The sequence below is a fragment of the Mus musculus genome, chromosome 19, assembly GCF_000001635.26.
Source record: "Mus musculus strain C57BL/6J chromosome 19, GRCm38.p6 C57BL/6J".
Classification (NCBI taxonomy): Eukaryota; Metazoa; Chordata; class Mammalia; order Rodentia; family Muridae; genus Mus; species Mus musculus.
Window position 1 is genome coordinate 28,796,795 of NC_000085.6, and position 120,119 is coordinate 28,916,913.

The window sequence follows — 120,119 nt, forward strand, 5'->3', positions numbered from 1 at the left end:
TGTTTAAAGTAACAAAAACAAACCAGCACACTACTGCAGCAAACTCCTTTCATAGATCCCAGGTTAAAAATCATTGTAAAATTGTGTTAGTCCCTTGTGCTCTGGTTTTATGAGGTTAGGAACTACTGCAAGCCTGGATGTGACTGATACAATTTGACCTTCCAATGGATTTGCTCTGTAACTCCCTCTTGTGAGGGGGTTGCTCCAGCCACTCCTAACCTTCTCCAGGCTTCTTCTTTTCTTGCCTCCCTTGTCATTGTCTTTCCCTGTGGTGTTGCCAACCCATTATTGCTCTCTGCCTTAATTGCTGATTTGGGTAGCAGCAGAATCATATTGCTCAACAGTAGAAAATGGAGTCTCGCCCACACCTCCTGCCTACCCACCACTCAGCAGCTGCTGAAGAGAAGCTAGCAGGGGCCCTTGAGGCTGGGTGATGCTGCTGTGATCTGTCCCCTTGACTCTCAGTTTGCCTCTTCAATCCCACACCCCCTGCAGAGAACAGAGAAAGGAATTGTATGTGCAAAAGCACTGGTGAGCAGGCCTAGGGACTCCTGGGAAGGACTGAAAAGAGATGAGTATATTATCAAGCAAGTGACTTTAAGAATCACATAGCCATTTCCCCAGTATGACTGCTTAGTGCTCTCTTCCCCCATCCATTCTCTTCCTATGCAGAGCCATTCTGCTCTGTCCACAACCCCTTCTGCATCCTGATAAACATACGAAAGGCCTTGAAGTCAAAAGTCAAAGGTACCCTCACTTGAAGAGAATTTAAGATTGTTTATTATTATTCCATGATCTCTTCTGATGAGTCACCTCACCCCCAAGCCACATGGTTTATCTCGGTGTTTCTTCAAAGTACACAGTATTGCCAGGATCATTAACACTGGGAGTAAGTGGTTATTTTCTACATTTTTTTTCTATTCTAAGTATATCACTTGAAGCAGCAGCTTGAGCGTTACCTGGGGACTTGTTAGGGTGAGCTGAACAACTCAGCTTCCACACTGGCCCAGGTCCAGGGCTCTGCGTTGGCCCACCCCAACATCCACTCCATCTGTGAAGTACTAGAGCTGGTGAAGGCACTGGCTCAGAAGATCCAAAGCTGCAAGATCTCCATAACACAGATCAACAACCGGATGGCCCAGCGGAGATCCCGTGAGGATCCAATAGGATGGTGTAGCAGAGAGAGACCAGAGGCCTCAGACCAGACCAGTGACTTGTAATGAACATTTGCAAGTGAAGCTGTTTGGGCAAAAGGATGTACTAATGTGACACATTGCAGCTTCCACAGTGAAATGATTTTGCTTTGTTTTGTTTTGGGGGGAGGTTGCAAGGGTTGAAAGATGCAGGGCTGGGGAGATGAGTGAGAGTGGAGTACATGACGTGAAATTCACACACACACAAAAATCAATACAAGTTTTTTTTTAAAAAGATGAATAGAGAGAACCAATGAGAGAGAGAGAGAGAGAGAGAGAGAGAGAGAGAGAGTTGTAAGTCCTTCCAAGCATTTGAATCAGAATTGCATTTCAAACAATAGCTTCAGGTGACCTACGTGTCAATTACAGTGACCTCTACACCATCTCATGGCCTTTCATCCACACCAACCTCATGGCCTTTCCACACACACAGTCATTGTCCTGGAGTTTCAGACATTGCAGTGGTTTAACAAGGTTACTGTCCTCCCCCTCCACCCTAGTCCCTGGTGCCTGTCAGCTCCACCCTGCAGAGTGAATCAATTGACAGGCTAGGGTCCCTTGATTCTTCCTTAGGAAGAGGAGAGGAACTCCTAAGTGTTGTCTCATTTATATACCAGGCACTGTGCTAAATGCTTTACTATGTATTGTTTTCATTTAGCCTCATTTAAAAAGGCAAAACTGTAAGACTTATCCCCAGTTACAGTCGAGAAGACTAAGACCCAGGAAGGCTAAATACCTTGTATAAGATTGAATGATGGGAGCCGGGCATGGTGGCACACTCCTTTAATCCCAGCACTCAAAAGGCAGAAGTAGGTGGATTTCTGAGTTTGAGGCCAGCCTGGTCTACAAAGTGAGTTCCAGGACAGCCAGGGCTATACAGAGAAACCCTATCTCAGAAAAACAAAACAAACAAACAAAAAAACCAAAAACAACAACAAAAAAAAGGTTGAATAATGGGTCGTAAGGCAGAAGCAAGACCAAGCCCTCCTTGGGGCTCTGCCTGTGCCGTGCTGCCTTTCTGGATGCATTGAGTAAATTTTTTTAACGTGTTGCTGGATATTGAGGTTGAGATAATTTATCTCTATTTGTATGCATAGCTCACAGAGACTTTCTTTCCCTCCATCCTTTCCCCATGCAGCCCACATCAGAGGCTGTTAACTGACAAGTGAATTACAACCTAAGGAGATGGGTGCTATAGTGGTGCTGTGCATGGGATGTTTTAGCATTGCTGGGAGGAACATCTACCCCGCCTGGGGTATGGGGCTTGTTTTATTTGATGCTATAGCCACGTTGTGAGGGGAAGTATGAGAAGAGACATATCTGAGTAGAAGAAACAAGGAACGTAAAGGTCAGAGGTGACAGACAGTGTGATTGGTTCAGGGAGTGAAGAGAAAGCCTGGGCGTCTGGAGCAGGAGGAGGGATAGAATATGGGACATGAGAGGAAATATGTTCCAATGCAAGCAGTGCTTAGGTTATCAAGAACCTCAGAAACCATGCAAGGAGTTGCACCTCACCCTAGGGACAAGGGAAGGCGCTGGGGATTTTAGCATACGAACCGTATGACCTTGATGACTTTGAAAGATGGTCTTTCCGTAGCTGAAAGAACAGGGGGGTTAGAAGGCAGGCCAGATAATCTGGACGGAAGATGATGGTAGTCCAGACTGGAAGAGTAGCGGGAAGGTTAGAGAAGAGTCGGGTAAGACTATTGAGGCAGTAAATCTTAGCAGGGCTTCCCGGGTGAGAAGTGACTGAGGTGCGGTGCTCTTCAGCTTGGGCATAGATGTTAGCAGCACATATAGAACTAGAAGAAACAGCCCTGCTGGTGACTCCAGACGAGTTAACCCATACCATCTTTCCTCCTAACTTGTCATGATTACACTAAGCAATCATGACAATCCTGAGTGAATTACTACCAGGTACAATGCTCTCTGTAACTGCATTGCTTTGGGGACACAGTGACAACCACCCTCTCAGTATAGCTTCCAAACATCATCAAATGGAACAAACACTCAGGAGTCCAGTCATTCTGACCTATTGCATCTTTACTTGTGGTGGTTTGATTGGAGAGTGACTGGATGCAGGTTGATAAGGGAGGAATGGAACAGAGTGAACGGTGGGAAGCAGGGGGCATAAAGATGAGAAGAAAATATCCCCAGGAAGGACAAACAAGGGCTGTGTCTCCTGGGTAATTCTAGTTGAGGTGTTTCCCTGGCTTCCCAATAGCTGTGAGCTATTTTTAGTATCTTTTTGGCAGTAGTCACAAATTAAGAGGAGCGATTTTCTGAACAGTGTATGAGTGATGATACAGAAGGCTGGAGTTTATATCAGGACTCAGATATTAGCAAAAAAGTTATAGGATACAGAATGGTCAATTGTCTCCCCTCCTTTGGTACAGAAATATATATAACAGTGAGTGATTCATCTTTATTTCCTTACATGTATTGGCCAAAAAAGGAAAATTAAATTATATAAACTAAGTGTTATGATTTCACATATGTATATTGAAACTATGATTGGAAATCATAAGGATCTCACACAAAGCAGCTATAATTTTATATCCTGCTTATTAAAAACAAAGAAGTCAGGTGGTTGTGCTGTTGCACCAGAGAGCCGCAATGCCACGTGTCCTCTTTCATCTTGCAGCAAAGATGCTGCAGAGGCAGCACGTGAGGCTGTGAGATGCTAACAAGGATGCCGCAGAAACAGCAGGCTAAGCTTGAGATGCTAACAAGGATGCTAAAGTTTGCACTCATCAGCATCGCCTCAATGGGCATCCCTGGCAAAATTCAGATCATGTTTACCTGCCAGTCAGTGTATTTAGTTTTAACTACTTTTTGTTAAGTGCTCGCAGAAAACTGGAATTTGCTGAATATTTAGATATTTGTCTCCAGTTTGGCAGGCACTGATTTAGGGGCTAGAGGCTGACAGCTTTCCCTTTTGTCTTGTTCTTCTTCTATTTTCCACATGACTTATTTTTAGAAAATTCACATTTTTGATTTGTGGTAGATGCTCAATAACAAACTGCCTTCAGTCCTTTTCTGAAGGCCCAAAACAAAAAAAAACCTCACAGTTAATGTGCCTCAAAAAATCTAACCTGTGGGCAATTGGCTTAAAGCAGCACCCACCATCACCTTACAGGATAGCTTTCTTTCTTTCTTTCTTTCTTTCTTTCTTTCTTTCTTTCTTTCTTTCTTTCTTTCTCCCCCTCTCTCTCTCTTTCTCCCTCTCCCTTCCTTCCTTCCTTCCTTCCTTCCTTCCTTTCTTTCTTTCTTTCTTTCTTTCTTTCTTTCTTTCTTTCTTTCCTTCCTTCCTTCCTTCCTTCCCTTCTTCTTCTTCTTCTTCTTCTTCTTCTTCTTCTTCTTCTTCTTCTTCTTCTTCTTCTTCTTCTTCTTCTTCTTCTTCTTCTTCTTCTCCTCCTCCTCCTCCTCCTCCTCCTCCCCCTCCTCCTCCTCCTCCTCCTCCTCCTCCTCCTCCTCCTCCTCCTCCTCTTCTTCTTCTTCTTCTTCTTCTTCTTCTTCTTCTTTAGTCTGTGAGCCTCTCTTTTTAAAGTTTTTGATGTGTGGTCTCAAAGTTATAGAGCAAGTAAATTTATTCTTGAAATGCAAGATATAACACACAGTGTTACCAGGAACACAAAGGGTGACCTTGCAAGCCAGCTGAAGATGGTAGAGCCTCTGTTAGCTTGGGACTGTGTGGAGAGTACCTTTTACCAGTCCCCATCCCCCCTTTGAGACAGGGTTTCACTGTGTAGCACTGGCCGTCCTGAAACTCACTCTGTAGACCAGGCTGGCTTCAAACTCACAGACATCCACCCACCAAGTACCCTCTTACCATCCCATCTTACTATGCAGATCAGCATGAGTTAGAAGTTAGCTCGAATTGTGTAGAACCACTGAGGTCTGAATTACCACACTAGCTCAGGAGTGCAATCTGTGAAATAGAAGCTGTTCTGTCAGCAGGGTTTTAGGCCTGTACCACCAGGCCTGCCTGATCATGAACTTCTTTAATACAGAATTTTTACTGAGGCAAAAGCTACCTTAGACTGGCAGCTAATTTCAGGTCCTGCTCTTCCTGAGGATCAAGTTTGGTTCCCAGCACCCACATTTGCATAGTAGGGCAGAGATTTTGTGGCGATCAAGAAGGGACATCATTTTTCTCTGCCATTGAATCTATATTCTATTACCTTGGCTAGCTTATGAGAAAGTGTCTACCCACAGAGCTTAAGAGAGATAATTAGATGATGATGCTAGACCTAGCAAAGCATCTCTAGGCCCTAACCATTATTTGTAAGGCATCTCGACCCAGGGAGTATATAATTAGTTACCATTTGGCTTGGCATCAAGAATGACAGTGAGCATTATAGGTAAGGCAGAACCTCGGCCAGAACCTGTTAACTATGTGATTGGCATACCATTGATAGTTTGACCACACTGTGCAATCATAATAAAGTAACTCACCTCGTTTTCACAGCACCCTTAAATGTATGTTTGTTTCCCAGTGTTATTTACCATCCCCCTCGTAAATTCACTTCTAGTGCACTTACGAATATCTATTGTTAACTGTCTTAGAAACACTCCAATGGTTCTAACAGTATCTGTAATGAAAACATGGATGCTGGCTTTTACACAGCTAATATTTTGGAGTTTTTTAGTTTGTTTGTTTTTTGGTTGGTTTGTGGGCTTTTTGTTTTGTTTTTATGGAAACACTGAATTATGAATTACACCTTGTTTTCACGAGTTTCCCTTAAAGTCAGTGAGCGCTAGCTTGTAGAAAGGCCCATCAGAACAGTATTTCATGTAGAATAGACCTCTTTTTATTATTTATTTATTTATTTTCATTTTTTATGGATTTTTTAAATTTACATTTCAAATGTTTTCCCCTTTCCAGGTCTCCCCTTCAGGAAACCCCCAATCCCATCCCTCCCCTCCCGCTGCCTCTATAAGGGTGTGTCCTCATACACTCCCATCTTCCTGCCCTGGCATTCCCCTACACTGGGGCATCAAACCCACTCAGGCCCAGGATCGACCTCTTAGTTGATTGGTATTCATGCAAGCCTACACTAACTTGTCAGAGGATGAGATCTATTTGTGGTAAACTTGCTGTCCTGCAGGGGCTTCTATTCCCATAGGCCAGGAAAGGGAAGCAAAGCAACAGAAGGAAACTGGCTGGCTTAAGGAAGCATCAAAGCTCTGCTTCCCCAGACTTAATCAGAGGTGGTGTTTGTGTCTTTCCCAAAAGAGACGTTTCATCATCGAAATATGTACTCTGGGTTGGCTGTGCGTGAGACACTCACTGGGTTTCAGTGGAACGCAATGGACCTCACCCAAACCAAGCATCCTTATTGGAACTGGCCAGGGAAGGGTGCTCACTCTCGGTTAGCACTGCCTTGTCTGCAGAACTCATTCACTCCTTCCGTGAGCTTGTGCTGAGAACAAGCTGGAGCAGGAAGGTTGCCCTTCCTTCCATAAATATGCAAGCTCAGGTGATGGTGTTAAAAGGTGAGTCAGACCCAAGTGACACAGGAATTCTCAGCTTGAGCCCAAGGGTGCCTCTGGCCTCTGTGGCCAGGCTTTGGAGAGTGGATGGAAATTGTCTTTCTCTTTTCCCCCAGATTGTTTTTAATTGACTCACAACATACTGGGTTTTTATAAGCCTCCTTTTTATGTTCTTAGTTCTGGTTAGCCTCCTCCCAGTTACCCCTCTCCCTTCTTTCTCTTCTCATCTCTGCTTAAATCTTTACCCCCAATATTCCCCACCTCTGCCTCTATATCACACGTGGTCTACTGTCTCCTCCACCCTTACAGGCAATTGCTAGTTTCCTGACCTCCAAGGAGTCTGGTTATAGGTCTAGAAGAAACCATTGGTGGGCCTTGAGAAACATCAGTATTGTCTTGTCTAGCATTTTCTTCAGAGAAAATCACTCAGAGTTTAAGTGACTCTAAGGGATTAGTTTCCTCAGGTGGAAAAGGCAAGGGGTGGGGCTGAGGGTGCTACTTCCTTGGGCAGGGCAAACCCTTAAGAATCTGAAGATTCAAAATTCTCAGCTTCAGCACGGTTCTCCATGACTCCTTCATGCCTTCAGAACCAGTACCATGTGGGAGACTCATGGCGGCCACATGAGATGCATCCTGGCCCCAGCTCTGGACTACTACTTCTTCTGAGTGATGACCTTGAAGAAATACTCCTAGAAGATTTCAGAGATACAAATCTCTTGATTACAGCTGATTTCTTGGCTCCAAATGACCATCATTAATTGTCCCAGTGAAGTAAAGATTTCACTTCAGTGATGCGGGTCTCTTGTTAATCACAGGTGATTATTTAGCCCCAGGTTCAGCCCCAGTTGACCAGAACCACAGATTCTTAGTATTAAAAGGCATATAAATAACCCTGGTAGTCTTTAATTCCCTCTGAAACCTCCTAAGCTAGGGCTCCCTCCTTTATATTGCTCTCAGCATTCTTGTCTTCCAAGTTCCCTTAAGAGCTCATTGATGTCTGATTCCTCAGTGGGTTTTCCAGCTTAAAGTTCTGAACTTTTTTTCACAACCTTCCCCAAAACAGCAGTTTTGTGTCACAGCAATTCCCCATGAACCTGGTACCAATTGCTGCCCTCATTTGCTTTCTGTTACGGTGATTAAAAAACAAAACAAAACAAGCAAACCAAACCAACCAACCAACCAAACAACCCCAGCAATGACAACAAAAACCTGACCAAAAACCAACATGGAGATAAAAGGGTTTATTTAATCTTACAGATTACAGTCCATCATCCAGGGAAGCCACAGCAGGAACTGAAACAGAGATCATAGAGAAACGCTGCTAACTGGTTTGCTCAGCTTGCTGTTTTCTACACTCCAGGGCTACCTGTCCTGGGATGGCAATGCTCACAGTGGGCTGGGCCCTTTCACATCAACCATCAACTTTAGGTTGAATTTTTTGTTTGTTTGTTTGTTTGTTTTGTAACAAGGTTTTTCTAGGTAGCTCTGGCTCTCCTGCAACTTCCTAGGTAGAGACTGGCCTCAAACTCACAGAGATCTGCCCACTTCTGCCTCTCAAGTACTGGGATTCAAGGCATGGGTCACCACATCTAACAGTCACAAATCTGAATTTTTGCCATTCCAATTTAGATTTTTTTAATATTATAAACCATATGGACATATTTAATATTTTTGGGTTTTGTTTTTATACTCAGGTATGAATTTTTATACACTGTTCTTATAAAAATAGACTTTCCCAAATTTGTTTATGTAACCCTCTTACCAGTGAGTATACTACTTTCCTAGATTTTCTTCTTACTCATTTTATATCTTTCAATTTGAATGCTTCCCTTAGTATTTCTTAAAGATTTCATGAAAATATATTCTCTCTGCTTTTATTAGTCTGGGAATGTCCATCATGCCTTAGACTCTGAATGATAGTTTTGTTGGGTATAGCACTCTCATTAGAAGTGATTTTGTTGCTCCTTCAGTACTTTGTAAATCTTAAGCCATTCTCTCCTGGCCTGCAGTGTTTCAGTAGACAGTCAAAACAGTTGAAAACTCTACTACACTGGTTACTAATGGCCATTTTCAGACTCCTTATTAGGGAAGGTAGTATTTCTAAAAGTTCAAGTGCTCGTGGCTTGTGACACCACTTGGATGTTTAAGAATTGGTATTCATTCTTCTCTTCTTAATCTTTTTTTGTTTTGTTCCTGTCTTTCCAGAGATTCTAAGCAGCCTCATCATGTTTTTTTAGCCTATAGTTACATACACTGTCTCAGCATTGGCTGGTGCCCAGGTCCACAGTTGCTGGAATTCTGCTGCTGGAATGTGTTACTATTTCAATACTAAAAGGCACTCCAAGACCAGATCTTTCCCAAACTACACCTCTGGAGTATTATTCAAAGCAAAAATGAAAGAACATAGAAATGGTCTAGTACCAAAAGTCTTTCTCAGGGATAGGGTAGGTCTGCCTGTTCCTAGTGTTCAGCTATAGCAGCCCCCAGGCCTTATGTCATAGTGGCAGTTGCCAACACTACCAAGATATGCTATACCCTAAGCCAATAGCTTGTCAAGACCAATAGGTAAAAATGTGAGTCTATGTTACTAAGAAGCAGGTCTTTGCCTAATGCCCAGAAAGATCTGTCTATATGGACTGGATAGGATAGATATCCTATTTGAGAGGTTGGTGCACGGCTGGAGAGGATAATCCCTTACCAAGGCGGGGTATATTTGAGTCTCACAGCCATAGAAGCCTGTATCATCTTAAGAGAGGGACAGGTTTGCCTCTGACACACTCAAAGCTAGACAGAACGTAGGCTAAAACTTGAGTTTGTCCCACCAGCACACAGATCTCTAGATATGCCAGAGCTGGTCTAGAGGTTTTGTCTGTGGTCTGGCAAACATACTGAACTCCCAGGTTATACTGAGGGATGGGTCTGGCACTGGGTACCATGCCTTTCTCAGAAGGCAAAATCCCTCAACCAAGTAGGAGAAGTGTAGAAGTGTAGTGGAAGCTCTTGGCCATCTGGTTTAATTCAGCTGCTGTGGCTACAGTTGCTCCGCACACAGGCCTGGCAGTCGGGTGGGGCTTTGCCTAGCATGGGGTTTCACTGTAGTGCACTCAGAACATCACTTCACGATGAGATCTAAACTTAATTCTCTTCTTCCTTGTTGCGAGTAGTTTTAAAAACTTGCTACCGCCTTTGCCCAGCCTCTCTCGGCTCCCTTTCGTTCCACCCAGCTTAGCTCCGGGATCTATCATCGATCTGGAAATGTGTGCTTTTAGCAAGGTATCTCTGTCTCACCTGCCCTAAACTTAGTGGTTTGTTCCACTTAGCCCCTGCTAAACATCTTTGGCCACCGCCTGTAGCAGAAGCCGCAGGCCCTAGCTGTCTCTAAGGCCTTGTATGATAACTGCCCTCTCCTCCCTCCAAAGCATGGCAGAAAAAGTCTCTCTTGTCTTCCCTGCTTCTCTTTTTGGCCTTGGATCCCGGAAGTCCCACCTGCCCTTTCTGCCCAGCAATTGACTCCAGGCCTTCTTTACTGACAAGTCAAAAACCAATCAGGAAGCTAGACCTTAGCATCAGAACCTCCCCTTACACCTCCTCCCCCAAGCACAGCAAAGTGCGGAATTGATGTAATGGTTAGGGGAGGGATGGTGGGCAACTCTTGCCTTCTCCCACAGCCACTTCCTTTTGCCTTACTGAGAGCAGCCACCATTGTCACTCTCACAGGTTCCTTAGTCCCATGAAGCGGATCTAGTATTTGCCTAGTTGTCATGTTTAATTGGATATACCTGCAACAAGGCGCGGCTTTGGGGGTGGGGTGGGATCAAGGCTGCCATCTTACCCTGCCTTGCCACACAGATGAGGCAGCTAGGCTCCAGAGAGATTTGGGACTCGCATATGTAAGGAGCGTTAGGAAATGACTCCAAGAAATTCAGTCTAGAAAAAGAGCTCGAGACGCTTATGCTAATTACCTGGCTTCTTATTTTTAACTTCCTAAATTGACTTACAAATGATTTATTTCCATTTGACAAAGAGGTATACTGAGACCAAAATGGAGGCCGTTACCCATCATGCCATCCCAATAAATCTTAACATTTTGTTATATTTTCTTTAGATACATAATATTTGGGAAAGAATGTAGCTATTGGTAACAGATGGTGTTAATGACATGCAATGAAAGGGCCAGGTTACAAACAGGCTGCCTTCTTCATGTGTGTTCCAGAGAAGCCTGCCTGCCTCAGAAGCAGTTTTCTAAGGAGGGCAGTAAGAGGTTAAGGAATTGTGTGCTGGTGGCCATGTGATTCCGTTTTCACCTCTCCCCCCACTCCCTGCTACTTCAGAAGAAACAGCTTTTCTTGAATCTGGCCTCTATTATTCTTTTGCATATTTTGCATAATCCTACTACATATGTAGATTTTCATTAAATATAACATTGTTTTTAAGAATGACTAAACACTGTCAGAATGGATCTAAAGTCACATGGCCCTCCTCTGAGACTCATTGTCTCCTCAATGTCCTTAGCCCTTTGTTCCTCTGCGCTATGCTCTGAAGAAATTTTTCAACACTACTGTCCAGATGAAATGTCACTTTTCAAGGACTATTTTCCCCTGTTTCCAAGCTATCATATTCATTCCTTTTCATTTTAGATTTTGTTTGTTATTTCTGCTTTACAGTTCTTTATGATAAATCCATGCCTTTTCTTTTCTCCTTGAATACTTAAGTATAAACAATGTAAAACCTCAGTTAGAGTAAATTAATTCAATTAATTAAGAACAGGGATCAAGGTGAAGTATTAATAACTCACACTGACATCCTCTTACAAACCCTTTGACCCACGGAACCCTCTTTACAAAAATGATTTGGGGCTGGTGGTCTAAAGGACTCAGATAAAGGTAGGCAGTTTGTTACTTGGTTACTCATTGCTTGTAACTGGCATAATTTTCATAACTGAAGCAAGCAAGTTATCTGTATCTGTGGGGTTTTTTTTCTCCCTGAGTATCTTATGTCTAAAAAAAATGGTGCAAAATCGTAAGACTGCTAAGGGTACTATGGTGGCTATATCATCTTTATATTCATCATTACAACTCATCAAAAATTGATCTCAATTCTAATCAATTTATGTCTTAGCTTTAGGTTCACTTATCGGTTTGTAGTTCCTAATTCGGAGACTTGTTTTTATTTGGGTGGGTTTTGATTTCCCTTTATGTTTTGTAGTTGCACCTACATCTTGTCCTTACCCCAGTGTAGAGCACAACCCATTGTATCCCAAAAGGCCATAGGGTGGTATCTGAAGCAGGGCTACATTCCGAAGGCTGGCCTTTATGGAAACGTGTGTCCAGTCCTTCAATGTCTACGGAAGATTCCTGTGGTTGGTGTTAGCTACTTCATGCTTTCTGACCCAGAACCACATAGGCTTGTAATTGGAACCCCTCTTATGAGCTCATTTCTAAACTCCAAAGAAGTTCATCTAGGATTTTTTTTTCTCAGTTCCGATGCATTTTAAGGTGAAAGTTAAGAACATTACTAAAATGTTACCATTTTACCTACAAAACTGCAGTTGCAAGTGTTTCCAGTTAGTTCTTTTTCTTTTCCATGTTTTATGCCTCATGTCTAAGTCTTAAAGCAGGAGTGTTGTCAAAGTATTAAATTATATTTACAATTTGACTAGAAGTTGTTCCTCTCTCTTAAATGAAAATTTATACTCATAATATGGTAGTAATTAACTCACAGAAAGAAAACAACAAAATCAACAAAGGCTTGGAGTTTTAAGACCAAAGGAAAGGATTATGGGAAATGGGTGCCATCCACTTAAGGCAATTATTAAGAGCAAGCAATGATAGAGAAGCAAACAACCAGGCTTGAAATGGGAGCAAGGCAGGATTACAGGAATAAAGAACATACTGTTGGAGAATTGGTGGAGTGTCTCCAGCTAGTTCCAGAAGTGGTGGTGGGGCCAGGAAAGGAAATAATATGCTTATATGTCAAGTGATTGCTAAGAAAGCAGCTTTGACTCAAACTCTGGCTTGAGCAGAGAACTGAGAAAGGCCATTATTTGTTCCAAATCCAAGAAACTGTTACACTAGTCTCTGATCCCAGAGCTTGGCTCAAAGAAACCAAAATTGTTACTCTGTACAAAACCCTTCAAATGTGCTGGTGCTCCTCTTACCAATTTGCGTCTTATAGAGCTGGTGAAAGGCATATCTTCTGGACCTTCCCATTGTGGACAATTATGCTTTACACAATATATCCACTCTAGCATTGCAATTTCCCTAAGTCTTAAAATCCCTTCATCAACACTAAGCCATGGAATATCAGGCATCTCCAAGTCATTTCCAGTAGGCCATCTTTTGATAAACACCTCAGCCAACCATTCAAACAAACTTTTGACACCTTTTTTAACTATGCGAGCTTCCGTATTAAACCTAGAATCTCTACTCAGAGGACCCATGTCAATAAACTCAGCCTGCTCTAGTTTTATGTTCCTTCCACCCTTATCCCACACCCTTAATATCACTTGCACTAAGTTCAGGATGGGGGGGGGAGGGTCCCTGTACTTTGTTGTCCTTGAAGAGGCTCCCTCCCCAAGCCTCTCTAAGGTACAGGCAAAGACCCTTGATTCCTGGAGAATGTGGATGTGTGAGTGAGCCATCCCAGAGAAGCAGCCCTGCCATCGCTACAGTGACAACCGGAGACAATGGAGTTAGCTCAGATTTTTATTCAATTAATTATGCCCCTCCACCAACCTGCATCAGACAGACAGAGACTTTTCTGCAAAATGATAAGTGCCACTGACCTAATTCACAAATGCATTATAACTATTATGCTTATCAGACAGAGTAATAAAGATAACTAAGTAATGCCTATGATAGTGAGTGTGTAACCACATGCTAGGCTTATTTTACCCTCACTTTTCCATCTTGGTTTCTTAGCATTGTTATCTCAATTACAATTCACTTCATACCTTCCTTGAACAAACAGGTAAAATAAGCTCTGGTCTGCCAGTCTTCATACAATTTGTTAAAGTCAAACTCCTATGATTCCAGTAGATAATTATTCCTGCCCCTCATTAACATCAAAGTCACTGGTCTATGAAGCCAGGTCCTTAGGAAAATGATTACATCATAAATACTGTATTATGAATGAGTGTCTTCGTAAAAGTGGCTAACAGAACTTCCCTGCCCCTCTTCCAGCCTATGATGATATAGCTAGAGGCGTGGTCAACAAAGCAGAGAGCAGACACCAAATCTGATAGCACCTTGACCCTAAAATTCTTATCCTCCAGAACTCAGAAGGGGATTTTTGTTGTTTCTAAATTATTTATTCCTAGTGTGGGCTGCCGGGTCTTTAAAGAGCTCTTCCTTTTTGTTCCTGGATGTTGTCACTACGACCTCTGCACAGTAGTTCCGTGTCTTTTGGATGAACAGTAGTGTGTATTTCTGCTTTGAAAGAGATGTGGCCCTATAACTTGCTTTGGAAAAAACAACAATCCTGAATCCAAGTGGCTTGGGGCACTTCAGAAAGGAACTTTAATTGTGGTGTGAAAATCTTTATCACGTCTCCTTTTACTTCCAACATGAGCATTGCCAGAGAAACATTGCCAGAACCATGATGACCTGGGGTCTCCAACTGCCTAGTTTCCTAACTTTGACTAACTTTGTTAAAGCCTACTTTGGATGTGTGTGTAGCTTAAGAAAGAAATAATATTTTTAATAAGTGCATCAAACAGTTGGGGATCATTTGTTACTACAGTTGGTTCTTTTCAAGGGATGTACACAAAATTTTAATGAAAAAGCCATGTGGATTCTAAATAACTAAATAGCCCCATAACTTCATATTTACCATATTTATCTAATAATTAGTAGAGAGAGTATTGCTATTATTTCATTTTGTTTTTTGAGATAGACTCTTGCTATGTCATCCCAAGGCTAGCTGGCCTTGAACTCATGGAAATCCACCTGCCTCTGCCTCTCACGATCTGGCAATAATGATTATGGCACCAGCATTTTTGGTTTTGTTTTGTTTTATGCTGTTTTTTGTTTGTTTGTTTTTATCCCAAATTATCATGATTTTTTAAAAGTGTATCTTTCTGTTGTGACTTTAAGTTACAATACTTTTCTGGGTTGTTTGTTTGAGACGGGGTCTCACCATATCCTGGCTATCCTGGAACTCATTGTGGAGACCAGGCTGGTTTTGAACTCACAGAGAACTGCCTGCCTCTGTCTTAAGAGTACTGGGATTAAAGGCATGCGCCACCATGCCTGGCTAGCTCTTCCATCGCTTGTGGTATTTCTTTCTTTCTTTCTTTAAAAAAAAAAAGATTTATTTATTATGATATGTAAGTACATTGTAGCTGTCTTCAGATACCCGAGAGGAGGGCTCCAGATCCCATTACAGATGGTTGTGAGCCACCACATGGTTTCTGGGAATTGAACTCAGGACCTCTGGAAGAGCAGTCAGTGCTCTTAACCACTGAGCCATCTGGAGAAAGTAATTTCTTTTTAAATTCTAGATTTTTCTTTTCATTTTAAATTTAATTTTTTAAGTTAAATTTAAATTTGGAGTTACCAATCTGATGTTAAGAAAAATCATCAAAATGAAGGTTGTTTCCTCACATTTAAATGCATGCAGTCAATTTTTTCTATTAATTTTTGAAATTCTATTTACTTATTCATTTCTTGGGGTATAGTGAACTTTATTGATGCACGGGGAACCTCTCTCTTTCTTGGTTTCTGCCATGGGAATTGTGAGGGGAGGAGCTTGGGGGAGGGTTAAGCTGGAGCTGATGTCTCAGCAGCTGAAGACCTCGCTCTTTCTCTCTTATTCTTGCTGGGACGTGTAACCCAGAGCTTCCTACTCTTTGGAGGCCAAGGGAATCACATGGCCCTCCAATGCCTTGCTTTAGCCAAATCAAACCATCTCACTATGGCTGCCGATGTCAATGATAGCCCTAGCATCTGACGTAGACGTGTGAGAGTCATCATTGTTAAAGTGGCAAGAGACAAGCTCCTGTAGCTTAGGATGCCATTTAAGAAAGCCCGACATCCCCAGCCTCACCACCTTCTTCACATCATCCTATTTGTCAGCGTTCTGCAGATGGCAAGTCAGATCCACTGAAAGATCACGCCAGTGAGCTTCCTGTTCAGCTCTGGGATGACTTTGCACACAGCCTTGGAAGCACCAGTGGATTCAGAGATGGTGCTCTAGGCAGTTCCACGGCCATTGCACCACAGTTTCCTAGAAGTGTTGCCTATGTGCAGTCGTCTGGGTGGTGGTAACGGCACAGACTCTGCTCATGAGTCAATGGTGACCAGCATTCTAAGCAGTTGGTGATGCAGGAGACATTGCTAACAATCTTGCATGAGTAGTTACACTTCTCATGGGTCACACCCATTACAAACAAGGGGGCATCAGCAGAAGATGCAGAGACAGTAATTTTAAAAACCCTGGAATCCACAACATACTTAATATCAGCGGCACCCAATTTGATGTTGGCAGGATCTCACTCCTTCAAGATTCAGATAGCTTTCCTGTTAATGACAAATTTCCTGTTTCTCTCTGTGGTAGAAATTTCTATGAGTAGAATGATAGTGAAACACATACAATGTGTGTCTGAGGTCAATGAAGGGAGCCTTGATGAGAACGATACGTACTTTGCCCTAGTTGAAGACACCTCTAGTGACTAGGCACCCAACACTACCAAATCTGTTCACTCTGAACTTGACCTTCATATCTCAGAGGTTTGGCTGGCACTACAGCTGTCTTTGAAATAGGGAAGAGCCTGTGGCCATTTTTATTTATTATTATTGCATATGTACACGTGCATGCACACGTGTGCATGCATGCCCACATACGTATAGGCATGCTTGTGTTACTGCATGTGTGTGGAAGTCAGGACACATAGCTTTAAGGAGTCAGTTTTTGCCCTCTACCTTGTTTAGGCAAAGCCTTCTTTATTTCTGATGTTCCTAATTCTTCATGTTAGCTGCCCTGTGAGCTTCTCGACAATTCTCTCTCTCTCTCTCTCTCTCTCTCTCTCTCTCTCTCTCTCTCTCTCTCTTTCCCCATAGGAATTCTGTAATTACAGATGTGTGCTGCTGCCTTCAGCTTTCCCATATGGGTTCCAGAGATCAAACGTAGGCCACCATGATTCCACAGAAGGTGCTGAGCCACCTCACCAGTTCTAATAAATGTTTAAATGTATCTTGAATTTTAGAAATATCTGTAACAAATAAAATTAGACTTTTACCGAGAGATGAATCTTCAGTCACACCAAGAGTTCAGTTTTCCTGATCTCTGAGTTGATGGGGGGGTGGGGGTGGGGTTGATGGTTTTGCCCTTGGTACCCATAATGCCCTGTGCTGGTACCCATAATGCCCTGTGCCTAATACTCTGAAAGTTAAATACAATTAGCCCTAACCTGTGGCAGAAAAATGAGGCTTGTCACTGTTACGTGATTATGTGAAGAAGCTGAAGTATAAGCAGACATTTTGCCCAGTCTCTCTCTTTGCTCAATATCCCACCTGCCTCTGTACACTGACTCAAACCTATTGTACATACCCGAGGATTAATGACGTTTTGTGGCCATATAGTTAGATAGAGGCCATACTCAACAGAAACCTTTAATGCTGTTAGTTCCAGATAAGGCTCTGAGCTACTGATGTTAAAGCTGGGGAGTCTAAAGACAAATGCAACTTTGTTTTTTCTCTCCAAAAGCTTTCATAGAAAAGACAGCCAAGCAGGCAAAGGTTAAAACTAAAAGAAATGTGTGCCAACAGGTTTACACGGGATAGCAAGGCACTTAAAAGGCGAAAGAAAAACTCAGCTAGCATTTGAGATGGGCCAGATATTACAGAAATAAGGAAGTAACTCACTCTCCTGAGAGAGGGAGTAGATGGCCAGATCCTCAGAACGCCAAGCATAGACTGTTCTGGACAAATAGAGATCAATGGGTTTCTAGAGTGAGGTGATAAAGAAGATAAAGCCAATAGGTAGAGGTAAGAACCAAGTTCGTGTCTGTGAATAATGAAGAAGCAAATGATCCTTCTTGAGTCAGGCGAAGGTTACACTAGCAGAATTCTGAAGGTTAGGTGGAATGGGCAAAGGATACAAATAACAAGGAAGCAGTGGAAGGATGGTTATAGTAACAATGTTGTATGAACTTAGGATTTCTTAATTGTAGAGACAAAGAGCCCTTCTGTCTAATATATCAGAATGAAAATAATGGGGAGGATACTGGATGCTGGGGTCCAGACTCGCTAAGCTATCCAGCAGCAAGTCAAGTTTCTAATTTCATAGCTCAAAACAACTATTTAAGTTTTTCATCTTTTAAGGGCAAAGATTGCTTACAGCTATCTTCCCTTTGGTTTCTTGGGGATCAAGGAGCCCAAAAGTACACATCCACTTGTAAGTCAAGACATCTTCCTTTATAGTTTGGTCCCTAAAGCCAATAACTCCACTTAGTCATAGAATGCTGGGGAGGACAGGGGTACATAACACCTTCTCGTAAATATAACTGCTTCTTCCATTGCTAAGGGCACAAAGGGAGTACTGAACTCCCCAGCCACATGATTTAGTGAGACACAGCAGTAAATTGTTCTAAAGCACCATGATGTAAGATGTAGCCCTTGTGCAAGAATTTATACTCAAAAGAGAAATATCATGAGAACTTACCTTTATTTCAGAATTACAGAAGGCTCAGATACAAGTAATCATGATTATAAAGTAAATACAGGTAAGAATAAAGTCTAGTCTCATACATAAATACCAACTCAATGTATGTGGGGGCTCCAAACCTTCAGCATCTTAATTTGTGTGGCCATTTGAAAGGCAAAGCTAACACTAGAGGAGAAATTAGTACCATTAAGATCAGGAGACCCAGCCGGGCTTAGTGGCACACGCCTATAATCCCAGCACTTGGGAGTCAGAGGCAGGCGGATTTCTGAGTTCAAGGCCAGCCTGGTCTACAGAGTGAGTTCCAGGACAGCCAGGACTACACAGAGAAACCCTGTCTCAAAACACCAAAAAAAAAAAAAAAAAAAAAAAAAAAAAAAAAAAAGATCAAGAGACCTGTGGCACTGTGGCTGTAGATAATCACAACATACTATAGCCCTAAAAAAATGCTAAGAAAGTAGATATTTAGTGTTCTCACAAAAATGGTACCTAAGAGGCAATACATTTGTTAGGTATAACTATTCCACAATGTATACATACTTTAAAATATCCTGTATATGCCAAATGCATACAATTTTATAAGTTAATTTAAAATATATCTGAAAAGTATCAAAGAAAGAAGAAGAGTGGCATAATTGTGCCCCGAGACTTATCAGATATTCTCTTGCAGTACTCTAAGACAGGGCATCTCCGTCTCTAGGCATGCTGGTCCTAAGGATCTTAACTAGTCTCAATGTGGTGTAGGTAGGGACAAAATTCCCTCAGGCTTTTCTTCAAAAGGAACTCATTCATATCAAAGAATTAATAAGCCTCCTTAAGTATGTAACATGCAGCCTGTGAGTAATAGGACTCATTTGAGCCTGCAGGTCCTTAAAAGCTCTTTGTATTTAAAAACACTTCGGATGAAATGCTTTGTCAGAAGCAGGAGGAGGGACTAAAGCAAGTCCCGATGGTGTGGAGGGATGGGAAGAAGAGAAAAATCGCAGGAGGCTTTTTATTTGCCTCGCTCCTCTCTTTCCTTGGCAATCGTTTTTATTTTCCTTTAGAGCCTCATACAGCTGTTGCTTTTGAGCTCCTCCTGGAATATATTTTTCTGCTATGTTTTGAAAAATACTAAGGGTGTGCTTTCTAGCACTTCTGAAATATCAGCTCAGAGGGAAACCATATTGTGCTTGCACTAATCAGGATGGTCAGCTCTACTTGTTTTCACACATGTGTCTGCAGCTTCTTCATGGAGCGTGAGACACCATGATGGAGAAGGGCCATGCATGTGTGGACTGCCATCTTGGAAATATGCTAGGAACCTTTATGCTTCTCATAGTAACTCTTTGCCCTCCTATTGAAGTCAGAGCAAGCAGAGGTCACCGGCCATGTTCTCCTATTTATCTAATCTGACACCAGTTCCATGAAACTTGTGCTTCCTGCCTTCCTTTCAATTGAAGATTAAGTTATAGACCCAATGTTGGGAAGATCATGCCTCAGGAAAACTGTTGCCTTTCCACTCACAGCTAAGAGAATGGCTTCATTCTCTCAAAAAACTGCCTGCCTTCTCCATCCACACAGATCTACTTAGCAATGTCCATGTTCTCATGTGGTCCCACACTGGTGTTGAGTCTGTCTTTGAGTCATCATGTGACCTTTTCCCAAGACCCTAACTGTTTCATTTAAAGATGAATACCTGGCCTGGATCAGATTAACCAGGCTCTGTCTAGGGAGTTTTTTTTGTTGTTGTTGTTGTTTTTTTTTTTTTTAAAGTAGACCTAGGGGCTGGAGAAATGGCTCAGAGGTTAATATCATTGGCTGCTCTTGGGAGCTGGGTTCAATCCCTAGCCCACATGGCAGCACACAACCATTTCTAACATCAGCTCTGGGGGGATCTGTCACCTCTTCTGACCTCTGAGAATACAGCACGCTCATGGTGCATTCATGCTGGCAAAACACCCACACGCACAAAATAATACAATTTTAAAACTAACAATAACTAATTTTAAAAAACGGGACTGAGAATTCAGTGGTGCATGCCTCCATCATTGAGTGTTGATCTCTGTCATTCCACTGGCTTCTGCTCCTGTCACCTGTGGCCCGATGGTCATCCCCAGCGATGACCTTCAGACTTGATCTCCAGCGTCCGGTCACTTCCTGTTTTGCAATCTCCATTCTCTAGGTTCTCTTCATTACTAGCTGTTTCTTTTCATGCTCATTTGCATATTTGTCCCCAACTTCCTAACTCCAAGTGTGAAGAGCTTGAGAGCTCAGGCTTAGGATCTCTTGTGTCCTCTCTCTCTCTCTCTCTCTCTCTCTCTCTCTCTCTCTCTCTCTCTCTCTCTCTCTCTGTGATTCTGTTTCTTCTCACACCTCTCTATACAGGACTTGAACATATCATATTGACTGCCTTCAGAACAGTCAATATCCGATCGCTTCTCACCAACTCCACCACCTAGTCCGGGCTTCCTCATCTCATGGGATGAGGATTGAAATAATTCTTTAAGTAATTTTTTTCAGCCTTTAACTCATGCCCGCTTGATGATTAATGATGATTGCTGTGCTGGTTAGTTTTTGTCAGTACGATGCTTTTTGTCAACTCAATGCTGAGTGGGATCATCTGGCAAGACAGAACTTTGAGAAAATTCCTCCGTCAGACTAGCCTGTAGGCAAGTCCATGGGGTGTTTTCTTAATTAATCATTGATGTGGGAGGGCCAAGCTCATGATGGATTGTGACACCTCTGGACAAGTGGTCCTGTGTTATAAGAGGAACTGCGATATGAGGACCAGCAGTCTGAACAAGCCATGGGAAGCAAGCCAGTAAGCAATGTTCCTCTATGTTCTCTGCTTCAGTTCCTGCCTCCAGGTTCCTGCCCTGCGTTTCTGTTTGACTCTACTGTAAGAGAGACCTGTAAGCCAAATAAACCCTTTTCTCCCCAAGTTGCTTTTAGTCGTTTTTTTTTAACATCACAGCAATAGAAAGCAAGCCAGAACAATTGCTAGAGGCGTCAGGACATGTTCCCTGTGGTGTGGATGGGAGATCTAGCTCCTCAAACGAGAGATGGAGATGCATTTGCATGGTAAAAGGATACACAAGTTTGGAAGGGGAAACTATCATCTGTCCCCTGAATTGCCTATTTTCTCTTCTCTCGTGTGCCCTCCTAATGAGCTGAGAAACACCCCTGGACTTGGACAAACACATTCACACTGTGTTTCAGCTCTCTGTAACCTTGGGTGTGGAAATCATTCACAATCTTTGGGGGAAGATTTGTTTTACTTGTCTACAAAATTAGTAGTTTTCACATACTATTGCAAAGGTTTCTTCCTGTTGATGGTAAGAGCATATGCAAGCATGGGCGCTGTCCATGGTTCCGCCAATTACAGCGCATTTCTGGTTGTTGTACTTCAGAGATGATACAATCTATTTTGGTTGAACCAGGGTTGTTGGAACAGAACTGCTTGAATTTGAACTATTCAGTCACCTGAAATTTTTTTTGCAATAAAGTAAGCTGCTCTGCATTTCTTCAGTTCTTCATTCCGTCAGCATAAATTCTCAAAAGCTCTCTTTCTGTGAGTGCCAGCTTATTTTGTTGTTGGCTAGACTTTGAAGGGATTCCTTTGAAAGGTGTGTTTTGGGAGGGGCTCAGGTAAAGATAAAGAGTCAGCTGACAACGGAGGTAGAATTTGAATACTAGAGTGACTCCAGTTAGTCCTAAGTGAGGTGAGACTAGGAAGTCTGAATGGTGAGGCATCTGTAACACACTGCAAACTGCCTTGCTCAAAGGTTAGAGAATTTAGAGATCAGGGTGGATTTGTGTCTGGCCAGAAACCAGTATTTCTTTTATGGTACAGAGCATCTTACTTTATTTTGAGGAGTGATTTGTTTCCCTGTTTGTGCAATCTTAGAGAACTGGTGTGTGTGCGTGCGTGTGTGTGTGTGTGTGTGTGTGTGGTTTATTACATTGATATACAGGAGAGTCCAATAACAACTGTCTCAGGATGGAGAGAATCTACTGAGAATGCTGTAGATGTTCAGGTTGTTCAGTTCACGAGGCTGGATATCTCTGCGATCCCAATCTGGTGGTTGAGTTCTGGAGATTTCCTATTGATCTTCAGTCTAAATTGGAATCCCAAAGAAGTGTGTTCTAGTACTGGTAAAGAGATGTCTCAGCAGCAGAATAGATGAGCTTGCCAGTGAGCATGAAGGCAAGCAGGTATAAAGCAAAGCTTCCTTCCTCCATGTCCTTTGATCTGGGCTGCCATCAGAGGGCATGAATAGCTCTTTCTGATTTGAATAATCTGACTAAGAAAATTCCTCCTCACGGGAAAATTCAGCAGCTTGGGTTTTCATGTCTTACAGATGTAGTCAGGTTGACAACCACAGCTGTCAATCAAGATAATTCTGTGGCCTGACCATCCTTGAGGTGATTTATAAATTTATTTTTCTTATCTTGTGTTGTTTTAGAGACAGAGGAGTCTAGTAAAACGTTTGGCAAAAGATTCTTTGCTATAATCATATGACAAAAGGTGTGATGGTTTGTATATGCTTGGCCCAAGGAGTGGTACTATAAGAAAGTGTAGCCCTGTTAGAGTAGGTAGAGCCTTGTTGGAGTGGGTGTGTCACTGTGGGTGTGGGCTTTAAGACCCTCATCCTAGATGCCTGGAGGTGAGTCTTCTACTAGCAGCTTTCAGATGAAGATGTAGAAATCTCAGTTCTGCCTGCTCTATTCTGCCTGGATGCTGCCATCCTCCCACCTCGATGATGATGGGCTGAACCTCTGAACCTGTAAGCCAAATCCAATTAAAGGTTGTCTTTTATAAGACTTGTCTTGGTCATGGTATCTGTATGTAGCAGTAGAACCCTGACTAAGACAGAAGGGGAGATGAAGAAGGAGAGAAGAGGTTTTCTTTGAATAGAAACCCGTTCCTAAAATACCAGCATTAATTCCCTCAAGGGAGCAAAACCCTTGTGACCTAAACACATTTTAGAAGGTTCCAGCCTTTAATACTGTTGCTTCAAGAATTAGTTGGTTTTTTTTTTTTGTTGTTTTGTTTTTGTTTTTTTTCTGGATATGAGTGCAAGCCTTTGATCCCAGCACTCTGGAGGCAGAAACAGGCAGGTCTCTGTGAGTTCAAGACCAGCCTGTATAGTGAATTTAGGGCAGCCAGAGCTACATAGTGAGAATTTACCTCAAAAAAAAAAAAAAAAGCCCAAACCAAACCAAACCAAAAACCAAAACAAGACAATACAAACAACAACAACAAAACCAAGAAAAATTAAGTTTCTAACACATGCACTTTGGGGCACACATTGGAAAAATGGTGCCCACTCTCTTCCTCCAGCTCTTAAGGACTTCCTAAGAATTATGGGTGTAGAGTAAACTAAGGCTGGAAAATTATCATAATGGATTCCTCTTTATTTATAGTATAGAGCAGATTTTTAGAACATATTACTCTAAAACCTTAGAGACTTGCAGAAAAATACAAGACGAGAGCCAAGCACATTGGTTCACACCAATAATCTCAGCACACGTGAGGCTGAGGCAGAGTAATTCCTGAAAACTTAAGACCAGCCCGGGGTTACAGTATGAGAGGAGGGAGAGGGGAAGGAAGAGAAGGAGCAAGAAGAAATGTAAGAACTGTGTAAAAGTCGTCATGTATTCTTCACTCAAGTGGAAATGTTCATTCTTTCCAACTTCTCTTTCAATTGTGTCTCTCTATTTGCCTGTCATGGTCTACCTACCTGTTATTATTCTAAACCATTTGATATTAAGATACAGACAGAAATTTCCTTAACTCAAAGTTAGTCTGTACTTCATAAAAAAAAATCAAGGGGATTTTCTTGCATAATTGGTTATTAAGTTAGGCAATTAACATTCCTCTGAATACCCTTATGGGATCTAGAGACCATATTCAAATGGCCTCAGTGACAACCTTTCATAACTGCCCTGCCCCACTTACCCTCTCTGTGGTTCTTTAAGGAGATAGGACAGATCAACAGGACATCTTCCTTTCAAGATTGCTGGAATAGCCCTGATGCCAGGCACTTTGGGAGAATGTGCCTATCTTAGCACAAGGAAAGGCAAAGCACAAGAAAGTGAAAAGAAGATGCTGGAAATGCTGTCAGGAGTAAGACTGCGTGCATGTGTGCGTGCGTGACTTTTGTCCGAGTTGGTCACCAATCACTTCCTGTTTTTCAGTTTTTCCTATTACTGTTTCTACATAAATTTCCCAAGTTTTTTCCACCCCCACATTACAGAGGAGATGGCCATCAGGAGGTCATTGTAGCTCAAGAACACTGTGTGAGTGAGAACTGATGGGGAAGGTATAAACACCTGGAGGAGGCAAACGGAACACTGTAGGAGGCAAAAGGAACAGTGTAGATGTTGCAAGATGAACGAGGCCTGGGACGTGACCCAGCATATCTCAAAGTGAAGCCCAAGAGATCCCTTTGTGTGATATGAGACACATCTTTAAGCAACATGAAATCACATGGCAAAGAGATGACCCAAGGTTCCATTTCTGTAAGAGTTTTATTATATTAAAGACAATTCAGCTTGTGTAAGCTTTGACACATTTCTAACTACTTTTCATTGTGATAAAGAGAGCAGACCTCTGGCTCTTCAGTAGGAATAAGTCTCTGGGAAACAATTAGTAACATTGTTTCATTGTCTTGGAGACCTTGAAGGGCGTTGTTGATTTTTGATGATAACACTGTTTCTCCTAGGATGCCCTCCTTTTAGTAAAAGAAAAGGAATCCACAGAGAATCTTAGGCAAAACACTTAATTGGAGCACATACATGTAGCAAAGACTTAGAAAGTTTCTGTGCTGAATATCAAGGCCAGGAAACCCTGATCAAACCTGAATAAACCCCACCCTTGAATTTAAATGTGGAAGATACGCATGCATAGACAAGGAAAGGCCAGGAAGAGGGTGAAAAAAAGGCCTGTCACTGGCAACACTTAATTCCTCAGAACAGACAGAGTTGTATCAGGTCACAGGGGTGTGGCCACCTGGTAAGAGTTGGCAGATTCCGTGACACATCTCTAACGAAACTGTTTACAAATTCTGTGCACCCTGACTATTGAAATGCCAGAGTCAGGGCATTTCCCCTTCAGCTTCCTGGATGAGACAGGACTTGGGCATTCCCCATTTTTTTTGGATTGCTAGTCATATATATATATAGGTTCTGAAAGAATGGGCTAATCCTATGAGATGCCAGGAAATTTACATACAGTAATGCATGCATTTTAAATAATGATAATAAAAGTAAAGTGTATGACCTTGGTTAATCCAGAGTTCACCGGTGACTTGGGAATATAGCACATGTTGACTTTGGACTCAGTTGATGAGAATTGTATCTGCTGATATATAAAGCATTGGTAGTGTTCAACAACTATTCATTAAAGCAAAATATATTCTGTGAACTGTGTTAAGTATTGCACAAATATAAAAAAAAGAAAAGAAAAGAAAAGGTGTATTCTTCCCACAAAGAAACCAAACACGAACTGGACTATATTTATAAAATTTGTCATAGTTCATGAAGTGATTTCATTTTGAATTAATTATGGAAACACCGTGATTTAAGATATTGTTTTCCTCACTTTTCAGACAAGGGGACTAAAATTTATCCAAGTTATAGGAGTTGCCCAGGTTATAATAGTAGTATTACTCACCAACGAAAAGACTCATGTCGAGGAATTCCTTAGCATCCACGGTGAGTCCTCCTGGATAGCTTCCAGCCCTTATGACATAAGAGCTCACAGCTGAGAGTTCCTGCTGCTCTCAAAGCCAGTGACCACAACACCAGCATCTATACCGTGCAGGGGATGGAAAAGAGGGCCTCATTGTGGGTTTAGAAGACATTGAGACATTAGGGGCTCTTAGGAACAGCTTTATACCAGGTTGACAGCTTAGATGAAATTAATAAATCCACTAGTATATGAATTCTAAAAGTTGATTTAAGAAGAAACAGAAAACTTGAATTAGCAATACCAATTAAAGAAATTAGATTCCATGCCAGGCAGGGCGGTACATCCCTAGAATCCCAGGGGTCAGAAAGCTGAGGTAGGAGGTATGTGAGTTTGAAGGAAGTTTGGGCTGTGAAGTAACTTCAAGCCCACCCTGGGCTACACAGAAAGAACCTGTATCAAACAAACAAATAGAAAAATTCATAGCAAACAACCTTTCACAAAGAAACTTCATGTCTGGGTGATTTCGTTGATGAATACAGCCAAATATTTAAGAAAACAATGCCATTTGCATTAAACTGCATCAGACTATCAAAACACATCAAATACTAAGAGGGAAAAAAAAGTTGTAAGAAGAGATTCACAAAACCTACACAGAAACCACAAAATATTATTTATACACCTAAGGAAAATCTGAATAAAGAAAGATACTAGGAGAATGTATTAGAAAACAAAACCCACACACTCTAAGGATGCCATTCCTGTGCCGAGTTCACCTACAGACTCAGATCATCTCAAGCAAAACCATAGGAAATCTTTCTTTGAAAATCTGAAAGTTGTTTAGAGCGAATGTGGAAATTCAGAGAGTTGTTACTAAATAGGACAATTTGAGGAAATGGATATGTAAGATCCAAGCTCGCAAGCTGTAATAACTGACTTAATATTTGTATATTATTGTTATTATTGGTTTATTATTATTATTATTATTATTATTATTATTATTATTATTATATTTGAGACAGGGTTTCTCTGCGTAGCCTTGGCTGTCCTAGAGCTCATTCTGCAGACCAGTCTGGCCTCGAACTCAGAGATTCACCTGCCTCCTAATAGTGGGATTAAAGGTACACACTATCACCGCCTCGCTAGTAGCTGATTTATAATAACAGTTTTGAGTTGGAACTGTTAAGTCACAGAACTATCTCACTGAAACAAACCTGACTGCCAGGAACAGGTCCCCACACCTGACAATGAGAACAATATTCATTTTTCTTCCTTAACTTGCTGCTAGATTCGTTGTATCTCTTCACCGAGAAAAAAATGGATCCAGTGGGTTTTAAATCAAAACCAGAGAAAGAAAACAAAGCTTCCACGGAAGGGGACGTAACATGGCCGCGTCTGTGCAGCACGCAAGTGCGTCTTAAGCAAAATCTTTGGCTCTCCAAACTTAAATTGGAAAATATTTATAATTATAATTTCTCATTCTGGAAATCTATAGAAAGAAGAAGACTAAAAGGCAAGCCAGAGGAAGAAAAGGGATTGTAAATACAAAGACATAATAAACAACTCATATTGCAGTAAGTGAAGAGTAGGTGGGGCTGAAAGAAGGTCGGGGTAGACCGAAACAGTTAGTAAAGTTCCCTGTGGAGCAGGCTCAGCCTCAGAGCTCTTGGGAAAGGGACATTAAAATCACCACAAAATGCCATCGTTTTCCAACCACAATGACCCAGCTATATATATTTTTTATATAAATGTATGTTATGTGTGTATGATGCATGGATGCAAGGATGTGTATGCACATTTGTATGTCCACATATATGTATGCATGGGGAGGGTAGAGGACAACCGCAGGCAGCATTCTCAGGAATGCTGTCCACCTCCTTTAAGACAGCGCTCCTCATGTGACTTGGAGCTCACCGATTAGACTAGATCCTCATGTCTCTGTCTTCCCAGCCCTGGGATTACACATATATGCCACCATGACCTGCATCTTATATGGGTGCAAGGGACAGACCTCAGGTCCTCACACATATACAAAAGTGTTTGTCTAACTGATCCACCCCCCTCCCCCCAGTTAATCTTCTAAAATCTGAGAATACAGAACTAGGTCAGGTCTTGGAGGGTACAGGCTGATGCCTTCAAGTTTGCAGTTTTGTTTTGTTATCCAAAAATTCTCATGAGAAGGGATTTAGAGGTTTGAGGATGCCATGGGGCAAAGAGGATAATTCTGGTACTAAAGTCTCATTTTTTTTTCTGCCAAAGAGCACAGCAGATGGAGCAGTAATAGATGCCACTATACACCAGTTCTATCACACCATCTCCACTGCATGGTCATCTCAGCCAGTGACATCCTCACCACCACCACCACCACAGATGAATCAGCACGGGGCTTCCCACAGCATGCAGAACCACCCTCCATGTAAAGGTGGTTCTCAGTGCACAGCTGTCAGCTGATGATACCTGACCAGCAACTCAGCAAACATGAGTGGGGTCCTTTGTTCTCAAACGAGGGTTTACAAGACATGTCCCAGAACCTCATCTGCACAAAAAGCACTGATGAAGGTGTGGAACCAGGGAGCTCTGGATGTTGGTAAGCACAGTCCCTTTAGAAAGCTGTCTGGAAGCTTCTAAGATGGGGGAATGTATGTCCTATGGCTCTGTGCTTCCACAGGTAGCCATATACCCAACACATGTATGTGTACAGCAAAGGCATGTGTAAGATTGTTTGGGCAGACCCAATTACTAAAAGTTAGCAGATAGCACAGAATAGTCCAAAAGTCTGTCACCATGTAAGGATAAAACAAATTGCAGCCTATTTATATAAATAGAAACTCCCAATGTATGAAAAACAACATGGCTAAATTATACAAATATACTATGGGATGAAAGAAGCCGGATCCAAGGATAGAACGAATAGCTGTTAATAGCAAGTAGGGAAATAAGAGTGTAGCTAAAGGCTCATTCTGGCCATGTGCCTAGAACAGGAAGTCCAACCCCCATCAAGATACCATCACCAGCTTGGACTGCAGGATACATTCAGTAATGTGCACGTCTCATTGATCCAGCCAAGAGAGATGCTTCCATCCCACCTTCCCCAGCCTCCTTCTTACATTTGATTAGAGGAAGGAAGAAAAGATGGCAGGAGCGAGGGGGGTAAAAGGAGAGAGAGAGGAAGAGACATAAATAGTAGAACACATCATGATTTTTAGTCTCTCGTGTGTCTTGTTTCTTCACTTTCCCTAGTAACACTGTGTTGTATTATGAACCTCAGTTTGGTTTTTCACAATCCACTTTTAAGCTATAAGAGAAGCAAGAAAGACATGAGAAATACAGATTTTGTGGTATGATTTGTAAATGTGCATAAATACAAGAAAATTGACACGTGGAAGCCCAATATGTACATGAAACACCAACATACTAGCCTGAGAAACTTTATGTGGTCTTGTGTGAGAGGCCACTTTGGAAGCATCGATGCTGTAGGTCGGAAGACTGTGTGTGAACAACTACAGCGTTCTGAAGGGGTGAACTTGAAAGATTAGACAGAAAGATGCAGTCTGCTCTTTTTCCATGCATTGTCATTTTTTCATTTCTTAGCTAAAATAAACAATAAAAGGCCTGGTTATATTTGAGGAGACAGGTAGAGTTGACTCCATTCCCTATCTAAGCCTGGCAGCATCACGGTGGTGTCTAATCAATTGTAAGCAGAATGCCATATGGGTCTCCAGGAAATATCTTGAGAGACAGAAAGTTTACCTGGGCACTGAAACCAGTCCCCACTTCTTCATTCCTGTTTTCTGGCTTGTGGACACGATGTCTGGTACCCTGTCATCCACTTTGAACTATGTAGCTGCTCACTTTCATTGAAGAACAGAGAAAAAGAAAGAAAGAGAAAGAAAGAGAGAAAGAAAGAAAGAAAGAAAGAAAGAAAGGAAGGAAGAAAGAAAGGAAGGAAGAAAGGAAGGAAGAGAAGGAAAGAAGGAAGGAAGGAAGGAAGGAAGGAAGGAAGGAAGGAAGGAAGGAAGGAAAGAAGGAAGGAAGGGAGGGAGGAAGGAAGGAAGGAAGAGGAGGAAGGAAGGAAGGAAGGAAGGAAGGAAGGAAGGGAAGGAAGGAAGAGAAGGAAAGAAGGAAGGAATGTAAGCAAGCAAGGATACTAAGAGAAAGCTTCCATGTAGACCCCAGGCTGCCTACCTTTAAACTTCTTTTCCTCGGGGGAAAAAAATTGAACCTGCATAGGCACTGTTATTCATATGATGCTAGTGCTAGTTAACCTAGGCAGAAAGAAGAACCTCCTGCTCAGATATTAAAACAGGTACAGATAAAATGATATGTTGGCTTAAACCAAGGCACAAGAGCCAAATAAGATAGGCCTAACAGCACATATTTGTAGACCCAGTACTGAGGAAGCAGAGACAGGAGGATCTGAGAGGCTTGCTGGTCAGCCCACCTAGCCAAATGAGTGAGCTCCAGGGTCTTCAAGAAACCGTGTCTCAAAACAAACAAACAAACAAACAAACAAACAAACAAACAAGGCGGAGAGTCACTGGGGATGACATTGGATATCAAATGACAGCCTCTAGTATGTCGACACATAACGTAAATACAATTATATAAACTTAAATAAATTATATTTAAACAATATTATAAAGATTCAAACTAACCTCTCCTGATTATCTTTGCTATCTTCTATGATTTTGCATGCTCTTAAGATGACTTCCATCAGCCCTATCTTCCCAGGAAATGGCTAGAAAAACTCAAAGACTGGACTTCTCTTCCTGACACCACATTCCACCACTTGTGCTGCTGACTTGAGCTGGCTATAGAAGGAACAGTTAGTTAATGGGCAATTTAGTAGTGCCTACATGGGGGGGGGGGGCAATTTTCATTCTATTTTCTCCTTCCTGCCTTTCTTTTCTCTTTTCTCTTTTCCTCCAGAGGACTTACTGGTAAGCATTTGTACCACAGCAGCAGTGAACGGGGTGCATGCCACTCCTTGTGATGATTGTTCCTAAGAACAAAACGCTGGAAGGGAGCCCAAAGCCCGTCATCAGGGAGAGTGTTAAATAAACCTCGCGGACAGCCACGCACTGTTGGATTCTGCAATCCTGGGAAGGAATGAGGAAGAGACTGGCAGAACAATGTCTGCACAGAGCAGTACTAGGCAGAAAGAAAAAGGAACGAGGAAGAACTCTTCTTTCACTGAGCCAGCACTAAGCCGTATTGTTCACGAAGAAAAGGCAAGCACGGGGCAGAGCTGGTAAAATGCCACCTGGGTAAGGCAAATGGAGGAGAGTGTGAATGGAAGTGTCTGTGTTCTAAGACAGAGCAACAGGACAAACCACATGCTATGCACTGGTAATTGCAACCTGCCTTGCGAGGGAAGCACTCAGGACGCAGAAGACAGACGCAAGAAGGAAAACACTCTGCATTCTCCAAAGTTTTGCCTGAGCCACATGAGGGCTTTTGATGTTGTTACTATTTCTTTTTACGTGATTTAAAAATTATCGAGGGCCCACAAGATGACTTCACAGCTAAAGGCTGGGTAGCCGAGCCTGACTGCCAGAACTCTAGCCCAGGTCCCACATGGTGGAAGGAGAAGACTCCTGCAGACCTTGTGACTTCCAAGTACGCGCCGTGGCATGCATCTGTACCCGCTCCAAACAAACAAACAAACAAACAAACAAACAAACAAACACATGTTATTTAAAGTGTTTACTGAGTGTTTAGAAATGAATTTCTAAACTTTAAAAACAAATAGAAAGCTATGAGTCTAACCGAGGGCATAATTACATAGAAGAATTGTGTCACACGACTCGTAAACACAGCACTTTGTGCATCCCCTTGTGGCGTAGGTCTTGGAGCCGCAGGAACCACCAGGAAATCAAGTTTGTGACTTAATAAAACAAAAACTTTGGGGAAGAGAAGCTGCCTCTGTGGGTAAAGTGCTTGCTGCACACGCATGAGTATCTGAGTTCAAGTCCCCCCACGGCCACATAAAAAAGCCAGGCATGGCAATGTCTATCTGTGGTTCCAGCACTGCGGATGGAGACACAGGAGGCCCCTCTCTCCTGAAAATGTCAGGAAACAAGGACAGTCTGGTCAGAATGAGCTCTGTCACGAAGAGTGTAGTTGTAGGCCAATGCTTGTTTACGTGAGTGGAACACGTTCATCTGCCTACAACACACTAAATCCACGTGCTCACAATGGTACAGTCTCTATCCAAAGCTGCGAATACACCTGTCCATCGTTGAGAAAAAGGAACCTGCCCCACCACGTCTGCGGGAAATCTACTTGAGGCTAACCAAATAGTTGATTCCAGAAAATGTATCCAGAGTGGATGAAAGAACCCAAGTGAGGTAGATAGCACTTGACTGAAGTCCCAGCACTCACTCGGGACACTGAGGCGTTAGGATGCCTCATTGGAAGCCAGTTGTATGAGTCTGTGCCTCAAATAAATAAAAATAAATAAATAAAATAAAAAGTCATATGTAAATCCTTGGCATCATGCACAAAGGAGTAAAGAATCAGGGTGAGATAGATGAACTCGTCTCAATCATCACCAAAGATGCTCAAACAAATAAGAAAAATCCATGGAGGAATACATCACAGGTGAGCCAGCTGACATCAGGGTTCATTTGTTGAACTGCAGGTTGCTGAATATCAAACTTCTAACTTTCCTGCTTATTGAAAACACGGAGGACAGAGAATCAAGTAGGCTGTCACTTGCAGTGGCAATCCCGAATGTGGGGAACTGTGTAGGGCAGCAAACTCAGTCTCTTTACCACGTAGATAAGACCAAGATCAGTTGCAGCATAAGAGAGACTTTGAAAACTTAACAAGCCAGGTGTGGCAGCACACACCTATAATCCCAGCCCTTGGGAGGTGCAGGCAGAAGGAGTTCAAGGTCATCTTTAGTGAGTTTGAGGCCACCTTGTGATACATAAGAGCTTATATCAAAAAATGAAGTATGAGAAAAAATATTGACAAGCAAAAGTGTGTCAGTATGGGTCTATCAAGAGTCTGACATCCATTTGGTCATTCTCCGTGAGTCTGGCTGGCTTACCCTGTAGCAGGGCTGAGACCTGTGTCTGTGTGGATGTGGTTTGTTATGTAGTCTGGTTAGGACTCAAAGTCTCACCACAACCGGTGCAGGGAACAAGGCTGAAAGGGTCTGCAGGGAGGCAGTGCACACAGATTCCCCCAGACTCTGAGTTATCACTGTGTCCAGCTAGCAATCCATGGTGACTCCCAGGCCAGCATGCAGGCATCAAGAAGAGGAAAACTGGGAAGTGAAGTCTCTGGACTGCTCTCAGCTTCGCTACCCTGGCTGGCTGGCTAAAAGTTGATGAGTGCACTTGAAATTGGAAGGAATAGTGGAAACTTCCTAGGGAGTGTAGATGCCTGCCCCTTTTAATCCCAGCACTCAGGAGGCAGAGGCAGGTGGATTTCTGAGTTCAAGGCCAGCCTGGTCTACAAAGTGAGTTCCAGGACAGCCAGGGCGATACAGAGGAACCCTGTCTCAAAAAACCAAAAAGAGAGAGAGAGAGAGAATAAGCTTGGCAAGAGGGCAGGAGAGAACAACATCACAATGAACAGTCGCAGTTCTTTCATGTGTCACTAGAGTTGTGCTCTATACATGTCACTTATGAGTGATCAGTGACTCTGTCCTCATTGATCAAACACCCTGCCCAGTTTTATAACTTACTTTTGACATTTTAAAGCATAGCCTTATACCAGCCCTGGTGCACACACCTGTAATCCCAGCACCTGAGAGGTGGGAGTGGAAGAATCAGGAGTTCAGGATTATCCTAGGCTACATAGTGAGCTGGAGACCAGCCTGGGCTACACAAAACATTGTCTCAAAAACAAACAAACAAACAAACAAACAAGCAAATAAACGAAGTATTGAATCTGTACCAAGCAGTCTTAAATCTGTGTGTACCAAATAATATTTCCCATGCCAGTCCCACATAATTTGATATTCTTATTTTTAAGAGCCACAGTCTTGCTAGTCAAGTCCTCAAACTTAAGATCTTCCCATCTCAGCCTGTAGTGCTAGGATGCACACCTGTGCCTATAAGGCAATATTCTGCTACAATATTGCCATTCTCTGGGTGACATTGTGCTATCAACCGACCTCTCCAGTTGAGAGGCAGACAAAGTGATGAATCAGAGAAAGATTTGACAGAATAGCATATGCCCAATTCTCACAAAAACAGAGAGCAGAAAGGCTTATGAGGTAACTTAAGAGAGAACAGCTTGGAGAGGAGAGGAGGCAGTTTTACCTGAAGAGTTTTACAGAGAACAAGATTGAAGAGAAAACAAGCTAGGCACAGGTAAACACAGAGCCAGAGAATGAGAAGGAGCCAGAAGATATGGCCAAAGTTAGTATGAGAACAAGCAGAGCAATTCTGTCAGAAGCTGAAAGAGAACAACTTGAATCAGTCAGTGTGGAGATGAGTTTAGCCAGGAAACTGAGTTGAACCAGTCAGCCGGAGTTCAGAAAGAACTATAAAGGGTGATCTTTTTCAGCAGAAAGTCTGAGAGGCTGAAAACATTCTAGGTCTAGATTAGATTGTATGGAGGCTAGAAGCTCTCATAACCCTCTGTTGTTCCTCTCACACTCCATTAACACTAATCCCCCTCCTCTTTCTACTTTCATGTCTTATCTGATGAGATCCACTAGGCTTGTTTACAGCAACCATTCTCTGATTTGGCACTGCTCAGTGGGAGGGGAAGTCATCCTGGTTACTGTAAATTTGGACAGAAGCCACAGCTGGGAGGTCCAAAGCACTACCACAAGCTCTGCTGTTGTTTTTCAACACAGATATGATGTGTCTGTCAACAACTAAATAGCTATGTGTGTGCCCACAGGTTAGTGCTGTCATCAGCTCTGCTCAGAAAAGCTCCCTACAACAGTCTTTAGTGAAGACAGAAACTCAACACTGGTCAAGAAGTTCTGATAAACTACATCAAAAATTACATACTCATCTTCAAGAAAGAAAATCATAGTGTTTTCTAGCTGGATGGATGATAGATAATAGTGGGTAGATGATGTTGGTGGACAGATATATGATAGGTAGATAGGTAGAGATGGCATTATCTAGCTAGCTGGATGGATGATAGCTAGATGATACTGAGTAGATAGATAGATGATAGATATAGATAGATAGATAGATGATAGATAGATAGATAGATAGATAGATAGATAGATAGATAATGATGAAGATAGATGAAGGATAGATAGATAATGATGAAGATAGATGATGGATAGATAGATAGATAGATAGATAGATAGATAGACAGACAGACTGGTAGATAGATATGATGATAGGTAGATAGACAGACAGACAGACAGATGTCATGCACAGCTACTACCTTATATGGTGTCTTGAGAAAAGGAAGCAGAAGCTAAGGAAGGTTAGGTAAATTGCTCAAAGTCACACATCTTGTATGAAGCAACTGCAAACGTTTAGTTTTTCTCTCCTATGTGCTGGTTTGTCTATGCTTGATAAAATGTATTTGTTCTTCAGTTTTTCCCAGTAAGCAATAAAGCCCGTTGAAGCACAGATTTCAAGGGCGTGTAAGAATAATAAACTTATTTCAGCCAATTCAGCTTTGTAAGAACACTGAAGAGTTCCCGTGGCAGTTAATGTCTCTGGTTTGTAATGCCAAACTCGAGATCAGAAGATAAAGAAGAGCCCAAGTCCAAGAGCATCTGGTACACCCGAAGTGTCCTCAGGGTTTACAGCCACTGTCACCAGAGGCTACCTGAGAAACTGATGGTCACTGGTGTGCCTGTGGCCTCCTCTATCACAGCTGCGTGAAACCATGGAACCATTTCTGCCTTAGGAGGGTGAACTGCAGCCATCAAATCACCCCAAAAAGGCTAGCCAGAAAGAGTTGGCCTTTGGTTTCTGGGTGTCTTTTTCATTTCAGATCAGGCTGTCACCTGCTGCTTAACAGTGTATGACAAAGTCAAAGTCTCTTTCCTTTAATCACTAACTAGATATCTCCGTGAGCCAACAGTAAAAGGGAAACGGTAACAATAAGGAACACCAGTTTCTTAGAAGAAGGAGGAGGGAACCATTGCATGAGAGAAACTTACTGATGGAAATCAACCTAAAGTTTCTCTGGATAAAGTCTGAAAGACTTAGGAGTAAAAGGAAGGTGTTCACATTTATTGTGGAAAAACAGCTCTAGCACTTCTTTCTCCTTGATTTCAGGTTCTAATGGCAGGAAAGTGAATTTTATCTTCCAGGCATGGGTGTGTTGCATTCAGGGGAAATGGCTCTCAACTACCATTCCATCTGACAACATTTGTGTCCATGGAGATACAAAGGTAGAAGATAGGAAAGATACATAGATTAGATGGGGAGAGAGCACACACACATGCATTAGGGGACTTCAACTTTGCAGGGTATTGCGTGTCCCCACCATTTCTTTGTTGGTTTAGGCTGAGAAATCCCAATGAAGTATGAGACGTCAGCCATAGCAACGGTGAATTTAGGAGTTTACTCCCCTGCTCTCATAAAATGGATGTTGAGCATAGCTCATTAAGGCCTCAAGTGTCATCTGCAAGTGGAGAGGATGAACCCTTAAGGAAACCCACCCCCAAAAAAACCCCAAAAAACTTTGAGTCAAGCAAACCAGTGACTGGAGCAACTTCTCATTAGAGCTCTGGGTGCCTCCCCCCGCCCTCAACATTCCCATATAGGAGGAATTAGTTCAATGACCAGACACGGAGGTGGGCTTCTCACTTCAATCCCTCCTCCTCCTCTGTCCTGTAGAGTGAATCTTTTTCTTTCTTTCTTTCTTTTTTTTAGAAAGCTTTCTTTCTTTCTTTCTTTCTTTCTTTCTTTCTTTCTTTCTTTCTTTCTTTCTTTCTTTCTTTCTTTCTTTCTTATGAGTACTCTGCTGCTGTCTTCAGACACACCAGAAGAGGGCATTGGATCTCATTACAGATGGTTGTGAGTCACCATGTGGTTGCTGGGAATTGAACTCAGGACCTCTGGAAGAGCAGTCAGTGCTCTTACCCGCTGAGCCATCTCTCCAGTCTTTTCCTTGATAGTTTGCCCTCTTCGGGAATTTTTATTCCCAGCTCTTCCCCCAAGAAACCAGTAATCTCGAGGGAGTTTCCTCTCTCCTGATTTTTTTCTTTTTTTCTTTTGAGAATTTAACACCTGGAAAGGAGGTGAGATCATTCATAGTATAGTGTGCATGGTTAATAATGCTTAATCCATTGTCTTTTGAAGGGTTTTTAAAAATCACTCTGAACCAAAAGAATGAGGCTTTAATTGGGGGATTCTAGTGGTCGAGTAATCTGGTCAAGGAGAGTCCCCTGACAGCCAACTAAAGAGTAAACCCCAGAATGCAAAAAGGGCACAGGGCTCACTTAGTTAGTGATATGCTAAGGAGATAAGAGTCTGTTTAAAACCTGGCGTGGTGGCACACGCCTTTAATCCCAGCACTCAGGAGGCAGAGGAAGGCGGATTTCTGAGTTCGAGGCCAGGCTGGTCTACAAAGTGAGCTCCAGGATAGCCAGGGCTATACAGAGAAATCCTGTCTCAAAAAACCAAAAAAAAAAAAAAAAAAAAAAAAAAAAAAGGAGTCTGCTTAAGTAAGAGTAAAACCAGAATAAGAAATTCAGGTAGCAAAGTGTGTGACCACACTAACCCAGATTCTCCCAACTACACCCTGTAAGGTATTTGGCCTTGGGGATAGAATAGGCCCGCCCACCTTCCCACACCAGCAGGCCTTAATTACCCAGTAATGGCCACAAGGCGAGTCCCTAGGGGTGCATTTGTTAAGTTGTGCAAGAGATGACCACGCCCACGCGCAAGGTGTACAACCAAGCCTTGGTCCGGGCAGATCCTGTCTGACCCTCGAGTCAGAGAATAATCCCGCAGGGAATATCAGAGAATTAAATAGTCCCGCAGGTAATATCAGAGATCACGTGGGGAAAAAAAACCCCAAAGCTGCTGACAGTGCGTCACCCCAAAGCTGCTCTGACAGTGTGTCCCTTCTTGTGGCTCTGAAGCCTGAGGCCCAAGGCAGAAACGCGTCCCATATCAAATCCCTTCGCACTGGGCTAGGGCTGTGCGTCCCCAAGGAGACTGGTGAGGATCGTAGTGGGTCAGAAGCTCCTCGGTGGGACACCTCCACCGGGAGCCCAAGGGGACTTGATCGCCCCACGCGCACCATCCCGCCGGGACGCTCCGCCCTCCGTCTCGCTGGTTGGCCCGGTCGCTGCAGCGAGCGGCGGCGGGAGGAGCCAGGCGCGCCCGCCACGCAAAACCACCGTGCTCGGTCCCCAGCGGCAGTGGCAGCGCTGACAGCGGCCGGTGCGCGTTGTCTCCACTGTGCCCTGCATCCCGCATCTCGCATCGGCCAGGCTACCCGACTCATCGCAAACGTCAGTGCTCACCATGGGGAAGCCCACGAGCTCGGGATGTGACTGGCGCCGCTTCCTACGGAATCACTGGCTGCTGCTCTCCACCGTGGCCGCCGTGGTACTAGGTGAGTCGCGCGCGGGGGCACCAGGCGCGTGCCCGAGGCCAGGCCGCGTGCGGGACCGGGTGGGCTCGGCGTGGCACGCGCTGCCCGCATTCCCCGGTACTGGGCCCCCAAGCTCCAGATCAACCAGAGCGCTTTGGTGTCACCCGGGGGAAACAATGTTCTTAACCCCCTCCCTCCCCCATACTGGTGCTCCACGGGCTGCTGTCTCTGCTTTCTCCAAAATGATCAGAGGGCGCGTGAAAGGTGGGCAGGGGTCCTTTGAAAACAAGCGGGGTTAAATGGGGTTTAATTTGATCTTCATCCTTAACTGTTCCCACCACTTGCACACACCACCATCACCACCACCACCATCACCTTCGTGCCCAACCGCGACTGTATGAATTACTGTTCTCTGTCAGATTTAAAGAGACATCTGAGCCCGCGGAATGGTGGAGACCTTGGGAATGTTGGAGCAGAGGGTAGATACCTTCTTAGAGGGTACCTCTCCAGTCAGATTCATGCCTCATTTCTGAGCCAGCAGTTGTGGTTCACTGAGGCCACAGGGAACCAGCGCTGAGAGAACCCAACCCCCTTCTTCCTCCTGGGCAAGCTGCTCACCACGTTTTTCTATCGAAAATAATATAAGCTGCTTTTATTTGTTTTCACACTTGGGTGTATTTAAGTGGCCCATGCCTGACATACCGCTGAGCCAGGACTAGGTGGATGTCCGGGCCATTGCTCAGAGATTTGAGTTACTTGTGTTTAGAATCTCATTTTCTGGCCAGGTTGTCTGTATAACCTAAACTTGGCAATGTGCTGTAGGGTGGGAACCCTGTGGGTCTTCACACCCCAGGTGGGGCCATCCAGCAGGTAAGGACAGGTGCACCTTGAGAGAAAGTGGATTCCTAGCCAGGCTCCACCCTCTATCTGGAAGTTACAGCTGCCTCTGCTGGAAAGGGGACGATGGGGCAGCCCCTTCTCCCTGGGCACTGCACCTTGCTCCTGAGTCTGGGAATGCTTGGTGTTGCCTGCTCCTGTCCAAGGTCTTCCCCGCCAAAAATAAAATGCCTTTGGAAGTTAATGGAATCCTTGGGGTCACATGGGTTCCTCCAGAACCTTATGCAAAGGGAAGTCAGGCTTCCAGTAAATAAATAACATCCTGAATCGCATTAACAGAGGATGTTGGTGGGAGGAGAGGAGTGCAAAAGAACCCACTAGTGTCCACTTTCCCAGTGCCAAGTGGTTTAGGGCGTTTTGGGGAAAGGTTTATCACTACATTTAAAGAACAGCTCCTACCAAGGGACTGAATGGATCAGAAGACATAGCCTTGCTTGTTTTCCCAATGATGAAGACAGAATTTATTTTTAAATCTGTTTTGAAAGCCTTGGAGGTGAGCAAAGCTTGTGGCTCCTTCCCAGTTCTGTGTGTCTGAAGCCCTGGGCACTGCAGAGATCCCACTAGGTCACCAAGTGCTTGCCACCAGCAGTTGGCATGAGTGTGGGTGCCCCACAGTTCACATACCAGTTCACTAGAGCCTGCTCCAGAAAGGAAGCCTACCGGTTAGTTGCTCATTGGCCTTTGGACCAGTTGAATAAGCAAAGTCCTCAGGCCAAGAAAGGGTTTGTTTCCTCTTATTTTGCAGGCATGACCTGTGGTCTCGAGTGGACCTGGTTTTAGTGTAGGTGAACCACAGGAACTTGATTCTGGAATTTAGTTTTGAGCCCATAAATTCGCCATGTAAAATTGCAAGTGCCCTGCTGAGGTCTTACAGGCAGTCAGTCCCTTGCTCTTCTCCACTCTGGTATGAGAAACCTCCTGCTTAGAATACCATCGGGGTGCTCGAGCAGACACTTGCTGGGGTCCTCCTCCCTGCTACTCCGAGAACCTTTGCTCTGAATGAAAACTCGAACCTCCCATTGCTCAGACGACACTGGCCGGCCTGGTTAACAAGCAATGGGATCCAAACCCCTGGTCCTAGGTATCTGTTAGCCCTTACTGCGTTACGATGGTCAGCTGTTCTGCAGCTGCCAGAACTGAGCAAGCAAAATTACCAGAGCTCTCACAAAGCCTTCTTTTGGGAGGGTTTTTTTTTTTTGCATGTAGACATTAAAAAAGAAACAAAACAAAACAAAACAAAAATGTTAAACGCTGTTAGTTCCTTAGTGAAATCTTCTGAGTATATGAGTATATCTATGGAAATATTTGGCCCCCAAGATAAGTCAGCAGCTATGACTCTGCAAAATATTTTGGTCAGTGAAACTAAGAGCAAAGTCCCCCTGCCACACACAGACACAGACACACAGACACAAACAGAGAGAGAGAGAGAGAGAGAGAGAGAGAGAGGGTGGTACAAGCCAAGCCTGTATGTAGAAGCAGGAAGATCAAGAGTTCAAGGTCAGCCTCAACTACATAGTGAGTTTGAGACTAGTCTGAGCTATATGAGACGGTTTCAGAAAATGTGTGTGTATGTTTTGCTTAAAGCCTCTGAGTTTCTGAGATACAGCTTGTGAGGGAAAGTACAATTAAAGATCACTTTCATTAGATGTGTGCCGTTAACTTGGATTTTAATGGCCAAGGAGAGATGCGTTGAGATAAATGTTTGACAAATCCTTATTTGCCAGATTGGAATTAAGTAGATGACTGTTTTTGATAATTTCTGTGAAACCCTACAAAATTCTGAAAATAATATTTTTGCCTGAGAGGATCGTTTTAATTGAGTTCACCGTAACTCTTAAAAACATTCCTGGACCCCATAGTGCAGGAGAATAAGCACAGAGCCTAGTCAGGAGCCCTGGACTTGAGTCTGGGTGCTGCTATCTAGATAGGAACATTGCTTAGTCTCAGGGGCCTTCAGCTCCTTCTTAAAAAACTGAGGACATTTGTGACCAGAGTTGATTTAAGATAACGTGGAAATACCCAGTTTGTGGCTGGCATACAATAGGCATCCAGCAAATGCTACATTGGAGAAAATACGAACTTAAATAGGAGAGAATAAATATTTTCTTTAGGAGTGGAGTCTCTTCTCTGCCTGCTGTCCGTGGTAACCCAAGGGTTTCGATGGCATGCTTCATTATCAAGGTCAATACCAGTCTCTGTAATATTTTCCACTTTAGAAGAGAGAGCAGGAGGAGCTGATGACTTTGTTTTAGATCCCGGGCTGGTTCTCAACTCGCAGACAGTCAGCAGGAAGAAATGCTGTGTTCCTAGTGGGAATGATGTCCAAGCAGAATTCCTATGTGTGAGAATTGAGCTATAAACATGGAGTAGGTTATGATGTCGGGGAGAGGCTTGTGGATTCCTCGTCGTACTCGCAGCAGGAAGCATCATTCCTCCTCCAGGCTATGTGTGGAGAGATCTACAATGCCCAGATTGGGGACTCAGAAAAGGCCACAGATATGGCTCGTATCATGGGGAGCTGTCAAACTTGTTCACTGCAGAGCAGTTCCTATGAAGCTCTGAGGAAGTGATCCTGTGTTGTTCAGACTCTGAGTTAGTTCCTCCAAGTTCAGAGTAACCCCCTTAGCCACTCTTGCATCTCCTGCCTTGGGTGGCTCTGGGGACTCCTGACAGTGGTCATTTGGAGGTGACCTTTGCTTTTTGTTGTTCCATTTTCTGACAAGTCTTTGACAGCCCCAAGGACAGGAATCTGCTGTGGCTCACGTGATTCCAGACTCAGCTCTTTGTCTCCCTGGCCTTGGTACAGCAGAATTCAAGAGTGAGTTCCTGCCTGCCTTAATGGGACACGCCTTTAATCCCAGCATTTAGGAGGCAGAGGCAGGTGGGTCTCTGTGAGGACAGCCTGGTCTACAGAGTGAGTTTGAGACCAGGTAGGAAACAAGTTGCACAGATATCTGGGGCATCCTGGCTTCTTGCATGCATAGCAGGGTGGGGTGGCGTGGGCTAGAAGGTCGAGATAGAGAGGAGAACAGGACAGGGTGACATGGTGAACCAGGTTCATGTTCTAGCAAGCTAAAAAGACAGCCTGCTCCAGGCAGCCTGCTGTGGAAGAGCAAGGGAATGAGGGCTATCCAGTAAATCCACTACTGCCTGATGGAGTTTGGTTCAAGTGAGAACTATCTCTAGCAGGATGGAGAGTTCCAGGAAGAGATACAATGTGGAAACGCTGAGCTGAGAGAGCCCCCAGGGGCCTTTGAGTGGAGCTAGGCAGCAGCAAGCAGTGGACAAGTGGGTTCGGAGACAGGCTGCACGGGCGATGGTGTACTAGGTAGATCACGTCAGGGTCAGGGAGAGATTAAAGCCTTGGGGACAAATGAGCCCATTTAGATGGAGAGAAGAAAAGAGCCAGAACTGAGGACTGCAGAGAGGGGGTCCTGACCAGAAACCAGAAGAGTTAAGAACCAAACTGTGGGAGGCGTAGGCGTGGATGCTCAGCAGCATTGAGAGTGGAGGAGGGAGGGCAGGTAACCTCATTGGTGAGCCTTTCTTTGGAGGCATTGGAGTGTGAAAGGGATGGGAGGAAGTGGGGGTTCATGTTAGAGCCAGAGAGCAATTTCTTGTTTCACTTGGTTTGGTGGAGTTTTGAGTCTGCTTTAATTCCAAAAGAAGCAATCTTATCAGTAGAGATAAGAGAGGAGCAGTGGAAGAGAAGGCGAGAGGAAGACCGAGAGAGGAAGAGAGAAGGAGAGAGAGAATATGAATAAATATGAAGAGAAAACACACATGAATTATGCTGGTCTGGACAAGGCCCATGCTTGCCCACAGGGTAGAGGGACCTGGTGAGGGCTTGCCCCAGGTTGTGTGTTTGCTTGCCCTCTGGATCTGCCTTTTCTGGTGGCAAGGCCTGGCTGCCTCTCATTCCTCTCCAGATCGTGAGCTAATTTGAATCATATTGTAGTGGATGCTCTTTGCAGGGTCCAGAGACTAATGACTAGTCTGGTTATCAATTGAGTCATTAGACATGGACCTGTCCATTTGGAGGCCACCGTTGAAGCTTCTGCTGTGAGTAGAGTTGAGATGGCTGTCAAAGTGACCTTGTGTAGCAGCAGAGCAGAATTAAATCATTTTTGGCCTTAAAATAGCCTATAGCTCCTGCTATCTGAGGATGGAGGGAGGCTGTTGCTCTAGCACAGTACCCTGAACCTTCTGCTGTCTACATCCTGAAGCCTCATTCTTCCGCATACAACTCTGCACACCTTCCTTTGAGTAGAGCTCTGAGAGATACAAAAGCAAAGCACCGTCCTCCCCGTTTTGCCTTTGAGAAAAATCTAAGGCTTAATGTCACTTTCAGACACATACGATCTTAAGTGCTATGTGTGCTCCAACCCATTTCATCTTTCCAGCAAGCATATTTCCAGGAAACGGAGGCACTGACAGGAAACTTGCCCAAGGTCGCTGATCAAGGGTAGAGCCCATGATTACAACCCAGGCGGGTTGGCTGAGCAGACTCTGCTACTGACCCCTATACTTCCCTACCCACGTACAGAGCCCACACCTGCCAGGTACTTGTTACTACCATCTGACTGTTCTGCCTCTCCATCAACCATAGGCCCTGATGGAGGGTTCTGAGCCCACCCCTCTCTGTGCCCACAGCACTGTCTCACTGACTGGTAGGCTCTGTACATTTGTTGAATTGTTGAGTCATTTATGAGCCAGAGTTTTGGGACCCACAGACATGATCCTTGTTTGTTAAATGAATAAATAAGCACAAAGTGTAAACCAGGTCCCATTTCTTCCATAAATTCTTTTCTGTCTGCTTCAGTCCGCTCTGAGCCACATAAGTAACTCAGAGTAACACTTAAGTAGTCTGCATATACATCATGTATACTTATCTTTCTCTCTTAAAACTACACTACAGACCCCTGGAGGGTGCTCCCATAGTACCTAGAAGGAACCCCCAAACAGAATGAGACCATAAAACAATGCAACTGGCTCTTTAAAAGCCACAAGAAAAAACACATATATCTGATATCCCTTCAGGGCCTTTGGTTCCTGTCAGGGGGGAAAAACAGTTTATATTAACTAAAAAAGCAAAGAAGATCCCATTCACATGCTAATTCATTTATAGGTAGTAGATTGTCTTACCTGATGCAGTGTCTGTTGAGAAAGAGTTAGAAATTTGGAAGTTGATTATTGATGTCTGCTAAGGACTTAAGAGCTGGACACAGCAGTAGGTAGGCTACATCCTTGTCCCTGGATTAGAAAACCTCCGAGGATCCTTCTAGTTTTAAGAACCTTCAGCTCCATGCCATGTAGCCACCCCTCAGTTCACTACTAGGAGCCAGAGGAACTCCTGTGTAGGACACTAAGGTTGTCCTGGGGAGTATTACAGGTAGATGAGATGACACTGATGTCCCATCAACTGTTCTGTGACTTAGAGACAATAATACTAGTTGTATGTGAGACTATTACCGGGGTAATGGTCTATGTTGGTGTCAGATGATCCCAGCAGTAGTCAGATCTGATAAACACATGCATCTGACCTTGACATATCTCTAGTTTAAAATGTTCCTAAAACACAGACTAGACTAACTCACAAAATGAAAGGATCGTCTGACCTTTCTTTAAAGTGATAGGAAGGGTGTAGTTCTGCAAAATCACTCATTTTTGTGACATTCAGTAGATAATTTGATGTGACAAAAACAAAAGGTATAATCTCTCATGTGTAATAAAGGATTTACACTTTTTTTTAAAAAAAGGATTTGAACTTGTAATGAAGGATAGAATGCTTTCTGTTTATTTATTTCCAGAAACTGGAGAAAACAAAATTGCTGGTTTAGAAGTATATTTTAGTTGTAATAGTATATTTAATCCAGAGCCTGCCAAATATATAAGATTGGGAAAATAACGATTATTAAAATGAGTTTCATGTCATTTTCTGGAAGCTTTGAGGTTGGTGGTATATTGGTTTCATATTTGTAGATGGCTATCTTAGTCAGGGTTTCTATTCCTGCACAAGACATCATGACTAAGAAACAAGTTGGGGAGGAAAGGGTTTATTCAGCTTACACTTCCACACTGATGTTCATCACCAAAAGAAGTCAGGACTGGAACTCAAGCAGGTCAAGAAGCAGGAGTTGATGCAGAGGCCATGAAGGGATGTTACTTACTGGCTTGCTTCCCCTGGCTTGCTCAGCCTGCTCTCTTATAGAACCCAAGACTACCAGCCCAGGGATGGCACCACCCACAACGGGCTCTTTCCCCTTGATCACTAATGGAGAAAATGCTTTGCAGCTGAATCTCATGGAGGCATTTCCTCAAGGGAGGCTCGTTTCTCTGTGGTAACTCCAACTTGTGTCAAGTTGACACACAAAACCAGCCAGGACAGTGGCCATGTACATGTACACACACTTTGATGAGCTAATGAAGCACTGTTTATGTTTTCCCTTCCCGGGGATCTCAGTATCTAGCATCTGTCCTCCTCTGTCCTCAGTACCTGCTTGCGTAGATAGGTATCCAAGAGAACTGATCTAAGTTCCACACTAGTGAGCTGAAACTAGAAAATTGGCTTTAGACTTCAAACTGCCCCCTGTAAAATAGAAGGGGAAAAAGGCCTTACCATCCCCTTGCTACAAAGCCAGCTCCCTGTGCTAAAACCGGAAAACACAAGAAACTACAAGCAGTTTCCCTTATTAACATATAAATACAAATGGGGGGGGAGGGGTCTTGTAAACCAAATTCAAGAACACAATAAGATCATACACCATAACCAGTTTGGCGAGATTTCTAACATGTGCAAAATCAATGCTTGTAATAGCACGTACATACTTAAGGACAGACATCATGTGACCATTTCAACTGATACAGAAAAAAAAATCTTTGACAAAATTTAGCATCCCTTCATAATAAAGACGTTGAAGAAACCAGGAGTACAAGGGACATCCATCAATCTAGTAAAGGCTACTACAGCAAACTGGTACCCAGCATTGTACCAGATGGGGGGAAATGAGCATTTGCTTTAAGTCTGCAATGGGCTAAGGATGCCTACTCGCTCTGCTCCTTCACTTGAGCGTGCAGAGTCTTATCTAGAACAATCAGACAAGAGATGGAAATAAAGGGATAGCACATGTGAAATGAAGTCAAATGATCATACTTACAGATGATGAGATCCTACAACTAAAACACCCTAAAGACCCCCAGGAATGCTCAGGACGAAGAAGCACTTTGACAAAAGCCAAGCTTGAACAAACAACAACAACAACAAAACCAGTAGCTTCTCTATCTACCAGTAGTGAACGTGGCAAGAACTCAGGAAGGGAATCCCACTCACAACAGCTTCTTTCAAAACCTAAGAGTACACCTCACCAAGATGGTGACAGATCTCATCAATGGAGATGGAAAGACCTTCCATGCATACAGATTGGAATAATTACTACGATGAAAATGACTGTTACCAAAAGCAATCTATAGATTCTGCACATATATGTATCTTTTTAATTTTTTTACTTCATTAATTAATTTACTTTAACCTGATTGCAATCCCCCTTCCTCCTTTCTTCCCAATCCTACTCTTACAAGTCCTTTTCCCCATCACCTCCTCCCTTTTTCCTTAGAAAAGGAGAAGATGCCACCTTGGGTACCACACTGCCCTAGGACATCTAGTTCCAGCAGGACTAAGCCCATCCTCTCCCACTGAGGCCCAACCAAGCAGTCCAGTTAATGGAAAGAAGTCCAGTGGCAGGTCTCAGAATCAGAGACAGTTCCCGCTCTATGTGTTAGGGGACCCATATGAAGACCAAGCTACACATCTGCTATAGATGCATAGGGGGCCTAGGTCCAGCCCCTGCATGCTCTTTGGTTGGTGGTTCAGTCTCTCTGAGCTCCCATGTGTTCAGATTAGTTGACACTATAGGTCTTCTTGTGGTGTCCTTGACCCCTCCGGCTCCCTCACTTCTATCCCCCACTCTTCCTGATGTCTGGCTGTGGGTCTGTATCTGTTTTCATCTGCTGTTGGATGAAGCCTCTCAGGAGATAGTTATGCTAGGTTCCTGACTGCAGCATAGCAGAGTATCATTAATAGAGTCAGGGGTTGGATCTTTCTCATGGGTAGGTGTCAAGTTGGGCCAGACATTGGTTGGCCATCCCTCCAGTCTCTACTCCATCTTTATCTCTGTACGTCTTGTAGGTGGAACAAATTTTGGGTTGAAGGTTTTGTGGGTGAGTTGATGCCCCCCTCCCTCCACTAGAAGTCCTGCCTGGCTACAGGAGGTGGCCCCTTCAGGCTTTATATGCCCTGCTTGTAGGAATCTCAGCTAGGATCATCCCCTTAGCCTCCCTGTAGCCTCCCCTGTCTCAGGTCTCCAGCTAGTCCCAGCAAAGGCCCCTACTGATTTCCATTCTTATTTCCAGTCCAATCTTCATGGCTGCCTTTTGAGAATGCTTTGAGTGTAAATTGCCAATGGTTAACATATATTAAATATCTTGTTAGATGCTGTTTAAGTTAAAACACAATGGTTTGTTGTTGTTGTTTTTAACTTAACACAAAATTGTAGAATCAAAGTTACCCATCTTGAAACTTTGAGCACTGGGCGTAATAAACAAGAAGCTCCAAATGAAAGCACACTATATAGAAAATTCTGCGTGTTAATTCAGTGTATGCTGATCTCAAAGAATAGGTAAGGGGGGGTGAAAAGCCTAGGAAGATGCAGGAAGTAGGATTGGGAATGAGAGAGAGAGAGAGAGAGAGAGAGAGAGAGAGAGAGAGAGAGAGAGAGATATGCACTCCAGCTCATACAGATAAAGTGTTCCATATTAATTACTTGTGAGAAATTGTGATTACCTTTAACAGAGCTGAGACTGGAAATAGCTGTCCTAGAGAGTAGCAACAGGCTGGCTGGGTGCCAGAGAAGCAGTGTTTGCCTAAGGAGCTGCAAATCTTCCCAGTGTCCCTGGAGACCTAGGGCCGCTTCAACTGCAGGGATTCAAGCACTTAGAAGGAAATGTACTCATTATAGACGTCATCCAGTGACCATTTAACTCCTTGCAGTGGTATCTGTTAAACCGGCAAATGCTTAAAATGGCCTTTTGTGTTTTGCATGTTGAAAATACATCTAGTAAGAGACAGCCCTGGAGACAGTTACCATGAACCCACAATTTCCTTCAGAGCCGAGTTTAGCCAGGCATGTAGCTGTAGAAGGTGTGTGTTCATTTCGGCTTGCTGAGGGAAGGGCCTTAGGTGCAACAGAGAGTGCTCTGTTGTCATGAGCACTCTCTACAGTGACACCTCTGTTGTTGGAAAGGAAGTGTTTCTGTGACTCACTCCTTTCCAGAAATGTATTCCCCATTGACTCAGAGAGTACCTGCCCACACTGCCTTTCCATTCACTCGGACAAGATCCGTCCTTCCCCAGACACTCCTGCACACCCCAGAAGGAGTGGACCTTTGTCCCAGCTTACAGATGCCTTCACACAGCTTGTCGTGAATGGGGGTTCCACTCAGCCCAGTTGGAAACAGTGTACCCCATTTCACCAGAACCAGCACTGAGGAATAGAGCCCTCCACCAGCTCTCTGCTTAGCCTGAGGCCATGGCTCCCAAGCCCCTTCTTACTCTCAGAGTCCCCAGGTTCAGAGGCATGACGGTGTTCATCACAGAGCTCTGTGCATCCAGGAAGGGTCTTGACACCAGCTTCTTGTGATCTTGGCCTGCGTGTTGGGAGTAAAATGGTAACCTTGAGAGTGGAACTAGAAAGCCACCCCAGAGATGGCCCACGGTGTTTGTTCTTATAACGGTGCTGGGAGGGAGACTCATCTGGGCTCAGTGTTCAGGTGCTTAAAACTATAGCACACATTCAGTCAAGGGGAAAATCCTTAGGGCAGGGAGCTTCAGTGAGTCTAATATTTTCCTACTACTGTGCTACTGCTTGGAAGTTATGTCGTTATTTTCAATTCAGCAAAGCTCTAAGCCAACAAGGACCAAAGGTACCCTCCTTACCTGAAATGTCCACCTACAGGAAGCCCGACCTTCTGCTCTCCACTCTCCTAGAAAACAGATGAATTTTGCTCAGTTTTTATGCATGTCTTAATACATTTATTTTCTGGGCTGCTTAGCCACTGTACTGGCTGGTTTTGTGTGTCAACTTGACACAAGCTGGAGTTACCACAGAGAAAGGAGCCTCCCTTGAGGAAATGCCTCCATGAGATCCAGTTGCAGGGCATTTTCTCAATTAGTGATCAAAGAGTGGGAGGGCCCCTTGTGGGTGGTGTTATCCCTGGGCTGGTAGTCTTGGGTTCTATAAGAAAGCAAGCTGAACAAGCCAAGGGAAGCCATCCAGTAAGCAGCATCCATCCATGGCCTCTGCACCAGCTCCTGCCTCCAAGTTCCTGCCCTGTGTGAGTTCTAGTCCTGACTTTCTTTGGTGATGAACAGCAGTGTGGAAGTGTAAGCTGAATAAACCCTTTCCTCCCCAACTTGCTTCTTGGTCATGATGTCTTGTGCAGGAATAGAAACCCTGACTAAGACAGCTATCTCGGCAGTTTCAGGTGGGATTCCTGGAGTTGTGAGACTTTGAGAGGCTTCTCCTTTGAGAAGCACTCGTCTGTGGCTGACCAAACTGATAGTAATATTTACCGGGGATTTCTTGTGGATTTCATTTGCCACCAGTGTGGTTAGTAAGTTGAGAGGACATCTAGTTTGTGACCTCCCTTCTTTATATATACCCTTATAGCCACTACTTTATATTCCCAGCTAATCAGCATCCCCAGCATCAATCCTTAGCCTACCCTGTGGCAGATGTCACTAATCGATGACAACACCTTTTACTTAGATACTTTAAAACTGTGTTCCAGGCAGCCACTGTTAATCAAACAGAATTGGCATATGGGATGAAACGTGTAGTCTGTGGCTAGGAAAATCAATTCCTTTAGCAGCAAACGATAAAAGCACTTTCAATTGAACAAGAATGGATTTTATGGGCAAAAGATGCAGAGTCAGATATCTGTGGTCTATTGCCTCAGACTGTTGGTAGCAATGCATTTACAAGTTTCATTCACTTGAGCCTGGTAAGGTAGGGCTGGAAGGATGCTCTAACATTCCTTGACTTGGAATGGGAGGCGGGTCTTAGCAGAACCACAGTTGCAGTGGCTGTGAGCAGGCCGGGTAGGGTTTCTGTGTAATGTTTGCAATGTCAAGGTCAGATAGAAGTTTGAGTTCAGAGTCTGGGGTCTTTATTTTTTCATACCTGATTTTGAAATTGCATGGGACTGCTCTCTACCTGTCCTGTTCTATCCTCAGTTTCTGTCTCACACACACACACACACACACACACACACACACACACATCCAAAATTGAGTGGGTAAATAAAGTTTATTTGAGCAAAAAGCTCTGGAAACTGAGAAGTCCAAGTGGACAGGGCTGTGGGATGCATGTCAGCTTATGATAGAAAAGCAGGATGAGCAGATATGTCCGAGAGAAGTGAAAGAGGGCAGTGGTTCTTAACCCGTGGGTCGAGACCACGTTGGGGGTCAAACGACCTTCCCATGGGGGTCACCTAAGACCATCTGTGTATCTGATATTTATTCTACCACTCTTAACAGTAGCAAAAATACAGTTATGAAGTAGCAATGAAAATAATTTTGTGTTTGGGGGTCACCACAACATGAGGAACTGTGTGAAGGGGTTGCAGCACTAGGAAGGTTGGGGACCACTGAAATAGAGGGAATAACCTCCGAGCCAGCTCCTGCAGCAATAGATCAGACTAAGACAGTGAGAATCCACACAGGGGGAAAGGGATTAATCTTTTAGTGACCTAATCACTCTTTATGGACCCCTTCTCCCAACACTCCACCATAACAATGAGTTTCAGAGGAGACAAACCATATTCAGCCCATAGCAATAGATACTGTTACATTTCTCACCTCTGTCCACTGAGGACCTAGGAATGTTGTCTTTGATGAGCATGTCATTCAGATGATAGGTTTTGGTGCATTACAAAACCTTCTTTATCAATGAGTAAACCACGTAAGCCCACTAAATGGGCAATAAAGCCTCAGCTCTAGGTTTGAATTTGAAGGTCCCAGGAAAAAAAAAAAAAAACAAACCAAAAGCCAGATTGCTAACAGCTCCAGGGCCATTGTGGCAAGAGCTCAGCAGGATCCTGAGCAGTCTGCAGCACCAGTTCAAGGATTCTGGGCCCGTGGATGGTGGCACCCAGTAATAAAGACCATGGTCATCATTTAGGGATGTCTGCCACGTGGTGGGATTGGGAATCATGGTGTCAAGATAAGAACACTTGTCAGTGTGCAACACAGCCTGGTCTCGGGAGAACAGTGAATTATTTCTCTGACTTCCAGAAATTGGGCTGGAGCAGCTGCCGATGCAGAGCCTTTTAAAAATTGAGATTTAGCCGGGCGTGGTGGCGCACGCCTTTAATCCCAGCACTTGGGAGGCAGAGGCAGGTGGATTTCTGAGTTCGAGGCCAGCCTGGTCTACAAAGTGAGTTCCAGGACAGCTAGGGCTATACAGAGAAACCCTGTCTCGAAAAACCAAAAAAAAAAAAAAAAAAAAAAAAAAAAAAAATTGAGATTTAGCTGCTCCTGCTACACCTTAGAGTGAGTTTACTTCCAGATCCAAGAATCCTTCCTCTTCCTCTTCTGCTTTCTCTCATCTGGAAGAAAACTTCTATGATAATAGGTTAATTTGCCGGATCTGTGCTTCCTGTTACAGATGACCTTGGGCAAAATCTTAGTTGGAGCACTAGACTTCGTCATTAAAGCTGCGGTCCTCAGCTCGTGGGTCTCGACCCCCACAGAGGTCAAATATCCTGCATATCAGATATTTACATTACAATAAGGAACAGTAGCAAAATTACAGTTATGAAGTAACAACAAAATAATTTTATGGCTGGGGTCATCACAACATGAGGAATTGTATCAAAGAGTCATAGCGTTAGGAAGGGTGAGAGCCACTGAGTTAAAAACTCTGAAGATCAGTTTCATTTTGTTTTGTTTATGGGTGGAAGTTATTATCAAAAGGGAGATGTAACAGCCTGGCTCTACTTCTGTTTCCTCTCCATGGATTTCTTCCCAGGTTTTGTTTTTTATTTCATTTTGTTTGTTTCTTTGTTTTTTTTGAAGAGGGCAAAGCTTTATTTTTGAGATAGGGTCTCCTGTATGTAGCCTCGACTGTCTTAGAACTCACTGTGAGGTCTAGGAATGGTCTTGAACTCACAGAAATCTACCGGTTTCTTGCCTCACGGTCCTGGGATTAAAGGTGTGCACCACTACTCCCGATGGATTTGTTTCTTACACCCGGAGGATTCCTGGAATCTCACTAGCCTGCAGAGGTTCTGAATTCCTTGGAGTGATGGAGTTTGGAGACATAATGCCTATTTGGGAACTTTAGAGCCTGCAAAGCACATCGGATATGTTTCCTCAGGAATGCTGATACATTGAACATTAATATTTTCCAATAATCCCCACTTTGCTTGTTTGTTTGTTTTTTTAACATTGTTTAGAGTAGTCATGATTATTGGGTCTGGTTGTTCTTTTTAACCTCTTAAGTTAGTTGTCATGTGTCTATGCCCCATGTCTAGAACTCTGGGGTTACTTAAGCGGTGTTCATTCCTTATAATCAGTTGGGTCCTGCTCAGGGCCCTGTGCACTAAGGGAATGGGTTGACAGATTGCCATTTAAACTGCCCTGCCTGTGCTCTTATTCCAGTAAGGATTACAGGGTATTTACAGATGGATTCCTCATCTAGCCTTTCCATGGGAGAGGGGCGGGGGGAGCTTGACTGTAGGAAAAACTACAAAATGCTTCAAGTACATCTTAACTCACTTGAAAATAAAGGTTTCTGGGCTCCTGGTGGTGGTGGAGAAGAGCAGAGTTACAAGCTTCTCACAAGAGTGTGGGTGTGGGGCTGGAGAGATGGCTCAATGGTTAAGAGAACTGGCTGCTCTTCCAGAGGTCCTGAGTTCAAATCCCAGCAACCACATGGTGGCTCACAACCATCTGCAATAGGATTCAATGCCCTTTTCTGGGGTGTCTGAAGACAGCTAAAGCGTACTCATGTAAATAAATAAATAAATAAATAAATAAATAAATAAATAAAGTTTAAAAAAAAGTGTGTGGGTGTACGGCTGGCCAGCTGGCTTCTCAGATCCAGATCATCATGGGGAACAGAGTTCAAAGTGGCACGCGGTTGTAAGCAGAGGTAAGAGCAGGCTGAGGGAAGTTAGGGAGCCCCCAGCTACCTAGACTCAGACTGAAATCCATCAGAATGAGGAATCCCAGAATTGTGGCAGGTCCAGAAAATCCAAGCTGACAGGCCACTTCCTCTCCCTAAAGCCAATCCAATCTTAGATCCTCCTAAGTAAACTCTCCAGTAGGAGACAGGAGTTAGGTTTCATTTCCAGGCAGAGAAGGCTTCATAAGATAATGTAATGAGCCAAGGTGTTTTCACAGCGCTTGGTTGCGAAATGAGCTGCGGTAGAGGCCTGCTGACCCAGGAACTCCTGCTAGTTACACATGTGGGAAACTTATGCCCTTCTAAGCAGAGGACTCCAGAGGACTCCAGAGCCTCTTGAAGCCTTACAGGTGTGATTAGAGAGTAAATGTTTGCTGACTAGAGGAGAGAATGAAATATGGCCACCAGGTAGATGAAGGGAAGGTATTTTATCAGAATGTGAGCAACACATTGTTAGGCTTGCCCTTGAGATGAGCCAAACAGACCACTCTAAGAAGAGAGGAATAGAATAGAGTCAACCGCAGCCAGGAAATGCACAAGTTTAGCATCCATGGTTCAGGTTGTGGATGTCGCACTGATATGCTTGCATAGGGGAAGGAGAACCATCCACCACAAGCCAGGCCTCTGAGCCAGTGGGGTGCTCGCTCGCTCTGGACACTGGATTGTTGTTAGTTGATTTTTCCAAGCCTGTCCTGCATTCACTTGAATACAGAAGACTCTCTGGCATCTCCAGAAGGAACCAGGCCTTGAACTTCATGCCCCTAGCACCATAGTCATAGTCAGGGGCAAACCAGCTATGAGTCAAGACTACCATGCAGGTCACATTTAAGAGACACCTCCAAATATGACGGTCATGGGAAAATGGCAGAGTTTGTACCCATGCCTGTTCCTGTGGCTCAGCTTTCACCTAATGGCCTCTTCCTGGTTTCCTTTTGTCATGACCAGGTTTGATGAACACAGGTGAATGAAGAAGTAGCTGCCTGGGTACCCACATTAAGAAGCAATTGTATAATTATAAGCCATCCTGGTTCAGTTCAGGGTAGTAGATGGCAGAGACCTACTGAATAAAGTTCAATGCTGGGTGGTGGAGTATAGGGCTGGGCACACAGTGCTTCAGCCTCCAGTTTGGGACAGAGAGACAGGTGCTGTTCGGAGCAGGTAACTGATGCAAATAGGACTCAGTGAGACTGCAGCTCAGGGCTGGGACAGGCTTCATGGAGAAGGTGTCAGTTTAGAAGCCTTTACAAAGAGGAACATCTTTGTGAACAAGGGTTGGAAGCAGGACGCTTGCTGTAGAGCCTCTTTATGAGACGGTGGGGAGTTTGTGGGGACTGGAAATGTGCAGCGTGAGGTTGGGAGGAACAGGAGGGCTTCATCAGTTGGCAAGAAGCTGATGTCATATTTACTCAGGTTCCACCAGACAGCATCCCATCACTAGACATGGTTAAGGGAACTAGGAAGGCATGAGAGGAACCGAGGACTTGTGGCATGCTATAATCTCTCTGGGACCTGAACAGGCAGTGGTAACCATTGTCTTAGATGGGCTGAGGCTATGGCAGAGGAACCACAAAATAACAGGGATTTTACAGTCCTCCAGAAATAAAGCTGCTGCCAGAACCCTAGCAAGGAAGGAAAGAAAGGAGAAAATAAATACCAATTCCTGGTTCCACTGTAAGATCTACAGCTCCTGTTGCTCCTTGACTAATCCAGCCAAACCAGAGGGCAAAGAACCATGATGCATGGCTTCACTGGCCAGCACCCAGAGCAGGACAGAGGGGCAGAGAGTGAGCCTGCAAAGCCACACAGATGAAAGGGGCAGCAGGCACCACACCGAAGCGTTTTTTTCAGGATATTATTATTATTAAAAAGAACTAACCATTGAAAAGAAAAGGTTCATGAGTTATTTCCATAACACTGGTGATAATTAGTGGCTGTCCCGAATGACCACTGTAAGGGGCGAGTTAATAATGGCTTCCACACTAATGCCGCTCAATAACAACATGGCCACTTTCCTTCCCTTGACCTGCCCCACACACCTCTTGGCCCCATATCTAAAAGGCCTTGCACCCACATCATCAGCCTCTCTTTATTGCAACTAAGGCATGTGTGTCTGGACAAAGGAGTTTACTCAGAGCACCAAAGACACTGAGACACTGTTACCCACCCTTGCTTGCCAGCTGTAATTTAGGACTCTTAATCCGAAGTGCCAGGAAATCCAGCTCCAACAGGCTTAAGTCAGTGAGAGAATCTATGGCTCTTATGATTTGGGCATCCAAAAATGTAGCTCCTAACTTCAGGTGTAGCTGTATCCCAGGACTGAAACCATCCAGGGACACAGCTGGACCTGTTCTTTTCCTACTCGTCATCCGGGCATCTCCGAATTTCTGTGTCGTTTTTGGTGAGCGCAAGACTTCCCTGGTTAGCAAGATAATTCCCAATATTTAGTGCTTTTTCCCATTCTGCAGAAGTAAGAGAAAGATTCTGATCCCTGTAGGTTCAAACAACACACCCGAGGCACCCCTGTGGGGCTGGTGTACCTGGAATTGATGGAGAGTTAGGAAGTACCCATCTTAGGCTTTGCCCACATTAATCCCTATATCCCCTCTCCTCCCTTGTTCCTTTCCTTTTCCCTAGTACTTACTGTTCGCTTACATGTCTTTGGTTTGTTTTTTGTTTGTATCTAGATTCTACATATGAAAGAAAACACCCAGTACTTGTTTGAGTTTGGCATATTTTTGCTTAACATGATAATTAACCTCCAGTTCTCTGTTTTCCTATGAGTGGCATGATTGTTCCTTCTAGCTCCACTGTGTGTATATGTACAGCATGTCCGTTCATCCCCTGACAGGCACCAAGGTCAATTCCATAATGTCAGCATCGAGAATGATGTTGTGATAATCGAGGGTGAAGTAATAAGTTTGATTCCTTCAGATATATATATACCAGGGAGTGTTGCCCCAGATCATGAGGTTGCCCTGTTTTCAGCTTTTTGAAGGGCCTTATATTGGTTTCCAGAGTTGCTGTACCAACTTACATTCCCAGTAACAGTGTATAAGGGTTTGTTTTCTGTCTTGGGTTTCACTGTGGCAGGTTTATAGATAGGTGTCAATATATTTTCTGTTTTCCTATTGATAGCCATTCTGACTAGAGCGAGTAGAATTTTACTGTAGTTTTGATCTGCATTTTCTCTACAGCTAAATACTTTGGACACTTTTCCATATATGTTTTAGTCATATGTATTTCTTTGAGATGTATTCAACTCATTGGCCCACTTCTTGGTTATATTGTTTGGATTTTTGATATCCAATTATTTTGACTTCTAAGTATTCTCTATTAGGTTGAGTTTTCTTTTGCTTGCCCCTCTCTGCCTTTGCTGTGGTAATTAATTGTTGCTTTTGCTGGGCAGAAGCTTTTAATGTGGCGTGCTCTGATTGTCACCTGTTTCTATTATCTCCTTAGCTCTTAGAGTCCTTTTCAGAAAAATCCTTCCTGGTGCTGTGTCTTGAAGAGTTTCCCCTATATTTCTGCTCATCGTTCCAAAGTTCCAGGCCTTCCATTGAGATCTTAGATCCATTTTGAATTGATGTTCCATACAGGGTGAGAGGTGGATGTCTAGGTTTAGTGGATAGCCACCACCGACCCCCGCACTGTTTATTAAAGAAGCTGTCATTTCTCCACATGTTTTTGAAACCAGGAATCACATGGCTGTAACTGTGTAGGTTTATTCCTGAGTTGCCCACACCATTGGTCTACCAATTTGGTTTGAGCCAGTACCGTGTCAGCCATGTCACTGTAGCTCTGTAGTGTGACTAGAATCAGGCATTGTGAAGTCTCTAGCAGTGTTCTTTTTGCCATGGGTTAACTCTTCATGGTCTTTAGTACTTACACAGGAATCTTAGGATTGCTTTGTTCTGTCTATGTGAAGAATGATGTTGGGATTTTATAGGGATTGTGTTGAATCTGTGCATCAATCAGTTATAGAGGCATTTTTGTAATATTAAATGTGCTGAATCACAAACATGGGAGTTCTTTCCATTTTTTAGTGTCTTCTTTGACTTCCTTCTTCAGTGTTTTAGTTTTTACCATAGAGGTCTTTCACCTTCTTGGCTAAGCTTATTTCTAGATTTGTTTGTTTCTCTATGTAGTCCTGGTTATCCTGGAGCTCATTATGTAGACCTGGCCTGGAACTCAAAGATATCCTCCTGCTTCTGCCTGTCGAGTGCTGGGATTAAAAACATGTGCCACCGTGCCTGGAGTCCTAGATTTTTTTTTAAAGCTATTGTAAATGAATTTTCTCTCCTAATTCATTTTTCATGGAGTTTGCTATTGGTGTATAAGAAAACTGGGAGGTCTAATTAATAGCCCAAAACCATAGATATTGAATGGTAATGTCAGCAGACATCTTGACTTTCATCTGCTGTGTACCAAGAGTTCTGCCTACTACATGTACAATGATTAGTACACACCTCTAAATTAAATTCAACGGAGTTCATAATGTCAGAAAAGCCATTGGAGTTACTGTTTAGCTATTTTAACCTGCTTAATCTGCTTCCCAGAGACTAGGTAATTAGTAAATAAAGTTTCAATCATGAGACTGCAAAATTCAAAGCTGCTTTCACAAGGCTGGTCTTGTTCTTTGGAAATTTCTGTAGACTCTCAAGGTAGCATTGGCATCATATGGCTAGAAGGATGCTCATAAGAGACAGGCCCAAACTAGTGGTTATAATAAGTTCACTCTCAAGATAGCTCATTAGCCCCTTAATCCATGAATGGTTTAGTTCATGAATGCTGGGCTCTAATGGCTTAATGACTTAATTGGGCCTATCTCTTCAACTCCTCAGAACGGGGGTTAAAGGTGCAAGAGTTTGGATGTTAAAACTATGGTAGCATGTAGTTTGAACTTGACTAAATTTAGGCAGAAGCTATATCAAAGATTGAGAGAGCGTATCATAAAACATCCAGTCTATAATAAGTATGTCATAAAGTAACATATAAACAAATTTGTCCCTCATAGTTCTAGATGTACATTTGATATCTGGTGATGAACTCATTTTCTGGTTCATGGATGGTACCTTCTAGCATGTTCTCTTATGGTAGAATGTGTGCCAAGGACCAGCCTCAGCTTGGAGAGGGGTTCCTGAGAGAAGGGATATCTGAGAGTGGTGAAACAAGCGACTTGAAGTCAAATCATTGGTCCAAGCTGATGTTATGCTTGAGACAGTTCTTCAGACTGCTCTCTGTGTTCTGCTCTGCTCAGGACAGCTTTCTCTTGCTGTCTCTGGATGACTCATCTCTCGCAGATCAAAAGCCCAGCTTTTTATTTACACATCAATTCAGCCATTACCCCAAATTCCCTCATGATTATTCCATTTATCAGCATCCCATGACCCCAGACCCTTGATTCTTAGAAAGAGACAACAAGTACAAGCACAGACAATAAGATAGCTGGGTGGGAGCTGGAGAGATGGCTCAGTGGTTAAGGGCACTGACTGCTCTTCCAGAGGTCCTGAGTTCAGTTCCCAGCAACTACATGGTAGCTTGCAACCATCTGTAATGGGATCTGATGCTTCCTTCTGGTGTGAAGACAGCTACACTGTACTCATAAAAATAAATAAATCATTTAAAAAACAGTCAAAAAACAACAACAAAAGACAGCTTGGTAGGACCCCACCCTGAAATACCATTCCTACCATACCTGGACCTAAACTCCTTCTATGTGAGGTTGACCTTGAACTCAGCAATCTCCCAACCTTTGTAACTTAGCTGAGTGACCTGTGATCACCACTCCCCAGATTTCTTTCTCTCCTTCCTTAGCATCTTTCTGACAAGCTGGCTCATAATGCAGCTGCCTCTGTTTCTTTAAATCAGTGAAGCTCCTTATCCACTTCATATTGTGTCCTTATATTTTGCATAGCTGAGAAATTACATATTTTTTGAACTCATGTTTTCAGCATTCTCTCCCACAGCCTTAAGGGCTATCCTGCATTCTACCATTTTCGGAGACATTAGCTACACCCTTGCCAGACTCGTGCTCTCTCTGATTATCATAGAACCGTTAACCTTGGCAGAGAAGACATTCCTCATGGGAGGAACATGAATATATGTACACTCTTATACAAACAAACCTTATGCCACATCAACACTCATGGAGGCCCACACCCTGCTGACTCTGTTACAAGGGCAAGAACCATGTTCCTATGGCCAAGTAAGATTTGACAAAGGTGCAAGATCTAGGGCCTTCCTCATAAGGACATTAATCCCATTCATGAGTATCTGCTCTAAGGACCTGACCACCTTTCAAAGGCCTCATTGCTACACAATCACATTGGTGATTAGCTTTTCAACACACTTTTTGCAGGAACAAAAACATTTAGATCATATCAGAGGAGGAGAAAAAGTAAGTAATGACCACAGTGGAAGTTTAACTCTGAAAAATTCCACATATTAAAAAATGTTATAGCTAGAAAAATTTTGTGGACGGTACAAATGCCTTCCCTCTAGGAATAAAGAATAAGACAAAGATATATATTCTCACATCTACTCAGCATCTCAGTGGAAAACTTAGAAAGTGCAATAGGGTAGGAAAAAGAAATGCTAGGCATAGACAGATGGACAGACACACACATGGGAGGAGGACAGAGACACATAGGCAAGTAGTCCTTGCTCATAGGTGGCACAATTTTCTATGGAGGAAATCTCAAAAAATTATGAAGTATTATTAGCAAGTTTGCTGGTTGTAAGGCCAGCAAACTTGCTAATAATAATGAATGAAATAATGAATAATAATAATGAATGAAAATTATAATTTCTATATTGTAATAATATACAACTAGACACAGAAAGTTTTAGATTATCCTCCCCCAAAGCAAAAGATTAGACACACAACTATCTCTAGAAAATTCCACATGTTAAAAGTAGCATGCAGCCAGGTGGTGGTGGCACACGCCTTTAATCCCAGCACTTGGGACACAGAGGCAGGCAGATTTCTCAGTTCAAGACCAGCCTGGTCTACAGAGTGAGTTCCAGGACATCCAGGGCTACACAGAGAAACCCTGTCTCAAAAAAACCAAAAAACCAACCAACCAAACAAACAAACAAAAAAGTAGTATGCAGCTAGTATGATACCTCTTGTGGAATCAGGACCATTGAACAATACAAAGCATTGAAGAAAGAAGTCAAGGAGCCTTCGAGGAGACCCACACTGGCTCAGTGGGCTGGATGACTCAAAACAGCACAGGAGTGCACTATTCCATAACTGATTTAATACAATTTTCATAGAAACCTCACCAGGACTTTTCTCAGATAGATCAGATGTTAAACTGGAGCTAATATTTATGCCAAAGTCAAAGGAGTGAGACCTAAATTAACTTTGGAAAATAGGGGAAAAAATTGGGGGAATCATTCTGTTGCTCTAACAGAGTTAAACCAGTATAACAATAATGAAAGGCCAGACACAGATCAATGAAGCAGAAAAGTGATTCCAGAAATAAACTCACAAAAATGTGCCCAGCTGATTCTTGGCAAAGGTGTATTCAAAGAAGAAAGGCTATTCTTTTGAATTATAGATAGCTGGACATTATAGGTCAAAAAAAAAAAAAGATCCTTGACCCAAACACTACATCTTTGTAATAATAGTAAACTAATAACCCACTGAGTCCAAATGGATCACCAATATAAAGAATAAGAACAAAATATAAAATGTTAAAGAAAAACATAGGAGAAAAATGTCCATAGCCTGAAGTTTGGCAAAGAGACTTAAATACCAGAGCATAATTCCTAAAAGAAAAAATGATGTTTCACTTTATAAAAAATAAAAGGTTTTCTTTATGAAAGACAAAAATGAGCAAAAAGCTATAGTAGGTAACAATCGTTGCAAGTCACATGTCTGAGAACTTTCAAATGCAACAGGAAACAAACAAGCTGCCCAACTTCCAAGTAGAGACACTTCACCAGAGAGCATGTAACGGAGGCAAATAAAGTCACAAAATGATGTTTAGCATCAGATCCACCAGGAAAATGAAAAATTACAACCATAAGATCCCACCAAATACCTACTAGAATGTCTCGTATAAAACACAGAGCTCCGAGTGCTGGCGAGGAACAGGAGCAAGGAGAACCACACATTGCTAGGGCCACTCTGAAAGCACTTCAGTGGGGTCTTATAAACTTAAAGTTGCTCACACTGTACCCCCAGCCCACTCTTAGATACAGACCCTAGCGAAAGAAATATGTATCGTCATATCCAAACTGGTGCGTAAGTGTTGACAGGCAGTCATATTCCTAATTACTCAAAATCAAAAACCACTGCAGTGTCCTTCAATCAGTAAACAAATACGCAAATTATAGTCAATATGATTCTATCTATGTGATATACCCAAAAAGACAAAGCCATCTTCGAGAACAAAAGCCACATTGCTGAAGTTCCCTGAGCAACTTGCAGACAGCTGTAGTAAAGAGTCTTCCTACTAATTGCTTATTGCTTACATAAACTTAAGGGGGGACCTTGTGAATTGGGTACATTCCAAGCTTCCAAATCTCTGTAAATGTTGTGGTCTTTCTAGGCCTCATAAATTTCTTTAGCTTCATGAGTGTTTTTTTTTAATTAATTAACTAACTAACTGTTGTTGCAGTAGTAGAGTTTCTTGGTGTAGCCCCAGCTGTTGTGGATGGAACTCCCTCTGTAGACAAGACTAGCTTCAAATTCAGAGATCTGCCTGTCTACGCCTCCAAAGCACTGGACTTAAAACTGAACATTATCATCACCTGGATAGCTTCCTCAATTTTATGAACCTCCCTCCTCTTTCTAGGAGGAAATGTTTCAATTTGGATAATATGACTGCCACGAAGAGGTTGACCAGGCTTTTCAAACACACACATATTGAGTTTCTACTAGCTGACATGGTGGTCAGAGAGAGCAATAGGAAAGGGCCCAGTGCCATGAACTAAGGTTGGAGGAGAGGGCCAAGAGGCTTGCATGCTATCCTGTGTATGTAGAAAAGAGACTCAGCTAACTGCTGGGGTCTAGGACAGATGACCAAGGAAGCACCATTTCCTGGAGCAATGGGGAGGTTCTCCTGTGACATGGGCACTGTCTCTGTAGCAGACTTCTTTGCTTAGAGTCTACAGTGGAGTGGACCTCGCCACTTTCCAATGTCATGTTGGGGGCGTCTTTCAGATGGAGAAGCCATCAGGGGCTGCTGGGTCATTCTGCTTCCCTTACAGCATGGGTTTCTACTTTCCCTGAAGAGAAGGATAAATGTGATAAGAAGGATACAGAAGGGGAGGTTTCTGACTCCATGTCAACATCTAGTGCTCAGCCTGTCTCAGGGTCAGGTGCCATTCCTTCCTGACCTGTGACATGATGAAGATATAGGAGGCTGCCATTTTCCTTCTGTGCAAAGCTGGGGAATACAGGTTTAGTAGAGGTTGGGCCTGATTGTGTGTGTCTACCTTATACCTTGTCCACCTGCTTTACTGCCTGTCTTGGGGTCTTCGGCATCTTTCTGCCTGTCCCTTGCACGAATGTTTGTTAGTCTCAAGACCACTGTGAGCCGAACTGAAATAAACAGAAGCTGAGTTTCTTCCTCTCAATGGAAAATTTTGTTCTGCCATCCACTGGGAATGTGTCTTTAGGTCTCATAATTTACACCCAAAATATCTCTAAAATTTGAATGGTTTTCTGGGAAGTAAGAATAAGAGTGAAAGATCTGTATGTTCTCAGATATGACTAGAGGACAACACTGGCTGCAAAGTGCTTCTTTGGTGCATTTTCTCCTTCAGTTCTCATCTCTCCTGAATAACTTTGCTGAGGTTTTCACTTGAAAGCATCCAAAAACAAAAGGATTAATGACAAAGCTAAGTCATAGAAATGGAATTAAGACCCAGATTCTTGAATCGTCTTCCCATTAGCTGATTGTTTGTATATTTGCACCAGGGAAGACAGGACTGTGGAAGTGTTGTTCCGTCTACTCTTGCTGTTACTGTTGCTTTCTGTTGCTATTCAATCATAGCCAAACACTGACTGAGCCCTCCACTGGGCTGAGTCTTGCCATCAGTGTGGCATTTAGCACTCACAATGGCCAGGTAGCAAGGTTCCCTTAACTGCTAAGGATGCTACAGCTCCCAGTAAGGATGCTACACCTCACCAAGGTTAAGTAGCTTACTGTCACACTACTAGAAACTGAAAGAGAGGATTCTGCTCCAGGAACCAGTCACTCCTGGAGGTCCTTTGCAAGAAATCAGGGAGACTGAAAAAGTGACTCAGTAGCCCTGGCTGCTCTTGCAGGGACTCTAGGTTTGGTTCCTAACACCTGCTATGGCAGCTCATGAGTCCAGCTGTAGGGGATCCAGCACCCTCTTCTGGCTTCTGTGGGCTCTAAGTGCACATCCATACCTTCAGGAAAAACACTGATGGGCATGAAAAATGAGATAAATCAGACCCACTAAAGGCTGTAAACCAAGTAGGAACGGGGTTCTTAGAGCCTCCACAAAGTTTAGTGAGATGTACCAAGTCTGGCATGGCCTTCGTACAGACAGAATGACATGGTTGCTGCCCCTGAGTCCTGGCTAGCTGGCATGGGCCTCCATGAGTGTAAGGCTTGTTTGTATAATACTGTACATATTTTCATGTTTCTCCAGCATGAGTCCAGGAGTCAAGGTGTGGCTAATGTCTTAGCAGAATGGTAAACACTGGGACCTTCAGGACAGCCCTTAAGGCTGTGGAAAAGAACTCTAAAACCATGAGTTCAAAAAATATAATTTTTCAACTGTGAGACTCTGACCCTCAGTCCGTGGTATTTACTTCAAGATGCCCCTGAATGAGACACAAAGATGCAGATTGATGCAAAAGCACGAGGTTTATTTCCGGCATGTCGGGGTCAACTCTCAATCAGTCCCTCGAAGCGAGTGAGGGAGAAGGCCACCCTGAATGGCTATTACACGCAATTTTTATACTTTTTAGGGGCACAGGTTACACCAGCAAAGTTACAGTTCCAACTTATTGGTTAAATATATTGACCTTTAAATCTATTGGCTACCAAGCATGGCGTGCATTTGAACTCTACCTGGGACTTTCCAGAGGGTCAGGTGACTATCAGTACGTACATTCTGAGACTTTCTTTTTACTCAAGAATGTTCCTGTGGGTAGAGAATGGAACTTGGCCTAGCCTTGACCAAGGAGGGGGAAGCTGTAAGGAGGGAGTGGGAATGGAAAACCCCTTAGGGTCCCTCACAACTATGCAAAAACTTAAGGATGCAATATTAATTATATAAGGAGTGTCACAGAACAGAGGCAGCTATACCATGAGCCAGGACAGAGGAATTTAGGTCAGTGCCTGGACCGAGGGAATTCCAGGGCAGGGCCCCACCCAGCTCTCTTATTGTCTGTGCTTGCTCTCTCTCTCTCTCTCTCTCTCTTCCTTTCTTTCCTTCCTTCCTTCCTTCCTTCCTTCCTTCCTTCCTTCCTTCCTTCCTTCCTTCCTTCTTTTCCTTTCTTCCTTCCTCCCTCCCTCCCGCCCTCCCTCCGTCCCTTCCTTCCTTTCTATCTTTCTTCCTTTCTTTCTTTTCATTAAACTTATTTTAATGGTCTCAAAATTCTGTGACAGATTTTTGGTCAAGTTGTTTCCATTAAAAAGTACTGATTTTGAAAACTAATAACTTAAAACTGCGCGACACACACACACACACACACACACACACACACACACACACACACACAAAGGTCCACATAACATTCTTTCCTTCTGAAGGTTTTACGATGCATTGTTATCATTAACCAGTCTTTTACTATTAAACGTAAATGGCCAATTGAGACAAACAGTTCTGAGACCATTCTTCCACCACTGATTAAGACTGGGGTGGCAGGTGTTAGGGGTAATATTCATTTAGCCTTCTGAGATTTCTGGGCAGACTTGGTGACTTTGCCATCTCCAGCAGCCTTCTTGTCCACAGCTTTGATGACACCCACAGCAACTGTCTGCCTCATGACACGAACAGCAAAACGACCAAGTGGAGAATAGTCAGAGAAGCATTCAACACACATGGGCTTGCCAGGGACCATATCAACAATGGCAGCATCACCAGACTTCAGGAATTTGGGGCCGTCTTCCAGCTTCTTACAAGAACGACTATTGATCTTTTCTTTAAGCTCAGCAAACTTGCATGCTTTGTGGGCTGTGTGACAATCCAGAACAGGAGCATAGCCAGCACTGATTTGGCCTGGATGGTTCAGGATAATCACCTGAGCAGTGAAGCCAGCTGCTTCCATTGGTGGGTCGTTTTTTGCTGTCACCAGCAACATTGCTTCGTCTAACATCTTTGACCGACACGTTCTTTATATTGAAGCCCACATTGTCCCCAGGAAGAGCTTCACTCAAAGCTTCATAGCGCATTTCAACAGACTTGACTTCAGTTGTTACATTGACTGGAGCAAAGGTAACCACCATGCCAGGTTTGAGAACACTCGGCCCACGGGGACAGTGCCAATGCCCCCAATTTTATAGACATCCTGGAGGGGCAGTCGCAGAGGCTTGTCAGTTGGACGAGTTGGTGGCGGGATATAACCCAAAGCTTCCAGCTGCGTGGTGCCACTGGCACTGCCATCTTTGCGGGTGACTTTCCATCCCTTGAACCAAGGCATATTAGCACCTGGCTCCAGCATGTTGTCACCACTCCAACCAGAAATTGGCACAAATGCCACTGTGTCAGGGTTGTAGCCAATTTTCTTCATGTAGGTGCTGACTTCCTTAACGATTTCCTCGTATCTCTTCTGACTGTATGGTGGCTTGGAGAATCCATTTCATTGACGCTGACAGTTAGCTGTTCCACACCCAGGGTGTAAGCCAGAAGAACATGCTCAGGGGTCTGCCCGTTCTTGGAGATACCAGCTTCAAATTCACCAACACCAGCAGCAACAATCAGGACAGCACAGTCAGCCTGGGATGTGCCTGTAGTCATGTTTTTGATGAAGTCTCTTTGTCCTGGGGCATCAATGATGGTCACGTAGTATTCGCTGGTCTTGAATTTCCACAGGGAGATGTCAGTAGTGATACCACACTCCCGCTCAGCTTTCAGTTTGTCCAAGACCCGGCGTACTTGAAGGAGCCCTTTCCCATCTCAGCAGCCTCCTTCTCAAACTTTTTGATGGTTCGCTTGTCAATTCCACCACATTTGTAGATCAGGTGGCCGGTTGTGGTGGACTTGCAGGAATCTACGAGTCCGATTACGACGATGTTGATGCGAGTCTTTTCCTTTCCCATTTTTGCTTTGAATTATCGGTGGCTTTCACAACACCTGCGTTCTGACGGCAAACCCGTTGGGGGGGGGGAGCTTGCTGTCTCTTACTAAGAGTCAAGGGTCTAAGGTCACAGAATGTTGATTCTTGGGAGGGTCAAGAGGGAACCTGGAATAAATAACTGAATTGGTATGTAAATAAAAACCTGGGCTTTTGGTTTGCATGAGATGAGCTAGCAGAAAGTTATAGCAGTTCTTTAGAGAGTGGGGCTGTCTAGAGAACTCTGGAGAGTGAACACAGCTCTTCTATGATTCTCTTTAACAGGGTTTCTGATTTTAGTTGGAAAATCCATGGAGAGCGAACAGTTCTTTTAGATTTTTTTTCTAACAGGATTTCTAGTCAGAAATTCCAAGAGTTACTTAGAGAGCTGACGCGGCTCTTTCAGAATGTTTTCCAGCGATTATCCCAAGAAGGCAGACTGAAGAGCAAACATAGCTCTTTTAGAGTTTTTGTTTTTGTCTTTTTTGGGGGGCTGGGGAGGCTTTCTGATTTTGATTGGAAAATCATAGAAGAGTTGTTTTTAGGATCTTTCTTTTTTGTTGTTGTTGTTTTTGTTGTTGTTTGTTTGTTTTTCAAGACAGGGTTTCTCTGTGTAGCCTTGGCTGTCCTGGAACTCACTCTGTAGACCAGGCTGGCCTTGAACTCAGAAATCCACCTGCCTCTGCCTCCCAAGTGCTGGGATTAAAGGTGTGTGCCACCACACCCGGCTAGGATTTTTCTAAGAGGATTTTTTTGTTTTGTTTTGTTTGTTTTTTGTTTTTTTCGAGACAGGGTTTCTCTGTGTAACCCTGGCTGTCCTGAAACTGGTCAGAAAACCCATGAGCTATCCAGAGAGCTTTTAGAATTTTTACTAGCAGAGAGAGCAGAAAGCTAGCTGTCTCAACCAGAGAATTTTTAGAATAGCAAGAAAAAGCTGTCTAGATCAGAGCAGAACACAAACGAGAGCAGCCTGGAAAGCCATCTCAGCAGAACATAGGCCGCCATCTTGGACCCATGATTTGAATTCAAGCCATTTGTTTTCAGTGCTCCCAGACACCTCCTCTCAGAACCTGTATTTAGCTGAGGTTGGCAGAAATGGTTGCAAGAAACAGGCACATAGGTCATTCTTTCATTAATGACTATGAATTTTTTTAGGTCATTTGTTTTCATTGTTCTTTTTATCCAGTGCTTTGCAGTTAACATTTTTCTTACAATAATCATGGATGTCTATTGGCTGGTTTGAATGGCTTTTATACTCTGTAAGTGAAAATGAGTCTTTAACACTACCCTGGCAGGTTATGAACCACAATCTGTAATCACGACTTTTCTTAAAGGGATGAGTCTCCTTTAAGTTGTTAATAAACACGTCTGGCTTCAGTTAGGGTTTCAAACTATTATTTCCAGATGGTGAGACTTTCAGATCTGATAAGCTCTCATACATCCTACCAAGTGGAACAAAATGCCACAGCTTTGGCAATCATCGTGCTGTTAATATGATGATGAGAAGAATAAACATGCTTCCTTATGTTTCTGCCGGTCCTCCCACCCCAGGAAAAGCCATTGGATTGTTAAGCAATCAAAATGTAAATGGATCGCACTCAATGTTAGTATCTGCTTTGCTTTTTCCCATTTTAATCAAATTACTTCATTTATCTGCGTGTGTGTCCTTTTAATTGAATGTAATTCACATAATTTAACACTTATGTATAAACAGATTTTATGGCTATAGTTTATTTAGTACCGCCACCACCATTATATAATTTCTTATTTCCAGTCATGCTCAAAAGAAAACCTGTGTCTGCTGTCAGTGCCAGCCCTCATGGCAATGAGCATTGGGCTGTCTGTCTCTGTGGTTTGTCTATTCTGGGCATCTTACATTGATAAAGTCACATAGTGATAGTATTGTGTGTTTGCTTTCTTTCTTTATATAAGGTTTTCAGGATTCAGCCAGGCTGGAGTGTGTGACAGTCAGAGCTTTATAGCTTCTTATTCTGTGTGGCACTCCCCTGTGGCACTGTGTGTGTGGCACTCCCCTGTGGAGCGAGGCCTTACTTTGTTTAGAAGCTGATGGGCATTTAAATTGCTTTCCCTCTCCAGCTATTATTACTACTATTGCTATGAACATCTGCTGTAGGATTCTGTGTGGATGGGTCTTTTGCTTTCTGGGGTCTACATCTAATAATAATCTAGGCATGGACCTGTCGGATTAGAAGGTAACTATGTTGACCTTTTTGGAAGATGTGCCAGTGTTCCACGGTATCAGCACCATTCTGCGTTCCTACCCACAGTATTTTCCCATGTCCTTACACACTTACTAATTTTGGGTTTGTTGTTGTTTTACTATGACCAACCTAATAAGCATGAAACAGTATCTTGTGATTTTGATTTACTCATAATTAATCATTTCTTTTCATGTACCTATTGGTCATTATATATATGTTATATGGGGAAATACCAATTCAAATTTTTTTCCTATTTTAAAGTGGGTTATCTTCTTTAAAAGAAACAAAAACAAATCTTTATTTGTGTACATGTGTGTGTTTCTCTGTATAGCCCTAGCTTTCCTGGAACTCGATTTGTAGATTAGGCTGACCTTGAATTTAGTGATCCACCTGTCCGTACCTCCCAAATGCTGGGATTAAAGGTGTGTGCCACCACGCCCATATATTTAAACCCCTGACATGTAGCGCTATTCTCTCATTTCCTTGTCTTCTGCCATGCCTCTGACAAAAACCATCATCACACTTTATTAAAAGTCTACTCAGATGTCCAGACAGTGCCCCATCTATTTATCTATCCTTTGGCATTTGCAAGCTGCACGTTCACACAGCCATCTACTAGGTGGTCCTAGTAGTCCATTGCCAATTCAAATTTTATCACTGGCTTTCCTGTCTACTGAGAAAAAGAAACTGGGACTGAGGAGCTAAATGCTAATAAACTCATGAATACCCGGGAGCCCTGTAGGCTCCTAGCTGCTGACTAGAGCAGCTGCTGCAGGCCCCAGAGAAATGAGGTTGACTTTTTATTTTTGACTTAAAAGTTTAAAAAAAAACAAACTTAGGAGTTTGGCTTTTTTTTTTTTCCTCCACTGCTAAATCGTTATCGGGTACATAACTTGTATTTGTTGAATCAGTTAAAATTGTAAAACTTTTCAGAATGTTATTTTGCCACCATGTAAAACCAAGTCTTACTGTGTGTTAATTTTACCTGTTAATTTTTTGGAAGACCAACAGAATTCATGCTCGAACATAGGAATTGGGGCAAGGGTGAAGGTCTGCATTTGTAGAAGGCTTCACTGTGGAAGTCTTGCACCGACCCTTCCCACCACTGCCTGGAGGAAGGCCCTCTCCCAAGGTGAAAGGCGGGGTATGTATGCTGAACACACACGCCATGGCAGAAGCTTGTGGGTTCCAAGCCTGGCAAACCCAGCCCTAGTCTGAGATCCAGCCACAGGTGCAGTGAGAGCAAACGAAAAGACTGGTAGAACTAGGATTTCATAGTGCAATCGCTGGAGACTCACTGACAGAAACTTAGTCCTGGGCGCAGCAGGAGGAGATCCCTATGACTTGAGTTGTAAAGTGGCTTCATCCAAGTTGACTGCCGGTGAAGTCAGATACATTCCTGGTACTGTAGCTCCAGAGTCCGGTATAGATAGAACTCCACATACCACACTAATGGCTTTGTTATTTGCAGTGTGGTGGAGAACTCTGAAAGAAAAATAACCAGAATGACTCAGGGGCATCATGGTGGCGTAGGCTTAGATTTTTCAAAGCCTACTTTTTAAACAAGAAGGTTCTGAAATGCTTTAACCTTCCGTCTAGCCCACCGCCCACCTGAGGCAGTCGAAAGGAAAGGTTAATGGGGAAAAGGAGGCTGTGGACCCGTTGAGAAATAGTTCTTTGGAGCAAATCCAATCTGCGTTGTTAGGGTATCAGCAGTTCAGTTCACACAGATCAGCAGAGGCAGTTTGATCCACTTGCAAACACTATTCATGAATCAACTACAGGTTGATACAAAGGGAACCTCAAGGCTCTGCCAATCGCCGGATTTGTGGAAGTGTGGAAGCAGCAAGAAGCCACTGGAACACCACCAGAAGTTCTTTGGTGTGTTTCTCTCTATGAAGTTACGACAAACTATGACCAGCAAAGAATGGCAAGGCATAACAATACCATCCAGCGTCATCCACTGTTCCTTGGGCTATATTTATAACCCTTTCCAAACACCATGTGTTCATCAAGTGTTAGTTCTAGCAAAACATCACACGCCCTTTTCCCAGGCTGCTTCCAGAAAAACACCTTTTTGTGCTTTCAGCAAAAACATCCTCTCACTTGTCTGCTTCAGCAAAAACATCCTCTCATAAGACAGTTTCCAGAAAAACAACACCTAACACAACTGAGTCTCCAAGAAACCAGAAACGTCCACTTCACGGTGGTTACAACTCAAGATGGTTGCTGGAAGTCAAGTGGGATGCACATAGTGTATCATACTTTTAGGCGAGGGTAGGAGGGAGACATTGTTTCCACCTCGGAATTCCTAGGAAGAGTGTGTATAGGACAGTTCTTGTCCAGATGAACTTGACTGTGGGAGGGGTGAGCAGAAGCACTGAGGTGGCTAACTGTAGTCAACCTTTCCTTCATCTGTGTTCCACTGTCATGCCAACACTGTGTCACACAGAGAGGTCTGCAGCCCCACACAGAGGCCCAATAGGGAAGGACAGACTGCAGATCATGAAGGAAGGTGAGGGTGGGGGAAGAGTGGGCAAAGATACTCCCTTATTCAAGACCTTTACAGAGGGACTAGCCAACTTTTTGGCATATTGACTGTGCCATATTCACTGTCCTCTTGCCTGAAGCCTGCAGCCAGATCCTTCTGGTGTGCCAGTGTAGGTCCGTAGTGACAAGGATGTTCCTATGTGTGTTCCTGCTAGGCGACTCTGCCACTCTCCTCTACATCTCTGCTACTCCTGCCTCGATCCTATCAGATTTGCATCTGCCTTTTGACAAGATCCCCGGGGTGGTATATGCACATCAAAGTTTGAGCAATAGACATTTTGTGATGTGATGTGTGTGTGTGTGTGTGTGTGTGTGTGTGTGTGAAAGAGAGAGAGAGAGAGAGAGAGAACCCAAACAGAGGCTGAGTAGGGCATCAGGTGTCTTCTTGCTTTATCACTTTTCGCCTTATTCCCTTGAAACAGGCCTCTCACGAGGCCACACCCAACTTTTTCTGCAGTGCTAGGATCTCAACTTAAGTCTTCATGCCTGTGCATAGATATTTGCTCTGATTTCCTTCCTTCTGTGTGCTGCACATGGTCCAATCAAGGCCTTCTGAATCAGCCCTCTTCATTCGCCATAGCGTCCCTGGTTTGGACTAGCATAGCCTTGGTGAGATCTTACTTCTGACTGTAGGCTCTCTCAATTGCTGGGTGAGTAAAGGCAATCTCGGCACTGATATGAAGTCCTCCCAGGATTGTGCATAGTTCCTTAAGAACCCACTCTCCTGGTCTATGTCTGTGATTGGTCCTCACAGACTGGAGCTCACTGAAGGAAGGGGTGTGTATCAGCCAAGTTTATGTCTTTACACTCATGCCTGGGCCTGAGACAGATCGATGTGTGAAGTAAATAGTGACAGGATTTAGTTAGGTCATTGAACCACAAAGAAAAATATTTCAGAAGACACCGAAAATGAAAACCAAAACCAAAACCAAAACCAAACCACACATCATATGATTCTTCTTCTGACTCTGAAATTTTTATTTTTGCCCTAATTTCAATTCTGGATTTAAAAAAAAACAAACAAACTTTAGGGCCCAAAGTAAATGTTTCTCAGTTCAGTTAATTGGAATGGATGAAGGGAAGGACTTAGTAAATTTAGATACACGGAAAATACCTTGCATTAACTTCGCTCAACCCTAGTTTTGGTGTACATGTGGTTGGTGACCATGACACCTGTCAGAGCCATAACTTTGTTTGAAAGTCTCATGAGAGAAACATCTCAGGGCCATGCATAGCCCACAAAAGCTGGTATCAGCCAGCTTTGCTTCGTACTCAAGCCGGGCACATTTGAATTATTACACTACTTTCCAGTCACTGCATATGGCCTTGTTTTTAATGCTATTAATGACTTTCTAAAGTTGACAGTCTATTATGCCCATTGTTACAGATGAGGTGCAGGCAGCAGGATATAACGTAACTCATAAGGTGATGAGGCCAGGATTTGGACACAGAGCCAAAAGGAAGCTGTGTCAAGTTAACAACTCTAGTTTACATAAATATTTATTTATAATCAAATTTGGTATTAAATACATTATGTAAGACAACAACACAACCATAATCACATGTGTGTAATCACGAATAAGATAGCATTTATAAACCAGTATTTTAAATGTTATTATTTACTAGGATTATATTTCCTATAATCTGCTTGAAAAGGCCTTTAGCAAAAGATCTCTAGTAACATATACCCATTAATTTATAAAAAGTCCAGCTTTGATAAATAAAACATTATACTTGTTTTCTGTTACAATCTTTTAAAAAAGATATGATTTTTATGTTAGCCATTCTGTTACAAATTATAATATGCACAATATTTAAAATGTATTTAAATATTAAAATCTGTGTATGTAACTTTTCATTTTATAGCTTAATTAAATCTTATGACTAATGAATGTTGTTTCATAAATAATTAGTATTTTATGTTTTTATGAAACATTTAATATACCCAAGGGTATTTGAATAGGTCTTAGGGTGTTTAGAGTATGTTAGGATTAATCAGAGAAGATCTCCATGTGTTGCTGAGAGATCAGACCATGCAACTGATCTCATATAAGAGGTTTACTGGGGGGGGGGTGAAAGGCCGTCTCAGAGTATAGACGAGAGAGAGAGAGAGAGAGAGAGAGAGAGAGAGAGAGAGAGAGAGAGAGAGAGAGAATATAGGAGAAAGAGGATCATGATGTTGGGAGGAACTTTTAAATGATGCATGTGTGCAATAGGGAAAAAATGCCCAACTTGCCACTCATAACAACCACAGCTGGTGGGGGATGGCCTCTATGCCAAGTCCCTGGAGGGCAGGCTGGTAGAGCACCTGATATATAGCATTAGACCTTTACAAGACTTAGATTTGTAAATCCGCATGTGAATTTTAATTGGGCAAGCCCCCCCTCCCCCCTCCACCTCAATAGCTGAGTGGAATGTAGTTTTCTGCTGTGCCTCAGGCTGCTTTCTAGAAGGTAAAGAACAGCCACAGGTTTGTGGGTGATCGGTTTTTTTTGGGTGATCAGGTTTATGTGGGTGATCGGGTTTTTGTGGGTGATGAGGTTTATGTGGGTGGTCAGGTTTACGATGATTTTCAGGTTCCTGAGAAAAGCAGTGAGCAGAGTAGTGACAGGTAGAAGAAGTGTCCACTCTGTGTTGGTGGCACTTCGAATATTTAAAGGGTCTCTGGCAGAAAAATAGAAGCAAAGGATACCCATGTTAACAGGCAATGGCAAACAGGAAAACTCACTAACAAAGCTGGAAGAGGGATTTCAGCACAAATCCTTAGGAATGCTGGAGGAACACAGCCTAACCTGATTTCTGGCTTCAAGACAGAGGAATAATAAAGGATAGTTAAGGTGAGCTTGCAAGGTGGGAGTTAATGAAGGGATGGCAAAGGAAGATTGTAGAATTATTAGTTTTGATATAATTATTAGTTTTAATTTTAAACTAATTCTTATTTTAGTACCTCATTTTAACTCAGTAGTAGTAGTAGTATTTTTTAAAACTTGTTATTATAAACTATCATTTTTATCAGGTTTTTTCAGATAATTTTCCATTTAAACTAAACAAACTATTCGTGATTTTTAAAAATTTCGTTGCCCAGTGCTTTGCTAAACTCACAGGTTAGACCAATTTGGAGGCAGTAAATGTTGCCTGTTAGAGGGAACAGGAAAACCAGGTTATCCTTTCCTATTTCTTACCCCTAAACGTTTCAAGTTGGAAGTCAAGGGTTAGCATACACAGAGCCAGCTGGGGCACTGGGGATAGTTAGTCTCCTCCTGAAAGGGTCTTGTGACATCTCAAGAGATATGGCGTTGGGGGTTGGGTGGTCAGGGAATACCACAAAAATCATGCCACACAACAGATATCATCCAAGAGATTTATTGGGGAGAGGGGGATGAAAAATGTCTGCCTCTGAGCAAGGATGGAGTGATAGGCTTAGTCATGATGGTTAGCTTGCACATAGGGAAATATGGCAATAGTGGTAATGATGTTGCAAGGTCATTGATGCTGTCATTGAAGGTAAGGTAGGGGTGGGGCATGAGGGAGCACCTGGTTCTGGAATGTGGGGAAAGGGCTTTTTTGGCAGTTCTCAGGATGCCCAACCCCTCTCTTATGGAAACAGTCCTCTGCCCACCCCTCCCCCCAACCCCTCCCCGCTGCACATTTCCTCCTATCTCCATACACTTTTACACTATTTCTGAAAAGCCGTCTGTCTAAGCTTGCCAGGACATGTGTGCCTTTGGTCAGGCTTATGCCATACTTTGGGGGTCAGCTTTCTCAGCATTCACCCTGAGACCTCCCTCTCCCACTGGTTCTCTGGAATTATTCTGCAAGGTCATAGAGATGTGAAGGTTTTGAAGACACTGGGTCCCTCCTGTGTGAGCCGGGTGACCAATCCCTCCTGTGTCTTCCCCGGGCTAGCCAGGAAAGTTCCTCTGACTCAGGGATGGGGTGGGGTTGTTGGGTTTCCGAGGTGTGTGATGTTTCCTCCAACTCTTGAGGTCTAGGGGAACAAGTGTTTCTTGTCTTGCCTTGGTGGGCTTCTCATCAAGCTCTCATAAAATTTCTAAACTAAAGGCTTGCCTAGGTCACAGCAGAAAGTGAAGAGTTAGGTTTTTGAGGAGGAGTGTCAGGAGACACAAGCCAAATGCTAATAAATCAAAATATTTTGACCTGCAGCAGTCCAATAGATGGATTAGTCTGCTTCCATCTTAGGCTTAAAAGCAGTTTTATAGTAAAAACAAACTAGGTTTATTCCTGTTTATGATTAAAGGATTGGACTATGCCCCACCTGTAACTTTAAGCACAAATGGTTCTGTACTGCCTCTTCCAGAAATGGCATCTATGTCTTTGTTTCAAAAGGTTATTAAAACTACCTTGCCACCATGTCTTTGTTTCAAAAGGCTATTATGACCACCTTGCAATCCTGTCTTTGTTTCCAAATGTTGTTATGGCTGCCTGTTATGTCCACCTCACTATGACCACCTTGCAATCCTGTCTTTGCTTCAGAATGTCTTTATGACTAACTTGCTGTGCTCATGTTCTGCTCCTGTAACCCCACCTATTTTGTCAGCCAAATCCCCCATTAGGAAATCCTCTACCCCTGAGCTATAAAACCCTTGTCTTCCTCACATCCAATTCTGATCTCTTGAGCCCTGCTTTTAGGGAGAGACAACCCATGCACATGAAGTTTTTAAAACTTGCTTTAATTAATTGCTTGCTTTAATAAATTTGGCCATAATGATTTGGTCGGTGGTCTTTCTCCTTGCATCTTTGGGACTAATACCATCTCTTCACATCACTGAAGTGTTAATCCATCTATTTCTTTCCAGGAATTCTTATTCTCAGCATTTTTATTTGGGCCGGTAGAAGGAAATTTGGGGAGGGGAGAAAAAGGGAAAGTGAGCATTGCAAAGAAGAGGGTCGGTCCATTTCCCTTGCTTTTTAATTGCATAGGATGAAAAATAGTAATATTTGTTCTGGCAGGCAATGGGATATTGTAAATAATCAGAAGTCTGGATAACTGAATTATCAAAACTCTTGTGTAAGTTGACTTTCTCATAATGTCAAAATGCCTGACGAAAGAACTCAAGGGAGAAAGGGTTTGCTTTAACTCACGGTTTGAAGATACAGTCCCCAGTGGAGCAGAGGTCTTGGTGGTTGAAGGGCTTGCAGCCCAAGTAGAGGTGTGAGGCGTTTGGTCTCATTGTATTCATAGTGAGGAAGCAGAGAGAGGGGAAATGTGGAGCTCAGCTTACTTCCCTCCTCCTTCTCCTGCCCCATTTGTTCAATATGGGACCTCAGACCAAAAGATAATGTCCTCTCTACCCGGCATCCTAGTGTACCTTTCTGGAGAAACCGTCACAGACAAACTGAAAGGCATGTCTTGTATATAATTTTAAATTTAGTCAAGATGACAGTGAAGACTTATTGTCACTGATTTAGTCGGTGGTCTGCATGGACCACTAAGTTTCAAAGCAATGAAAGCAAAGCTTAAGCCGCTTGCTATGGCAGGGACACAGAATCAACTGTGACTTGTGGTTCAGAATCGTCTTCCTTGTCAGGAAGACATTGAGATACTATTTAACCCTCAGTGGTGTCAGAAGGAGACCACTTCTTAGTCTACAAGTTTACAGAGTTCAAGTCTCTGCTGCAGAGAAACCTATTAGATCCTTAACAAAATCATCCTTCTTCTGGAATCAGACTGAGTTAGCTGGGTGCTAGACAGTGCAGAGAATTGACTCAGATGGCTGACTTCTGGCCTTCATATGCACGTGCATACACATGTGCACCCTCACACACATGTGCACCTGCCCACATGCACACCTACATAGACACATGCACCCTACACACAAATATCCATACACACCTGATCATAGCCCGAAAATATCCTTTAATGATAGAGCCATAAAAAAAATGACAGGAGATGACATGTCAGAAAGAATTTAATTGAGGTGTTCGATGTAGTGACAGACAAGAGTGTGTGGGTAGCCACAGTGGTGGATAGGAAAGGGAGAACAATCTTGCCTTTTGTATATTTGAGTTGGGAAATTTGTGTGTGAATTTTTGGACTTGCGTTGTTTCCAGTGTGCCTTTATTAATATTGATGGCACAATAGTTTTGTTCTTAAGGACTTGAAAACAAAATAAAAGCTTTATAAACCCATACATCTGGTTTCTAAGCCGGAATTCCTGTGAGGAGCTTGCAATCATGTGACCACTCAGATCTTGAGGAGCAAGAAAAGATAAGGAAAAGGCGCAGACACACTGTGATGTAAGGCAAGGCAGAAAACTGGCCTTGTGTGCTTTGTGTTATTGCATAGATTGTGTGTTCGTTAGCTTGCAATAATGAAAGCTCCTTCTATGCTTGTCACTAATGTTCCTCTCAGAAGAGCCCTGGGAGGACGAACATACACATTATATCAATGCTCAGTGTGATGACATGGCTCAGTAAGTATTCTGGGGGTAATCATTTTCCTTTGTCAGTAATGTTTATTTCTAGCTCAAATTAGTTTATGTACTAGTGAACTATTATTAAAAAGGTAGTGAACTATTATAGGTATGTGCATGCCTGTGTTTAGGGTCTCTTACCGACAAATCCCTCCAATGGAATGCTGTTTTGTTTCTAAGTCCGAGCCCAGTGCAATGCAGCTTCTATTCAGCTTCTATCCCAGGTTAGTTTTGTAACTGTGGAAAGTAGAAGCCCCTGTCATTGGAAGAGGAAGAACAATAGGCTGAGCTGTTGCTGCTGCAAACCCTTACCACCACCACCACCCCTCTTATTTTCTGATCTATCATTAGTCCAGATAATGGACCATGAAGCCTATCTTCTCCTTCAAACTTGAGTCTTCACATTTAAGAATCCTTAGCTGAGGTCTTTCTCCCTGTGTTTATTCTTTGTGGGCTCTGTGTGTGTGTGTGTGTGTGTGTGTGTGTGTGTGTGTGTGTGTGTTAGCATAAGAGCTGGAGACAGCATGGGAAGGTTTCTTAGAGCTGGAATTCTATGATCTTACTTTAAAGCAAGGAAATCAGGCTCAGGTGAGACCCCGTCCTCCTGGGTAGTAGAAGGGCTCTTTGCAGTCAGCTAATCTAACTGTTGCTCCAGTCTAAGGAAGCCACTAAATTCAAGAAGTTAAAGTTCACAGGTGGTGGAGCTAGAATTTGAGCTTGTTCAACTTCTATCAGTTTTCTTTCCAATCTACCTCTGGAGCCGCTTAGGGGTTGCCTTGCAGTTGTTTGGGAAGGATTGTTTTTATATACCAAGATTCCTTTTCCATTAAAAGCCCAAAATTTACCCAAAGCAACTTGATTGATGGTTTCTACAAAACAAGTGAACACAGGCAATTCATACAAAGCCAGAAATGAGGATGCCATGCCTTTTAAATTTATTTAAAATATTTTTAATAATTGATATCTTAACTATTCATGAACATATGAATTACATTGGACTGAGAATACAGTTCTCTTCTGTTTTATGTAGCATTAAATGATTTAAGACCTCCCAAATATTCAGGTTGAAGTGCATGTTCCTTGCTACCTGCCTCGATGTTTTGAGTTCTTAAATGGAAGACACACACACACACACACACACACACACACACACACAGAGCCTTGTATTTAATATGTCCTAATCAGCTTAATGACTGGGCCACTCCCAAACCTCTACATTGTTAACACCTCCTCTCCAATACTCCTGAGTAACTACTTACTAAAATCTCTATTTTATCTTTGTTACCCAGACCCAATGGGGCCTTGGGGTTACTCTTCCGTAGCTCTTACATGATTGGCATTCTGTCTTCGGTAGCCTCTCAAGCCTGGGTCTTTTCCTTTTTCGGCTTGTTCCTTCCTCGGTCCCCTTGTCTGTGAACCCTAAGTCTGGCCTCTGTCTCCCTGCCCAGCCATTAGCTGCCAGCAACTTTAGCTAGAATTTGGAAAATATGTGCATACTAATATGTACCAAGGCAGCGTATGCAGAAGAATAGAGTTTAGCTAAGGTTATAAATCTTCAAAACACATCTTATGGGATTCATCCATGTGGGTGAAGACTGGACGATTGCATCTGAATGCAGCTTGTTCCTTAGAATTCCCTTTTCATTGCCCTATGGTGACTAACGGGGCCATTTGAGTTCCTGAATTTACACATTCAGTGATATCCTCCTTGAATCTCCTGTGATTTAGTCTTTTTCCCCTCCAACTGACATGTCACTCGTCAAGCTGACACAGGATGAAAGAAATGAGAGTCACCCCGCTCATTTGTCACTTGATTTTAAACTAGGTACGTGTGTGTTGAGGGAAGAGAAAGAAGAGCAGTTAGATGTTATTTGAAGTATTTGGGACAAGATAATATGAAAATCTTAATATTTTATGAGTCTTAGCAATCAACGTCGTTGTTAAATTAGACCTCCATAGAGTGGATGATTTTCACATAGACAGCTTTAGGCAAGATTTCAAAGAATCTATGACATTGCTTGTTTCTTTTCTTCATTTCAGTTATTTATAACTAACCTATGATTTATTTCTGGAGTTTTCCAAGCAATATTTTGAGACTGAGATTCATGTAGGTCACGGAAACTTTAGCACACAAGGGAGGGGATCCAGGGCTGCTGGACACACATAAAATCCTTGGATTAATGAGATTAATGAGAGGCCCTCCTAGCCAGATGATGCATTTAGTTGCCAGGGGAACCAACCAATCTTGTAATTCAAGGCATTCATTCCTAGGGAGGGGAACGGGTTGATCAACCAATAGTCAATAACGTAGTCAATCATGTCTGTATAATGAAGCTTAAAAACAAAAGACTTAGGTTCCAACACTTCCAGAGAAGTGAACGAATTGTGTTTTGGGAAAGTAGTATGCCACAGGGCAAGGAAGTTCTGTACCCTTCTCCCATTCATGGGACTGTGTATCAAGTCCCTGGCCATTCATCCCGGTGCTCTGGAATACCCTTAATGTTTGCTTCAGTTTTGCAATCTGTTTTAGTGAACTAATTGAACCCAAAGAGAGGCGCATAGGAACCCTGACTTAGAGAAGTTCGGCTGGAAACTCAGGCCACTACCTGGGCTTATGTTTGGCACCCAACGTAGAGCAATTTCATGAGATGCTGTCTACATTTAACCTGGGGGAATCTGATTTCTTAATAATGCCCATGTCCTTGTGTTTACATAGTTACACAGCTCAGAATATAAGGAAATCGGGGTCAGAAGCTTCATAAATGAACTCTTAAGGCTAGGGAGATGGCCCAGAAGTTAAGTGCATTTATTGCTTTTCCAGAGGACCCGAGTAGATCTGCTGCTCTCTTCTGGCCTCTACAGATACTTCACTGTGTGTGCAACCCTCCCGTCAGCCACCCGCCCTGTCCCCCTCCCCATGCACAGAGCAGATACGCACACATAATTAAAAATAAAAATATAATTCTTTTAAAATATACTCTTGAGTTGATAGATTTAAGCGTGTCGTTTCTTAGAAATAACTAGAATAATCAAAAGCATTAGCCAACGTCAGTGCTCCAAAACATGGCACCTGTCAGAGTAAAAGTGAATTTGTTAGATGTGAGGATACACATCTATAGTCTCAGCAGCAAGGCGGGAAGATGGCAGGGTTGAAGCTAGCTGGGATATACAGATAGACCTTGTCTAAAAACAAAGTAAAAGCTATTTCTTCCCATTAAAATTATAAAAACTGCACAAATAGAGATGACCTTATTAAAATTTATCTTTTAAAAGAGTTGTTTATTTACTTTAGTGTGTGTGTGTGTGTGTGTGTGTGTGCGCGCGCGCGCGCACCCGCGCGTGAATGCAGTGTCTGAAGAAATGAGATGAAGTTATATCCCTCAAAATTGGAGTTACAGGTAGTTGAGAGGCACTCCTCATGGGTGCTGAGAAGAGAACCTGGGTCCTCTGCAAGAGCAGCAAATGTTCTTAACCACTGAACTAGCCCCCAAAATTTATTTTATAAAAAGCATGTTTGAGAAAAATGCAAATATAACATGAACTATAAAATACATTTAGAGTCTCTCCTGTGGGTAAAGTATAAGATGACTTGTGAAAAGTGTTACAGGAGCATACAAAAGATAATGAGTGTGGGGACTGCGGATGTGGCTGTTAGTGCACTTACTGAGCATGCGCGACACCTGCACTCACTGAGTATGCGCAACCCCTGGATTTACTGTTCAGCAGTATAGAAGGAAAGGGGGGTGGGGGTGGGGGGAAACAGAGGCAAGAAGGGCAAGAGGTTTGATAATGATGAATCTTTTCTTTTCCATGGTAGTCTTTGATGATGTGTTGTTATACTAGAGCGAACTGAGGAAGAAATGAAAACAAAATCCTCCATGTGAAGAATATTATTTCTTATACTTTTTAATGTATGCTTCCTATTCATTACCTTTTGGATTCTGTACGTCTAAACGTCTAGGTTTGAGAGGGATGGTCTAAGCAGCTTTTCCTTGCCTTTGAAATTTGCATCCTGCAGTACTTGTGCATTAAATTATGTGCTAGAGAACTGAAAACGTTTCCCCTTTCTTCCCCGTTTTTCTTAGGAATTGTCTTAGGAGTCGTGGTTCGAGGACACAGTGAGCTCTCAAATCTGGATAAATTCTACTTTGCTTTTCCTGGGGAAATTCTGATGAGGATGCTGAAGCTGGTCATTTTGCCGCTGATCGTATCCAGCATGATCACAGGTACCTGGTGTTCTCTGATTATTTCAGGAGTGCGTGAGGACCAGGGTTGCTCTTTACTAATTATGGGAAAAAAATCAAAATGCATTGAATGCATCATATAAGCATGCGTGCACACACACATGCACAGAGCCCTCATTTGCAATGCACATTTCCTTGACTTGAAATGTGATGGGATTCTCAAAGTGTCATTGCTGCAGTGTGTCGCTATCCCTCTGGCACTGTTGACCACAGCCCAAACCTACATTTGTCCGACATGTGATGCCTTGTGTGCAAGATGCTGTTTTTAAATGTATTATGAATAAAACTCTATCTAGGGCACAGAAGGGGAAAAATGCATATTTGGCCATGGAAATGTCAGCTTGTGTCCTCCGGGAAAATTCGGTTGTCAATTTTGATTACCTTTTCAGTAGCTGGCTCCTTTGGTTCCCAGCTCCTGCCCTCCTGCCCACTAGCCTCTGTGCAGCTACCCTGAGGGTGCCTCTCCTCCTGGCTCCTCACCCACTTCCACTCCTCCACAGAACTCAGCATTAGCTACAGACATGCCCTGCAAACCTGCCATGGTATCAGCTGCCAAGAGCTAAGGGCAAGGTTTCACTGGGGTTTGCAACCTACTCTAGAAGACCAGTACTTTAAACTCTGCACTTACAGTACAGTTAGATTTGGATTTTTTTTTTTTTTTTGCCTTCAAACATTATATTGCAGAGTTCCTTCAAACAGCAACAAACATTCTTATGTGGATATTAAACTTGTTGTTGTTGTTGTTTAATGCCAAGTATGTGGAGTTGGTATACAGCTGTGTGCGTTCTGGGCTTTTTTACACGGATTTAATTCTGGCACTTGGTAAAATGTGGCATGATGATGTTTCTCACTAGTGTTATGGGCTTGAAAGGGGAAGGTTTTATGTAACTATCCAATTAGGAGTCTTGACATGTCCTCCTTCCAGAACCCTCTTCTATACTGCTATGGCAAAGGCTCAGCCTGTTGAGTCCTGATATTAGAGGTGGGGATAGGGGTGTCAGGATTTGCTGTCTTCATCATTTTCTGAAAAGCTGTCACATTTGCCTATTCTCAAGAGCCAAAATCCAGTCAGACCAGAGCCCCCCGGGACCATTCTTCTTAAGTGGTCTTGGTGTTCTTGGTTTATTAGAAACCTATAGAGAACATCTAATTACTTTTATTTAGGAGTTTAATTATTTTAAAATTACCATTTTCTTTTAAGCCTAATAGCCTGAGGGGTGGGAGAACTGAAGAACCATCATTTGTCTCATATAATGTTTGCTTATTCAAATTATTGAAAGCATTTAAAGTTTGGCAGAGTTCTTATAAATAGCCATATTTCCAGCATTAAAAAAAAAATCAAAGCTGCAGACACTGGGCTTCTGTTTCCCCACATCGTGTCCTGGAGCAAGAGACAGCTATTCAATTTAGCTGGCATGAATGCATTTGAGGACACCAAAGCCACCAACATTCTGCCTGGCCCCTGTAAGCACTGCACATAGAACTTAGAATTTTCTCCCTATCAAATATTGTACTCTTTTAGACAATATGAAGCCTTGGGCTTCTCTCTCAGCAAACATATTCACATCTCTCTCTCTCTCTCTCTCTCTCTCTCTCTCTCTCTGTGTGTGTGTGTGTGTGTGTGTGTGTGTGTGTTTGTGTAGAGACAGACAGAGAGAGAGAGAGAGATAGAGAATACTTTGCATGCATCTATAAAAGCTTAAAGCCATGTGATATATGACATAGTTTGATTCTTTTGGTTTATGGGGAAAATTAAAAAAAAATCAGGAGCTGAAAAGATGGCTCAGCAGTTAAGAGCACTGGCTGCTCTTCCAAAGGTCCTGAGTTCAATTCCCAGCAACCACGTGGTGGCTCACAACCATCTGTAATGAGATCAGAAGAAGCCCTCTTCTGGTGTGTCTGAAGACAGTAACCGTGTACTCATATACATAAAAAAATAAATAAATCTTAAAAATCTAATACAGAATAAACAGCAGATCCAAAGTTCATATAGTAAGCCAAGGTTTAGAAGACAGGTAAAATATATGTATGAATATACTACTTCTAGAGTAGTGTTTGGACAGTATCATTCTTGGCAGTAAATAACTCATCAGTTATATGCAGTCTGGAAATTTTTGTGTGTAACTTGGCCTTGCAAATTATGTAGGGAAATAACTTATAGCTCTTGGATCCCATCAGTAACCCCACTCTGTCTCAACTGTATTCCGTAGCTCTGGCCTGTATCTTCACTTTGCCTTCACCAACAGCCAGGAGCAAACACACTATTCAGTCTTTTGATGTGAAACAATGATGTGTCAAAGATTTGAGGGACAGGAGCAAAAGCAGGCCTGAGAGTCGATGCCAAGCTTGTGTTTCTAATTGTCAGGTCAGTGGGGAGAGTGTTTGCAGGAAGGTGGGGGAAGCAGACCCATTCTTCTCCTTGCCATATCAACTTAGAGACACTCTGGGCGGCAGCAGGGAACACGTTCTGACATTTCCATCTGGTAGTTCTTGACAGACTATATTCATAGAGACCTGTGTCAGACTCAGGTATAAGACATTTAGAATGATGATAACAGTGTGAATACATGTTACACACACAAAGTAGCATGCTGCAACTGTTAAAGGCCTGTTGGATACATATGGGAATGCTGTGAGAATGTTCCCAGTTTGACACAGAACAGAAGAATGAAACAAATCATGCAACACAAAAGACATTGTTACAGCCCTGACTCCATTACATTGTGTTCGCCCACAACTCAAAGATTAACAGGCTTTCGAGGAGAATAGAAATAAAATTCCGACCCATTGTGCTCTCTTCAGGGTTTTTTTGTTTGTTTGTTTGTTTTGTTTTTTTTTTTGTTTTGTTTTTTTTTTAGGGGAACGTGTAGTGTTTTTGAGATGTTTCTTTGTCTTGCTTTGTATTTTCTGTTGTTTAAGAAGGAACCGGAGCTTGGACGGGCTCTTCTCTGTGTGCTTCAGGCTTTGCCTCTGCTATTCCCTGCTTCCTTTCCTGCCCCAGGTCTTTTCCCTGACAGAGCAATGTTACTTTTACCCTGGCATGCCAGTCCTTCTTATACAAGCACTGTATGCATCCTAAGGCAATACCCTAAACCATTCCTGGTGGAGGAACACACACACACACACACACACACACACACACACACACACACAGAGGGAGGGGGTGGACAGGGCAACAGGAGGTAGTGTCAGGGCAGCTGGGAGTTTGGAGTGGGCTTAAACCAGTTCTCTGGGAATAGGTAGACATGGAAGAATCCCTAAGACTCAAACCCCAAACTAATAGAGTGAGCCTCCTGCAGGAAAAACAACAGCAAAACCAAACCAAACTAAAATGTAATCTGCCATCAAAGTATCCGTGGAATGAAAATGCATATTTTATAGCTGCTTTTCTTCCTTCCTTCCTTCCTTCCTTCCTTCCTTCCTTCCTTCCTTCCTTCCTTCCTCTCTCTCTCTCTCTCTCTCTCTCTCTCTCTCTCTCTTTCTTTCTTTCTTTCTGACATCAAGCATCCTTCTTGGTGATGTGTGGTTAGGAAAGTATACTTAATAGGGAAGTTTGAATTTAGACTTGATATTAAATTGTATGGGGTGATCTTAACCATTTAGTCAAAAGGTGACGATGATACACAGGTATGTACACAAAATGCCCTTATCTTCTAAATGTATATGGAACTATGTAGAGATGAACTGACATATTATCTCAAATTTGCCTTAGAATGGAAGAGGGAGCCATGGTATCGTGACCGAAATTTTCGAGACTGGGAGGCATAGAAAGCAGAAAGTTTCACCAGGATTTAACATCCTGAAGGAAGGGTACCTTCCTGCCATGGTGAAAATGTGTGCTTATGCCCTTTGAAAGTTTCAGTTCGTAAGCCAAATTCTATCAAACCAGCAGAAAAATTGGGGGAGAAACGAACCTGCCAGAGAAATAGTGGCTCTGGGAAAACTCAGGAGCAGGTCCACATGACCCACAGTTTATATCTGGGTTGCATCTCTTCAATACATTAAGTCTGATGGCTGGAGCCTCCCCCCACCAGCACAAGAAAATATCAGCTTTTCCCACCCCACTCTGAGATTCCAAGGCACAGCTGCCTGGATGTTCTTAGCTGCCACCCAGGTTGTAGCTGTGCTCCATTAGGCTCAGCTGTGCCCCCTGCTGGCTGCTATGGCAGCCACCACACACTGATCCTGATAAAGTTCCCCCTTCACTCCAACATCCAATCATGGGGGCTCAACAGTTCTCCAAAGCTTGGATAAGGACAGAGTGTTGCCAAGGACCAGTATCCAGCCACTCCCAAAAAGGGCTATTTAGTGTCTGTGCTCCTCAACGGGGCTCCCCACTTCTTGGCCAGCCTGCCTCCAAGATGGTGAAACTGCTGCCTCCATGTGAAAGAGTTCCAACGTGGCACACCTCAGCCTAACACACAACTCCTGATTCAAAAAAGGAACGGCTTTATCACTTCACAGACTTCCTGTCCTGGGAAGTGTGTCCTCTTCCTGTAATCTGTGTCACTGGAGACCATCCACCTTAGAGAAGGCCTCCTTTGTCACCTTGAAGGGTTGGTCATTGTGAGCCCCATCAAAGTACTTAACATGAGTACCTTCTGGGTTTTTGGATATTCAGCCAGTGGATCCTGGAGAATGTCCAGCCCAGTGTGGATTGGATTGATGTTGGCTTCTGTGATTGTTTCTTCCTCCAGATCAGGGAAAAGATCCTTTCCTGAAATGCCAGCTGCACACAAGAGCGTACATACATGGCAAGCCAGGAAACATCCCCAGCAAATGGCTCAAGGCACTCCAAGTTCATGCCAAGCCAAGAAAAGTCTTTTCCCCACTCCTCCCCCCTTTCCTCCCCCCAGGCCACCGTGTGTGTGAATTCCAGGACTGAGTTCATTTCCTGAGCAAGACCTATCACCAAACACTAGGCATCAATACAAACTGCCTGCCCTTCATTTGTCAAAGAACACCGGAGCCAGAATAGCACTGGTTGAGAGATCGGGTGTGAATCTGTTGTGAGATTCTCCAGGTTACATTGACTTGGACCTCAGAGAACACACATTATAAAGTGATCGTTACTCTAACTTCTACATTAGGACTGCACAATGTTTCTGGTTTGGCCCACACCATGAAAAGAAACCTCTCCTTTCCCATTACTCTTTAACCAGGAAAAAAAAAAAAAGAAGAAGAAGAAGGCCTATATGACCTTATATGGCCTTACGACAGGTGTAGAAACTCAAGCTGTAACCCTAGCAAGTGGGAGGAGAGGCAGGAGAATCAGAAATTTAAGGCCAGCCTTGGCTACATAGTAACACCTTAATTTGGAAGCTAATTTGGGCTACATAAGACCCTGTATAAAGAAAGAGCTGCTTAATGTCTTGGAAAGATGCTGTAACATGGAAAGGATGGAAGAGAACACACAAAGCAGACCAGGCTGAAGGACCTGAGGAACCCCACTGGCTACACTGACTCTTGTAAACCTGATACATCAGGTTGTTTTGTCTGGAGAAGGCATCCTTTTTAATATGCAAGCTTTGTTATTAAAAAAAAAACTTAAAAATGAAAAGGCATTTTTCACACGCCAAAACTAACCAGACTCAAAGTCTACATTCTTTCCATATTCATTTACTCATGGTCTGCTATATTCTAGAAACAATCTTATATCCAGTGGAAAGAATCATGCCAGGCACATCTCTCAGACAAGGTTTGTTCAGTTTTAATCTCCAAAGGTGTATTATAACCTCAAGTGCATGAAACCTAATGAGAAAACAAACACACACTTGTAAGAGGGTGGATTCCAGCCATCCCTGTTCATGGAACCGAGGCCTCCCAGTAACCAGGTCTGGGTGTCTCATGCTGACAAGAAGATTTGAAGGTGCGTGTGCCACTTAGTTGTACAACTCGGTATTCGCTAGACACCTCTGCTTGTAACCCCAGGTGGCTGAGAGCTTGAATGAGAACATCAGACGGAAAGCAAGCCTGTGAGCTTTCCCTGGAACTTCATGAGTGTATTCCACTCAGCTTTTTAATGAAATCACTATTTCAAGATGATTTAGAGACTGAAAGGAAGCCCTGTGTTGGAGAAGGCAAAGGTGCAGACCAACACACTAAAGTCCATGAATAACACCCAGAGCCACTAGGCTCTCCCTGCATTTTAAATGTCCCCCTTTCCCTCTCCCACCCTTGGTTGGGAACTCGGCAATGAGCCTGGACAACTTTAAAAAGATGAGCTAAACCTCTCAGAGATCAAGGACGTAGCTTTGAAGAGAGGATTTATTCTATTAGTTTGAGTCCCGTAGTGCTTTTCTCACAAGGAAAGGGGCATAGCCTCTAAAAGCCATAGCCCTTCTGTAGGCATGCCACTTGCACAGTGACAGAATAGCAAGTGACAGATAAATGTCCCCACTTCAGTCTCTTCCTAAGACACTGAGCCCCAGAGTATCAAGCACAAGTGAGCAGGCCATCTGTGCTAGGAGGATTCAGAGCTGTGTAAGTTTGACTATAAGAAACCCCTGCAAAGGAGAGTATAATACTGCAGAGAGTCTCTTCAATGTTCTAAAATTATGGACCAAGAAGACCACTGACTCATTCTGTTTTCAGCTGGCCGGGCCCTGTGTTACATCCACAATATATAAAGTTAAGGCCTAGCCTAATGAAAAAGAGGTTATCGAAATGCTTTGTGGGAATAAGGCAGTATAAGAAGGAATCTTGAGGGAAGGCTAAAAATCAAGAGAGAAGGGAAGGGAATTTAATACAGAAGGGATTGAAAGAAGCAATAGTTACTCAGGATAGAAAGAAGTAAGTCTTCAACTAGAGTTCTAGAAGCATGGGGGAGGGAGGGTAAAGTGGGAAAATGCGCACAAGACTTCCTATAATTCACTAAGGTCCCCGACAAGCCTGCAGAGTCAGGAAGAGAGTTCCAGCAGTGACTTCCACATGCAGTGGTCTCTGCAAATGGACACTTGGAGCAAGCTCCTTGTGTGTTAACAGGGGAGTCAGACGTGGGAGCCACACTGCCTGGCTTTCAACGTGGATTCTGCCATCCACTCTGAAACCTTAGCTACATTGCTGATGCTCAACTGTTAAAAAAAAAAAACAAAACAAAAAAAAAAACATATCCTGGTGCTTTTCATTAACTGTCAAAAGGTTTCTAGAAGGTTTGTGAACTGGCCAGAAATTGCAGTGGTCAGTAATAGGATTCAGCTAACCACATGTGAAGACAGGAAGGCTATCTGTCATTCAAGAAATGCAACCAATAGTAAGAGACTCTGTCCACAGCTTGGAACATTCACTAGCATAGAATGAGTTCTACTTAGAAGTCTTTGCTACCAACTGTATAGAGAGAGCTGCAGAGGGGAAAATACAGTTGTGTTATGAAACAAAAATATCTCACTTAGCTGTATGCTAGCTGTTGCTGTAAAAGCATTTATGTGGATCCTGAGAGAGAACAGCTGAGTTCTTCAGATCCTCTGTACTGTGTTGAAGGCATTCATTCAGTGATAAGCCTTAAGAAGAGCTTGTGGGGTCTTCTGAATAGCTGGCCCCAACCACCGACGCCATTATATTCTGTGATGCTGCAAAAACTCAAACAGCACTAGTCTTGCTGAGGAATCATCTCCTATGTGTGTGCATGTACACATTTGTGTATATAGAGAGTCCACAGGTCAATATTAGGTGCCTTCCTCTATCATTTTACACATGTGTTTTTGGAGACAGGATCCACAACTGAACCTGGAATTTCCCATTTCATCTAGACTGGCTGACCAGCAAGATCCCAGCGCCCTGCTATCTTCCCCACATCATTCTGGGTTATAGACTTATACCATCACACACTTAGCTTTTCCTGTGAGTGCTAAGGATCCAAACTCCTGTCCTTTGGCTTGCATAGCAAGCCCTTTAGCCATTGAACCATCTCCCTGGCTCCCACTTCCTGTTTCCTGATAGGCTTTGAGCCAGACAGCATAGGGCTACAGAGTAGCTCTTCTTTAATGCCATCTGAGGATGAGTTTATTTTGTTAACTTCACAGAATAGTGTAGTTATGTTGCAACCCTTTCAAAGGGAGTTCTTTGTATGTGTGTTCTTAGGAAATATAGATGCCACAGGTGAAGCATATACATTCTAGATGTTCCCTCTGCCTTTTCCTGTCCCAGAATTATTCATCTTGATAGCTGAGATCTCCAGTGCCCTAGATTAACAAAATGTGATTGTCCCCGGCTTTGTTTTCTCTAAAGAATAGAAAAAATTGTTTCATCAGTTTAAAAATGGTAACATGTTTGTTTACTCCTTGTTGCAACCCTAAGAAGTAGCAAAGTGGGCGGGGCTTATCTCCATCTGTAGAGCTCTCTCCAAACCGGAGCTTGGAACAAGATTAAACCATTTTCCCCAAGATCACATAAATCACTGGGCAGCACCTGGAACCGATGAATTCCATTCTAGAACATTCTGCTGCCCAGAAGGCTGGGGTAGACAACCATACTTTCTAAAACACGTACGCGCGCGCGCGCGTGCGTGCGTGTGTGTGTGTGTGTGTGTGTGTGTGTGTGTAAGAGAGAGAGAGAGAGAGAGAGAGAGAGAGAGAGAGAGAGAGAGAGAGAGAGAGAGAGAAACTTTATGGGGCTTATAGCCTAGAGAAAAAGTCAAATGTTAGTGAGTCCATTTATTTTTATTTTTAAGTGATGCCATGCATGGACACCTGGAGATCAGAGAAGGACCCCAAGGAAAGGACTTAAAAACCAGATGAGGAGTGGGGGAGAAGCAGCTGGGGAGGAAGGGAGTGAGTGGAAGCCTTGAGGAGTTTGACCTGAGTTTTTAATAAGAGGCCAGGGGAGGGATGTACCCAGTCCGGCAGGCACACATGCAGGCTGGAGAGATGCCTGTGGGCTCTCACCTTCCAGAGTAAGGATTTTCTATTTTATTTTCAATGCCACTGGGAGATTATACTGGAGTGTGTAATGTTTGATGTTTTAAAGGATGTATCTTAATGATTATGTAGTGGAGGATGGAGGGAGGGAGGACGGATGTGAGTATACCTATGAAGTGTGTTATGTCACTCAGAGACACAAGTCACCAACCACTGATGACACAGTTGTAGACACCAGCTCTATACAGGCCGTGCAAACCCACATTGGTCGGTGTGCTCCTCACTATCAACTTGAACTCCTTCAGTTGAATTCAGGCTTTTAAAGTGCACTGTGTTGAGTAAATCGAGTTTGGGAGCAAAGCCCATGCTTACTTTCGGCTGGTGACAGAGCTAGACTCACCCACAGAGTGGGCTAACTCCTGTGTGACACTGACTTGTGTCCATTCAGAACCCTGAAGCATTAGCATATGCCTGGAGTTTATCTTGACACCTTGACTATATGGTACAGAGACTGTCATGAAAACTTCATTCTCAGGTGGGTGGCTGCTTCATCAGAGACTCTGAGGAGTCGCTTGTCTAGGATGTTTATTTTTAAAGCCTGCTATTGTTTAGCCCACCCTGCTTCCTTTGTAGTGTTGTTATAAAAAGTTCTGATGATTATTCCCCAATGGCTGGATGCCAACATCCCCAGCTCACTCCTCACAGCCTCCTCCTGAGGCAAATAAAGAAAATGCCTTTTTCCTAAAATAAAGAGCCAGCAGGTGACCTGAACTTCTAAGGACAACCTTGAGTTCTGTCCCTGTTTCCAGGCCACAGCCTCAAAACTGTCTCTGACCATGAGGAGTGAGTGATCTAGGCTTGTCTTCTATCCCATTCTAGCATGTCTGTCCTGGTGTCCTTTGCCTAGTGACACCTCCAGCTTTTATGAGGGCTCTGCTCCAGGGCGTCATGAAACGTCTCATTATTAAGCAGTATGGAGAACCTTCTAACCTGCCACAGACCTATCTAGCCTGTTTAAGCCATAGTAAATAAATGTCATGGGAGTGGAAATTACAAAACTAATGTTTGAATGACTCTTATGAACTGGGTGCACAGTAATGAAGAAAATTAAGTTGAGGGACACCAAGAGGCTAAACATGATCTTTTGTGGGCTTTTAAAAATTTTACCGGGCGTGGTGGCGCACGCCTTTAATCCCAGCACTCAGGAGGCAGAGGCAGGCAGATTTCTGAGTTCAAGGCCAGCCTGGTCTACAAAGTGAGCTCCAGGACAGCCAGGGCTATACAGAGAAACCCTGTATAAATTCATTGGCTGCTCTGGGAACTGAACCAGGACACTTTGTGTAGGACCTTTCTAAGGAGCTTGCCTGCTCACCTCTGCAGTGCTCACCCAGTGGACCTTGGAAACAAACTGTGGGTGCTGGGGATGACCTACATAGAACAGTGTGACTCTTCCTGTCACGTGGAAAGCTCAGAGTACAGGCATTCACAGAGAACTTTATTCACTGCATTGCCAATCTAAGGAAGAAAAGGGGTCAGGACTTGAAATAGTAGGGAACCTGTATGCTAGAGAATGTAACTTACTGTCTACTCCCCCCCCCCCCCCCCCGCTGTGATGGCACCGAGAAGAGGCTTCAAGGAGTTTCCTTAATGGAGTTGAGTCTGAAGTTTGTTCCCTTGGCATGGCTAAATGCTCACTTAGTGCTCAACAGTCTGGGAATGTGTAAAGATTGCACTGTGTTGTCTGTACATGGGATGGCCGTCGGTCACATATGGTTATTTGAATAGAGATTAATTTCAATTAAGTATAAAATTCTAATTCGATGCTTCTGTCACTTAGACACCTGTCATGTGTTCGATAGCCAGATGTAGCTTGAGGCTACTTCAGTGGATAACGTAAATGCAGATAATTTCAACACCATAGGAAGGACCACTGTGCAATGCTGGTCTGATATTTTAGAGCACATGGAAAGAGCTGATGTGTCATGATGCCTAAGAACATGGCCTTTGGGGTCAAACCGGAGCTGGGATCCCAGCTCACCACTTACTTAGTACTTAGTGTGTTGGCATGCTGCTCAGCACATAGTATGCCAGCATGCTGCTCAGCACATCTGAGCCAAAGTTTTATCCTCTATAAAAATGGGTCACTAATGCCCACCTCACTGAGTTAAAATGGGAGATATAGGATATCCATGATCAATGTGCGGTCATTGCTCAAGACAGTGTGACCGCCATCTTGTACACATATGAGGAATTCATATTATTCAGACAGACATTTCATAATCATTAAATTCTGTTTTTGTTTTTCTAACAGTTTTGAGGCTATTGTTATTTTCCCTATGTCCCTTCTGTCTATATAGAATAGTCACCAAGTTCCCCCCAAAAGTTTTCCAAAAGCCTGAGTTTGGGTGCTGTGATTCCCTCTCTTTTTTTATGTTACAATGGTAGAGAATAAACCATATAGAAAAGTTGGATGGTTGACTTTTGGCTGAGGCCTATGAGAGGAATGGGAACCAGAGTTCTTCCAAAGGGAGCACAAGAATGGCTGCACCTAGTCTGGATGTATCTGTCTTAAGATATTTCCACCATGAAATCCATGATTCAAAAGCCCTTTGTTGCCAGCTGAGTCCTGAAGTCCAAGCTGAGGCTCTGAACTCATGGTGGTGAGGCTCTGAACCCCTGGGAAGCCGAAACAGACAAAAGGGGAGGGACCAGGGATGAGATGACCCCATCTGGGGGGCATTGGGGGGGGGAGGAGGTTCTGCAAAGACCACAGATGGCCAAGAAGGAAACCTGGTTCAACACAACTCAGTAGCTAATGTTGGTTCAAACTGTCTGTCCCAGAGTAGTTTATTTTAGGCATATTTAAGCATAGCACACTTTTTTTAATTATTATTTTGTTTGTTTCTTTTGTGGGAAGGTGCACAGGTGAAGGGCAGCTACCAAAGGGCAGGGAGATGAATGGAATTGGGGTGCATGATGTGAAATTACGAGTCAATAAAAACTTTTTTTAAGGAACAGTGGTTAGAGTGAGAAATTTTGTCATCCCAACAGCAATGACATCCTTGTAGAGTTTTCCTGTATATCAGATATACCAGGAAATATGAGGCGCACAATCTCCCCGCCACTTAAGAACCTAGATAGGCCTCTCGTGGTGTGAGGGATGCCCCTGATAGCAGCCTGCTGCCTCTCAGCACCAATGCCTTCCCTTTGAAGTTGCCCTGTGACGTTGCCCTGTGACAACCGCTTCCCTTCTCCTGCTGCCCTGGGCTCTAGGCTTCGCACCCACTTGTGGGACGAAGCATGTTAAAATGCAGAATCACTTTCTATGGTGTTCCTTTGGCTTAAAATAGGATTCTCAGCTTGGAAATCAGGCAGGGGAGAATTTGAAACCTCCAAATGACAGCTTGCTGGAAAGTTTCTCAATCTGTCCCATCTCCCTCCCAGAAGCTCAGCTAGAGAACACCAATTGGCTCCACTTGTGTGTCTCTGCTCGAGGGTATGTGTTTCCAACAGAGATGGGTGCCTTCTCCTTTCAATACAGCCATCCTTTCAGACAAACCTCTTAAGACTAGGCAACCTGTGGTTATTTCATTGGTAACTAAGACTGGTTGAAAGTGGATCTTAACAGTGTGTTCATTAAGTCGCTTAACTCTCCAGTGCTTTGGAAATCATTGTATCCTTCCCGTCAGACTTTTGAAGTATCTCACAGTAGCAGACATGTATAATCCATTTGTCCATTTAGGAACAATTTGGAAATCATGAAAGAGTGCAGCTGTCCAGTGGCCATGGACAAACTGGGTACACCTGAAAGCGGGGCTGGAAAGGAAAAAGGACGGAGTTCGAGAGAAGGATGAAGCCAAGGCTCAAAGTTTAATATTCAGCACTGCATTTATATAGGGAGACCCCATCCTTTGTTTCAGCTGGATTATGTTGCAAAACAAGCTCTAAGGGCAGTCTGCTCCTATAGGAAATTGCAAAGGCTGTGAGGCCAGAGACTCCAGCTAGGTTGTGGGTCTATGTAGCATACTCAAGGCTGGGGGAAGGGTACACAAGAGACATGGGAAATATGCTAGGCAGGGTGAATAATCAATTACCATGGTTTATTATTCTATTAGGTTCAGAGACAATGTAAAGATCCAACAAGGAGCAATAAAACATATTATTGTCCAGCCATATGTCACACAATTGTGTATCCAGTGAAAACCATTCCCTTAGTTGACTATAAAATTTCCTATGTTTATAAAACTTTGAGAAGAAAAATTGGGAGATAATATACTAGAATGTTAACTATAGCTAGTGAGATAAAATGTTTGTGGGCAGGGATGGGTGATCCAATATCTAGTACCTTCATAATCAAAGGCAGACATTATCTTTTCAGCTTGAGCCTCCTGATAGAAAAGACAGAGGTGAATGAAATTGTGCGTGAGCGTCAGTGAACAATAAGATAATTAACTTGGCTCAAGATAAATGGTTCCCCAGTACCAAATTCCAAAGGAGGTTTCACTCTGCTCTTGTGTGCTATTGTGTAAAGATCTTAACAAAGTTCTTACATCTCTTGTGGAAGGGGGACTCTTTCTTATGACCAACTGAAATAAGCTGGATAGGCAGTTTGTGCCCCCCACTGGGCTCCCACTTCTGAATTCTTCACTCGTAATTGTGAAGTGTTTGCTGCATCTAATAAGTTGCATCTTGTGACATGCACCTTGTAGCTGCAGAGAAGACACCAGCTTTTTCTTGGGAGAACCTAGAGCTGGAAATCTGCCCTTTTTTACTGTAACTGACTTGATCTATCCCCCATCTCCTTTCAGGTGTCGCTGCACTGGATTCCAATGTGTCTGGGAAGATTGGTCTGCGCGCTGTAGTATATTATTTCTCCACCACCGTCATTGCTGTAATCCTAGGTGATGCTTATTTCTGACTCCTTGGTCCTCTTTGTTTGCAATTGTAACTTTGTGTTCACAAAGTAATTGGGCTATTAGAATGCACTTTTTTTTTTTTTTTTTTTTTTTTTTTTTGCCAGAAAGTAACACTGTCAAATTATCCTGGGCCTTTTCTGCTTTTGAGTCTGCCTAACATCTTTTTTTGTGAACGAAATGCAATACCAACAGAATTTTGACATTTCTGTGCCGTGTTAGTATCTTTGGATAGAAAGAAGTAAGGCTAAGGCCAAGAGTTTACATTATCTTAAGCCAGATAATTAACCTAAAGCAGTAGAATTTAATTAGAAGGCAGTTCCAGAGAGGTTGGACTTTGTTGCATTTCACAGTACTGAAAGCTAACAGCTGGCACCCTTTCCAGGCAGGAGAAGAGGGTGTGCTAATAAGAGGGTGGGTTGTTGTAAAAACTTGCTCCTGCCTTTGTAACCTGTGCAACATTTTTAAAAGGATCCCCAGAATAAGGAGAAAGGAGAGAAGAGTTCCCAGATACTGCAGCCAGCTTGCCCCCTGCATCCCACTTTAATGAACTGATAAGTGGTTGGTTGTGGTACAGTTTCAGAGGTACCCCGCCAAAGGGGAGGTGGGAGCCGAACATGGCTGTAAATCAAAGCCACTTCTTAAAGATCCCTGGGGAAGATAGACATAAAGGGGAAATAGCAAAAAGAAAGCAAGATGATACTTACTGGGAGACCATGATTCATACTCTCATTGCTAATGGAAAAGACCCAGCAGCAGAAGGCTGACCTGTCTACATCCCAAGGTCCTAACCCCTCCTAGTAGCATTCCCTCATCCTGGAGGAGTGAGAAAGAGCTCGAGGATGCTTCTTTGCTCCCCTCCAGTCAAGCCATCTCAGGTACCCAAGTCTCTCCTATAGCTCCCCACTGCTGCTTGTACACCCCCAAGAGATGGGAGCTCAATGCTACCTAGTCTCCAGTTGTGCGCTCAGGTGCTGTAATGTGTGGACAGTTCCCAGCAGCAGGCTAAGCCATGCTTCCCTGAACTCCCATCCTGTGTCTTCATCCCACCCCTTGTGAGAACTTTCCAGATAGTTAAGGCCTGTCTACAGAGGGTTGGTTTTTTTTTTACATGTGACTCTTAGGAGAATGGCCTGTATCTGCAGATAGAAAGAACAGATAGAAACAAATGGCGTGCCTTTATTTCAAATTCCCTATCCCCTGTAGCTGATTTCACAGATTGAAGAATGGGAGGAAGACTCTTCCCATTACGTGGTGTTTCCAGAAGCAATTCTAGGGTATCAGTCCTTCCTTAAAAGGAAAAGCAAGACGACTTCTGTGTTTCATCACTTCCTCCCTGCAGTGGGGTGGGAATAAGGTAGTAATTAAGACTTAGCATCTTGTTGAGAACTTGGGGCCTTCCATGTCACAAGATTGCCTGCATCACCTTGTCATCTGCTTCTCCAAAGGCCACCCAGGGACACCGGATGCCCTCAAAGGTTTTAATTCTCTGGGACTACTGTTCTTGGTTACAGGTATTGTGTTAGTTGTGAGTATCAAGCCTGGTGTCACTCAGAAAGTGAATGACATCAACAGGACGGGTAAAACCCCTGAAGTCAGCACCATGGATGCCATGTTGGACCTGATCAGGTGAGTCTTGCCTGTGGGTGACTTTCTGGATGCACCATCTGTATGGTTGCACAAGGCCCCATGGGTGACTTAATGCTCTGATGTCTTAACATCTGTATGTGCATGTTAAATAAGTGCATGTGTAGTGTACATATGTGGAGGTCAGAAGACAACTTCAGCTGTTAGTTCTTTGGCCTTATTTGAGACATCTTTTTGTTGGCTCTGTGCTGTGTATGCCAGGGTAGCTGGCCCTCAAGCCTCTGAAGACTCTCCTGTATCTGTCTCCGTTTTTACCATATAAGCACTGAGATTATAAATATGTATTTCTGTGTCCACCTTTACATAAGTTCATGGGGATTTGAACTCAGATCCTTACATGTGTGCAACAAGCATTTTATACCCACTTAACCATCCCCCCAATCCAATGTCTTAACATTTTTAATAATTTATAAATTATCATGCATCTCATTTTGCCATAAATCCTATACATCACATAGCCAGGACTCTCTATTTGCCAAACATGGCTCAGAGAGTAATGGTTCAAACAGGATCCAGTGTAGGACTTAGGATGGACAGAGATGCAGGAAATGCGTTTGTTACATAAAGACACTGGGCAGAAGTGGGTGGTCAGTTCTGCAGGTTACTTGAAGAAATTCATGTTTTTATTGTTACAGAGAATCCCTCTTTTCTAAAGTGGTCAGCTCTACAAACAATGAGCAAATTAATTAAAAGTATCAATTCAAGCAGAAACAAATGTTAAAAAAAAAAGCTGTTACAGAATATGTATATATTGGGTAGTTTGGCAATGTTGTCTCTGCACATGACAGCCTGCTGTAGTCTCACATCACTTCTGCAGAATTTGCTGGCTTATAAATGCATCATTAGAATCACTAGGTTCCATTTCCATAGAGTGGAACAACCAAGACATAAGGAATCGCCAAGAAAGCCAATGAAGTACTTACAGTGAGGTACTTACAACGAAGTACTTACAATGAAGTACTTAGTAATTTTCATTGTGTTTCAGCTGTGCTCCCATACCTAACTAATCAGGAGAGAATGTCTTGGGGCTCCTGAGTCTCCAAGGCATGTAATTTAGTTATTTATAGGATTCATGTTTTTCTCACACTGGGATTTCATTGGTTTACATATTTAATTTGGGAACTATGTTAGAATTGCAACTGGAGTTAAGGATTCAAGGACAGATACAAAAGTGGAAGGATAGAGAAAATCGAATAACTGTCTCAGCTGTGAGTGAGTGTCCATCTGCCTGTGCAGGACTTCCCTGAGAACAGCTAGGATGCCACTTACGGAGTCTGTTAAGTGGAGTTGATGAGGAAGACTTCTGTTAAATGATGGTTGACTAGAAGGAACTCAGGAAGAAAGAGATCAATCTTGATGCAAGGGGTGCCCTGCAAAGCGGACGCCAGATGAGAAACAGAACCCGTGCTATGCTAGTCTCAGTCCTATTGACATATAGAACTTAACAACCCAAAGCATGCTTCCCTGATATAAGCCTGTTTTCCGTGTCTCCAACAGGAACATGTTCCCTGAGAATCTGGTCCAAGCCTGTTTTCAGCAGGTAACATCAATGGCTTTGGTCCTAAGTTGCTCCTTTGTTCCTATGACCCACTGTGACTTCATTTTCAGCTATGACACAAGAAATGGAAGTAGCCCATCAAAACCAACAGCACCCGTGCACAGTGGGGTTTCTGATGACTCCTGCCTTTGGGGCTGTAGTGAATGTAGGCCATGACTGACAGTACTGGCTTCTCACCTAATACTCTCCCTCAGACAGAGAAAAGCAAGAACCAGCCACCATGTTCTACTTTATTTATTTGTATTTTGGAGAGCCATGTTATATTTATAAAGAACTCAGACTCTCTGCACATGCAAAGCAATGGAGAGAAGAGCTCTCCATCTCTTCTTCCCATGCCTCTCTAGGTGACCTTCTATGTCTAACATGGTGGCCAGCCCATCCAGAACTGGGTCTTGTCCTTAACCAGTAGATGCCCAGTGCTAGTGTTCTGCAGGAAAGGCATGGGTGTATCAGATGTCTTTTTTCATGAATGTTCACCATTGTCTTTGCTCCACTGAAAATTCCTTTTCTGTTAATCTGGGCTCCTTAAAACAGCTGAGTCGCTCACAAACTGCTGTATTTATTTGCATAAATTACATGGACAGAGACCTCTATATATACCAATAAAACTGGCAATCACATTGCTCTCCACAGCCCCCACCAGAAACAGAACCACCTCTATTTATGAGGTGCCTCTGGAGCTCAGCCACAGTAGCCATTTGTAGAGTTCAGAATTGGCAGAGATTCTGTGTGGGGGGCAGTTCTTTCTAGTATCATACTATAGTGGCTTTTTCTCAATCCACCATGATTGAAGCCTCACAGAACCAAACAGGGCTGAAGGGAGAGATTCAACAGAACTCTCTCTCTCTCTCTCTCTCTTTCTCTCTCTCTCACTGAATAGCTGGAGGAACTGCTGATTTGGGCACAGCCACCCAGTTACACCTTTCTCGGAATGTATTAGTCATCTTGACTATTTTTATCAAAGCACTAAGGTTATTTTTCCAGATGAAAAATGATCAGTTTATAAAAACTAAAAATGATTGACAGGAATCTCCCTGGCTGTGGGAGCGCCTACAGATAAATCCTGCTTGCTTTCACAGTATTTCTCCATCCATTTCCCCTGCCATGAAAGCATGAGAACGGTCTGGTATTACTGAATGGCAGTTGAGGGAGTCGGGAGTTTGGATTTTTAGATCCCAATTAGTCCCAATGCCTTCTGGGGAGGAGCCACAAAAGCTGGAAGCAACAGAAAGAAGCGCCATCAGTAGAACCCTTGGGTGTCAGTTATTTGGCTAAAATAACATCCGTGTGGTAGAGCCTTGGATGCTGAAAAAAAAAAGTCTCCTTTTTTACTTTGTGTGCCTGTTTTTCTCCCGTGTGCAGTACAAAACCAAGCGGGAAGAGGTGAAGCCTGTGGGCGATCCTGGGGGGAACGCAACGGAGGTGTCTGTCACCACAGCCATGACAACAATGTCTGAGGTACCGTCTGCCACCCACACCCCTCCCCATCATGCATGTGCCAGTTCTTCAGTGGTAGGAGAGAAAGATGGTCAGTCTTCAGGATGCACGGAATCCACATTTCTGAGTCTACCCCTCTTCCAGACATGCCTGTAGCCCTAAAATCAGCCCTTGTAATCTTTCACAGCTCCGCAGGGGTGGCACGGAGCTGAGTCACCCTCAGTATCTCAGTTCCAAACTGAGGCTATAATACATCTCTCCATTTGAGTTTTCATTCAGTAAACAGACATCCATCTCAGTCTGTGTTTCTTTCCACTCTTAATTTCCTTTTGTGTGTTTTCTTGGTGATTTGGTTTTCTATTTTTGTTTATATTTTATTTTGTCCTGTGCTACACTGAGGGTCTCTTTCATTTGCTCTTTATGTTTGTGGGTGGGTGGTGAACAGTACTGGGGATTGAACCCTGGGCCTCCATGCCAAGCAAGTACCCTTGAGCTATCTCCTCCCTCTCCCTCTCCCTCCCCCCTCCCCTCCCCCTCCATCCCCTCTTCCTCTCCCCCTCCCCTCTCCCTTTCCTCCTCCTCCCCTCTCCCCCTCTCCCTCTCTCCCTCTCTCACCCTTTCTGTCTCTCCCTCCCCCTCTCCACTTCTCCTCTCCCCCTCCCCTTTCCCTTCTCCCCCCCCCCCCACGTGCATCATAATACTTTCTGAAGCTATGGGCCCTCTCATACTGCCGTGCACTTTGCACACACACACACACACACGAGTGGATAATAATGACTGAAGCTATGGGCCCTCTCACACTCTCGTGCACTTTGCTCAGAGTCACCCCTATTGTTTTCTCTGTTCTGCTCTGCCCTCCCTAAGAACCCATCTACAGTCATATTATATACACATTTGTATACGGGTGTGACTCTACCACTAATCTAAGACCCAGCCCCAAAGACTTTTCTATCTAGAGTCCATATATAAGAAAAAATGCAATAGTTATGAATCTGGCCCGTTATGCGTCAGTTCCAGCTATAACCTTTTTTCCCTGCTAATGATAGAATTTCACTCATCCTGATGGCTAAATCAGACACCACATTTTCTCTATCTGCCATTCACCTGTCAGTGGGCACCTAAGCCATACATGTCTATGCTGTGTGGACAGTGCTGTGATGCACATGAATGTATAGGTGTCTCTGCGCTGTGGGGATGAGTGTGCACCTCCGAGTGGTACTGCTAGATCACATCTGGACCCTTGCTGGCGCTTATTTTCATGATGACTGAGGTTGGATAGAATCTCGGTGGACTTTTAATTTGTATTTCCCTGATGGTGAAGGATATTGTACGTTTTTCATATATTTATGGGCTATCTGTTGATTTGACTATATAAAATGGACAGAAGCATATTAGCAAAATGCTCTATCATGTTTCTAAGTACAAGAATGCTGTGATGCACTTTGCAGAAAAAAATATATCTGTTAAAAAGCTTTATTCGGGCATGTTGTAGTCCTGCTAGCTATGAACTCCATGCTAGTGAATCAACAGTGAAAGCCAGATGTCTCTAAATAGAAACACACACTAAGCAATGCCATGCCCTGATTGCTTGATATGAACAATGTGGCAAGGCATGTATACTTCTCCATGCTGACATGGTGTTCATGGGAACTGTATGGAACAAGAGTACCAGGAATAGAGCATCACAGAGTGGACACGGTGAGCCTGAGCTACTCCAAATGCTTGGGTACCTTGGGGACTGCCTGATGATTACAAGGCTATCAACACAGAATACAACCCCGAACCTCTCTGCCTGTATGTGATTCTGAGTCCAGACCGTCTTGGACTTCAGAAGAGCCCACAGCATGTGTTCTTGGTAGCAGACCGCTTCTCTGAATGGGGTCCAGTATCACACCAGAGTCAAGCACCTCCAGTGTTTCTTCAGCAAACTCAGGAATGTTCTGCTGAGTAAGAAACACAGCGGCCAGTCATCCCCATTCGTAGATTTTGTCACCAGAGGAGTAGACCATAAAAAAATCAATAGGCTTTGAGAGCTATGGCTATTTCACACTGTGAAATTGGAGAATCTCATTTGTGGACCTGAGGTGGCACTTTGTAGTAGGCCCACAGTAGACTTCTGAATGGTCTAGAAGGAAATAATTGTTCTGGGTCTGAGGGGGAGGGGAAGTGGGGAGAGAAAGGGAGGCGAGAGAAATGGAGGGAGATATTAAATGATTGATTTATGGAAAAGAATATTCAGTCAATTTAGTAATTAAAGCTGGGTTGATGGGACAAGCTTGTAATCCTGGCACTTGAGAGGTTAAGGCAAGATCATGAGTTTGAAGCCACCATGGGCTACTGATGGCTTTGTGGGCTAAAAGCACTTGCTGCTTTTCAAGAGGATCTGGGTTTGGTTCCTAGCACCTACACTGGGTAGCTCATGACTATCTGTATTGTAGCTCCAGGAAATCTGATATCCTCTTCTGGCCTCGTGGGCATCCCCATATACACAACACACACACAAATACACACACAATAATAATAATGATAATGATAATAATAATAACAGTAACAAATAAGTGCATAAATGAAACTTAAATTCAAGATAGGCTATCATTGGCTCCCTGCTCCCTACTGCAAAAAAAACAAAAAAAAAAAACAAAAAAAAAAAACAAACCCTTAATTTCTCCCAAATATAGCCATGGGTTCTCTGTTACGAGGCTTCTTCAGTTTTACAGCTTGCCTCCCAGGGTGAGGGGCTCTCCTCTACCCAGATCCACCTTTCACTTGCTTCTTATTCCCGTCTTTTGACAAGGTTCCACAGAGTGCTCTGCGCACCCTCCATGTGGGGATTGCTGCTGCACACTGGAAGTAGAACAGCAGAAGACAGATATGATATCTGTCCTCAGGCAGGGAGTGGTGCATGTCATCATCACAGAGGCCATGTTGCTTTGGGAGCATGTGAGGGCCACTAAGGATAAGGAAGGACTCATTGAAGCAGGTTACAGGAAGAGGCCCAGCGCATCACAACCTCTGCCTTTGGTGTGCATCTTTCTCGGGCATGCTTTGTCTCCTGGGTATCTACCCCTCACCTAGTTTTCCCTAATTTCACAGACATTCATGTCCTAGAATGTATGTACATACATTCATGCATAGAGAGGCTATGAGTTGATTACCTATAGTCTCAGCATTGGCTCGGGTTTCTCCTAGCTGGTCCTGTCTCTCCAGCTACATTTTAAGACCTTACACCATAGCCTGTGCAGTTAGAACATTCTAGCTGTTCCATAAACATTTTTTTTCATAAATGAGAAGTGACTGGTACCCCAGTGACTCATCAGCATAATTCTTTATAGACCTGGCCTATCCTACAGAGATTATGCTTACCCCTTAGTAAATTGCATGCTATTTTTTGATCAGAATGAAGTGATGAAATGATTCATACTATCAGATGTCTGGCTAGTTTTCATCTCTTTAAAATCCCATTGGTCACATGAGACCCAAGGCAGCAATGACTGTCCCTCAGCTTCCTTATCGGGAAGGACCAGATGGTATAATGTCCTCTGAATGTTCACGCTGGTAAACACCATGTAGTTCTTGCATTGTTAATTTCTATCTTTTTAAAAAGAAGCTTCCAAATGTCGCTAGTGGTTAACCCTGAAAAATGCCTCGATTATAAAATTCATAAAAACGTGCGACACCGCAGCATTGGGATTTTTCAAAAGACATGTTCATGGAGGAGCTTGTTAAGGAGACAAAGCCCCATAAACCTCAGTGGTGGGGGACAAAGTGTTTCCCATGCAGACTTCCCTCGCTGTCGTTTTACTTCTCAGAACTCTGACTCCCACCATGCTTCAGTACGTTTCCTTGGGTTTGATCCACAGAACAAGACAAAGGAATACAAGATCGTGGGCCTGTACTCAGACGGCATCAATGTCCTGGGCTTGATTATCTTCTGCCTCGTCTTTGGCCTTGTCATTGGGAAAATGGGAGAAAAGGGGCAGATTCTGGTGGACTTCTTCAATGCCTTGAGTGACGCCACCATGAAAATCGTCCAGATCATCATGTGGTGAGCAGTGCTGACTAACGCCGTATCGTTCCCACAGATAATGCCTTCTCAGACCTGGGAAGAGGAGGCTTATGCTCCTATGTGGGTCCTTCCTAGAGAAGGCAGACATTTAAAATCAAGATTGGGGGCATTACCCAATTTCACAACCTCCTCAGCAATTAATCTAGACCTAAAAGTCTGTCAGCCATTGTCTCTTGCCCAGAATCCTGGAGAGCATCTTGCACCTACCCAGCCTTCCTGTCAGTAGGGATATCAGAAAGTACTGGAGTACCTGAACACGAAGTGCTTCTTCTTAGGCCCGAGGTAGAAACGAAATCCAGAATATCACCAGCTGTTCTAGCCTAGGTCTGACCACATCTGATGAAAAAGCTGCTCTCTAGCATCCAGAGACACTGCGTGTCTGTCCCGCCTGTGAGATGCCCTGAAAGTTCAGGTCTCCTGAGAGACCTCTGCCACCCCTTAGCTCATGTGGAACTAGCTCAACATTTTATAATCTAAATAGTAGAGATTGACAGGAAAATATCCAGTAGCGACAGCCAAGGAAGTCATTTAATCTCACTAAAACCTCAGCTCTGTCATCTGTGAGAAAAGAATAATAAAACCAAGCCCAGGGCTAGGGGAAGAGCATTAAGTGAAGTGATGTGTGTCAAATGCTTCCCCAGCATAGGGCATAGCTAAATAGAGCTTTACAAATGGAGCTGCTGTGGCCACACACAGTGTGGTTCCTGTCGCCTTTCCAATGACACTTGAGAAGCAAGATGATCATGGCTGGAATGACCTGCTCATGTGAGATGAAGAGATAGAACATCCAATGGGGGGGGTGTGGATGCTGCATGTGTGCTTCTGTGGCACACATTCTTACCAGAACCCCCTTAATTTGGGGGGGAGGGGTGCTGGACTCAAAGCTGAGCCCTTGGCTTCTTGATTATAGCCTGTGGTTCTCCCAGGGGAGAGCACATGTCCACTGAGCATGCCCACACTAGCTGGTTCCCTCCCCAGCAACCTGTCTGAGAAGACCTGTGACATCTGAATTGTGCCTTTCTTGTGTTTGCTTTCTAGCTACATGCCGATTGGCATTTTGTTCCTAATTGCTGGGAAGATCATAGAAGTTGAAGACTGGGAAATATTCCGCAAGCTGGGCCTTTACATGGCCACTGTCCTGAGCGGGTATGTCTGACTCAAGAGAAGAGACAGAGCTCCCTGCAGATACATTGGGGTTACTGGAGAAAGGCCAGGGTGCGGCTGGTTAGATGTAGCTTTTCTCCCATGGAGGAGAGCAGGGCATCAAGGCTGTCCTTTAACAGCTGTACCGTAGGTGGATCATGCTGTGCTAATCGCCAGCTCCTGGCAGAACAGCTTGGACCAGACTTTGCCACACACTTCATTGCTTGTGTTTAAAACAAGAGGAAAAGCTCATGTGTAGGCTCTTGGGGCTATCTCCTATCCCTTACTTCCTTAAGAATATAAATGAATCAGGCAGGCAAGGATACCTCCCACATATCCCAGGGCTGAAAGGAATTAAGAACCTGGATAAATTCCATCTTCCGCAAGTAGGAGTAGGAGGGCTGGGTTTGGGTCTGAGATTCTTGCTGAGCTGGTGGCTACTGCCGTTGTCTTGTGTCAGAAGGGTGTCCAGATGTTAGGGCTGTTTAGTAAGTGTCTGAGACCTTTCAGAAGCCATAAAACAAACAGGAAAGGTGCCAGGGTTGAATCTCTTGCACAGTTCTTACAGCCAAGCTGTTTGCTCCTTAAGAAGAGATGCTATAGTTTCTGAATGGTGCCTCCCTCCAAACGTGCCCGGCAAGGCCAGGGTGGTTCTATCCGCTGAGAAATATGGGGCAATAGGATGAGTAAAAGATGCTGATTTAATTCCCACGGGCCAATCAGCCACCTTGAGCCATCAGATTCCCTCTCAGAACCTCACCACATTGAGGCGTTCCCACAACACAGCATTAGTTGTTAACCTGGTGTGCCGGAGAACACAGCTTTCCAGCTCTGCAGAAGCAGCCTGGTCCAGCAGTGTGTGGGACAGAGTTGAACTGCAAGACCACAGAGATGAGAGAGGCGGGACTTCTACTTTCTATTAGCCCTGAGCTGGAGCTGTTGCTGAGCCAGGCCATACCAGGGGTGGGGGTGGGAGGGGGGAGAAGTGGCTGTCTGGGATAATAAGCCATTTTTAATGGGGTTCTGTTGAGTTCTTGTCTCTTGTTCTATTTATGTTTCTAGCAGAAAACTAAACAGCGTAGTGAAGATCTCATGATTCTTTGCACTAAGAGGACTGTCTCCTCATACTCTCAAGATTGCTCTTTGTAGAGCTCACTGTTCGCTGTGCATTGTCTAGCTGAACAGTCAGCTCATCACTTAAATGTACACGCATCTGCTAGTGAGTCTCGTGTAGCCAGCCTCTTTTAGGGCAATCCGTAGATTCCTAAGTGAAGCACTCTGGGAGCACAGGAATAATGAAGAAGTTGGAGACAGTCCTAAAGTGCAAGTTTCTCCTTGTTGCAACTCTGACCTCCCTCTTAGGTAGTAGATGCCATTCCAGAGCTCGGTCCAGAGGACGTGGTGGGGTGGCCTGTGAGGAGAGCTATAATGAGGTATCATGGTTGGGGACAAATGTGTCCTTGAAGGGAGAGTCGGCTCAGCCAGGGAAGGTATGGGACATTTCTGTAGAAGGTGGCAGAGATGATCAGTGCACGAAGTGCAGGAATGCATTGCAGGGACAGAGCAGATGACGTGACGCTCAGCGAGCTTGGGAATCTAAATTTATCTTCAGAATTTGCTAATAACTCTGACAAGGTGTTTCTTCTGCTAAGCAAGCCTTGACATCCCCATCGGTGGAATGGGGACATCTGTTCGCTGTCAGACGCCCCTGTCTCACTGGGTCTTTGTGAAAGTTTAAAGATGTCGTGATTTTTAAAGCTGACTAAAAAGCAGGATCGGTGTGCAGACGTGGTATTGAGATTTTCTTCCTCTTGTTTGCAGGCTTGCAATCCACTCCCTCATAGTTCTGCCCCTGCTCTATTTCATAGTTGTGCGGAAGAACCCTTTCCGCTTTGCCTTGGGTATGGCGCAGGCTCTCCTGACAGCTCTCATGATCTCGTCCAGGTAACCAGGAGGAGAAGTGTTTGGGAGAAGCCGCCAGATAGTGCTCTGATAGCTTTTGGTGAAGATGACTGCAGCTTCTAGTTTTGATAGGCACCTTTGAGAGATGGTGCCTAAACTTTCTGTCTATCTTCTTGAATGTATTGTATTTCTCTACCGTTCCAAGTACTTCTTATACTCTCCATGTGGCCTGATACCCAGGAAAGATTCTGACGGGGGGGGGGGGGGAGCGGGGGGGGGGGCGGGCAGTGGTAGGCACAGCACCTCCTGTTTTTTGGTCTGGCCAAAAGTACCAGCATATGGACTGGGGAGGACCCAGGTTCAATTCCCAGCACCCACATAATGGCTCATGATTGCCTGTAACTCCAGTTCCTGGAAATCTAACACCCTCTTTGGGCCTCTGAGGGCACCAAGCATAAGGATATATATTCAGCAAAACATAAATACCATACACATAAAATAAAATTAGAATAAATTATTTTCTTAATTACCAGCATGCTTTGGGGCCCTTTTTTCACCTTTTAGGAAATGAGGATCTTTTGGGGGTGGAAACTGAGGCCTGGCCTTCTTAGACCTAAAGTCTTTTCTCTTGATCCCACAGTTCGGCAACCCTGCCAGTTACATTCCGCTGTGCGGAAGAAAAGAACCAGGTAGACAAGAGGATCACGAGATTTGTGCTGCCTGTTGGTGCCACCATCAACATGGACGGCACTGCGCTCTACGAAGCTGTGGCAGCCGTGTTTATTGCGCAACTGAATGGCTTGGACCTAAGCATTGGGCAGATCGTCACCATCAGGTGAGGTACAATGGCGCTCTCACTACATCACTGCTTGGACTGCCTCCAGCAAACACGGTCCGTGGAGAGAAACCGAGAAGGGCCCAGAAATGGTTCTGCTGGTCTATAAGTCCCTTGCCCAAGACGTGGTGGGGTAGATTCATGGCGCATGCAATTCCTGCTTCAGGAGATGGATTGCTGAAGCAGCTCTCTGTTCAGTTCACTGTGGCCAACAGGTGCCAGACAGTTGACACACCAAAGATTCAAGGTTGAATCTAGCACCAGTTCTTGCTCAAACGGGAGTTCCTGGTGGACAAGGGTTAGATACCCAAATAAATGCTGGGTTTGTGATAGGACTCTCACAGAAAATTGATGGGGAATCATGGGGGCCCCAACGAGAGAAGGATCAAACATACCTGGGAAGAGGAAAGGAGGATTCCTAGAGGAGAAAACAGTATGGATAAAGCTTAGATGAATGGGAATAGCAAGAAAAGACAAAGGATAAGTGCTCAGAACAGCAGAAATATCTCAGAACCCAGCAAGAGTCCAGATTATTATCATATGATAAACAGATTTTCATTTTAAAGATAATTAGCAGTATGGTGGGAGGCTTGGATGGGAGCAGGGACCACAAACTAGAAGATCAGTAAGTCCTCAAATGGCCTAGATCAAGACCTACACTGGGCATACCTCAGAGTTAGTGAATCAGAGAGCCAGTGTCTGGATTTAAGAGAATGCTTATAAGGTCCTGGTGCCTACACAGTGAGTCCGCAGTAAATGCAAGGAATGGGTGACATTATTTGGGAAGAGTTTGTAGAGAAGAGGGAACTGAGGAAGAAACCTCATAAAATCCTATTAGAGGTAGATGAAGGGGAAAAGGGTGGAGGGAGAAACCAGGTGGGAGGAAAACAGGGCCATCGAGGAAACCTGGGGTCAAGAGGTTTGCTTTCAAAGATTAAAATGCCCCATGTCTGATGCCAAGAAAAGTTCAAGTCAAATGAAGCCTGAACATTGATTAAGGAGGTAGGAGAAATGACATTGGTGGTGAGTTCCATTGGAGTTGTGTCCTAGGGCAGCGTTACTAGCCAGTAGCCCCGTGTGGCCCATGGCTGGCTGAACTGGGTAGCACGGCTATGGAACAGACTCATGGCTACAGACAGCTCTGCTGGAACGCACTGTGTGACAGACTGGGATGCCTGTTGATCTCAGCACCATAGTTCAGGTTCAAGGGTCAGTTTCAGATGAACCTGGGTGAGCTTCATTTATGTTTCACGTACACGTTATGCTATAGTCGCCGTGATTTCATGAAGTATGTGTAGTGCTTAGATTTTAACTATGATCTGTCGTGTGAGATCAGCTGTGGGATTTTCCGTCCATAGTGTCACATTAGTCTTAGATTTTGGAGAACTTGGGATGTTGGACTTTCAAATAGTCAGGTTAACTGGGGATGCAGGAACAGAGTTCTCCTCTTGGCTGATTACAGAGTAAAAAGAAAAAGCAAGCTTGCAGCGCTCAGCCTGGTTTTATTGAAAGCACACAAAAGTACACAGGGAAACAGACTCCTCCAGTTGGAAAGAGGATCCAGGATCCGGAATCTGGGTTTTTCTGGCAGAGCCAAAACTTTCATATGATGGTGAGATGAGTTCTCTTTATCAGAGTTGATTGGTTTGGGCTGTTGCAATGGTTTGGGGAACTCAGAAAGTTGATTGGTTCCCATCATTAGAGTCCCCTCTCCCTTATTTGATAATCAACGCCAGGCAGTTTCCTCTGGCAGGAAAAACATCAAGGCTTTACCCCAAAGAGGAAGAAGGAAGCCAGCCATCTTAAATGTTTATGGGAAAGTAGAGCGTGTTTTCCCTGGCTGCCTACTTACCTGAGAGCTGTCAGACTCCTGGTCCCTCAGGATTCTCAGACAGTGTTGCTCCCATGGTGGCTGCTGTACTCAGAGCAGCGTGTGTTTTGATCCTGGCAGAACAGCAGAAGTGTCGTGTTCTGAGTTTGCTGCACAGGTACTATCCTGGCTTTTCAGGGTTTTGTCTACACAAACGCTGTCCAGACATCTAACCCCTCAAATGCAGGCGAGGAGTTGAGATCCGGAGAAGTGCCTTGCTGAAGAATCGCCAGAACCAGGAATGTAAGCCAGATGTGTTGTCTAACTTCATGCTACCCCACAGCCCGCCCTCCAGTCCTGCTAAGCCTGGGCGCTAGGGCAGACCCTTGTTTCTTGGAAGCTGAAGGCTCGGCTGTGCTGAGGCAGGATGTGTTTGAACAATGAATAGGTTTTCATCCATTTCCCCTTACCTGAAGACAGAATGTTCTCAATGTCACCAAAGCCAACTAAATGACAGAAGCTTTGTGAGCAAGTCCAAGGCTCAAGAGCAGAGTCGTCTCTGACTGACTGAATTCTGAAGCCCAGCCTCACGCTGGTAAGGACATGGCTAACCACGTGTTGAGGCTTTCAAGGGGATCAATGAGCCTGGGCACAAATCTCTTCTGATAAAGAAAAACCCTTGATACATTGTTTAATTTTTTTTTCAACCATCATTGAAATAAAGTTGGATTTTTTTTTTTCAAAAAGGATTTAGGAAGGATAGCCCCCCTGGATTATATAAGCCTAAAACTTTCAGAAATGTTGATACAACCCCAGAACAAAGTCACTGTAAACTGGTAGCCATAGCCTCTACAGGAAAACATACTAGGCAAAGCAGCTGCCCGGCTGTTGACCTGTAAGACAGCCCTGGGCAGATGAATGGGCAGCAGAGCCTCTTTGAGAATCCAGAGGCCTCTGGGACCCACAGGAATACGCATCTGTGGCTAGATCTGGGCTTTGTCTAGTTTACATCAGCAGTTTCTGCACCTTTGCCTTTCAGCCCACCCGCATCTGGAAATGATACTTTATACCCTGAGGGTGAGGCCACAGCTCCAAAAAGCACTGTGGGTGGCCTTGCCTGCTCTCCCCATTCAGTGGGTTTTCAGGACACGGTGAGCCTTGATTTCTCCAGAATGGCCCAATTAAAATAAACACACTGCTGGTGAGAAACTGGACAATACCAGGAGAAATGCCCCTATGCCCTATACTGTGAATTCAGGAGGGATCTTGTCAAAAACATGGTAATGAAGTTCACCTGGAACTACCTAAGATTCCAAGTCGCTCTTCCTTTTATACAAAGGACATCTGCTGGCCTGAAGGAGCAGTCAGGAATGCTTGTACCTTGGACAGTGTCACAATTTCTCAATTCGGTGCCTTTAAGGGATGTTCTTAGAGAAGACAAGAGTCTTGTGATGGCCAGGCATTATGTAAAGCCTACATAACCACTACGTTATCCCTCTGCCTTCGCCTCAGACATCCTTGCCAATCCACTCTACCGCCCCCTCTGCTCCCCTTCCCGAGACAACTGAAATTCCTGGCACATGCTAGGTGCTCTGTAAACGACTGAACAGCTGAGACTGGAGGAGGAAGGAGGCAAGGGTGGGTAGGTAAAGCCTTTTATGAAAATACTTGTATAAAAAAAATTGATAAATCCCCGCCCTCCCTCTACGTAACTGCCTCCGTTTTGTGGATTGTTGCTGTTCAGTACTTGTTAGCTTTAGAGTGACCTGCCACATGCTCTCCTCCTGCTGTGACATCCTGCTCCTCTTAAGCCCCTACAGTTCTGGGGTGTGCACTTGTACAGGTGTGTGTGTGTGTGTGTGTGTGTGTGTGTGTATGTGTGTGTGTGTGTATGTGTGTATTGGATGGTTGGGCAGATCACACACATACACACACACACACACACACACACGACAAAACTGGTTATTTAGCAAATGGGCTCTAAGTGTAAAGAACGGGACCATAACTGTAACAGCAGCCATGGAGCCTGTGTCATACCTGAGGCCTGAGAAATGGATGTCTAACCCTTGCCTGCCATTGTGTCTTGGCTCTAGCATTACAGCCACCGCTGCCAGCATTGGAGCTGCTGGGGTGCCCCAGGCTGGCCTGGTGACCATGGTGATCGTGCTGAGTGCTGTGGGGCTGCCTGCCGAGGACGTCACCCTGATCATTGCTGTTGACTGGCTCCTGTGAGTTGGGACAAAGGCCCCTGCCTGGGTTGGTTGGGCAGGTAGCTTCCCAGCCATGCAGACTCTCTCTGCTGGGCTGGGCCTTCTGCCCCGCATTGTCTGTTACTGCTTTCATTTCCTTCTGGCAAAGCTGCCTGATAACATGCTTAAAATGAACTCTTCATAACTTCAGCAGGGGTTCTCAAAAGCCAGTAAGCTCCACCAGTCTGGTATCCCTGGTGACACTTAAGGTTAGGGGCTGGGTGGGGGACAAGATTAAACATGAGACAGTGGAGTGAAGGAGCAGGATAAGTCTATCCCTACACATCCCAGTCCCGAGTTAGCTTCATTATTAGCAGGACCGCCTGCTTCAACATCAGTGCATCTTTCCAAGCATCTTTGGCATCCTCTGGGCTGGTGATGAGAGCAAAGGTTTTAGCACGTGCCTGTGTCTAAATCCTCATCTGATATCTTAGTAGATTTAGGATCCTGTGGATGCTCCTTAACTTCTCTGAGGCCCAATTGCATTATTTATGAGATGGAAAAAACCATGCCTAACCGCAGTAGCTTGTTAGGGACCAAATGGGCTCATATGAGGCATTTGAAGTGAGGCTGGCAGTCGGTACATGGCTCAACAGAAGGCAAGTTCTAGTGTTATGATGGCAGTGAGTCAATCCGACCTCTCAGCCCCAGACCGTTTTCTTCTATCTTACACAGACACACACACACACACACACACACACACACACACACACACCATACACAGAACATCTGTGAAGAAAGATGCCTCTTTGACACCCAAAATTGAAAGTGGAACAGCCTGGTCTCTGGCTTTCTCTTTGATACTCAGGTCTATACATCTACCTTCTAGTTCCAAGTTCTGGCTCTGCCCCTGCCATCAGAGTAAGTATAGCTCCATACTGAACCTCACTTCCTATTAGAGAAAGACCAGGGTCGAACAGTTTGTGAACCTCAGCTAAGATTGGAGAAAGGGACATGGTCATGCTGTGGAGGTTCCAAGCTTGTACCTGGTATGGAAGCCGTTTCAAGTAAAAGAAGAAACCAGGCTGACTTAAACCCTGATATTTCCTAGAAGCAGTGACTTTTGCTTCCAAGATGAATGAGGGTCCAAGCCTTTAATCCCACCACTTGGGAGGCAGAGGCAGGCAGATTTCTGAGTTCGAGGCCAGCCTGGTCTACAAAGTGAGTTCCAGGACAGCCAGGGCTATACAGAGAAACCCTGTCTCAAAAACAAAACAAAACAAAACAAAACAAAACAAAACAAAACAAAAAGATACAAAGATGCTGGCCCAGTGCAGTCCCTGACAGAGGCATGCGCATTGTCACGTGTAGTCACCATTGGCTTCCTAAGTATCATCTCCACAAATGTGACCGCGTTCTCAGTTCTTTCACCCAATCTCAGCATCAAAATGGACACACCCTCTCTAGGCCGTCACTCTAGGCCTCTCTGCCACTGGCCCCTTCTCCAGCCTGTCTGGGATTATGACACAATGCAGGCGAATCAATGAGGACCCCACTTCCGGGCTGGTCTACATTTTCAGGGACCTCATTGTTCCTCCATGTCCCTGCCAGGTTGTCCATGGAGTGACCTTATTTGGTAAAGCAATGAGTACACCAGGGACACACCTGAAGCCCACAGACTTGGCACCATCCAAACCCCAACCAAGTACTGAGATTCTCTCACCTTAGTCAATAGAGAGCTCCTAATACCATGGGCATCACACCTGGGGAACCCACAAAACAGAAGTCAAAGCTGAAAACTTTATTGAGTTCTGAGCCATCCTTAGAGCCCTCTGTGTCTATCTGAAGACACAATTCTTATTTTGGGAAGGAAGAAGGGAATTTTAGGAGTCTGAGATGTCACTGCTACTTACTGGGAACACGGACCAACTGGGGCCCATTTTCTTATTCAGCCCTTTAGAAACCACCCTCTGCTCCAGGCCTGAAGCTTCTGCTAAGCCAGGCAGACAGCATTCTGCATTGACTTTGATCTTAACTGAACACATCAGAACCTTTCCTTTCTCCATACGACAGAGGAGGAGGAGGAGGAAATCGGAGCCCATTCTGACTCTCCTGTCTCTTTCCCAGGGACCGGTTCAGGACCATGGTGAACGTCCTGGGTGATGCGTTTGGGACGGGCATCGTAGAGAAGCTCTCGAAGAAGGAGCTGGAGCAGATGGATGTTTCGTCTGAAGTCAACATCGTGAACCCCTTTGCCTTGGAACCCACAACCCTCGATAACGAAGACTCAGATACCAAGAAGTCTTATGTCAATGGGGGCTTCGCGGTAGACAAATCTGACACCATCTCGTTCACTCAGACCTCACAGTTCTAGATGCCTGACCTCAGATTGAGGCCTGGGATTGTGAAGGGCGTCTCCACAGGAGCCATCTCCTAGCAAACTCCGACATTAAGGAACGAGAAGGACACTAAGAGTCAACTGTACATTTAGTTTGATAAACAGACCTCCAGATTATTTTCTATATTTGACTTTATAGCCTTGGTTCTCTGGGTTTAGGGATTTGGGGTGAGATGAACTGAAAGGAAATTAAGAAAGTTGTGTTATCTGGATTTTCTAATTCTATACAACAGAGTTTGGAAGTATATGAAGTAGTAACTGTTAGGATTAGGTCATAGATATGGAAGAGAAATTGGTTTCTCATGCATAGACCAGTGTTTGGGGTTTTTAAACAATATTATTGGCTACAAATTTTTACTCAGGCTTTCTATTGGCAGGACTTCCTTTGCCTTTTTACTTTTATAGATTATAATGCATCTCAAAAGCCCTACCCAGTTAATGTGCCAAATTTTCCATTTTGACCTCATCTCCAGCCACTCTCAAACTACCCTGGGGCGGGGGGAGCAAAAAAGATCAGCATAGTTCTGCAATAACAGTTTAAAGATAGTTGTGGGGTTTAGGGGAAGGGAAAGGGTTTTTTATTCAATGTACTGTATTGAGACACTGGTAGCTGACAGCCAGTGTTCGGTATAGAACTATATGTATATGTGTGTATATTTATTATTTTCATGTAATTTGCAAGACAGAGATCAGTAATGAACTATCAATGTGAAATACGCAGCTTCCCTTGTACTTGAATCAAAACGATAGCTCCAGCCTAGGTGTGAGCTCACCAGAACACTGTCAGGCACTCTGGGATGAGAAATCAAGTTGCTGGCTTACTGTGATTCAAGCCCTAAAGCAGAAACATATTATGGTGAAACTCTAAGATGACACAGCCATTCACGTACAACATCTAGGGTCAGGCTCCCGGGAGGGGGAGGCTCCCTGCGAGCATGGAATAAGTACATTTACAAAGGCACTGTAGAGGCAGGAAGTGCTCCCATAGCAACAAAAGGCTTCGATCTTCAAGTAGACTTCAAGACCCACTTCACAAGGCTGTCACTTTTCTGTTCTTGGTTTTCTCTGCCTGCGCCCCCCACCCCCAGGGCCAAACCAGCAGTGACAAGCCACTGCTGTTTCAAAACGGGGTGGCCTAAATTGAATAAGCCTCATTGCAAGGTGACCAAGCTATCCTTATACTGTCGTCTTTTTATTTTATCTTCTGGTTTTTTTATTTTTTAGTTTTTGAGACAGCGCCTCTCTACATAGCCCTGGATATCCTGGAACTCACTATGTAGACTAGACTGGCCTCAAACTCACAGAGATCCTCCTGCCTCTGCCTCTTTAGTGCTGGCCTGAAAGGTAGGTACCACCATGCCCAGCTCTACACTGTATTTTTACAGAAGAAAAGCCAGGCCATAAGCGACTGGTACCAGCGGTTCAGGGACAATACTTCAGTCCTTCCCTGGAGAGGATTGTTCTGGGAATCTCAGCCTTGTGGCTTAGAATCCTCTGCCTGTCTTTCTCCTGCTAATTCCCGAAGATGGCTTATAAAAGTCTACACTTCTGTCCTCATCCTGTAAATAAAACTCAACAAAAACTTGTTCTTAACTTGGAGACAGGTTCATAACAGCCGTGTTTCTGTAGTGCCCTTAAGTCATCTTAAACCCGTGCTTTTATATTTAAGAAGCCAGAAATCGTGCCAAAGATAGCAGGAAGGTAACCGAATGCTCAGAGTTGGCCACGCCCACCTGAAAGCTACCGACTGACCGTCACGGTGACCCTTGACTCCGAACTTTGAAGTACAAATATCTGTATTCTTTATAGGAAGTAAATCTAAATCTAAATGAGGTTGAATGGATATTTTATTTAGGAGTGGATGGTTCTGTCCCCTTATCAGGTGGTTCTCCTTAGTGGCAGTGAATTGGCAGAGCCGTTCACAAGATCATTGGGGTCATCTTGTAACCAGCCACTTCACACACTGTGCTGTTAACTCAAGATGATATGTTCCACTTCCTTCTCAATAAACATCTCCCCCACTCTTTCTCCCCTTATCTTTCTGCCTCTCATCTGTTCTTTTATTTACCTGGGTAAGTGTGAGAAAGTGAGTTGTGGGCTGGTGCTAGAAGCAATCTGAGATCATTGGCTTTAAAACCAGAGAAGATGGGCTTGGAAATGTTTTGTCACCCGGAGAAAGAAAGGTCAGGACTTGAGGAAGACACACCAGTCCTTCTTGTTCACCAGTGAGGATTACAAGACGGAAAGGCTAGCCCGTTGTGGACAATTGGGCTCCTAGTGTGTGACTGAAACGGAAATAGGATTTGCTAGAAACTACTATTATGTGACTCAACCGAATCTCAATTGTGTGACCACCTGATAAGGGGACTTGGTTTGCTGAAGGACTACCAATTACAAGTGGCTGGCTTTGGATGCCCTTGAGAGAAAGGACATGCTCCCTACCTGAGCACCCCAGGTACCAGTCTTCAAAACAGGACTCGTGTGTAATAGATATCAGAGGAACAGACAATTTCTTGGCCCCACCGAGGAAAGGCAGCATTAAAGTGCCAGTTGCTTTCTGGCCACAGGAATCCAGGACGGAGTCTTGACTGCAATGCAGGGTAGAGACATTCCCAACAACACACCAATTTAGAACAAAGTTTGGAATAGCTGGTGGAACTGAGCAGAAGCCCACCCCACAAGCTTAGCCATCTCCCAAATGATATCCACAGAGAGTATTCTTATCAGTACCAACAGGTGACTTTAATTTTTTGTAGCTCTCTGGGTTATTAAAAACCCAGCTCTATTTTTAGAGTCACCACGGGAAATACTGTGACCTGGTGATCAGAAGAGGGGAGAAGAAGCAATAGTGGTTTTGATGGTGATTAAGAGCCTTCCCTCTGTGGCAGGAAGGAAGAGGTCCTGCACACCCTTGGCAGAGCACTAAGACGACATACATCTCTACTGGTATTCTGCATTTAGTAAATTCTCGGTAAGAAACCGCAGGAGACACACAGCTTGCGGGCACACAACTGCAGTACCTTCTTACCTTTGTATTCCTTTCCAGTAATATAAGACACGCCCACCATCTTCCTACCAGGCCCACCACCCCCCAAAAAAACCTGGCACAAAAGGTAAAGACTCTCCCAGGGTCACATAAGGAACAGCGGTGGGGACACTGTTCCCTTCACTGGGCACTGCCAGGCAGAAAAGGCCAGGGATGCTGGAAGTTCACTTTAATTCAAATCTAGGGTGGCCTGAACATTTTGAAACACTTAAGTGTCATTGAAGAGATCTACTTTGCAGCCTAATGCCTATCCTTAAAATATTGCATTGCAATGCTTAAAATTTTGCTTAGAAGGTCTTTAGCGTCTAATAAAGAAGGGAATGCGGGCTGGGCCGAGGTGATGGACATGGATGGCTCGGACTGTACAGGTGGTCACAATTACAGCTTCTTGTAGGACAAACATCTCAATAAGTGATTTAAAAACATGAGTATGATCCTTGCAACACCAAGTGTTGACCTGTGCTGGCATAGGCCTAAGTATTTTACATGTATATAATCCTATTTGTTCTTTTGAACACTCCTCCTACTGCCGTTTTCCAGACGAAGGAAATTGACCTTCCAAGGTTAAGAAACTTGCCCAAGTTCACCCAGCTAGGACACATACATGATTCTAAGTCTTTTCCTATGGTGCATGATAGCCTGCAGTGTCCTCCTTCAAGGTTGCTGGTGCTTTCTAATGTCACTGAATTTGCTACAACCAGATTTACTTAGACAAATTCGCTCTCCTCATTTCCCCATTGGGGCAGTAGGCAGTTTAAAATGTCAATGAACCTCCTTTCACCCAGTGGCTTGACCTCTCCCCTCTTTATGGCTGATTGATATCCTCAGTATCATATCCGTCTCCACCCAAGTCCCTTCTAACTATTTCAATCAGAGTCCACTTTTTCCAGAAGGGCTGTTAGAGGCAGATAGATCCCTCTCTCTCTCTCTCTCTCTCTCTCTCTCTCTCTCTCTCTCCTCTCTCCTCTCTCTCCCCCTTCTCTCACCTCTCCCCCCTCTCCCTCTTTTCCTCTCCCCATCCCCTGTGGTCTGCTCTCCACCTACACAGTTCTCCCAAGTCTCCATGGTAACCAGTGCCCCTGTTTGCAAAGCCCAAACAGTCCCCAGTCACCAGGATTCCATCCTCTGCTGCACTCAGCTCCTTTGGTTGGCCTATATTCTAGCCCCCTGTCCCTCTGTTTCCTGACACCTTCCCAAGTTGCCCTCCTGGTTTTTTTCTGCTTCAGCTAAATGCACATGGGCCCTTTGAATCCTGAGGGAGGAGTGAACAAGCTTTGTATCACTCTGTTCTATATGCACCCCACCAGAAAGCCATCCATTGCCAGATGAATCCCAAAAGAATATGGCCACACAGTGTCTCCTACCCTGACCACACAGGTAAACTCCAGATCCCATTCCCAACCTCTCCTGGGCTTTTAAACTAAACTGACTCCACATTAACCTCAGAATGTTTTCCAGAAGTCTCTCCTGAACTGAGTTTAATATTTCCAGAACATACCCATTACGTCCCCTTTATCTTAGGGTGGTAATGGTTCTGCCTGCCTCTGAATCCAGCAGATCTGAGTTGTAAGCATGTCGAGAGGTTGGTTCAATCATTTGAGTCCCTCTGCTATGCGTTTCAGTGAGGGAACCATGTTGACTCTGAAGTTGCTGCTGGATTTTGCTCTTTAGACCCGAGTGTTCCTGCATTTCCTCTTCCCATTAATCCTTGAATAAACAACTTGTATGTTAATAATCCTCTAGGTCCTACTTACAACAATGAAACCTTCCTAATGAGAATGAGATGCGGAAAGATAAACAAAGGCCAGGCCTTCAGTGCCTGGCAACCCCTGTCCTGCCATTCAGAAACCCTCCCCTTCTACCAAGTATTCCAAGTATTTCCTATTCTAGGTCCCCTACTAAAAAGACTATTTAAAAAAATCCTCTCCCAAAAGACCTTACTT

At 43.8% G+C, this 120,119-nt stretch overlaps 1 protein-coding gene, 1 long non-coding RNA gene and 1 pseudogene across 2 annotated transcripts; 1 reads left to right on the plus strand and 2 right to left on the minus strand.

The window, feature by feature from the left end:
- Positions 1–25,927: 25,927 nt before the first annotated feature.
- Gm52404 lies at positions 25,928–49,440 on the minus strand. Its single transcript, XR_003952930.1, has 3 exons — positions 49,406–49,440; positions 49,022–49,116; positions 25,928–26,147 (listed from the first exon to the last, which is right to left on the minus strand). It is a non-coding gene; the product is annotated as a predicted gene, 52404 (long non-coding RNA).
- Slc1a1 (solute carrier family 1 (neuronal/epithelial high affinity glutamate transporter, system Xag), member 1) lies at positions 38,341–117,166 on the plus strand. Its single transcript, NM_009199.3, has 12 exons — positions 38,341–38,538; positions 82,219–82,359; positions 96,041–96,133; positions 97,660–97,774; positions 99,290–99,332; positions 100,713–100,808; positions 104,648–104,832; positions 105,892–105,999; positions 107,818–107,940; positions 108,539–108,733; positions 112,637–112,771; positions 114,860–117,166. The coding sequence occupies exons 1-12, from the start codon at positions 38,448–38,450 to the stop codon at positions 115,104–115,106; spliced, it is 1,572 nt and encodes a 523-aa protein (NP_033225.1). The 5' UTR covers positions 38,341–38,447; the 3' UTR covers positions 115,107–117,166.
- On the minus strand, positions 65,218–66,972 carry Gm5822 (predicted gene 5822; annotated as a pseudogene).
- Positions 117,167–120,119: the final 2,953 nt, after the last annotated feature.

Coding starts and splice junctions, on each gene's coding strand:
- Slc1a1 (NM_009199.3), top strand. CDS start 38,448: ATGGGGAAGCCCACGAGCTCGGGATGTGACTGGCGCCGCTTCCTACGG. Junction 100,809..104,647: donor CCATGACAACAATGTCTGAG/GTACCGTCTGCC, acceptor TTTGATCCACAG/AACAAGACAAAGGAATACAA. Junction 106,000..107,817: donor ATGGCCACTGTCCTGAGCGG/GTATGTCTGACT, acceptor TCTTGTTTGCAG/GCTTGCAATCCACTCCCTCA.